Raw genomic sequence first — 144,179 nt, forward strand, 5'->3', positions numbered from 1 at the left:
AGCTTGAATTATATTGTTTTATATCATAAAATATAATAATAGTAAATACATGTATTTACCCAGAGAATAAACGTAGTAAACCTATAAAGCATGCAGTTATGGTGGAACAGAGAATTCAGACGCAATTCGTCAGATCTCTTCAGCAGGCACATTGCAATCAAATTACTGATGAAAAGGGGGGCAGCCAAGAATCACGTCCAAAAATGACAGACAATATTAATCAAAAAGCCCAGTACACCACTCACTTTGTGTTACTGGGATGAACAACAGCGAGAGAGAAAAATCCAATAATTAATTCATGGGAAAAAGGGATATTACCTACTTTTTTATTATTATTTCTCGCGCTACTGCTTAAAATAGAACTTTACAAAAAAATACTTTTTTCTGAATAGTTTTCCTCATAAAACATGCAACGTTTACCATAGGCCATCAAGGCAAAAATGTCGAAAATAATTGACCACCACCAGCAAATATACATTTAAATAGTAGCCTATATTTACATTCAAACAACACTTTAAAAACTGCCACATTTTTTTTACCAACTTCACCAATTTATTCTGACAAAAAACGTTCTGTTGTGCATTACCGTAATACATTCAATAAAACAGCTTAAATAAGAACAATTTAAATATGTGACCAGATATTTGACTGTCCGAGATTCTACAGAGAATAGCACCAGCAGCAAATCCAAATAATGGAGTTGGATTATGGAGGTGACATGTTAAAATTTAAGCTTTTCTCCTTACCTGAACATCTTCTAAAGAGTGATGTATTCCATGGATAGGGATTGAATCCGTGAGTCCAGTCTCAATGCCGTGACCCGAGGGAAGTAGCACTTCTCTGCGGTACTCTCTGCACAGCTGATGCGGTAACCCGCGGTGCTGGTGCAGCAGGCTGCTCTCCTGACTCTGCCGCTGGCCGGGCCAGCCCGGGTGCTGTGGCTGAGGCTGGGCGTGCAGAGAGTTGATGGAGTACGGGTCATTAACGTGAGAGTAAGGGTCCTGAGACTGCGGGTAGATGGGCTGGTAGGGTGGCGGAAAGTATGGCGGCTGGAAGTCTGAGTTGGGCGTGTGAGAGAGCGGAGGAGCGCTGGTGTACGGAGACTGGCCCACGCTGCCCAGTTGGGGTAACCGGGCTGTGCCATTGCTGGTCCCGTCGTGGCGATCCTTAGAAGAGAAATATATAGTGCTGTTTTAGTGCAGTTAAAAATAAATGAATAACTGAATATATATATATATATATATATATATATATATATATATATATATATATTTTTTTTTTTTTTTTTTTTTTTTAAGAACATTTAAAAAATGAATTGTTTTTTTTTTATGCACTTAGTAATTTATTTAAACAGAAAAAACGAACATGCCTTAATCTGGTCAAGAACAAAAATATCAAAACAAAAACATTACATTATAATTAGAATAAAATCCATATAGAATAATATGTTATCCTACATTAAAATGTACATCGATGGTTTGTTGTTCATTCAGCAATTAAAGATCCTACTGAGAGGCAAATAAAAATAATCAGAGCTCACATCAAGTATTAAGTCTTTGTAATAGCATTTTATGCTACCAATTACCGCTTGCACGATGGAACAGACAAAACGAAAGGATAAAGATAATAATAAAAAACAAACAAACAATCGGAGAGTAAATGCTTAGCGTAGTCTTCAGATTTTTACTCCCGACAGTCACTCACCATCGCGGAAAAACTGTGCACTAACATCAGCGAAGATTTCCGAGGACTTCAAAAGACAAGAATTTCAGAGGAACAAAACGAAAATGAACGTGCAAATTAAATCAAGCCAATGATAATTATAGGGCAAGGTGGCGGTGGCCAGCGTTCAAATAAAGCAATAATCCATCAGAATCTGGGTAAATTCCCACTGTTCTTCATCTGCTGTTTAGATGCAATGCTTTTCTCTAAAGTTTCTTAGATCCCCTTGGCGTCTCCCGGCTCTGTCAGTGGACTGTTCCCTCGCTCGAGCTCATGTTAGCACAGATCTGCCGCTTCCTCTGCACTCCTAATGGTAGATATTCATGACTATTAATATTACACGAATACTTAATAAGAGAAGAATGGTCGGAAATCGAGCGTGAAGCGAGGAAGCAACTCAGGGCAGACTGCACTAAATGACGTCCATTGAATGGGGAATCAGTATATCTAATCAGAGATGAGGAGAGAGAGTGAGTGGGAGAGAGAGGGAGAGAGAGACAAAAGAGGGACATTCTCCTGCGTCTGACGAATCAGAGAGGGGGAAACATTTTAAAAGGTTCGAGGGCTAGCAAAAGTGAAAGAAAGACAGAACGAGGGGGGAAGAACACAAGGAAGGAAACAATGTGCACCTCTGATTCTGGTGAAAATCCAGCAAATGCTGAGGGCATCTGGGCTGGCACATTTTTACTGTTCACTGGATGCTCGTCTACCTCATTGTTTTTCACATTAGTCTTCGTCTGTTCGTGCTCCATGGCCCACTAAAATCCCTCACCACGAATTTAACAACGGCCAAGACACATCAACACAAGCCGATGCAGCTTAACTCACCGCTAGAGCAAATTTCAACAAACTTTACGCATGAATACTCATCCTACAAGCTTCCATCTAAGCTTTCATGTCATACGCGATTATTATGAAACAGCAAGTAATTAATTATTACAATTAATGTGAGTAGCCTATGTGCGTCGAGAGAAAGAAACTCATAAGGACACGCGGAGCGCAGAGATTCTTTCCTGATCATGGCGTGTGTGATTCCCCAGAAACGAGCGAAAACACGTTTTACTGGCTTCACCACTCCGACAACTACTCCCATATATTAGCCTTCTGCATTCACCAAGCAAATCATGCCATATAAGGCTACTAGAGGTGAAGACAAGCAAAAAAAAAAAAAAAAAAAAAAAAGACAAATACATTTATTTTAAAACGAAATGATCCACTGCAATTGATGCGTTTGATTGTTTACCAAAACTTACGTTTGGTAAGTTTGTTTATTGTCTGTTTTTCATACACATTCAATATTACAACGTTTTTAATGATTTTTTTGTACTACAGAACTTCTACAGGCATTTAATGTGTGATACGTGTATGTATCCTATTAGGCGTAGCCTATTATTATTATTATTATTATTATGTTGGAAAATTACATGTGTTCTGGACCATGCTGTATTGCAGTATGTCATTTATCACTTGTTCTTGTGTTGAATTAAATTGTACACACAGCAGTAAAAAATAAAATAAAATAAAATAAAATAAAAGCTTACTGATTGAAAAGTCAAGCCGTTCAGAATTATGGTAAAAATCATGCAATATTTGGTATTAAAAGCCTGGTTAATCCGCTTACCTCGCAGTCTTCATATTTAATATTATCAGTTAATTTCCAAAGCATTTTCATTGGTTGTGGATAGAGTGAAGTGCGCCTTCGCTTGAGTTTGACACAGTGCACAAGGCTCGAGCTGCGCGCTCAGATCTCCCTCTAATGGTGGAAGAGAGAGACTCGAGCGCTACTGTAATAACCCTCATTAGCATATCAGGAGACCAAAGCCAATGAATATACACAGGTAGAAACTGCAAAGAGAATTTCAGTAAGAATACCTTTACTGAGTTTCATTTGTATTTCAAAAGGGAACTGTAAATACAGGGTTCAGCGGTGAAGGATGACTTCACCTTTTCTTTTGAATTAATCATCCAATTGGATTAATTCAGAGCGGAGTTAATAGGCCAAGCATAACCCGAACCATTATAAAGATTGTTTTTTTTCTTTTTTATTAAAGGCCACACGCTTTGCATACATGCATTCTTCAATAAGTTCTAGGTTTTCGAATCTACAACCCAAGAGCAACCTGTAAAATTGAGCAACCTATATATTGAACAATGCTAAACTTCTGCAGTGTGCACGTGTTTTAGTGGGCAAAACCACACTGATTCCAGTCTGATAATTGTAAACTGTTGTTTTAGTCCTATAGTGAGCCTGGGCCTGTAAAACACTCTCAATAGTGTTATGCAAAAAAGCCGATTCTTCAGTAGATATACATCTATTTAGAGCAATTTTATAAATGTAAATAATTAACACAACAACATGGCTTGTTAAATGTGAATGAGGTCAGGAGACAGGTCGCCGAGTCTAAGGCGTTGTCTCTCCCTTATCTCCATTAACATTTTTGGTGGGGTGAGTCCAGTTGTCATTAATGAGAGGCCGAAAGAAACTAAGACACAATGACGACTGAGAGAGGCAAAGAAAACGCGCAATAGAAATAGATGGGTGTGCTGCTTTGTTGTTCGCTGCTTATTGATTGGGGGTCTGCATCATTGAAACCAATCGCACAAAAGAAAAGCAAAACTAGTCTTTATTCTTAGCACTATTTGATAATCTTTAGTGTGGGAAAATTGTTCATTCACAATATTCGTATCTAAATGGACATAGTCTGTCAGTTATTTATGGTGTTAATATTCACAAAATAAATGACTGATTCACGTTTATTTTCTGGGCTTTTTTGTTTGGTTTTCTTTTATTTTTTACAATGTCATAATGGGCCACATCAACTTGAGGATCGTGTTTTGCACACACACACACACACACAAAATACACTGACTTATTATTGCAGGAAAAATAGTTTATAGAGAAAATAATAAATAAATAAAGTCTTTCCCGTTCATGTTACTATAAGAAAATGCGTTATGTAGGCCTGCACAAAATGACCAAATTGCAATAACATCGGAAATGAGTCAATTTAAAACATTTAAAATAGTCTTGAAAATTAAATAAACAGCCTGCGTATCCAATATCTAACAACAAATTTGGACTGTCTCACCAGCCACCCAGAGAATGCTTTATTTTAGAGAAATCTGATCAAGAGATTATTTTTTCACCGCTGTCTCGCCTTTGCCTTCACTCTATCTTTCACCGTCTCAAACGCAAACCTACCTGCGTGAACTATACAGCTTTTGTGAGTAGCATTTTATTTACATTGGTTAATGACTAATTCTGTCTGGAAAACCTTTCTGAAAAGCTATCGTGTAGACGACTTAATTCTCACTTATATACAAAAGTAAAACGTGCACCTTCATCACCCTCATAAAGCCTACCTTATAAGGAAGAGAACGTACCTGCCAGTCTCCCATTTTGCCCATTAATGACATTCTTGTGTCTTCTTTCTGAATGTGGTACATCACACAGTGTTATCTCATTGGGTCTTGTTTCCTTAAGCAAAATTCCACTTTACCTGCACAAAATCTACTCACCTGGCAATAAAAACAGAGGATCACCTCACGGCGCATGCGCTATGCTACGGGCACGTGTGAGGCAACAACACCTAGAAAAGGTAAAAGCAGTGCTGAGATTCCTTCTGCACATTAGCGCGAAGAGAAAGCAGCGAGAGTGATTGTTTTCCCCCCAACCTGCGGTTTTAAGTGTCAAAATGTTAAAACTATATCTTATGCAGTCAGCGTGCATAAAAAGTATCAGTGTGTTTTCAGATTAGGCTGTGTATACATACATACACACATCGTGTGTTTTCAGATGACTTATACTGTAGTTACATTCGTTGCCCCTAAAATAAAAGATGTTAATTCCTTAAAAATGTAATCAAATATATATTTTTACTAATTTAAGGTAGCACTTAATTTTTCACACCATTGTTAACATAATGATAACAACAATGGAACTAATGAAAAAAGTGGAAAAAAGATGTAAGCTTATGTAAATACAAAATGTAGGCTAACACATAACCTTTAGAGAGGGACAACACGTAGGCAGGTTTTTGCCCCCCACCAAATACGCAGCTATGTAGGTTGTAAGTGTCTGTGTTTGTGAATGGACCTAACTCTACATGCGGATTTCGGGAAATAACTAATAGGCCAAATGAGAAATAAACCTATCCAGTAGCCTACATAGGCCTTCTGCTGTAGCATAAACTTTTTTTTTTTTTTTTTTACTATAGATCTATAGGCCTATACCAGAAGGACATCTGTTTATAAAAGGAATTTCGAAATGAAAATCAAATGTAACTGAATTTAAATTAGGCAGCAATTTCAAATTAGAAAGCTACAGATTTCAAAAGGCGCTAGATCTTGAAGCACAAATGAATGAAGTGCAGAAATGCACGCGCTCGTCTGATACTGAAGCGTGTGGTCAGAGATGTCATTGGGTTCCAGAAAATAAATGTATATTTATATTTTAATACTTATAATGAATTAGCTTATAGCCTATAGCCTACAAACTTTTTATTATGGAAAATAGAACATGGCATTTTACGTTTATGTTGTTGTTGTCGACTGTGATGTATAGTTTTTGTTTTGTTTGTTTGTGTTTTCCTTCAAGAACTAAATGTCTCCAAAACACTCCATTAAAATCCGTCAACAGCTCCTAGATTTGCTCATTCAAGACATCGGTTAGTTCTTGATCAATATTGACAAGACTACTGACAATTTCATTAAAAATCTTTTGTTAAACTTTTGTGCCAAGCATGAAATGTGAGTGGCATTTTCTAGGCTAGAGAATATTGTCATGTCCCTCTAAATCACCTGAAGTTCTCCGGCGCCCTCTTTTGGACAAGAGTAGGTACCCTTTTGTATTTAAGTCAGCAGGCGTCAGACCTGTCTATTCAACGTTTCAAGCTGATGTATTTGACTTATGATTCCAAGAGAGCCTCAAAATAGCTCGAATTTGCTAGAAATTATATGTATGATGAGCATACTTTTAATGGAGTTTTAAAGTTATTGCAATCCAAAAAAACATTAAACTTCATATACTGTATATGGTATGTTTCTCATTTTGGTCATCTGGCGCCATCTAACGATGGTTTTTAAAACTGCAACAACAATACAATTTACTTTATTAATGTGGATTGCATACAAAAAAAGGTGGGTTAGTATCATCATAGAGTGCCTTTTAACCCTCACAATACTCAAAACTTTTGGTTTTAATTTCCCATTCGCTTTATGTCATATCATAAATAGTAGACACTCAACTACTATAGAAACATATTAGCTGAGCTCCCACACATTTTTTTAAATATATATAATTATGGGCCATTATTCAAAGCATAAACCATAAGATATGTCCACCCTGTCATGGACATATATATTAGTGTTAAATACGTTTTCATTGCAAAATTAAGATGCAAATTATATTTTCTGAAAGGTATGATGTCCCTTTCCTAAACAGGGTTATTGGTTTGCTTTCAAATCATAAATACATAAACGATTTTATGTAAACCATGTGTTTTTAAGGAAACTCATACAATTCGCATATGTATTTTTTTTTTCTTATTTGCAGAAAACTGTGATATTTGGATGCTGTTTTTTGTTTTCATGTTATTACCCCCACACCTAGCTATTGAACACTGGATAATATAGATATGATTGAATTATTATTTAAAATATTATCGTAAAATATCAAGATGACAGGGTGGACCAGCACATGACGGTGTGGACACATAATGCAGAACACACAAATCATGACAAAATATGAAAATCAAACATTTATTCAACTTCTAAAAAAAATAATATAATAAGAATAAATAATATAATTACATCCTCAATCACATTGATATACCGACCCCTCCCCATTCATTTTCATTCATTTTGGACATTTTGGAACAACGACAGGGTGGACATTTTGAGCTTCAACTAGCATATTAGCTTACAACAAACTGTGACTAGCTAAATATTTAGTCTGGTTGTTGAAGAGAATTTGATATATTTAAACTGACATATTTTGAAAATACTGTATTCTAATCACTTCTGGCATATTTTATGCGACAGGGTGGACATGTTAAGCTTGGGAAAAGCAATGAAACTCATACGAAGAAAATTTGTCAGTTGAAAAGTCACCAATTTATTCACCTAAGCGGTTGAAATTCCTGCCACTGTTGTCCTGATGTCACTAAAGGGGATGGCCTTTTCTTAAATGGGCGGATTTCCCAACATGACAGGGTGGACAACCATTCAAGGGACATGGGAAAACTCTTATTTTTTATTAAATAAAAATATTGTGTTTATTACCAAATGACCAATACACTCAAATTGAGTTTAACAAAAAAATAACAAAATATTAATAGAGAACAACATTTTTTACTTTTATGATTATTCTATTCTGTATTCTACTCTCATTCAAATGTAATGATCAGTGCATGGGGCAAAGCAAAATAACACGCATCCTCTTACACAAAAATAAAAATCTAGAAAATATCTAGAGCCAAGTAATCCTTTTGTTATGAATATTAAAACTTAGCCGAATATAACACACACTTTCAAAGTAATTTTTATGTTAAGGTATCATGGCAAATGAGTTATTTATGCACCAAAAGGCACCCTACAGTGATATTGACCCAGGTAATGTCTACGTGCCTTGTTGAATACTTGTTGAAAACTATAAAATAAAGAAAATAATAAATAAATAAATAAAGAGATTAGTTAGGAGGCGCAAGCATGTGTAATAAAATAAAACCACAGGCACTTTCAGTTTTTCTGATTTAATTTTAATGCCATGTAGCCAATAAAAAGCATAATACATAATACTTTCCCAACTCTTGTTTTCTGTAACAGAACCAAAGCCCAGCAGGGGACAGACCCCAATAGAGGAGTAAAAAATGCAGCTGCATGTGTTAGAAGTGACTTCAAAATCTGATTTGATGATGTTACAGGTAGAGGATGTGTTTCTTAAGTGGGATTGATGTTGGGTGATTAAAGGAAAAGCAACTGGCAGGTATGTGGGTTTGAGAAAGATCAGCTTTCCTGAAGACTCTGGACTGTTTCCAGATTAGCTACGTTTCACCATGGCAACAGCAATGTCCCAACTCTGCTACCAGAGAGTGCATCTAGACCACAGGGAACAGAAACACTGACATATTGTGAAAATATGATGTCACTTGTTTATTTGCTTGGCTACCCGGGATAGAAAATCTTATGATGGAATATTTTGTGGAGCCCATGGAGGGTAGCTCCCCTTACCAAAAAGTAGTATACTTCAAGTTTATTTTATTAAGTATACTTAAGTAAAGTTCAAGTATATTTTTAAGTATGCTTTATGTAGTAAGTGTACAAATATCAGTGTACTAGTAGTATACTTGTAAGTGTACTATTTCAATACTCCTTGGGACTAAATTGGCCCACTTTTTAGTATATGGATGTATACTTTTAAGTATACTTTAAGTATAACAGTAGTAAACTTTGAGTACATAACTAGTTTGCATCAAAGTTTTTAGCTTGTACTGCAACTATACTAAAATTGAACTTATAGGTATACTGATAGTTTACTAATTAAATACTTGTAGTAGCATTTTTAGTACACTTTGAAGTATAGTCTCAGTAAACTACTAGTTTAGTAGATTTATACTGCAAGTATACTCATAAGTTTTCTTTAAGTGAACTTTACATCATACTTTAAGTATACTACTATGTCCCTATTTAGGTATTAATTATATATTTTGTTGTATGAATATCTGAACATACAAAACATCAAAAGAAAGAACAGGGTATCTGCTTGTAAACAAAAACAAATTATTCTAGTTTCATGCATTCTTGAATGTGGGTATGCTTCATGAATAAAACAAATTAAGAAATAAACAACATTTTGAACAAAAAGCTGAAAAAAGACTATGAATTGGATTCAGAATGATAATCAAAATGTGTGAAGAAGAAGAAAGTGAAGAAGAAGAAAGTGAAGTGATATACGGCCAAGTATGGTGACCCATACTCAGAATTCGTGCTCTGCATTTAACCCATCCAAAGTGCACACACACAGCAGTGAACACACACACACACCGTGAACACACACCTGGAGCAGTGGGCAGCCATTTATACTGCGGCGCCCGGGGAGCAGTTGGGGGTTCGGTGCCTTGCTCAAGGGCACCTCAGTCGTGGTATTGAGGGTGGAGAGAGCGCTGTACATTCACTCCCCCCACCTACAATCCCTGCCGGCTGGGGACTCGAACCCGCAACCTTTCGATTACAAGTCCGACTCTCTAACCATTAGGCCACGACGTATTTGGAACATTCCAAGAACGTTAAAATGTCCAGTTTGCTTAACGTTATTTTATGGTTAACATAACGTTCCTGCAACGTTCTTGCAACCTAATTTTCATTAAAAATATAATGTTCTATGAACGTTTATTTGGAGCATTCCAAGAACATTAAAATGTCCAGTTTGCCTAACGTTGCTGAAACGTTATTTTATGGTTGGCATCATGTTCCTACAAAGTCCACCTACATTTTATTAAAAATACATCCTAAAAACATTTATTTGGAACATTACATTGTTTAGTTTAATAAAATTTTATTTTAAGATTAGCAGTGTTGCAATATTCTCTTTCAACATCATTTTTATTAACACAACCTTCCGGATATGAGCAAGTATATAATTACATGTGCATTTCAACAGGTATCTGAATTATTAAAGATAATCACTTTCAAAAATCTCATTAACATATTGAACAGACTGGTGAAAATTGCATATCATGTAAAAAAAAATATGTAGTTTAATATTTATGACAATGAACTATAACTTCACCGCTAAATATAAAGTATCATATTAACATATAATCATTGAGAACTTCTATATGAATTTGTGTGTGGGGTGTGGGCACTGAAAAACTAGCACTGTGGGAACTGTGGTCCATGTCCATGTGTGGTCCATATATTTTCATCACATAATTTCTAAAAAACAATTTTTAGGTCAGCATAGATTGACCTAATTTATTCATCTTGATAGGTATACACATGCACACTACTGGAAATACGTCATAATATGGTAGTTAAGTCAACTGCAATTTCCATTTTATACCAATTTGAAACAGGAAAAATCCCTTCAAATATAGTTAACATTTAGAAGTTATCAATAAAGTTATTAAATGGCAAAAGTGGCCTTGTTACATGTTCCCTGTCGATACTTCACTTTTACTGCGTCGCTAGACGCTATGGGGAAAACTCCTTTTTCTCCGAGGACTGAAGACCTTTTCAGTCACACAGTGTGACTGCACGGCCATTGGTTCGTGCAGTAAATAAAAACGAACCAATGGCTCGTCAGCGCCACTCCACGAGCCTATGGCGGCAAAGCCCGCCAGAAAGGGCGGGGCCATCTGTCTATATAAGCGGGCGCTCCGCCATAGGAAATCAGATCAATTCTTCTTCAGCGACGACGAACATCCCTTCGCTGACACTCGGGACTGAAGAAGCTCTCCGTAGAAACGCTTTGCTGCTGATAGAAGCTGCCTTTTCCTCTGCGCCCTCTCACTGTTCTGCCTGCTCTTCGAGCTGCTCCAGTGATCTGTGCAGATGCCAGCCTCATCCCCTGCGGCCATCCAGTGAATCTAAAATCAAATTTCTCTGAAAGAGTAAATTTCAAGCGACGTTGTTGCAAATGTCACACTGCGAGTGTGGCTTGCGCAGGGAATTCTGTACAATGCAGACTGCGTGTTCACTGAGACAGAATGCTCAATCGAGTATGAGTCTCGCTCTTTTCCACTCGCTGGCCTTCTATGAAGGCAGCTCCGCTCTTCCGTTTCTCCTCTCTCAGTAAGCTTGGAAAATGAAACAATAGAGCCACGGGACTAAGTATGGTTACTAAGTAAGTAAGGGGTTTTGAATGACCCCACGCTCAAGAGCCCGTGTGCTCACTCTTACCGCAGCGCTCTGATCCGCCGGTGTTTTTACACGTGAGAATCACTGCCCCTCGTTACATGAGCGGCTATATTCTCTTGGGCGGACCGGAGTAGAAAGCTATCTTTGACCGCTTTGTATGTGTGTGTGAGTCGCTGAAGCTGCTCCCTCACAAACAGACGTTTTCGTTGAAAGCCGCCCCTGATTCGCTCGTTATAAGGCACCCACCGCCTTCCCCGCTTTCATGTTCTTCTTCTCCCAGGCACCTCGGAGGAAGGAACACTTAACTCGTGGAGCGATCAGGCTTGAGTGATTGCACACCGGTTTATCTTGTGTGTTCACTTTAATCTGCTAGAGTGTGTTAAGTGGCACAATCCTCCTATACAGATCTTACAATACTGCGCTGGTTGGCCCTGCCTTCCCTGCTTCACTCTCTGGAGACTGAGAGATTGTGGGGCTGAGCGGTCAGGCTCGAGTGATTTTTGCGCGCCGGCATAGCCCCGCGTGTTTCACTCTGCACACAGCGCTTTGATCTGCCGGTGTGTTTACACTAAGGGATAGCGCCTCTTGCAGCTCTTTGATCTGCTAGCACTACTTTCACTATTAAGCTGTCCTTGCTGCGCTCGCGGTTATCCTACTTCAACGAAGTTGGCCCTGCCTCCCCTGCTCTCATGTTTCTCCTCTCCCAGTTACCTCGGAGAAGAAATCAAATCGCGGGTTTGAGCGTTCAAGCTTGAGGGAATTTACGCTGGCCAAAGCCCGTGTTTCACTCTCCATACAGCTTTGATCTGACAGCGTGACAGTCTGTGTCTTGCCCTGCCTCCCCTCGTCCGCTACGAACGATCAGTTTTTGATCTGCCAGGGTGTTCACATACAAAGATCATCAGTACCCCTCTTCTAATGAGTGGTTTGATCTTTTTAGGCAAATCGATAGAAAAGGCTGTCATCATGATTATCTGTCAGCTTCAGACTCTAGACCACGCCCACGGGGGTTTGACTGCTCTCCTGATGGAAGCATTGAGTCTAGCGCCCTGAAACGGCCTCTGTCACGCCTCCGAACACCCCGTTTAGCTCGGGGTGTTGATGGCAATGTGTTTGTGTACATACTGTTGTGAACTGGGCCCGTTCAAATAGCACCCACACAGCCGATCACGACTATAGTGAGGAAAAGTAAAACACAAACATTTTCAAAGGAGTCATTTTTATCTTCCTTTTAACAGGTGTGTCGAGTCCTCGCACGGCAACTCACCACCTGAATTAATCCAACACCCTTGCCACACTGGCCGAGGCATGGCAGGCCATCCCCGGAGTGTCTCATTGGGTTCTGGGGATTATAGAATGAGGTTATTCACTTCGATTCACACAAAGACCCCCGCGGTTCAGCGGTGTGGTCTCCACCTCAGTGCTAAGCAGCAACGCTCACGTCCTGCGAGCCGAGGTGAAGAATTTGCTGGCAAAAGGAGCTATAGAGCTATAGAGAGTTCCGCCAGCTCAGAGCGAGTCAGGCTTCTACAGCCGATATTTCCTCGTCCCCAAAAAGGATGGCGGCCTCTGGCCCATCCTCGATCTCAGACGTCTGAACCATGCCCTCATGAGATGGCCGTTCAGAATGACTGCACTGAAGCAGATCCTCTCACAAATTCACCCAGAGGACTGGTTCTTTTCGCTGGATCTGAAAGACACTTACTTTCAAATCCAGATAGCCACCCGTCACAGACGATTCTTGAGATTGCTATGGTGGTTCAAACAAGGCATGACAATGGGTTTGGTTTACAGAAGGAAGGTTGTTATGACGGACGCCTCCAACAAAGGTTGGGGGGCTCTGTGCGATGGTGAACCGACCTTCGGCTCCTGGACGAATGCAGAAGGACAGCTGCACATCAACTGCCTCGAAATGACGGCAGTATGTCGAGCTCTTCAGGTCTTCCTGCCAGTCCTGAAGGGACACCATGTGCTAGTCCGTTCGGACAACATGACAGTGGTGTCATACATAAATCGCCAGGGCGGGCTCACCTCAAAACGCCTTTTCGAGATGGCGAAACGCCTCTTAGTATGGGAGTACACTGAGAGCAGTACACTGAGAGCAGCTTATGTGCCCGGCGTGCTGAACCAAGGAGCGGATATGCTCTCTCGGAACAACGTCGCCTCCGAGGAGTGGATGCTCTACCCACAGACGGTTCAAGAAATTTGGCGAATCTTTGGCAGGGCAGAGGTCGACCTCTTCGCCTCCAAAGACAACTCTCACTGCCAAATTTACTTTTCGAAGAGCGAGGACACATTGGCCCACGAATGGCCCAACTTCCTTCTATATGCTTTTCCCCCGATTGCTCTGATTCCTCAAGTAATCAGGCGAATCAGGGAACACAAGCACAAAGTGCTTCTAGTGGCCCCACTCTGGAAGAACCATCATTGGATCTCAGAGTTATCTCAGCTGCTAATAGCGGCTCCGTGGCCCATTCCCCTGTGACGAGACCTCCTCTCTCAGGCGAACAGAACGATCTGGCACCCCCAGCCCGAGCTGTGTGACCTGCATTTATGGGCACTCGATGGGACTCAATAGATCTCCCCGAGAATGTCCTGAATACCATTGAGCAGGCTAGAGCCCCGTCCACGAGACGCCTATACACACTTAAGTGGTCGGTTTTCTCCGCCTGGCGTCAAGCCCACGGCGAGGACACGACAACATGTGACATATCAGTGATATTGTCCTATTTACAAGAGCTGTTGGATAAGGGCAGCGCCCCTTCCACGCTCAGAGTCTATGTGGCAGCTATAGCAGCTTCTCACGCTCCTTTAGCCGGACAGTCGGTGGGCCAGAACAACCTGGTTGTCCATTTCCTGAAGGGTTCTAGGAGGCTCCATCCACCCCGACCCCTCACAGTCCCTGCATGGGACTTGTCCACGGTCTTGAGAGCCCTTAAGGGCACTCCCTTTGAGCCACTACAATCTGCAAGCTTAAAATGCTAGCATCGGTGAAGCGAGTAGGTGACTTGCAGGCTCTCTCTGTGAACCCTGCCTGTCTTGACTTTGGGCCTAACGACTCTATGGTCATCCTAAACCAAAACATGGCTATGTCCCGAAAGCGCTCTACACTACATCTGCCCGGTCAGGGCATTGAGAACTTACATCGAGCGTTCCACGCCCTTTAGGCAATCGGAACAACTCTTTGTCTGCTTTGGCAGCCACATCAAGGGGTCTCCGCTCACAAAGCACAGGATATCTCAATGGTTAGTTGACGCTATTGCGCTAGCATACTTTTTCTTCAAGAACGCTCTTGGCCCCATTCCTGGATCTGAGGCTGTACTTATGACCGTTGAAACGATATCTAGGCTGGACGGACCTCTAGGAGCTCGGTCCTCATGCCTCCTGCAGGATTCTTCCTGCTCATAATTGGTCCCTCTGAGCCTTATTGCTCAAGGCCAGTTTATGTTGGTCGTTTCTCTTCATGGCATGGCGGGATTGTATTTGTTCCCCATAGCGTCTAGCCACACAGTACGAGAGAAGTATTGACAGGGAACGTACTCTGTTACTAACGTAACCTCGGTTCCCTTAGACACGGTAACGAGTACTGTGTACCGTGCCATGCCACTCAGACTGCATGACTCAGGTCGTCGCTTCAGTCGAATTGGCCTGATTTCCTATGGCGAAGCGCCCACTTATATAGCCAGGTGGCCCCGCCCTTTCTGGCGGGTTTTGCCACCATTTTTATTTACTGCACGAACCAATAGCCGTGCAGTCACACTGCGTGACTGAAAAAGTCTTCAGTCCTCGGAGAAAAAGGAGTTTTCCCCATAGCGTCTAGCGACGCAGTACTCGTTCCCGTATCTAAGGTAACCGAGGTTACGTTAGTAACCGAGTACGTTATTAGCTGATAAACTGTCACATGATCTCAGGCAGGGAAGGAAACTCAGAGATAAAACAGGTAAGATTAATAGATTAATTATAGTAGGTTTCTGGGTAGGGATGCTAACATTGACCCATTATCTGACAGTAAGAATTTTCGCAATTAACACATCAGTTAAATTGTTAAAGAATAATTTGTAATGTTTTTATAAAAAAAAAAAAAAAAAATGCTGCATGGATAAAAAAAGAAAAGCATTGTCAAAATGGCATTGAGAGGGAAAAAATAGTTACACAAGTTGTTACTTAATCCTTTAAATTTTACCTGTATTCAGAAACGAGATAAATAAATAACTTTGTATTGTAGTTTTATAGCTACTTATACTTTAAGTTATTTACACAATTACAAATTAAAACACAAATTATAATGGCATTTATTATAAATTACAATCTCTTATTGAGCACAAATACAAATGTTTTCATATTTGCAATGTAACATTAGTTTGCTAAACTATTATTTATTATGTAAGCAATGCTTAATAGTAGTGCTGGGCGATTGTTCAGATTTTATTGATTAATTTGAATAATGTTTTGCCACAATTTTATTTTTTAGAAATCGAGGAATCGTGATTGACAAATTAACTGAGAAGCTTGAGCTGAGGGTTTTTTATTATGTGTCAAAGCCTAAACTAAAGACTTTTTCAAGCTTGAAAATAAAGACTGTCAAGACTTCCAAAGACAATAATGATGAAAGAATATCAAAGATAAAAACATTTGTCTGAAGATGAATGAAATCCATTCAAAATAAATTTGGAACAACATGAGGGTGAGTAAACCAAGACAGAATTTAATTTTTTTAGTGGACTATCCATTTAAGACAACTCAAATGTTCCAACTATTCAGTCATTTCTGATGAGCTCAGCTAAAATGTTAAAATGCAAGTAAATGTAAAGTTGTCCTGACATGTGTTCTACCTTGTGTGTGTCTTAAAAATATCTGCCGAGTCTTCTTTTCAGATAGTAGTAGAGCTGCCAGGATCATAGCTTGAATGGCTGATGCCATTATTGTTCCTGAAGACAAAACACAAAATTAGTGAAATTTAAGTCACAATTTAGCAACATTTATGGACAGCTTATTTTTATGAATCATAATAAGACAACTTTTAACCACTACAAATTTAGCATTCACAATTACCTGAGATCTGTTTAAAAAAACAAATAAACTTTAGGATAGGTGCAAGTAGAAATATAAAATAATCTTTTCCATCTATATTATTTAAGTATATAACTATAATCAGAACTTAAAAGACTTCACTGGTATTTTTCTGAAGCAAAACAAAATACCAAAAGACTGTGACAGAATGATAGACAAACTGATCCTTCTGTTTTTATCTGTGTTGTGTATTCACGATTTGACCAATCTTTAGGTTTAAATCTTAATCTAATATTCACAAAACAAAAGTATAGTATTGCTTCAGAAGACAACATTTGTGCTGGTAATTTCTGGTAATCACTACATATGCATTAATAGCAATTCATCAAAAAATTAAAACCGGAGAACGATGTATAGGGTAAACGTACATATTAAGCTCACCAAAATCTACATTGAGACATTTTTAGTGCACAAGATATTGGTTCCAGTACAAAAAGTTATGTTAAAATAAAATATTAATCTCTCACACAAAAATATTACATTTTATTTTAAATGACAAAAGCATTTCAATTAAGATGTACACCATTAAATTCAAAAAGTCTGGCTGTTCTCATTAAGCTCACATCATGTTTAATTAAAAAATTTTAAGTAAAATTTTTAAATAATAATTATAAAAATATATATTTTTTGAAGGAACAAAGTCAATCACAAAAAAAAAAACAGAACACTAAAATCAAGCAACAAGGCATTCAAGTCGATCAGTTATATATTCATAATGAAGTGTCATCTAAGCATATTGCAACATCTAGACTAGTCCACTTTCAGCTAAGTAACACATTCAAAAATCAGATAAAACAAACCAATAACAATAAAAATTTTCTTCATGGGAATGAACACAGAAACTAGCCTCATTATGAAACCTCTTTTTAAATTGATTTCAACGTATCTATGGACTCTTAAGACTGGAATACACTACATGATTTTTCCCCGATTTTCCACAGATTTACAGTCTGGAGAAGGTGATGCTAGTTACCAAAGATCAGAGCCAGTCTGCAGATTTTAGTCGACAGAATCCATAGAAAATCGATTAACTTAACTTAAAGTTACAACCATCAGTTGATATTTAAAGTCTTTTTATGAAGTATTTACATAGACGTTCAATGTGGAAGAGCTTAAAGAGAGCACACTGATCTTAATTGGAGCAGCAACAATTTTTTATACATTTCATGTAATATTTATTAAAATGACAGGATTTTGCTAAATAAATAGTCTGTCATTTATTAAGTTCATACATATTTTAATATGAACAACTATTACTAACAATATCTAGAAAAAATTATACTTTTTCTTATTGATGTCACACTGAAGCTGTGTGATTTTCATAGTCGTGTACCCTTTAAGCTCACCTTAAAATAAAATGAAATCTTTAAAAATTACAGCACTGTAAAACAACAGACCAGCAATAAACTGTCAATATATAATATTATCGATGTAAAAGTACAAGCCAGTAATGCCTGTGAAGTAATATATTAGCGTAACACACAATCTTATATATAAGATGACACTGTATACAGCTAGTCACATAACTGTGTTCTGTAGCATCTGTGCTATGTTGATAAAAATATCTTTTGGATATAATGTAATTATTTCCCACATCCAAGTCCCAGGTTATAATATGCAAAAGTCTGAACATTAATCTCTTAATTTTACAATAAGTAGTGAAACTTAACCAAACTAAAGGCTTAAACATCAAATAAAATACACATTTAAAGAGCTACTCTTTTGGTGAAAGTTTTTAGACAGCTTTCAAAATGGCCGCCAGACAGTGTGAACATATGGAGAGCCATATCTCAGTGTGCAATGATCTGATTGACTTGAAATTGAAGGAGGTATATAGTAACAAACACATCAATTGGTTAAGACATCAAGTAGGATAATAAATCATTTTTTATTTTTATAATCTAATCTCAAAAATGGAAGTGTGCTTAATGGGTACGTGATCTTAATAGGTACATTTACCCTAACTGTTTATAACATGACAAATTACATCTTGTACAACACTAAAGCCCATCAATTTGTTTAATTTGAATTCTACTAACTTCATTTTAGGCTCATTAGGGGCCAAGCACCGAAGGTGCGTAGGCACCTATTGTAATCGTTAGCATTCTTATTATTATTCTTCTTCCGTTTCTTCTGCCAGAAAGTCAATGGCAGCCCATAGAACCGATTGCGGTAAAGTAATCAAATTTGGCACACTGATAGATGATACTGTCAATAGTAACCACACCAAATTTGGAGTCTCTAACTCAAACTCTCTAGTGCCACCACTTGTCCAAAAATTCAATTTTAAAATGCTAATAACTTTTGAACCGTAAGCCACAAAATTAAAATTATTTTTTCATCTGAATCCTTGACTCAGTTGCCGAGTTGAATGAAATTCAAAAATTGTGAGGTTAAGTTTTTTCGCTATCTTCAATTGTTCGTAAAACCTTTGTCGAACTTGTCCTAGACCAGGGGTGTCCAAACTACGGCCCGCGGGCCATCTGCGGCCCGCTATCACTCCTGTGGCGACCCGCGAGGGATTTTAAAAAAAATTATACGAATCTGCAGAGGTGGGCAAACTATGGGCATTTTCATCCAGCCCGTGAGGCAGTTGTTCCAATATGCAATATCAGTAAAATCCAATAGATAGCGCTGTAGCCTGTAGTGCAGTATATAACCCCTGATTTACACTGTCCCACTGCTCCGACGCAGCCACCGGAGCTGATTGCACCCACTCCAGTCAATCCGCGGCACGTTTCAGAATCTGCTCTTCGCATGGCTTCGCCAAAGATAGGTACCTAGTCTATTTTTGAATGACGCCGCGTTCAAGCCGCACAGCAAATTAAGCTCAAAATACAATATAAAAAGTCAAAATAGCTATATACACTACAAAACTGGCACAATTGTAAATAAATTAACACTTTCACATTTTTAAAACATGTAACTTGTTTTGAAAAATGCCTTGTATTGGAACTGTTTTAAAAATGCTTAAAAGACTTTCCAGAATCAAAACAAATGCCAGCGTTTTGCTGTAATTTTGTGGGGAAAACATAGAAATAATTTGTCATTTTATCTTGCAAAGATATGATTTCTTCTTCTGTTCTCCACACACATTTTTATGAAAATGGATATAGGCTACTGTTTTTCTGGAATATAAATGGCGTTTTGTGCTGCGATTTCCAAAGCGACTTATATAAAGCAATCAAGGTCAAGCACAAAGCATGCACATTAGGATTGGTGAGGAATGAGAAAACGTAAGTGAGTTTGTTTTGAGTTTGTACTGTGTATTTTCCAGCAATCACGCCGCTCGTTTCAGTTTCCCTTTAAATATTTAGGCTGGGCGTTTATAATATATGTTTATGGTGAATGCCACTATAATTTGTGTTTGTTTTTTACTTATATCTTCGTTCTTTTTTCTATTCTGAACACTGCTAAATTTGCAGGATTTTTTGTGGAGTGTAGGGAATATAAATACATGTTTCTAATGTTAAACGTTTCGTTTATTTTACATTATTTCTGAATGAAATGATCAAATGTGTCTTATACATCAATCGACTTGTACACCAATGCAACTTATCTGTGTGTCATAAAGTGCTCATAAAAATAGGTAGAGATGGTACAAGAATAGAACTGCCATGTATGTACAAGTATACATAGTACAGTAGTGAGTATAAATTTAGAAAAAAATAAATAAGAATCAAAGCTTCATTTGTCATAAACATTATGCGGCCCCTCATTTAATGTGGAAAACTTGATGTGGCCCTCGAGTCAAAAAGTTTGCCCACCCCTGTCCTAGACGGTTCGTCCGATTCTCACCAAAATTTGCTCAGCTCATCTACAGACCATGGTGGCAAAAAGTTATGGAATTCAAGTCGATTCGTCCAAGCGTTCTCAAATACCACACTAACGAATTCGCCGAAAAGTAAGCAAAAATGGATCTGAGGCTATATCTCCACAAGGGTTTGATGGATTGAGACAAAACTTGGTGTGTCTTATAAAAAGCATGCTTCTTCGGCACCATACCCTGATGGTACTTAAAAAGTTTGGGTACAGTTATAATAACATTTTTAAAAATGCTAATAACTTTAGCTTACATTAACCTATTGTAATAAAACTCATGTTTATAGATTCCTTGGTTCATGCCGATAACATCAATACCAATTTTGCTAAACTGATGCCAAACTGTATCTAAGGCTGTATCTCAGCGAAACTTTTGACATATTCACACCAAATTTTGTGTTACATTGTCACCTCACACTGACCACGCCACTTCAGTTTGGTAACCTTTTTGTAAACCTCTCTACCTAACCGTCGATCTCGTGCATCCGCCATGTTTGTAGTTTTTCTAACGCGTTTTATTCGTGTTTGTAGTTCTGGACCAAATCCTTCGCCAATGTGCAATGGATTGTGGGCAATTGTAGCCATTAGAGTGTGCATGGATACACACTTAAAGTCGACCTGAAATAGTAGACCATCCGGGAACTTTTGGCATACTCTTTTCAACATATGCTTTGGGTCACACTCATTATAATCTCATACTATTTAGGATGGATAGTAAGAACATTGGGACGCAGGGACACTTTTGATGCTGTTTTAACACATGTAAGCATCTGTTGTTTTGGTTTCTTCTTCACTTGTGTGTGTGGTTTTTTTGTTTGTTTTGTTTGTTTTTTGTGGAAATTCTGTACAGAAGATGTGTACTAGCGCCACGTATCATATAACAATGAAAACACAGATTCTCGGAGCACAAATAAAGCTCAAATATATTTAGACTTTTTCGAAGTATTAGTCAAGAATACTTAAATGTCATTTTAAGTATATTTCTGAGAAGTACATAAAAAGTAGACAAAGTATACTTTCCTATTTTTTAGTTTAAAAGAAGTATACTAATAGCACACTTGAATAAACTTCTTTTTCATAAGGGTCACCAACAACATCCAGGTGAAAACAGGGGTTAGACAAAGATGCCTGTTGTCACCCTTCCTTTTTCTTTTTGCCATTGACTGGATTATGAAGGAATCCACTAGAGAGTGAAGGAACTGAATCCAGTGGGCCGCGTGGACCCTGCTCGAGGATCTGGACTTTGATGATGAACTTGTACTTCTCTCCCACAACAAACAGCAGATGCAAGAGAGGACTGATGCCATGACAACTATTTCATCTCAGATTGGCCTCATCGTTAACAGAGATAACACCAAGATCCTCAAGTAAGGATCCAGTCATGCTGAATGGAAGTCCCCTGGAAAAAGTCCAGTCCTTCACCTAAATGGGTAGCATCATTGACCAACAGCACAGACGCAGCAAGGATTGGCAAAGCAAAAGCTGCCTGCATACAGCTCAAGAACATCTGGGCCCGTATTCACAAAACATCTTAAGGCTAAATGTAGCTCATAACTTGCCGATTTAGGAGAAAATCTTAAAAATACTGGGCATGTCAGTCCTAAATTTAGGACTCCTAATTTAAAAAAAAAAAAAAAAGGATTTCACAAAGCGTTTTAGCAAAAAAACTAGCTCGTAAATCTGTGAAACTTTAGGAGTAGTGAAGAGGACTCCTAAGTCACTAAAACCAAGTCACAACTATCCTAAAGTGGCTGTTGCCGGCAATCTGCCTCGGAACGTAAACATTTTTTAGAAACATTTGACGATAATGAGCTTTTAAAAAGGTATCACCTTAATCGTGGGGGTATTATGACTATTGTAGAATCAATATTCCTTTGATTATATCCTTGTTTTCATTAACCAGTTGGGCAAGAATTAACAGCTGTTCTTGCATCCAGTTTGGTTTTCTTCTTTCGTTTGCATGTCTAACTATCAGCCATGATTCTTCTATTCTGTTAATCAAAAATTGTTTACGAGAAGCACACATGCACACACAAGAGGCTGACAATTAATTAGCTGAACATACTCTAGTAAAAAAGTAATAGATTTAAAATGCACTTATTTTAAGTATAGTTCAAGTATATTACCGACATATCGCTCAACCCTAGTGAAAAAAAAGTATGCTAAGTATACTTGCAGCCAGACTAATTGTCAGTATACGTCAAGTGTGTTAATGATTAGTTAACTTGAAGTGTGCTATTTTGGATACATTTTTTTTGTACTAAGTGTATTTTAGTTATAATTAAATTACACTAAAGTATAACTTTAAGTGTATTTAGTGTACTTTTTGATGCTAAATTGAGACAATTTCAAGTATACTTAGTACACTTTAAGTACATGCGTATTTTCATGCTTGATTAGTGATATTAAAGCTTACTTTTTTTGTATTACAAGTACATTACAAATTAATTAAGAGTGTCTTCCAAACAAGAAATATACCATAAATATATTATTTGAGTAAAAATATACTTTCTTCCCCAAAGCTGAATGCACTTGTCAGGGTCATTACAATAAATAACATGTAACTTCAATACCACACAGATACACATAATGAACTCAAACAGTGTTTATTAAATCCTCACATGGTTTTAGCATTGAAAAACAGAACAAAATGCACCATGTTTTCAAAAAAACGAACGCTGAAAGAAAACAAAATGAAAACATTGTGGAACAGCAAGCAAACTTCAATTTTTCTTGCTAAATTGCTCATTGTTGCACTTGTGCCTGATGGCCGCTCGCACTTCCGACGGAGTTGTGTGTGGAAACTCCACAAGAACAGCATCTTGTTAACAAAGTAAAATAGGGAAGGTCAGAGGGCATGTTCATACAACTTTTACTTTCCACTACATCAGACAGTAAACAATGTATTACACCCAAAATACTTAATAAAAGTACATCGTGAATAGCAGTGAGGAAATGTATCAGTATGTCATGTCAATATTGCTTCCAGTGTGTTAATCAAACAGAAGAAACATCACAATATAAATCAAATGATACAACGTCATTCAAGTTGAAAAGTATATTTATATTATAGATCAGACTAAACTGTAATAGAGACATGTACATTTTCTATAAGGCTGCTTTGAAATGGCATGTATTGTGAAAAACACTTTACAAAATAATTTGAATATTTTATTTTATGAATAGCCAAAAAAAAGAGAGGTTAGAAATTCTATTGGAAACACAATCCCCAAAGTCAAAGAAATAAAAGAAAATACATCTGGAAGAAGTCCAAAAGCTGTCTGCACGGGGATGACATTTATAGATGGATGTCTTTGGATGCACCAAAATACTGGCTGACATGATAACTAGCAGTCTGAAGCATTTCTCTAGTAGGCGGACATTTCAGCCACCTGAGAAAAAACATTCTTTATACCAGACCTGTACAGTGCATACACAAAAACGTGTGTAACTTTTAACTTTAATGTGCTCTTTATATTTGATTTGACCCATGATGTAACTAAATTATGTACATTTTAAGTTACCTGAGAAAACATTTTTACAGTATAATACACTGCCGTTCAAAAGTTTGGGATCAGTAAAGTTTTTAAAGAAGTTTCTTAGGCTTATCAAGGCTGTATCTATTTGTGACCCTGGACGACAAAACCAGTCATAAGTGTCAATTTTTCAAAATTGAGATTTATAAATCATCTGAAAGCTGAATAGGGTTGCATTGACAATCCAACACAATAGGCAGCACATTGAACACATTTTATAAGTGGTCAGAAACTTGTAAATAACTCATGAACGAATAAAGTTACGTTGAAACCAAGCACACCATTGTTTTTCTTGTGACATTACCAACAAGTTTGATGTGTCACATGGCCCTCTTCCTATTGAAAAAACAAAAGTTGTATCCAAGATGGCCGACTTCTAAATGGCCACCATGGTCACCACCCATCTTGAGGAGTTTGCCCCCTCACATATACTAATGTGCCACAAACAGGACTTTAATATCACCAACCATTCCCATGTTATTACGGTGTATCCATATAAATGGCCCACCCTGTATATTAAATTAGAAAACCAATATTAGAAATTGCATTAGCCTAAGAGTTCACAATATTGCAGTTTTTTTTCTTTCTGTATTTTGATCAAATAAATACAGCCTTGTTGAGCATAAGTGACTCCACTAAAAAACAAGGTCAATTATTTATTAGGTTTATAATATAGGCCTAACAATGTAATATATCAAAACAATGAATCATTAAAGCATCCCTTTTATTCAGTAAATAGCAATTAGCTTTGTGCTTTTTAACTTTTAAGAAAAAGTCTCTCTCAAATTCTTTACAAAACTTTTCATTGCTGGCCAAAATAAATATCCCAATTAATCTATATACAACTGAATCATAATTTGAACTAAATCGCAAGCTTGAATCAAAATCAAAATATGAAATTGATGACAATACTCAGCCCCCCCCAATCCATGCAATCCTGCTACTGTACAATTAACATTTTCAGTAACAATTTTCCAGACACAAAATTAACTAAAAATTGCAGACCTGTTATGGCCTGAACTTTTTCAACATCCAGCTGTTTTTTGGGGGCGCCCCCTCTCACAGATTTTCCTGTTAGGGTGGACTCTGCCAGCAGTTCCTTTGTGAACACCAGAACAGCCAGCTCTTGGGCAAAAATGGTCATGCGAGATCTGTTCAGCCGCTGGAAGGCCCTCTTCGGAACACTCACTGCACTTCCAGCCAAGGAGTGCTGTATAAAGAGCAGGAGGGAGAGAGAAAGAGAGACTCAACTGACAAATTAATACATATTAGGGAGATGTATCTATGAGGAATACATTTTATCCCAATATGACAGTAATGTGCATAAAACAAGCTTTTTGGGGCAAAACAATGTAGTCTGTAAGTTTCACTATGGAGTTGTATGACAGTCGGTTAAAATTTGTGGTTACTCTTGTAGCCTTACAGTGCTGAATTGTCATTTCAGTTTGTCCTGCATTTTTAAACCTTGCCAGTTTAATCTTTCAATCAATTTTAAGCCATTTAAAGGCAATTAAATGTGAAAGGGACTCAATTCATTACTTGCTTGCTGTTCTGACAGATGAATCACTTTAATATTGATCCATTTTACCATAAAGTTACAAGGTAGAGATTCTGCATTCTAAACATCTATGAATTAACTATGGGTCTCAGCCCTTAATTGTAACATACCATTTCAATTTCACTGGGCACAGTACTAGAGGCAGACATCCTGATGAGGGGGTCCCACCGGGTGAAGGAATCAATGACCGGACACACTGCACACACTCCTTAATTAATTTAATCATTTCTGGGAGCTCTATGTGACAGTAAAGGGGAAAATAATAAGAACCTTTGTTTTGTGCATCTGTGGCACTTAACAGATGGATGAAATGTAAAAGCTGGCCAGCATTACAGAAATATTGGTACTAATGTTCAGTGCAGGGCAGTCATGCGTATTTTGGGACTTTGCACTGTAATGTCAATCCCTCCAATGCCAACCTGAATACCTACCACGAAGGGATGTCATGATTTCTTCATCCATTTGAGACAGCATTTTGGCCCAGTGTTAGAGTCTTTTATCTGCAAACAGCCAATAAAATAAAAGCACATTTAAACTTTTTATTAAAGTCACATATCACGTTAACATGTTTGTTACAATAAAAAAAGTCAGGAAAGAAACAGAAAAATGCTCAAATTTAAATTCCACTGTAAAACAGCTGTAGGCCTTAATGCTAAGGACTTTTGCTACTGCCCTGCTTGGGCCAATGCTTCAAATTCTTACTTGGCCTGCCAAAAATTCACTGGTCCCACCCAAAATCAATGTAATGACATAAATAAAAAGTAATAGAAACGTGTGTCATTAATTACTCACCCTCATATCGTCCCAAACCCCTAAGACCTTCGTTCATGTTTGGAACAGAAATGAAGATCTTTGATTTTTTTTTTTTTCAGTGAACATAAACAGCATATTCCGGAAAGTCAAACATGCAGCAAAACACACACTAGTTATGCAGAATGTTTACACGAGGGTAAGGAATTAGCGACAGAAGTTTTAATTTTTGGTGAACTAACCCTTAAGAAGTGCAAGGTTTCTAAAATTAAATACAATGACATAAAAGATAGGGTTGTGCAAGTAATTGAATTACTTTTGAATTTTCCTTCAAGCGATCATGAAAAATTGCAAATGAAATTAAACAATTACAGTGCTGCATTCTGTTTCTTTGCTTTAAAATGGTCTTTTTTCGCTGCTCACTAAAAGTCATGATACAGTCAACAATCATTCAAGTAATGTACAAAAAATAAAAAGAGCACATTAAGCTGTGAACAGAATCCATGCATTCAGTCTTAAAGTGACAGACAATCACTTGCTGAAGTCTGCATTTTCTAGTTTCAATTAGGCTATTATTATTTTTACATTTACAAACGTATGTGTATGAGACATAGAATAATAATAATAAAAACATAGTTGTTGGCACCAATAGCCTCACGGTTACTGCGCCGACATACAGAGCCACTGCACTCATCCCGGATCATCGTTCTTTGCCGATCCCGCTCTCCTCTCTCTTCACCCAAAGCTTGCCTGTCTATTCTAAACGGTCCTGTCCAATTAAAGGCATAAAATGGCCATAAATAAATCTTTAAAAAAAACAAATAAAAGTAAAAAGACAACAGTATTTGGGGTGCAGAGGTGTTCTTATGAAACGAATTGTCAAATTTGACTGGCATTGATAATTCAAATTTTCATATGACAGATATGTTTTCAGCAAATACTTGATATATATTTAGTCCAGTATTGATATATATTTAGTCCAGACAAATATGTGTCGCCCCTGTGTCATCGTGTATCGTGACTTTGTTGCCAATACATAGCCTCATTGTTTACTTAAGGCATAATTGATGGTGTGTACTAGTCACCAAGACAAATACTCAATAAGACAGTATGCATACATTATGAAGACATTGTGGAACTTCATCCTCAGAGCTGGTGTTTTGATCTTGTGTGTCTACGGCCCTGCTCTGAGAAAGGGAATTCTTCAGTTTTTGTAACATCTTGTCTCTGGCTGCCTCTTTGATCTTGGTTTGCTTTGGCTGAAAAAAAATTTAGGGGGTAAGAAATATATATTTTTTTTAAATCTTCACAATGTCACATTCATGCTGATATACTGAAATTTGATGCAGATTGTTTTTCTGATTAGAAAATATTTTGGCAGCAGTCACAATGAATCTTTGTCTGGCCAAAGATTTATTTGATAATTTACTGTAATATCTGAGATTACTGCTTTGCTGGAGATGGCAGAATGACACACTTTATTTATAAGCTTTATGTGATTAGAACAGTGTGAATAAAAATGCTGCATGTCTTTTATGAAACTCATAACTTCATATTCTTTGGCTTTTTATGAAATTGTCTTCCAATGAAAAAATACTGTATTTTTTTTTTTTTACTTGTATAAGTCTTACTTGTGGACTTTCTGCATGAGAGAGGTCTCTATAGCTTCGACTATGAATGAAACATATATAGTGTTTATTGCTCCATAATGCGTACAATACCCAAATTTGAGTACAAATAGAGAAAAACGAAGTAATCCTCAAGACAGGATTTTAAAAATGAGCATGACAATGCATCTGTGTTTTTTTTTTCAAAATGAGCACAGTTGTGAACTACCTGAGGTACACCTGAACTACCCGAGTGTAATTAGGGACTCATATTTAATATTACATGCATGGAATCGTTGCTGGTGTCCAACATTTTCTTTTTGACACGAACACCCCTGCTTTCATCCTTGTTCCATATGTCCTTTCCCAAAAGTAGTAAGTTTTTCTTCATGACTTTGAACGAATCTGATATAACAAGCGCAAAAACATTTTAGCCTAACGTACACCTGCTATCAAAAAAAGCGACACAATAGCGCAATAAAGCACTTGAAAGTGTAACTTATACAAGAAATAAAATAAAAAACAGACCTCCAAACAGCAGGACTTTTGCATGCACCGTCTTCTCTGGTTCTTTACGTGAAGGCCACTTTATTTCTAGCCAATTGTCGTCTCCATCAAGGTCTGGTTTTGACGTAACTTGAATATGCTGGTCTATATTAGCTACAAGGATCGATGTACTCTCCACTTTTAATGACTTATCATATAAGTAATAAATTGCAAACTGGAACGGCATCGTGTCTTAACGTCTCATCCTGCTGCAAAACGTCGCGTAGCGCGGGAGCATCAATCGAAGTGAGTACCATCTGCTGCTCTGATTGGCTGAAAGCAACAGTAAGACAACTTGATTGGTCAAATACCGTGGCGCCGATTTTCTCAAAATCAAAGTTTTTGATTCCAGTAGAGAATACACTGACATCATCATGGCATCAAAACGAACATTTCAACGGCTATTCATTCATGTAAGGAAGTAAGGTCTTTGGTCCTTTGAAGCATCCGGTTAGCTGACGCGCACATTCCAAACATTGGCAGGAGACGGCTTATACACGGTGATATTGCGACAGTTTAGTTATTCTTGCGATTAAAAAAAATGGCGAAATTAAAACTAGGACCGTGTTGTTCGGTGGTTGGATGCTCTCTCAGACCAGGAACTAACTTGCTGTCGGAAATTAAAATGTTTAGATTTCCAAAAAACAAAACACAGCTTGATGCTTGGATTGCAGAAGTGAAGAGAGAGGGTTGGATACCGACTAGCAACTCGAGGATATGTAGCACACATTTTGTATTTGGTAAGTAAACGATGTTTTTGTAAGTGAATTATCACTACATTAATTTGTATTCCCATATGTTCATCTAAATTTGAGCTAGCCTTGTGGCTCAGTCATTATTTTCATTAAATTGCTAGTGTTAGCATCTTGATATATAATAAAAAAGCTTTTATTTCCGTTTTCATTTCTAAATATTCTGCTGTAATGAGGAAAGTAGCGATTTACATTAGTTGTCTAGCTATCACTTCAGCTGACCAGTGGGGATTTCTTTAAGACTGCAAGGGAAGCTTGGCTTCCCCTATAATGTCAAAAAATTAATGGTCAAATATGTACTATTGTGTTAACATTTTATTGATTAAAAATGCGTTAGAACACGTTCATCTCAGAGACGAGTTCGTTCAGAATCAGCTACATATAGCAGGTGACTCGATTTCCTTCTCATATATTCCCGTAGCATCAGTGTACTTCACTGTTGAAGCCCAGCGTCCATTGACTTCAATGGGGCTGCTTTGAACAGTTTTTTTCAGTGCTTCAAAACTAGACGGTCATTGGATAAATGCTGCGATTATGTCCCGCCCCCGGACGCTCAGCGTCTCTGGGGGTGAATGGAGGAGTGGGCGGGGCTGGACTCCGGGCTTCTGCGTGATGATTGGAGGGTTTGTCGAAAGACTGCATCTCCTTTTGATTGACAGCGATTGTGTCCTATAAGAAGTCGCTGATGCTGAAGCTATTCGAGCCATTTCATTGCGGAGCATACAAAAGAGAAAGATTACAATTTAAAAATGACTTGATGCAAATAGGAATCAACACAATAAATATGGAAACTGTTCTAGGTAGTTCATATAAAGTTTATGAAGTATTGATACATTTTTTAGTTTTTTTTTTTTTTTCATCTCCCCCCCATTCTGTCCATTCCTAAACATCCAATCCCCACTTCCTGCGTTACCTCATGAAAACAGAGCTCATTCTCCAAACCCCCAGTAGATGGCGATATGCACCAAAAGTTGGATGCCAACCGCCATAACTGAAGAAGAAGAAGAAGAAGAAGAAGCTATTCGAGCCAGGCTGTGTCCAAATTCAGGGTCTGCATCCTTCGGAGTACTCATTTGAAGGATGTTACGTCACAGCGCCGCGACGAAGGCTGTCCAAATTCGTAGGATCCTTCAAATGCGGCCCACAAATACGTCCTCCTTTTCCCCGAATTGGAAGGATGGGTGTGGTGGATCCTTTCCCGTCCTACCTATCCCATAATTCTTATCGGCAGAGCGTAATGGCGGACGAAGCGAGCGGTAGCGGAGTGGGAGAGGAGTTTCTCTGACAAAACAAGCTAAAGTTTATGCTTCGGCTCAATGAATTTGTAGGAGAAATTAGTAGAATACTTAAAAACAAATAAAAATAGGCTATAATGGCTTACCTGGATGTGACTGTCTTGTAGTCTGATATAAAAAACTCTCCAACAACGAGCAAAGAAAGTATTTAATTTATTTAATTGCTTTATTTCTTCCAAAAGAATTAAAATGAGGAGAATAACTCTTTGTTTGTCCATTTTCCCGCTTCTTGCTTGGCGCTGTCACGGTTGCTAGGCGACAGGATATGAGCAACGGGTAAGGGAGGGAACTGAAAGAAGGGTAGGCTGTCCAAATTCACAAACACCGACTTCCGGGTTTTGCGGACGTCGGAGGATCCCTCCTCCTTCAACCGGGTAGGAAGGATCCTAAGGAGGATGCAGACCCTGAATTTGGACACAGCCCCATGTTGCCAACATAGCGACTTTTCAGACCACCCTAGCGATCTTTTTCCCCAAAAGTGACTAGCGACAAATCTAGCTACTTCTTTGACAAACCTTAGCGAGTCTCTGTGATCGCTGGTACTACCGCAACGGCGCGAGGTCAGCGCGCACGCACCTCTTTCTCTGTTCAGTGAGCGGCTGAGAGGAGCAGCGCGTTCAGTTCAAATAGATATTATGTTGCTTCTCTAATTTTACATGCAAATATAGCCAAAATCACAGCACAGGAATTGTCTTGTCTTATCTTGTATTATTTGATTTAATCAGACGACGGCTCGATTATAAATTAGGATTTTTGTGCATACTAACTTCATGGGAGGGAGAGCTGGTTTTGTATTCTTAAAGGGCTGCGTTTCAGTCACTATTTCATATTTATCCCGTTGACTGACAACATAAACAGTAAAATATATAAAGGAAAACAGTTTTATTGAGAATTTGGCTGCATTAAAATACAGTATGAGCACAGAGAGACAAACAAATGTAAAAGGAAATATGACGCGATGACGTAATGAATATGCTAATTAGCGCATGACGTCATCTGGCGACATTTAGCGACTTTTCAAACTGGCTTTAGCTACTTTCCATCGAAAGAAGTTGGCAACACTGATTCGAGCTCAGTCCCATAGTGGACTTTGCAAGTGTAGTCAAAAGACAAACTGCTGCAACTATTTCTTGATATTTGCCTGGCGAAAATGCTGGCCAATTTTCATTATACATTTCACACAATTATACACCACATTCCTTGTTTCAGTTTAACCTAATTCCCACATTTCCTCCGTCGAGTTTAATGTTTTTTTAGATCGTTTGTTCATTCCTTCATTCATACAGTAGGCCAGGCGGTGAACTAGCCAGCTAGCAAACTGCACACGATGGCAGAATTTACGTATAAATAAATGGACATTTTTTATGATGTAGGCCGAAAATGAGCTTCCCCTCTTTGAAAGACCAGCAGCCGCCACTGCAGCTGACAGATGCAATGTGTAACACTTTAGAATATAACACTTTAGAAATTTTAATTACTGTGCATTTTAATACGATTTTACCATATGATGGATTTTTGTTAACTCACAAACAAGCAATACTTTAGCAATACTTTTGTAAACTTAAATAAATAAATGCTGTAAAATGTTAATTGTTTTTTCATGATACCTAAAATATTTACTAATTTAAGACCCTTTTAAAAGTGTTAAAGGGTGGCATGCAGTGGTCACACTGGTAACCAGTTAGTTTATTTGTAGATATCAACAGAATATCTACAAATTGAGACCACACAATTATATGAAATAATTATATATGAAATTAACTGTTAATACAATTATTATTATTTTTTTTCTCTCTCTTCATCGTGTTCATCATTCACCAAAATGCTCTTGGCTTTTGTTCAATGTTCATAATCTACACTGGAAAAAAATAAATACATTTTTTTTTATTTTTGCCTTGTTTCCAGTCCACACATCTAACAATTCTGGTCACACTTTATTTTGATGGTCCCTTTTGAACATTCTGTTGACTCTAAGTAATGTTGAAACTACATGTCAACATCTCTCATTAGAGTATTAGTAGACTGTCAGCTTCATATCTGCTAACTCTTTATTGTGATGGACTCCCAACAGACACTCTACTGACTGTAAGTAACTTTGCAAGTGCATGTCAACTTATTCTAACCGAACACTACCAGTCTACTAATACACTACTAACACTCTAATGAGAGTTAGTAGAAATGTAGGTGCAATGTTACTTATAGTCAACATGTGTTAAAAAGGGACCATCAAAATAAAGTGAAACCAAAATTCTTAAACAAAGAAGCATTTACTAGACAAGTAAAAACTGTTGTCTTGTCTGAAAAAAGAGTCAAAATGATCTACTAATCGGGCAAGAAAAATAACCTTGTCTTTGGTTTGAAAAAAAGTATCTTGCTTACCCTATTGGCAGATTGCTTGCTTATCTTTGATTCAATTTTGACTTTTTTTTCCTCCAAAAACAAGACAATAGTTTTTACTTTAATAAATGCTTCTTGATACAAGAATTGTTAGATATTTGGACTGGAATCAAGACAAAAACACTTTTTTTTTGTTTGCAGTGTATCTTCGCTTCTACTTTTGTCTTTAGGCAAGCCATCAGATGACCCTCTTAAGTCCAGACTACATTCCATCAAAGCTTCCACACAGACCTGACCCCTCCAGAAAAATGGACCGATATCAGAGGTCTCTGAAACGAGCATCAGAGGTAAATGAGATGAGCACTACAGTTCAGCCTACGGAGGAAGTCGAGGACATGGACACAGATGTAACAGAAGTTAAGTCCTACAGTGATATGTGTGTTGGAACAGATCTCACTATGAGGGATATTGAAGACATGGAGAAACTGAACACATCTTACAAAGAGCAAGTCAGAAGCCTTGAGTCAAAGGTTCAAACGCTCACACGTGAGAGGAAACAACTGAAGTCCGATGTGGATTTAAAGGATGATCAGATCATTCACTTCTACACTGGCCTTCACTCATCCAAAGTCTTCTTCGCACTTCTGACATATATCACCACTGCTTGGAGTCCGAGAACACTGAGTCCTCCTACAGCTCTCCAGTTTTACTTGGTCTTAACGAAACTGAGACTTGGCCTCACTCATAAAGATCTTGCCTTCAGAAGATCTCTGCCATATTTCATGAATGGTTGAACATAATGGCACAGCATTTCACCTCTCTAATTCATTGGCCTTCAAGGGAAGAAATTAAAAAGAATCTTCCTGCCCTGTTCAGAAGCCCCCCTTTCAACTCCGTGAGGTGTATCATAGACTGCAGCGAGATATTCATTGATCGACCAACATCACTCAGTACAAGAGCAATGACCTACTCCAACTATAAATCCCACAACACCATCAAATTCATGGTTGGCATCAGTCCAACAGGGTCAATCACATTCCTTTCAAAGTCTTGGGGTGGGCAAATTTCGATACCAAAGGGGTTAATCTCATCAACGTCAGTGAGCCAATAAGCCTGCAGCGCTAGGTGTGTTTGACTAGAAGTGAAGCGGTGCTGATTGATCAGTGTTTGACATCCGCGAGAGCAATTCAAAAGCGTAAGGAGCAGTCTGCTCTCTATATCGCGCAGTTTCGCTTACTTGACACAGACTGAAGCTCGCGTGACATTTTAGCGTGACATTTCTGCCGTCTCACTAAATGAGGACATAAACACATGAACAACAGCTCTAGAACTGCTCTGAGAGTCACTTCATGAGCATTTTACTGTTTGATTTGAGTAAAACTTGCGTCATATCATATACACACACAACTGTAAAGGTATTCCCGGAAACCCGTCAAAATAAAAGTTCGGTTTAACTTTGAAGACACTGCAGCAGAAATAAATTAATATTGTTCAGCAGAGTGTACATACTGCTACTATTAAAATTAAAACTCTTATTTTTTAATTAATGATCACACAACATTTCTTCCATGTTTTAATTTTAATAGTAGAATTTTGTTTGCCAAAATAAATAAAGTTTTATTTTCAATAATTTAAAGGAAAAATGAAATGAATGTTTTATATGCCTTCATTTGAAAACCAGATACAGAACACAGAATTTCTGAGGAAAAAGAAAACATTTCATAAGGCTGTTTTAAGAATAAATTTGAATAAACTAAGTAGTTTTTATGCATTCAAATAATTAGACATACTACAAAATAGAATTTAATAACAATAAAACATATTGTGAAAGAAAATAAAACATCCACTTATGAAAGTGGATAAAGATTTTAAATTTCTTGAAGTCTTTAACAACCTAGAATAAATGAATAGAAATGATGATTCTGTCTGAGCTATGCGTTTTAAAACGAGCACGCACTAGTGTAAACTGAAAACTATTTGAGCTTTATTCAAATTATTTGCACTGATTTATTGTGTTGGCTATATTTTGTTCCTTTGTGCAGTGGCTCAGGAGATGAGTCTTTGAGTCTGTATACATGTCAACAAGCTGAAAAAAATAAAACCAAAGTTTTTTGAGATAATGTAATCTTGTTAAAACTGTTTTCATAAAATTGGTATCGAAAAAAGTATCGTTCAGGAACCGGTATCGAACTCAAGGTATCGGTATCGATATCGAACATTTTTGAACGATACCCAGCCCTACTCATACCAGCTTCAACTCGTGGAAAGACACAGCTTTCAGGACAGGAAGTGTCCATGTCATGTCACATGTCAAGGATGAGGATTCATGTGGAAAGAGCTATTGGCCGCATAAAAAACTACTCTATTTTGCGACAAACACTCCCCATAAACTTGGTCAAATCGAAGACCCAAAGACACGGTGGCAACAGTTGATAAAATATTACTAGTATGTTCTGCATTGTCTAATTTGGACAAGTCATTAATTCAGTAGAGAAAAATATATCATATACACTGACAAGTGGTTAGAAAACCTTTATTTTTTATATAGATTTAATTTATTGTAACTGTACAGCATTCATATTAGTAGCAGATTTAGCACATGAAAAGGTGCACTGTATATATGCCATTTGTATATACATTTTTCTTTGACTTGTTTGATCTTTGATTTTCTAACTATCTACAATTAAACATTTATTAACTCAAATATTTGCTGTCTTGCAATTGATTAAATGTATTCAAAATTAAATGAACTTTTAACAGATTATTTAGAAGGCTGTGTATGATCTCACGTTTATGTGGCTTATGACAAACACGCTGAACAAAACCATTGGTCACCAGGATGCCTTTTTAAGCCTACACATTTCAGATGAAATGCCTTGTGACAGAGCACTGTGTGACAGATGTTTTAGACATTCTTTTACACAAACAGGAAGCCTCTGCGATCAGAAATTGTTTCTTCAGTTTGTGTGTGCAGATTTCTGTGAGAATGTGCTGTCTGTAGAAGAGATCTAGTTTGGGCCTGATCTGAGTCCAGTATTCTTCAGAGAACTCTACCTTTTGAGTGTGGCACTCCTGTGTTGTCCAAATTACAAAGTATGATGTTTTTAGTTCACACCCTGCCATTTGCCCCTGAACTTGTGCATAGTATGCATGGTCCTTTTTAAGCTCAATTTTTCCCCAGACAGAAACCCTTGCTTTTGATGGCATCAGGAATGGACCTATTTGCATACTTCAAGGGGCATTTTATTTCAAGTGTAGCAGGAGGGCACATTTTTTTTATAGTTAATACAGATCTGTACAATGTCAAAATCATAACTACTTCTCTATGACCTACTTTGCTATGACCTATCATTTATTTGAAAAATAAGTACTTTGCCATACGTTTAAATATCTTTACTGTCACTTAAGTCAATTGAATCAAAGTCGTTTTTGTATTCTATAATCTTTGATTAATTCAACATTGTTGAAGAAAAATATTAATTTATATTTTTTAATCTTAACCAAGACTGAATGGTATCACATTTTCCACAAAAAAAAAAAAAAAAAAAATGAAGCAGCACAACAGTTTTCAACATTGATAATAATCAGACATGTTTCTTGAGCAGCAAATCAGCATATCAGAATGATTTCTGAAGGATCATGTGACACTGAAGACTGGAGAAATGATGCTGAAAATTCAGCTTTGATCACAGCAATCAATTATATTTTACTATATATTCACATAGAAGACACCTATTTTAAATTGTAACATTATATATTTCACAGTACTGTTTACTGTATTTTTCATCATTAAAATAATTTGTATACACTTTTCCACAATTGGAGCTCTATTCCTTAAAATGATAGATGTCAAGCTCCTGCAAAAGGACAAATACTGTATATGACCAATAGAAAGGACCCATAAAAACAGCCCACATTCTGCACTATTGAAGTCTTCTAGACAATACCGGAGCATTGTGTCATATGGACTGATAATATTGGTATTTAACTTTAGTGACATTAAACTATCCCTTGTAAAAATTCTTTTAAATTATTTACTATTTGTCATATACACCAGAAAAGACAAATTATAATGTCAAGAATATGCCACTCATTTATAGTGTGTTGCGGACCGGGTTTGGTGGGCCGCTCTGTGCCAAAAAATCCAGGGCCATTTTTTGTGTGCGGTATAAAATTCACAGTATTTCTTCGCGGCGGGGAAAGTCATGCATGATAGGTATACATTATGTTGGTGAAATGGGAGAGGAGGGTTGAAGTTAACTTAATATAAAATCCAAAAGAAAGTAGGATTTCAAAATAATGAGACTGGAAGTGACTTTAAATGAAGAGAAGTAATAATAGCAAGACTAAGATTAGGACATTCATCTTTAAATGGAAACCTACATAAAATCAGCAAACATCCTTCTGGATTAACAAAGATATAATCAGAAAGTGTAGGCATAAAATGACATTAGAACTAATATTAGGTAATAAAAAATTCAGAAGAATGCTAATAAGTTATTTAATAGACACGGGAATTTCCACGAGAATTTAAGTTTGTTTTTTTGTCTTATTGTCACTCCACGCTGCAGTTCAGTAGGTGGCGGTAATGCACCAAAAGTTGGCTTGCCCACCGCCAAGAAACACTATAAGAAGAAGAAGTTAACTTCATTTCCCATAAGTCAACTTGAGAAACATTGCGACACGTACGTCAGGAGCGTAAGTTTTCATTGGCGTTTGAGGACGTTTACGAGCACAAGTCACCACGAGCACCTCCAGTCAAGGACTTTCGACAGAACGGACTCCCAGGCCGCGGTATTAACCATAATATTTGTATTACAGCAGTGTAATGAATGTAGAATAGACTTTTTCTTGTCTGTGCACTCACAGCTGACAGCAGAAATGCAGTTTATGAACCGGTCATGCGCAGATCTGATATCAACTAACGTTATCAGTGCAGCCAGTGTGTGTTTGAATATGGTTTATAAGGACACTGTGTGTATAATGTATATAATTGCATTGGTATTACAACGTAAACATTGTTTATGATGAGGCTTTCTGTTTCCTCGTTAATCAAATGGCTTAAAAACACAAAAACTAAACTGTGTTTGCCTGTAGTTTTCTGTCAGGGTTAGGGGATTGAAAATACAGTTCTTAAAATATAAAAACACCATTACACATCTGGAGCGTCCCCTAAACCACATATACAAGTGTAAGTTTCATGCACACTGTCTCTAAACTTTCAAGCTGTGTATGTTTAAAATGTTTCTGTATGTGTGTTGAGGTGTTGAAAATGGCAGTGGACTGGGCTGGATATGGATACGCAGCCCTAGTAGCATCTGGAGGAGTCATAGGATACGTCAAAGCAGGTAGTGTGAAAGATCAAGAGATTATCATGTAGGCCTATATAGAGTTTACAGGATGAAGAGCCTAACTTGTTTGATGGTCATTGCTTGTCAGGCTGGTTTGGTTGGCTGACCCTTGTCAGACTAAAAACTGATTAGCTAAACACCATCTTGATCATATTTAACCCCACACATGCACCACCTTTATATAATTTTTAACTAAACAAAGTTCTTTAATCACATATTTTCACATACATTTATTTGGTTCCTTTAGATTCAGTGAAAATGTCATACACATTGGAACCAATAATAATAATAATAATAAAAAATGCCTTCAGCCCTGTTGTATGATAATACTGGATAATAACATACACATCTAAAAGTTAAAAATACTCCTTGTTTTGTACTCTGAATTCCTTATGACATTTTATACCATCCATCAAGACAGTGTTTTAGTATATTTTATGCTTTAATTAATTTGTCTTGCAGGCAGTGTCCCGTCCCTGGCAGCAGGGCTGCTCTTTGGTGGTTTGGCTGGTTTTGGTGCTTACCAGACATCACAAGATCCCAAAAATATTTGGGTGTCTTTAGGTGGGCATTTTTTCACATATTGTGCAGTTATTATATTTTTTGCAGTCAAAAAAGTGATCAAGAGGCAGTATTAATGTGTTTGCTTTATAAAATTAGACGATAGTGATTTTGATTTGTGTCCATGTGTCATCAATATTTTCCTTCTCTCAGCTGCATCTGGGACACTTACTGCTATCATGGGAAAGAGATTCTATAACTCGCGCAAAATCATTCCAGCTGGTCTTATTGCTGGAGCAAGGTAAATAACACACATCACACTTCATTTGTCTAAAACAGGGTTTCCCTTTTTCATAGATGATGGAGCTCATGACTGTTAGCTAAATATTTGAGCTCATTAACAACTGATTTTAATTAAAATAAAAAAAAAGACTAACAAGTCACATACTCATGCAGACACCTGCCAAAAGTGTAAAGGGACGAAACAGAAATATTATAATTCTGTTCCTGGACTTCTGACCACTTTTGTCATATCTTTTTCAGCCTCTCTCACTCAGCATGTCACTTATAGCACAAAAAGTACCATAGTATTACCATAGTATCTGTTTGTGTGTGTTTTAATTATGACATGGTATTCTTTGCAGTACCTTATAAATATTGAAGGTATGAATATAGCAACCTTTCAATCAAAGGTACCACCCCAGTTTATTCTGCAAGTGCTTTTTCAGCATGTTGCATCTTAAAATGCACTTTATCATTATTAAAAAAATTAATAATTATTAAATTCTTATTTACTCCAGTTTTGTTGCAGAGGCCCCTCATTAATGTTGTTTACCAGGTATTGTCACATGACTGCAGTAAATTATCAACTTAAATCTAAAGGGCAAGTTTACTCAAACCTGTATGACTTGCTTGCTTCCATGAAACAGAATGGGAAGAACTTTTGCAGCTTTTCCATAATACCATGCCTGTCAAACTCTAAAAAACACCATTAGTACTTTTTACAAACCAGTACAGTAACAGTCCAAAATGTGTCTTTTGAGTCTGATATCTGATGACAAAATTTTCATTTTTATCTGAACTATTACCTTTAAATGTTTCTTGCAGTGTGCTGATGCTGGCAAAACTCGGAGCCGGAATGCTACAGAAACCTCAGCAATCATGATACCCAAACAGAAATCACTGTCTGCTTTCATTCAAAAATTTTCTTTGAATATGTCATTAAAGCTCATTATCATATTTAGTACAAAATGTACAATAAAAATGTAGTTGTCAGGAGAATTTCTGAATCAAAGACTTCTGTTACAAACATGCCCATTTTATGCATATAAAACACTTACAAAACACTACTGATTGATTTGAGTTCAGCCCAACCCAATCACTGTTATCTACATTATATGTTTATGTGGTAGTTGTCAGTATCGTTTACAGGGAAAATAATTAAAAACTGAAAAAAGGGATACTCAACATACAAGGAAATATAAATAACACTGCCTTGCAGTATGAATCACAGTAACACATAAAAAAGAAAACAAGAATATATTTAAAAACTGCATACTATAAAAAGTGTCAAAAGGGTTACAAAAAATAGATGCAATAACTGGGATATAGATCTACCCATTCCATTGAAAATAAGGATTACAGGCATTGTATGCATAAACTGAACAAGACAGATTTAAAGATGAACAAATTGTTAGGTTTGTAAAAATCTGGTGTACACGGATTCTTGTTTTTTATCAAACAATTAAGCAGCCGTGGGCTTACAGAGTAAATGGTGTGGATGCTCCTCGCAGAAACAAAAAGATATGTTTATACAATATTCACGAGTGCTGAAACAGGCCTTAGTCCTCTCAACAGCTGTAGCTCGCATAATAGATATTAGCGATGGCTTCCATATTTTGCAGCCCAGTCAACCCGCCCATGCACTGACTGAACTGGTGGAGCGCGAGCAATGAGATTGGCGGAGTTTTTGCCCAGAGCCGAGTAACTCGTTCCTTTAGGTTGGGTTCGGTCTGCTCTCCTTTTCCATCCATCATAATCTGAGGAGAGAGAACAAGCATTTAACACTTGTGCAAATTCAGCAAAGCCTAAGTTAAGGGCTACTTCTTATGTAATGAAGAGGCAGAGTCCAAAATCAACACTTGCCAAGGGGCAAAAGAGTAAAAACTGATTGGTAAATAAAACCAGTTGGCCACTTAATTAGGAACTTCAACATCACATGGCTCACAACATATGAACAATAGTCTGGAAGAGGTGATTAAAGTCAAAGACATTAAACGGTCTAGTACGTGGAATAGTCCTTGGAATGGCCACCAAAATGTTAACATGAGAGGGAAAAAAAAAATCATCATGCGTCTTAATATTGTTGTGACAGCTGCTGTTATACACTGACTTGACTCATATGATGCTGCAAGTGACAATGATTTCAGTGTATTTATCACTAAGAGCAAGGTATCAGTTATATAAATCCACTGTACAAACAATAAAAATATATAATTTTAATAAAAATAAACCCGGAAGGTGTGACAACGTTACTTTTGGACCCTGGGAAGAATTGCTGACTAAGACTATTCTGGGATTTTACCTTCAGAGATCTCACTGACTGAAACTGTAGAGGAAGGTTTGGACTTTGAAGGTTTAGCTTTGCCAGTTTTTGAGTCAGCAGTGGCAGATAGATCAACTAGGAGCAGATATAAAGATGGGAGAGAGACAGACAGAGACAGAGTGAATGAATAAATGAATGTAGAAAGAAACAGCATATGTTAAAAGAGCTCTAGCAACAGATGTGTAGAACAGAAGAAAAAAAAAAGCTTACAAGGGGAATTTTAGAAGAATAACGAAGTATAAAGGTGTATAGGTTTTGTATACCAAAGGGTTTCAAACTAGACAAACCAATAATACCACCCTAAACTCACAGCACTATTTGAGGCAATGTTGCTATGTCGGACCTATGCCATTTTTAAAATGTAGGATCGTGGAAGAGGCTGTTTTCATCTTAAATAATAATGTGCCTCCTCCTACCATTGTTTTGGAAATTTGGGCTTCTCAGTCAAACGGAGCAAAGTTTTGATAGTGCCATTGTGTTTACATTTGTCATGGAAACGAACATACAAATGATAATAAACTAAATAAAATATTTTAAATTTGCAAAAAGTACACACTTCACCTTTAAATTTATTATCAGTATTGAAAAGACAACATAATTGTATCAGTATACACAAGCCAACATGCATGCAGCATGTAGAAAAGCACACAAATGATGATTCCATAATGCTGTTCTAACAAACAAAGAAAGTCAAAAATAAATTATTTGAGGATGAATTGTAAAACCAAACTCTTACGCGCATGCTGCTGTCCGAGAGGGGCAAGCTGAATCCTTTGTCCTACGGATCCCACTTCTTTCTTCTGGAAAGAAGGTATATATCCTCCAGAGACATTGTATGTGGTGGTTACAAAGTTTCCTGTGGGCAGAGGCCACAACTTAGAGTCAAGAAAGAAAACACAACCAGCTAAACAAACAAATGTTTATCTACATTTTTTTCAAAATATACCCACTAAAGAGGTGTGAAAATGACTAATTTGATCAAATTATCAATATTTTTCTTGAAGTGTCTAACAGACATTTACACCCCAGACCAGTGTCCATGATAATGTGGGCAATGGCAGAACAATACTGTTGCAAAGAGATATATGTACCTTTGACCTGTTACATTTTCTCTAGTGTCCTTTCTTTATCTTTATCTGTGGAATGACGTACATATAGAAATAGGCTATATATATTGTCTTGGATCAGTTAATGTTATGTTACCCGTGTCGGCAGTGCGCAGCAGACACACCCACCTAAACGATTTCAATATATCGCTTATCCTGCCCCAAAAGACCATTTAACATTGCAGATAACATCTGAAGTAAAAATTAATTTACATACACACAATATAAAAACGAATGCCGGGTGACTGATTCGCTTCAAATCGGGTGGTTTTAGGCCAGTGTTTTAGCTTTGACTCAATGGTGCTCTCTGCTGGTAGGGAATAGTAAGATGGCGGATCGAACACTTCCGGTGGCTTCACTGCCAGTCGGTAGTTTAGAACGCAATGAGCAATCCAGTCATTATATGAAGCCATATTAAGTGTTTATGATCTTCTACGGGAGGTTTAAAAGTGCTTCATGAGAGCATTGCGTTCATATTCTGCTGTTCTGTAGCCACGGATTTGTGGGTCTTGTCTTTTTCTCTTTAATTCTCTGCCAGCAGGAGGCGCTGTTGGAGTGCAGATATAATGGTTTTCCTGGTAACGACTGTAATCAAATAAGCACTTCGCTCACAAATGCTACATTACAGGAAAGACAAAATGAAAACAACATCGAGCTTTTCTGAAAACGGTTGTTTCTTTTCAAAGATACATTCATATACATTCATATATATATATATATATATATATATATATATATATATATATATATATATATATATATATATATATATATAAAAAAAAAAAAACTCACGCCGCATTTTTATTTTGAAACGCGCAATTCTCATGTTTCAACGAAGTATAAGCCTTTTGGAAAATCTATTGTGCCCGTCAGGGAAAGCTAGGTTATCGGATAGGGAAAGCTCTGGCTTCATGTGGACGTATTCGAAATGAGTCCAAAATCAAAACAATCCATTGTGTGTTTCGTGTGTAAATAATACCTAAACCCATTAATTAAGGAAATCAGATGGAGAGTTGTATTGAACACTTGGCAAGTAGAATGTAAAACCTACAATGTTTATGTCTGTTTTATATTTTATATAACTTTTTTAAAAGAATTAGGTATAATTTTAAAGCTTAGAAATTCAGCTTTCGAATGCATCCAACCATTTTGATCAACTCCTGACCAGTGCTGCGTAGTTCCTCTAAACCGGACTGTACCGCCGGCGGGCGCCCCCTAGCGAAGAAGGCACAAAATAGGTGTCATTTGAAAGCAGGCCACTTTTAACGCCTGATTAACGCCTGACGGCTGAAGGTCTGGAAACTTTGGCCGCTTTGGATGGCCAAGGCCCACCCAAGAGGCCATATGACTGACAGGTGAAGCAACCAACCACGTTTCGTTTTGTTCCACGTCATGTTTAGGGGTGTGGAAATGTCGCCACAATAACAGGCCGGTGTGTAAAACTCTCTGACATATTTTTAAGATTCTATGCCGCGAACTTTAAAATTTTCTCATACTTTTGAAAATACTTTTGGCACCAAGGCATTTTTGTTTCCAGGTAGAACGTTAAAGAACGCGACGTCACGCCCACAGACCGTTGGCTAAACGTCTGATGCATATGGTACACATCTTTTTAAACATTTTTTATTAACAAACAAATTACATGTATATAACAAACATTATACCTGATGTAAACAATTATACACTAGAGGGGCTGTTTACTAATACAGATTTATACAAAAATATTAAAGCGTTTACAAACTTTCAACGTTTTAATTGCCTTTTGTTTCATAGAAAATCGTATAGTATCAATATAATGCTCTATTTCCTTCCTAAAAGAAAAAAAAAAAAAAATTTGCTGGAGAACTTACATTTGTGAATATGAAAGTTTGCATATAAAAGAATAAGATTTATTATGTAAATGTGATTGTGCTTTTCTCTGAGATACCAAATAATACATATTTCCAAAACAAAACAAAATAACTGTCAATGTTTTGTACAATAAAATCACAGACATTTTGCCAAAATGTTTTTACAAAGGGGCAATGCCAAAACAAATGTACCACAGTTTCATGGCAACTGACACAAAAAGAGCAACTAAAATCAATATCAGATTGAAATTTTACCAAATAATATTTGGCTGGGTAAATCCTGTGTATAATTTTAAATGATACTTCCTTTACCTTGTTCGTAATTAAATAATGATTAGGTATTAACCAAACCCTTTTCTAAATAATATTTTCTGTCAGGTGATTCCAATATGAATAAACATAAGGCAAAAACACAATGTCTCGTTGAAATAAAGCTCTTACGGAACTGCTGTGTGACTTAAGAGAAAAACAAATGTTACCTATATAAGAACTTATTATATTAGACAGAGACCACTGTTGGATGTTAATTCTTGTCTGATTTTTAAATAACATACACACTTCAGGAGAAATAGCCCCAAAAACTTTGGCATAGTCCCCTGGTGTTACAGGAATCTTATAATGTTACAAAAATTCACTATAAGTAAAAAGAAAACCATTTATATTAAATAACTGATCCACCAATATGATGCCATTATCAAACCAGTGCTTCAGAAAAAGCAATTTGTGTTTCTATAATATATCCTTATTGTTCCATATATAGTACCTATGAGGTGAAAAATTGTGCTTGTGGATCAAAGACCATGATAAAAAAGCCTGACGGTGAAATTCTGCTAGTTTCGCTGGTATTTTATCAATATTATAACTACAGCTAAGAAAAAAAATTATACCACCAAATTTTGAGAGAATATGGGAGGTAATAAAACACCAAATGGAATTAGGATTTCTAACAATTTGTTTAAGCCAGTTAACCTTACATGTATTATTTAATGTTGCAAAGTCTAACACATTTAGGCCACCATTTTCATATGAATTCATAATAACTGTCTTCTTTATGTAATGTATTTTATTTTTCCAAATAAAGTCAATCAGCATTTTATCAAGATGTAAAGCCATTGCTGCATAAATGAGTCTAGAAATACCCTCTGCCTTTGTAATTAAAACTCTGCCCCTTAAAGAAAGATCTCTCATAAGCCAATGATTTAATTTCTTTTTAAGTTTTTTCAATAATAGGATTAAAATGTAATAAGCATCTTCTTTTCTGGTCTTTGGTTATCAATATTCCAAGATACTGAACCTCATTTTTTAAGGGAACACCATAATAGTTAGTACCGAGACATTCCTTTATGGCCATAAGCTCACATTTAGCCAAAATTAAGTATACCCCAGATGCTCTTGAAAATTCGCTAATTAAATCAATTGCCACAGATATCTGATTCTCATTTTTAATAAAGAGTGTAGTGTCATCGGCTAATTGTGTAATATTTATCTCTCTATCAACAATAGTAATACCTTTCATTGGGCTTGATTTAAAGAAGCTGACTTACTAACAGGAAGAGGTATGGAGATACTGGGCACCCCTGCCTAATTCCTTTAGAAATATCAAATCTAGGGGAAGTACCATTAAATAACCGTATAGAGCAGTTGCCATTTTTATAAAGGGTTTTAATTGCTGTAGATTTTTTTTTACCAAAATCTAATTTCTTTAGAGTATCAAGGATGAATAGATGTTCTACAGAATCAAATGCTTTACAAAAGTCTAAAAATAATATAAAACCATTATCATTAATCAGATCTGAATAGTCCAAAATGTCCAAAACTAATCGTATGTTATTTGTTATGTGCCGATTTTTCATGAATCCCGATGTTTTTAATCTTCTAGCTAAAATTAAGGCCAACAGTTTATAATCATTATTCAAAAAACAAATAGGGCGCCAATTATCAATATACTGTGTCCTTATTTGGTTTGGGAAGCAATACAATTTAACCTTGTGTTAAAGTGGGTGGAAGACACTGTTTTTTGATGCTTTCAACAAAAACCTCTAAAAGAAAAGGAGCCAATTCCTTGGAAAATAATTGATAAAATTCTGATGTCAAACCATCGGTACCTGGTGATTTGGAATTTTTCAAGTGATTAGTTGCTTCCATCAGCTCAGAAATTGTAACAGGTCTATCACAGAGCTCCTTTTCAGTTCTATTAATAGGTTTAATCTGCAACGAATAAAAAAAAAACATCGGCTGACACCTGAGAGTAACTGGAGGTATACAAATTTGTATAAAATTCACTACAATATTGAGAAATTATTTTATGATCATTCATTATAGCCCCATTAATACTTAATTTACTAATAGTATTACAAACAAAATTCCGCTTTGAATAAAAAAAATTATGTGAATTTTGCTCCCCTACCTCCAGCCATTTCTTTCTGGAACGAATAAAGGCAACTTCTGTTTTTTTCTTATACAAATAATCTAGTTTACTTGACAACTCAGCCATTTCTAATATTTCATCCTCTAAAAGAGAGTCTGGATGTCTCTGAGACAAATTTGTTATTCTTGTTATTATTCTAATTTCTTCAGCTCGTTTACTTTTGGCCATAAAAGGAACCATACTTTCTCATATATTTGCCAATTTCAAACTTTAAGAGTTCCCAATTTTTCCCAAAGGCATTTTCCAGTTTAGCTTTAGACCAAAAACTAGACATCAAATCTTTTACTTTCTTTTGGACCTCATTATGCAGCAAGAGGGAATTATTAAGTTTCCAATATGAACTATTTGCATTATGGTTTTTGGAGTGTAGGTTCACATTTATATAGATGGCTTTATGATCTGTTAAAGGAGTCAGGTAAAATATCTACTTCTACTCCATCTTTGCCAAAACTTTCAGAGATTAACCAATAGTCTATTCTGGATAGATTAGAGCCTGACTTGTTACTCCATGTGAAAGCCAAGTCATTCCGGTGTTTAACTCTCCAAATATCTTTTAAGATTATACTTGTCCATAACATTTTTAAGGTTAGTATTTGTTGAATTTGATCGACATGGTGGCCATTTATCTACCGCATAATCCTGAATAATGTTAAAATCTCCTCCCATTATTATGTAAGCATTTGGATATTTATCCAACCATCCTTTAAAGGTCTTCCCGACAGTCCCCAAAAGACTATCATTTTCTGATTTCCTATTATACCCATAATCATTAGCTGTAATAATAAATATATCATTACAATAGAGTAACAAACAAACAAAGTGACCTTCAGGATCACTTACAGATTGCACAACTTCACCATGAAATCTATTCTTAAGTGTTATTACCCCAGCTGAATGTTCAGAACCATGGGAAAACCATATTGAATTCCCCCACTGAGCATTCCAAAATTTGCAATCATCATTAACCGAATGAGCTTCTTGTATATAACAGAAATCAGACCTGTATTGTTTAGCAAATAAAAATAGTGCTTTTCTTTTAATACTATTACGCAGCCCCCTAGTGTTAAAAGAGAAAAAGAGATACATTTAACAGATTAACAGAACAAATCGACAAATATGTCAAATGGAGTAAACCTTAGGGTAAATATAAGAAACTTAAAAACTCGGCTCAGCACCTTTAAAAATAATTACAACAAGGATAACTGATCAATAGCCTTTCGATTGGCAGTTTTCCCCTTGAAATAATAACCGGAAAGCAACAACAAGAGGACAATTTCTTTTGGCCACTTTCACTAACATACAGTAGAATAACAAACCTCAATTTTCAAGTGAACCACAACATCTTTATATTTCTTTTACAGTTCCACGCTGTCAATAAAACCTCGGCCTCCAACAAAGTATGCCGATTTACCCTCTTCTCGAGCCTTTTTTTATCAAAGGCCATAATTTCTGCCTTGAATCTCTGTCCTCCTTTGTTAAATCTTCGGTGAAACGCAAGCCATGATCTTGAAGGAACGGGCAGTTTTTCGCAGCTTTCCACAATGCTTCCCTGTATCTCCTCACCGCGAAGCGAACAATTACAGCTCGAGGCCTTGACTCATTCAGACGCTTGGATCCCAAACGATGCGCTACATCAATCGCAGCTGGCAACTGATCTCTTTCTTGCGGTAACACTTCTTGACAGATACGAATCACCTCCTCGCGAACATTCTCCTTCATCGCTTCTGGGATGCCGTGCACTTTCATGTTCCTTCTCCTGCTGTAATGCTCCATGTCTGCCACACGATTCATGCAGGTCAGAGTAGATTGTTCGCTTATCTCTACACGTTTTTCAATGGAGCCCAACTTTTCTTTTAAGTCCTTAATTTCCCTAATTAGCTCAATTTGATGCTCAGAGCTCGAAAGTTCCGTCAGTTCACAGCGCCAACTTGCCCCCCCCCCCCCCCCCCCCCCCTCCCCTTATGGTACAATTATCTGGAAACAAAGATGCTGTGGCGCCAAACCCCCTCACGAAAAAAGAAAGCCATCGTGTTTGGCCTTGGCCAATGAAAGCAGACATCTATTCCAGACCTTCAGCCGTCAGTCTGAAGGTCTGGCTACGCGAGACTAGAGCTACATGATCCCATTCATTTTCAATGGAGAGCAAGTTCGAGGACGGGAGGACACAAGTCCGGTAATTCTGCAAATGGAACAGCAGCGTACTTGATAATGTCAGTCAGCTCGCCTAAGTTATCTACACTGTATTACAACACGACTGCCTCTTTTTGTTTTCATGTTAAACATATTAATAGCCGCAAACATGTGGTTCATGCAACGCGTACACGCATTACAATAAAACGAAATGATATCAAACACCACTGCCTTTTCATTTTCATTTTAAAAATATAAAACATTAATATGTGGTTTATGTAATATGTGCACATATACTCTTTTTATCTTCACTGTATGTATAATAAAATTAAATATGACAACCTTTTTTGTTAAATGACAGTTTTAATGAACAATTAATAGCCATTATAAAGTAAGTATAAAGTATAAGAGACTTATGTAATAGGAAATAAAGACAAAAGCAAACAATTAGTCAAATGTATGTAATGTTATAAAAGTCAGCACTGTATTACGATTAATAAATAAATAATTTATTAAACATTACACGACATTGCCTGGAAGAAATAATAGATTCATGAGACCAAAGATTGCCTGTTAGATTTACCCAAAATGAATTGTACCTCATATTTAACCACTACAGAGACATCAGAGCCAGCAACAAATGTCAGAAGGACTAGCCGAGGTGAGGCTGCTCTATGCGGATACATGAGCACTGAGTGCCCAGTGATCACGTGGAGCTCACGTCTCCGAAATCGGCGAAGCAAATTTTCAAATAGGAGCTATGTTTATAAATAAACCACAGATTTGAGTTTTAAACAACTACATTCTCGCCTGAAATACTCTTAGAACGGCATTTCATGCCACAATAACAGTAATGCTTTGAAAATTTTGTGGTTTTCCCCTCATTAACGCTCAGAGATTGGTGCAAAATGAATTCTGGGATACCTGGCTGCCTCAAATTCGCACAAGTCACCTCTAGATGCATCCTTGATAAAAGGGTGGAGCAAGGACACATCCAGGGATTTGAACTGTACTTTGTTTTATTTATTGCAAAAACAAATACAATAAGGCAATACAAGATCATAAGACGATCTTTGAGAACAGAGCACAAATAAAAAAAAAGAAAAAGAAAACAAGAAAAAGAGAGAGAAAAATACAAGATAAAAAAATAAAGAGAATTAATTACACAATAGGGTCTTCTAATAGTTTACATTTCTGCAATATACTAAACAGTAAATTGAGAAACGGCTACGGTTTTAAATTATTTGACTGTAACGACATAAAAATGATGCGTGGAAAATAAACTGTTGGCAGTCTAAAGTGAGTTTGAGTCATACTTTGAAGGTTCGTGTTGTTAATTATATGAAGCAGTGAGAAGTTAGGCACCGGTTAATGATTTAATGCACTGAGCACTGCTGTAGTTTATTTAATAACACTCTCCAACATCAGAATGCTACTTTTATTTCTTTTAAGTCTAATTCCTAGTCAACTTGTGAGGGGATAATTGCATTCCTTTTTTGTTTGACTGTGTTAATTTCTTTGAAGAACAATACAAATAGTCATAAATGTTCAGGGCAAATTCATTTTAATTTTAGTTTATTAATTCAGAATTTTGCCCAACCCTGCTTCATGTTAGTTTAAGGCCTGTCTGCCTTTACTGTAGTATTACTGCCCAGAGGAAAGTGAGAGACAGAATAACTACAACAACAAAAGGTTTTGATCCCCTATCAATCAGCAAGATTTCTGGCTCCCAGGTGTCTTTTATACAGGCAAGGAGCTGAGAAGGGAGTGCTCTTAATCTCAGCTTGTTACCTGTATAAAAGACAACCTGCCCACAGAAGCAATCAATCAGATTCCAAACTCTACACCATGGCAGGATGAATACAATGAAAGAGCTGTCCAAGGATGTCAAGGACAAGATTGTAGACCTACACAAGTCTGGAATGGGCTACAAGACCATCACCAAGCAGCTTGGTGAGAAGGTGACAACAGTTTGTGCGATTATTCGCAAATGGAAGAAACACAAAATAACTGTCAATCTCCCTCGGACTGGGGATCTCATCTCGTGGAGTTTCAATGATCATGAGAACGGTGAGAAATCAGCATAGAACTACACGGGAGGATCTTGTCATTGATCTCAAGGCAGCTGGGACCATAGTCACCAAGAAAACAATTGGTAACACACTACGCTGTGAAGGATTGAAATCCTGCAGCGCCCGCAAGGTCCCCCTGCTCAAGAAAGCACATGTACAGGCCCGTCTGAATTTGCCAATGATTCAGAGGAGAACTGGGTAAAAGAGTTGTGGTCAGATGAGACCAAACTCAAGTTATTTGGCATCAACTCAACTCGCCGTGTTTGGAGGGAGAGGAATGCTGCCTATGACCCCAAGAACACCATCCCCACCGTCAAACATGGAGGTGGAAACATTATGCTTTGGGGGTGTTTTTCTGCTAAGGGGACAGGACAACTGCACTGCATCAAAGGGATGATAGAAGGGGCTGTGTACCGTCAGGGGCGGGGCATTGAAAATGGGTCGTGGATGGGTATTCCAGCATGACAATGACACAAAACACACAGCCAAGACAACAAAGGAGTGGAGTGGGACAAAATCCCTCCTGAGATGTGTGCAAACCTGGTGGCCAACTGCGAGAAACATCTGACCTCTGTGATTACCAACAAGGGTTTTGCCACCAAGTACTAAGTGATGTTTTGCGAAAACTTATTTGATTAAAATGCAAATTAATTTACAATTTTTTTTAAATGCTTTTTTCTGGATTTCTTTTTGTTGTTACCATTAAAATTATAGACTTATCATTTCTTTGTCAGTGGGCAAAGGTACAAAATCAGCAAGGGATCGAATATTTTTTTCCTCCACTGTATGTGTCAGGGTTCTGTCGTGTATGTCATGTGTTCCCGCCTCATGTTTCCTTATTTGGTTTGTTTCCTGTCCTTGTTAAATGTTATCATTAGTTAATTCTTGTCCAGCCGTGTCCGTCTCGTTATCTATGATTATCCCCTGTATATTAGTCCTGTCTGTTCAGTTAGATTTCGTCTGGTCTACTCGTTACTCCCCGGTGTTTGATGTCTGCCTTGCCTTGTCCTGCCCTGATGTCTCCAGTAAAAGTTATTATTTGAAGTTATATCCTTGTCTGCGTGTTCCTGTGTCCTCCATCGTGTGTGCACCGTGACAGTATGTTCTCGGCATGACCCAAGGAATATTTTGAGACCAGTTTGATTACAATAGGCTAATGTAATGAGCATAAAATTAAGCATGTCTGAAAATTTCATTATTAATTGTTAATGAATGGTTAATCACTTTTGATCAATATGTGGCACTGTTACCAAATTGATGTGGCATGGTCAATGTGAGGTGACAATGACACATACAAAGTCTGGTGTCAATATGTCAATGCTTTGCAGAGATATATCCTCAGATGCAGTTTGGCATCATTCCAGCAAATTCATTGATGTGTTAAATGACAACCATTTCATATATCGACAAAACTTTTTGCCAGCATGGTCTGAAGATGATCAGAATCAAATGTTTTGAAAATCAAACAAATGGTCTAGGAGGAGTTCGAAAAGTAGGTTTTCAACATAAATTAAAGTGGCTGACAGGAAGTTCAGCTGATTATGGCAAAATTTGTATCTATGTTCTCAGCATGACCCAAAGAATATATTGAGACCAGTTTCATTACAATAGGCTAATATACTCAAAAATTATTAGCAGTTTTGTAAATGCCATTATAACTTTTGACCACCACTAGGTGGCGCTGCGCCGAAACTGTGCAGGTAGCCTTTAACCATGCCAGGTAGCAGGTAACCATTGTTGTTATAACACACACCACATTTGGTCAGAATACAATAAAGCATTGTGGAGATATGCCCTCATGTTCATTTTTACATGCTTTTCGTCAAATTCATTTGCACATTATTTGAGAACGGTAAGACCATAGACTGTACAAAACAAGGACGTAGTGTCCGTGACGTCACCCGTAGGTTTCTGAAGAGCATTTTTGAAGCTCAAAGTGCACGGAGACGGCCATCACCATCTTAGCAAAGTGTCACTCCTGGATGATCGAAAATGGGCAAAAAGGTGGGACGTGGGTGGAGCTGGTTACTGAAACCACATCCGCCTAGCGCGACGGTGGTGACAGAAGGCAATCCACCTGTCACTCAAGTTGCCACGCCCTTAATTATGCAGAACTTTAGGGCTTAATATAATTTAAACGGATGAGTTATAAAAAATTCACCCTCCTCACAGTTGTAATAAAGGGCAAAATTAGCTATATAGACCAAAACCTCTTTTTGTACCAGGGTGAAAACATTTTTTTTTCTGCTGTAAAGTTGCTCCTTTTGGAGCCAGTCTCTAGCGGCCAGTTGATGAATTGCAGTTTAAGTAACTTCCGTGTTGGTTTCAAGACAGAGGCCGGTAGGTTGCCGCTTGGGTAAGACTTATCAACTGGAATTCCATAACTTTTTACCAGCATGGTCTGAAGATGATCTGAGCCAGGGGCAGTTCTGGGATTTCATCTTAAGGGGGGCTTAGCCCTCAGAGAGACCATTAGATACAACGATACAAATTACCTAAATAAACAGTATTTTACTGTGCTTATGGAAACTGTATTACTGTATGAAGTAAATTGACAATTATCTATTAAAGTTACAGAAGTTACTTAGTTAAGAGCAGTGAGTGATTCTAATTTTTTTTTCTTTTGTTGTTTGATTAACATCATTAGCCTAATATAAGAAATGCATGGACCCATTTTACTGACACACATCCAATATTTTCTTAACTGTTTATGTTTATTTAAGACGTAACCGACTGTGTTTACTTGGAAACTCATCAAGACAGCCATTGTTGCATAATATTGTGTGAAACCACATTTGGTCTCGTTCTGTATCGCGTATCTTGTCAGTGTCTGCGCTCGCTTGGCCATTTGTTGTGGAAAAAAAGGAAAGTGTGTCAAGCTGAATTCAATTAGTATTTTGTTAGACGGGTATAAAAAAGCTTGAAGGCCTCCTTATGTGAAGACCGAAGAGTGTAAAGACCATCAAATCGCAGGGACACCAGCAAAGGATATAAGTACCCCGCTTTTGTTTTTCCTCCTCTTTCATACTACTTGTTTCACTTCTGTTTCAGATTTTATAACCATTTCTTACTATGTGTAAGTAAGTTTTTGTTTTGCCTGTGTGTTTGGCTCAGTGTTATTTTTTTGGGATTATTGCTAAACTAATGTAGTTTGATTTGTATTTATCTATTTAAATTTTAGTTAAAGTTGGAGTAATGTTTGTCATTTTATTAGTTTTTTTATTAAGTTTTAATTTTCTTTAATTTGATTTAGTTTAGTACTTCAACAGACTACTGTCACGGTCTCCTACTGTGAGGGAGCGAGGAACGAGGAGACACGGATATGTAGAATGAATTACAAATAAAAGTCTTTAATCCAGGAAACTCACACGTAGCACACAGGGATGACGATAGACACCAGACAAAGAAATAGGGAACTGAACACTCTTTAAATACACAGACAATTAGGGACTAATGACTCGACACACCTGAACCAAATAACATAATGAACAGGAGACAGAAACTGGGTCACGGAGCACATGGGGAGCAAAAAAAATTTGTGAGCCTCTGGGCTTCCAGGGTTGAACTCAGGAACGGGAGCTGACACTGGAGTGTGCACTGGAGGGCACTTTGGAGGAGCGGAGCTGGCCGGGACCAGTGGAGACTAAGGAAACTCAGGAGGGCTGGACTTAGAATCTGTGGCCCTCCTTGGGCCAAACTGGGAAACAGTAGCCCTCCCTGGGCTTAACTCGGGAACAGGAGCCCTCCGTGGGCTAAACTCGGGAACAAGAACCCTCCGTGGGCTAAACTTGGGAACTGGAGCACTCCGTGGGCTAAACTTGGGAACAGGAGCCCTTCCTGTGCTTAACTGGGGATCAGGAGCCCTCTCTCCCTTGCTGTGGCACAGACCATGCGCCATACTCTGCTCACCCTCAGCTGCGGTGCAGGGGGCGGAGCTCCTCTCCGCGCTCACACCGTCTACGGCTTTCTCCATCAAGATGGGAGTTGTTGCCGGCTCACGTCTGACTAACGTCGTCATCAGCAGCTCTGTCACTCTGTGCGGCGATGGCTCGTCGGTCGCGGCGGGCTCTGGCTCTCCGTCTGCGGTGGGCTCAGGCATGCGCTCTGCACAACGGGGAGATGGTGGGCTGGGCACTGGGTCGGGAGTGGAACTGGCGAGATTCTACAGGGAACAGGCGGGAAACAGAGATCCAAGGACCATCATCAGACGACGGCGCTCTGCACGCGATGTTCAAGTTGGCGTCGTAGAACGCACAGAGTGCGTTGTCTGGGTAGGTGGTGAGGACCAGGAACAGTCTGGTGTGGCCCTCAAGTGATTTCTCCCCCTGCTCCAGCAGGAGGAGGAGGTATTCCGGGCGAAGGAGGGGCTCCATGGGGCACACACAATGGAATAAAAAACTGAGTAAAAATGGGAAAAAAACTGAGGATACAAACGGAGGTAACGGTTTCGGTCCGGTGTTCTGTCACGGTTCGCTACTGTGAGGGAGCGAGGAACGAGGAGACACGAAGATGTAAAATGAATTACAAATAACAGTCTTTAATCCAGGAAACTCACACGTAGCACACAGGGATGACAATAGACACCGGACAAAGAAACAGGGAACTGAACACTCTTTAAATACACAGACAATTAGGGATAGGTATTTTTAAAAATATAAGTACAATCTAAAAACATGTATGTACACAATAAGTGCAGTGTATCAAATGATCAATTTAAATGTAAGTACATAGTAGTTAAGGCCACCTAATATAAAGTGGGACCAATTTCTTTATTTTTTAAAATGTGTATATGTAGTATTTATAAAGTTTTATTAGTTTTGGATCTGTTTTAGTTGTTTTAATACTACAATTGATTACTTCTGTTGTCCTCATTTGTAAGTTGCTTTGGATAAAAGCGTCTGCTAAATGACTAAATATAATATATTTGCTTATTTGCTTGAGAAGATGCAAAAGTGAATGACCCGATCTTCAATGGTACAATTTTCTGTTTCTATTTGATGTGCTATTTATACACAGAAACTCACTTTGGCGTGCTTTTTTTGCCATTGAAATGCATTTTCATGAGACCAGGCTGAGATTTGGTACTTGTGTGCTGTTTGTGTAGTGCACGCTTCATTCAAATGTATGTGTGCACAGTAATGATCTATCACACTGCGTTAGTATCACACTGAGATCGATAAACGAGCGAGAATGATGAACTTTCTTGAGGAAGCAGCACTGACCTGGTTGTTCAGATAGCTGTTTATAGTTAGGGGGGCTGAGACAACAAATAGGGGGGCTGAAACCCACCTAAAAAGGGTCTAGAACCGCCCCTGATCTGAGCCAATTTTGGTGAAAATCAGACAAACTGACTGGACGAGTTCGAAAAAGTAGGTTTTTCGAACTATGGAAAATTGCGAAAAATCTTGACCCTTAGAATTTTAAATTCTGGTGTCCATTCGAGTCGGCATGAGCCGAGGAATCAGAGGAAAAAAGTTTCTATCTAAACTTTACAGTTCAAATGTTAGAAGCATAAACATAAGTGCAAATTTGGGCATTAGTGTTGGCGCTAGAGAGTTTGAGTTTGAGACTCCAAACTTGCTATGGTTAATGTTGAGACTGTACTCTATAGGCTGAGACACACCAAGCTGACAAGAACTAGCGGCGACAAAAGCCGATGGTGTTGTTGCCTCACGTCGGCAGCGACTAGACCAAAAAGCTGCACTTGAACACACCGCTCAGAATACAGCCAACTGCAAACTAATATGTGCGTTCTGTGCTTGCGTGAGAGGAATTAACTGTCTTATATCAGCAGCTATCAATAGTATATATTCGTCATCTAAAAGGAAAAAACGGATATACGAGATATACGCAGATGAAATGTAAACAAAGCAGTGCTTGCTTGCCATTTTGAATATCAATTATGTTGATAACTTAAGTGGCTCATGTTGTTATGAAAAAATACACATTTTGGAATGCTTGGGTAAGATCTCATAACATTAGAACAGTCTTCGTTTACTTGCTTGTTTTCATCACTTTTGCTTTAATTCTCCAACATTGACTCGTTCGCTAAACTGATCATCCAATCAGCGTTCTCACTTTAAGCGATGGCCCCGAGGCCGATTTAACATGTTGAATCAGGTATTCTTCCTCCAAAGTGAGCTGACGTGTGGAACACACCAAACAAACTAGCCCGGCGTCGACCGAAAGCCGACCGTCGGCTTGGTGTGTCCCGGCCTAATTTCATAACTTTCCAGCAAGCGGTTCTATGGGCTGCCATAGACTTCCAGAGAGGAAGAATAATAATAATAGTAATAGGAACACCAATGCATAAAATAGGAGCCATTGCACCTTCGGTGCTTGGCCCCTAATAATATCTTTTTCACTGCATATATACAAGAAAAGTGAACAAAAATGTGTAAATTGAAACCTGTGTATCAAGTATCTTTTCATTTGATTAAAAAAAGAAAAAGTAACATCAAGTACAATACAGTTCATTTTAACACCCTTTATGCATTTGTGTAAGGTTTTGTTGTTTATTTTTTTGCATTCTATGGTTGCAAATGAATTTGAGAAATCTGTGTATTGGGCATTGATGAAGTCTCAGCTTTTATTAATTTGTGCTCACCTGGGCTGATTCTAGACACTGGTGCTCCTCCGATAGATGCGAGTGGTTTGTTCATCAGAGCTGAGGTGTCCCACAAGTCTTGTTGAGACTCCTTGTTATTCAGAGATGGTGTGTTCTTGCTTATTAACCCTAGGATTGATAGAATTATTATGTAAAACCTAATTTACCCAAAATACTGTAATGGGGTATTTACATATACATTGATTTGCTGCATTAAACATTTGTTTAGAAGGCATTTATTTTTAATGAGTCAAGAAAAAAATAACCTTCATGCAGTAATGCAATGCGTCAACTGTCAATGAGATCTGAACATGTGATCTGTGTTCTATGAGATACTCATCTCAAGCCATTACAAATGATCCATCTCCGCGTACATGCAGGGATATGCCTACTTTTAAAAATGTGTGGAAAGCCATGTCAGGAATTGTCAGCATTGTGAGCTAGTTTCAAATATGCAATGATAATCATTCATCTTCATGATAGTATTGATAGTATTGTGCACCGCTGTATTCATTAACAAAAAACAAGAAAAAAAAAAAACCCAAAAACAAACATGAAGTGACTAAATGAAACTGAGATCTTGCCTGGCAGGTATCTGGACTGGCGCAGGTAATGTTGTCTGGCTGAAGAGGTGTTCTGGTGATTAGAGTCTGGTTGGTTCAGTCTGCTGGTGTTTGGTAATTTTGTTACAGTGCTAAATGTATAAAGGGGTTTCTGGTCCTTGGGCCTGCAAAGTTTTTCATAACATAAAAAAAGGAAAGAGTGAAATCTCAAATGGAATACCTGAAATTGAAAGTGCAATAAAGAAGTACAAAAGCCCTATTCTCAAACTTGGTCAGCAGCCATGATACTAGACTATGATACTAGTAGGTTTCACAGACATGCTCCCAAGACAAAAGTCTACTAAAAAGATAGGCAGCAACATTATGCAGCTTTCTAGACTAGACAAGCTCTCAGCACAGATCATTATGGCCAGAAATGAATACATCATGCTAGAATGAGCTGGGACCAAAACAGTTTTTAAAAAGAAGGATGTTCTTTGTGATTATGCCCATTGATAAGCCTCTACTACTAATCGTCTACTACTGGCTAACAGAGGTGGGACCGTTTTACAAGTCACAAGTAAGTCTCAAGTCTTTGCATTCAAGTCTCAAGTCAAGACAGACAAATCCTAAGTCAAGACGGGCAAGTCCAAGTAAAGTTGCAAGTCCTCAACTTTAAGCTTCAAGTCCTAAACAAGTCATTAGTGCGGCTTGCCTAAAGTAGTGTTTCTGTTTTAATTACTAAAGTAAATTTGAAGTTATTAATAGTCTATAGCAAGTATAATTATAAGGATATAATAATTAGTGGTGTTTCATTGAGGAATTAATCATTGTTTGTGAACAAATATAGGCCTAAGTGGATGAATAATTTCTTTTTCAAGATTCAAGATTTTTATTCGTCACATACACAATTATAAATGTGAAATGTAAAAGTGAAATGTAAGTCAGGTCCGGTCCAAGGACAGTACAATTGTATAGAATACAAATATTAAGAAAAAGAAAAGTAGAAAAAAATAAAAAGAATAAAATAAAATAAAAGATAAAAAAATATAAATATAAATGTGCAGGTCAGTATGTTGACATAAATAGTAATATAACTGGAATGTGCAAAAGAATGTGCAAAAAAGTTGTACAGGGTATTTAAATAGCAGCAATGTGAGGTAGAAAAAAATTATGAATAGCTTATTGATATAGTGATATTTACATGGAGTCAAGTGATGTTATGACACAGAGTTAGAGTTTAGGAGCCTGATGGCCTGGGGGAAGAAGCTCCTCCTAAGTCTCTCAGTCTTTGCCATCAGGCTACGGAAGCGCTTACCAGATGGAAGCAAAGTGAATAGACGGTTACCAGGGTGATTTGAGTCCTTGATGATTTTGACAGCTCTACTTTTGCAGCGTTTGAGGTAGATGTCCTGCAGAGAGGGGACAGCAGACCCTGAGATGCGCTCAGCTAAGACAACAACTCTCTGTAGTGCTTTGCAGTCCTGATTTGAGCAGTTTCCATACCACACTGAGATGCACTGAGTCAATACACTTTCTATGGTCCCTGAATAGAAAGTTTTCAGGATTGCTGGTCAGACCCTGAATTTCCTCAGCTGTCGCAGATGGTACAGTCTTTGCCTGGCTTTCTTAACCTGTGTTTGGATGTGTGTAGTCCAAGTCAGTTTCTCGGAGATGTTTACACCGAGGTAATTGAAGCTACTCACCCTCTCCACAGGGGACCCACTGATCATAAGAGGAGTGTAGGGCTGCTGCTATCTCTTTCTAAAGTCCACGATCAGCTCTTTAGTTTTGCTCACATTCAGAGAGAGACAGTTGTCCTGGCACCATGATGTGAGTCTCTCTACCTCATCCAAGTATGCGGTCTCATCGTTGTTGGAGATGAGGCCCAGAACCACAGTATCATCAGCGAATTTGATAATAGATGTGTAGCTGTGAGAGGACACGCAGTCATGCGTGTAGAGAGAGTAGAGCAGGGGACTCAGGACACAGCCCTGTGGGGCTCCTACATTCAGGGTGATGGAGTTTGAGGTGAACTGACCAACTTTCACCACTTGAGGTCTGCCGGTGAGGAAGTCTTGAATCCAGTCACAGAGTGAGGAGTTTAGGCTGAGGTCAGTGAGTTTAGAAGCCAGCTTGATGGGGACTATAGTGTTGAAAGCTGAGCTATAGTCAATGAATAGCAGCCTTACATAATTCCCATTGTTGCTGTCCAAGTATGTGAGGGAAGAGTGGAGGACATGAGAGATGGCATCGTCAGTAGATCTTTTTGGGCGATAGACAAACTGAAGAGGGTCCAAAGTATCAGGTATGGAGGAGCAAATGTGGCTCTTTACAAGTCTCTCAAAAACCTTCATGACTATATATGAGAGGGCAACTGGCCGATAGTCATTTAGGCAAGAGGGTTTATTGTTCTTAGGCACAGGGATTATTACGGATTTTTTAAATGAGGTGGGAACCACGGAGGTAGCAAGGGACTCATTAAAGATAGACGTGAACAAACCAGCGAGCTGATCAGCACAGGACATCAGAACACGGCCGGTTATCCCATCAGGTCCGGCTGCTTTCCTGACGTTCACTTTCTTTAGTGCCCTCCGAACCTCATCCTCCGACACGGTGATTACAGGATCATCGCTGCTCTGCCTGCTGCTTCCTGACGTACTGGACAGCAGAGACGCACCGCCGCCATTGCAATCGAAGCGGCCGAAGAAGGTGTTTAACTCATCGGCCAGCAACGGATCTGCTCTCACCTCCGCGGAGGATTCGTTTCCGAAGGCACAGATGGTCCTCAGTCCCTGCCACATCCGTCGAGAGTCATTGAGCTGGAAATGAGACTCAATTCTCTGTCTGTATCTGTGTTTAGCAGCTCTTACTGCGCGTCGAAGAGCATAGCACGATGCTTTGTACTCGCTCATATTCCCGGTCAGAAGAGCCTCATTGTAAGCTTATTGTTTCTGTAGCTTGCTCGGTTAGCGTGTTTACAAAGCTTAATACTACATCCGTGAACTCGCTGACGTCAGAAGAACTCGCCCGGAACAAGTCCCAGTCGACATCATCAAGAGCCACCTGCAGCATAGCCTCTGAGTGGGAGGACCAGCGCGTCACTACTCTCTGCACCGGAGGATCCTGAACGAGCCTTTGTTTGTATTCCGGTGTGAGGAAAATGGCGGCATGGTCCGATTTGCCAAAAGCCGGTAGTGAGCGGGCTTTGTAGGCATTCTTGAACTGAGTGTAGCAATGATCCAGTGTATTTGGTCCTCTAGTTGGACAGGATACATGTTGGTGAAAGTTCGGCATGACCTGTCTGAGGTTAGCTTTGTTAAATTCCCCCGCGATGATAAAGGGGGAATTGCATCAGGATGTTTGTTAATGTAGCCGCTGAGCACATCGTGAAGTTTAGACAAAGCCAAGCCGGTGTCCGCCTGTGGTGGAATGTACACAGCAGTAACAACGATCGATGAAAACTCCCGGGGCAGATAAAATGGGCGGCAAATAATGGAAAGATGTTCCAGATGAGGCGAGCAGGAACGCGACAGAATGGAGATATTCCTGGGATCACACCATTTCTTGTTAATCATGAAACACACTCCTCCACCCCTGGATTTACCGGCCTCTGCTGTTCTGTCCGTCCGAAAAACAGAGAAGGTATCACTTGGCATTACAGCAGTGTCTGGGACCATGGACGAAAGCCACGTTTCTGACAAACAAAGGATGTTGCAGTCCCTTATGTCCCGTTGGAAACTAATCCTGGCTCTAAGATCGTCCATCTTATTCTCCAAGGATTGGACATTTGCGAGCAGAATGCTCGGAAGAGGAGGACTGTGAGCCCTTTTCCTGAGTCTATCTCGAATCCCAGCTCGTTTCCCGCGGTGTTTCTTGATCCTTCACCTCGGGGGGTTATTGTTCATCTCTGCGTTCCAAAGAATCTCCAGAGGCCATGCTGGATTCCTGGATAAAGTGTCCTGGAACAGGTTGGTGTAGCGGTTTCCAATGTCCAAAAGTGTTTCTTTGTTATAGGTGATCAGTGCCGATGTGAGATGTGTAAAAAGAGAAAGTAAAACTAAGTAAAAAAGTCGATAAAAACACAATCTTAGCGGAGCGACCTGGACGGCGCCCGAACAAAGCGGCGCCATCTTGTCTTAAATCTTTAAGTCCACTGTTTCATTTGTAAATGATTCAGTGATTTTAATGAATCAACTGAGTCAAATATTTAACAGCTTGCTAATATGTAATACAAATGCTCATTTATCGCCACCTACTGATGTAGGTCTTCAGAAATAGACATAGCTTTATTGGCATGATTGCTGGGTATTTATAGTATTTACAAAACATTTATGGTACTTTAAGTGTTAAACGGATACGCTGATACAGAATGTTAATTACTGGGCAAAGAGTTACATGAAATTAAATTGAAAAGTAAATAATATATAACAATAGTTATAATATACAAAGGTAACACTTTATAATAACGTTCAGTTGTAAGTCATTTATAAGTGATTAGTTAATGATGAGCTAATCATTTACAAAACATTCATAAGAAATTAATAACTGATATGCTAACAATTTGTGTATGTTTTGTTAATTAATTTACAAGTCATTTACAAGTTATTAGTTTATGATGAATTAATCATTTACAAAACATGACTATACATTCAAAATGATTAAGTAATATGCTGACGATTTACAAATCTGTCATAAGTTATCTTTTAAAAATAGCACCATGAAATAAACAGATCCTTAATGGTTAATAGTTACTAATTAATATATTATTAATCACTTATAAATCATTGAAATGTCAACATTTATTATCTCAATAAATGTTATAAATAATTTACGAAGCTTTCTGCATCCCCTAATCTAAAGTGTAAACTACTCATCAGTTGTAAATGTTTTACAAACCTTTGTTTCCAGTTGTGTGTGAGTAAATGTATACACACACACACACACACAAACAACCTGTAACCGGAAGGTTTATAAAACATTTACAACTGATGAGTAGTTTACACTTTAGATTAGGGGATGCAGAAAGCTTTGTAAATGCCTTGTAAAGTCGTGACGTATTGTCAAGTATGGTGACCCATACTCGAAATTGGTGCACCAATGACGCAGTGCTCTGCGTTTAACCCATCCAAGTGCACACACACAGCAGTGAGTAGTGAACAAATGCACACACACACACACACACACACACCGTGAACACACACCCGGAGCAGTGGGCAGCCGGGGAGCAATTGGGGGTTCGGTGCCTTGCTCAAGGGTACCTCAGTCGTGGTATTGAGGGTGGAGAGAGCGCTGGACATTCCCTCCCCCCACCTACAATCCCTGCCGGCCGGGGGCTCGAACTCGCAACCTTTCGATTACGAGTCCGACTCTCTAACCATTAGGCCACGACTTCCCCATACAATATATATATTGTAATATATATATATTGTATGCACATACAGATCATTTTTAACACTTAAGAAAGATCTACAAATGATGTGTAACACATTTACAAGTGATGAGTAGTTTACACTTTAGATTAGGGGATGCAGAAAGCTTCGTAAATTATTTATAACATTTATTGAGATAATAAATGTTGACATTTCAATGATTTATAAGTGATTAATAATATATTAAGTCAAGTCACCTTTATTTATATAGCGCTTTTAACAATACAGATTGTGTTAAAGCACTTAACAGTATCAAATTGGAGGATAGAGTGTCAGTAATGTATTGCATTACCAAACACCAATGACTTGTACATAAGGGTACTGTCATTTTAGACACGTCCAAAACTGTTGCAACAGAGATGGGAATACAATTTTTAATTACATGAATTATGTTTCCATCTTTGTAGCCACAGTTTTGTTAGTGCCTTTTTCTGTTCTAAAGAAGGGGGTGTCCAAACACTTTTGTCCTTATAGTGTCTATACAAGTCATTGGTGATGAGTTTTTGGCTCAATGTCTGCATTTAAAGTCACACCAGAAGTGTTCAACTGGGATTAGGACTTGGCTTTCTGCAGACCAGTCAAGATCTTCCACACTGACTGAATCTATCATGTCTTTTTGAACCGTGCCTTATACACAGAGGCACTGTCATGTTAGAATAGAAAAGGATCCTGTCCAAACTGTTATAAAATTAGAAGCACACAATTCCGTAGAATATCATTATATGCTTTAACATTAAGATTTGTACTCATAGAAATTACTAAAGTAGTCAAACATTAGAAGGGGGTGACCCAATACTTTTGGCAAAATAGTGTAGCTCTGTATTATTTTATGTTCTTATATAGGCAATTCCTTCAACAAATATTGATAAATTATTAAAATGTTATGCTGTCATGGAGACAAGTGCAATAGTAGTTATAATCATGACACTGCACTGTCTTTTTGTTATTCTTCATTCAAAATAAAATGTTAATATTTTAATCCTTTAAACAATTTCATAATGATCACAGTTGATGGCTTAGATTAGAGTCTATGTGTGGCCTACCATGCAGTAAGAGCCTGTTGGATTTACAACAAGTGAATTTATCCATTTCTTCTGAAAGACATGAAAGTGAGTGGCTGGTAAACAGGAACAATAGAATGAACTTTATAGGTAGGCTACATACAATGTGTGTTTGACGTGAAAAATATAATCCTATTATTATTGCCATTTCCACATACATCTTGTTTCTTCTTCTTCTTATTATTATTATAAATGGTTTATAGTGATTATGTGTATTTTAAATGTCTAAAATATTAAATAGCCTTAACATTATGTGGTTGAAAACACTAAGGTATAGTGAGTCCCTCTCTGGATAAGTGCCAAAAGCTGCACTAATCAAGACTAAGTCGAGTCGCAAGTCTTTATGTCGAGTCAAGTCACAAGTCCTCAAATTTGGGATTCGAGTCCGAGTCAAGTCCAAGTCATGCGACTCGAGTCCACAACTCTGCTGGCTAAATAGCAACTCTACCTTCATGTTCAGACTACAACACTCCCTTTCCCTAATGCCACTGTGATGTATGCTGATTTTTATGCAGAAAGAGACTGATGCAAAATTTACCGAATAACATCAATCTTGCAGCCTCCTTAAACCACACCATTTTTGTGCATTTGGCCAGGGGAGAACTGGTCGCAAGGTTTTTTTCCTCCATTTCTGTCAAATGATGGAGTTTGGGTTCCCTGCCACTGTCACCTTTGGCTTGCTTAGTGGGGCTCAAAAGACACTTAATATTCAGTAATATTACAGATTTGAAGACACTGACACTATCGGATGAGAACAAAACTTAAACTGAATTGAGCTGAATAATGACACTACTGTCTTCTTTAGAAATACTTCAGAGCTGAATCAAATCATTTTGCAACATTGACAGTTACTGAACTGAACAATCAACATTGAACTGACTCAAACTAAATAACGACACTACTGTCTTCAGTTGAACTGCTTATTATATATAGCATTTCAAATCAAATGGTTAAGTTTCAGTTTGGATGCCTTGTTAGAAGTTTAGTAGATAGCTAGGCTGCTTAGTAAGTTTCGAATAGTGTGCTAATTGAAATGTGCTAAAACTGCTGATGTTAAGCTCTGAATGTAGAGATCATACTGTGTAGTAGTTTTCTCCTCCTCAGGGCCTTTACTGGGTTTTTTAGAGAGGGTTGCTGCAGTATCAGGACAGTCAGACTCATCCCAGCTGTCTGAGGGTTTCATGTTGGTCCGTCCCCACCTTCTTCGTCCGTTCTTCAGCCCAATCAAACTGTTCTCACCCCCGACCACCTCATGTTAGGAACACAAAGTATCATTGTACTGATGTTCATTTAGGTACTCAAATGCAATAGAGAACTATAACAGGTAATCTTTAAGTTTCATTTTGATTTATCACAATTTAATTTTGTCAAGAAAGGGAAAAGTGGCTGAGTGGACATTTGGCTTATTTAACAGACTGTACTGCATCATACAATAATTATTAAATATTTTGAGTCACTTACGTTTTTATGCTTCATTCCCTGTTCAAATTTCCAAACTGATAAACAAGGTAAAATCTTTGTCTGTGATAATCAAGAGTGTGCCACAGATGCAGTAAAAAAAAAAAAATAATAATTATAATAAAAAAAAAAAAAAAAAAGTTAATAATAAAATACAACTTTTAAGATTTTGCTATATCATGTGGCATAAAGAAACAAATCTATAATGGGAATCTTAAGTTTTTCAAAGGTAATTACAACATTACATCTGAGAAGGAGGTTTTGTACCTTTTGTGTGTATGGAGCGAGAGGGTCTGTTTGAGAAAGAGACTGGGGCAGAGGAATCTGCTGCAGTGGCTGATGGGAGCTTCTGCTTTGGCCTTTAGTCTGTGACGACAACGCTGGTTCTGAGACAGACTGCAGCTCTGATCTGGATTCAGTAGGCAGGGTCATCTTTATCTGAGCCTTCCATACATCAGGGGTCATGGGTAGGGGGCCCAGAACTTGTCCTACTTGGAAGTAGGGGTATCTGAGTGCCTAAAATTATGTTTAGAAACAATTACTTACACAAACATTAATATTGTCTTTATAAGAATAATTAAAACATTGATGTCAAAAATGAATTGAATTGAAATAATTCGATTTCTTCTCCACCCCCTTTCTTACAGCACTCATACAACACATTTGTATGCATTACACATTATTACTATAGTCTGAAATGTGGGTGACTCCCATTGCACGTTTATACAGACAGTATTCTAAACATAACCGTAAAGCCTCGGTCACACCAAGAACGATAACTATAAAGATAACTATAAAGATAACAATATTACCATCCACACCAGCGGACGATATCGATATTGTCTGTTTATTCTAAATTCGTCTAGAATGCTCGTCTGCCGCTTTAAATTCTCGAGCTTGTTATAGCAGGATGGATTCTGATTGGATGTCAATGTTTGTATCGCTCATCAGCTGGAAAAAAATCGTTCTGAAAGTGATTCCAACTATATCGTTTCTCTGTGCCTTTATCGTTATAGCTGTGGTGTGGACCTTAAGCTGCTGTGTGAACGGGACATTTCGAGACTCACACCTGTAAAGAAAAAGCGGTTATCATTCCCAAAAAACTGACAGTGTGAACGTAGCCAATAACTGAACACATCAAACAAAGATAAACATGGGCGGGGCCCGGGCTGCAGCCCAGTCAAGCCCAATAGTAAGTCTGGCCATGTGTACAGATGTTCGTTAATGCTAGCGTTATCTGTTCACCACCATAGCTAGGCAATAATTCTAGACTTGCAATTTTTAGAGATTGTGAGATGTTTGCTGTGTAGAAGCATTAAACTATTATTTGTATTATTTCTACATCATTTATAGTTATATATACTGTAGGTCTCAGTGTTCGGGATCGGGTCCGATCAAGCAATTTTTTAACTGATCGATGTCATGCTGGTGTCATGCAGTAACAGGAGGTATGCACCTTTAAGTGTGTTTGCCAATCGCCATTAAAAGGAAAAGAAAATGCTAAAATCTGTACGTTCAACCACTAATAAAAACAACAGAGTAATTAGTGTGCATGCGTGATGCACGAGAATTACTTAATTTTGACTCTACAAAACACTTCTGGCTGACAGATGGCTTTTCTCTATGGGCCGATCTCGACTGAAAGCTGCTGTAGCCTACTTGCGACTAGGGATGGGTATCGTTAAGGTTTTAACTTTATTACTACTCTTACCGATACTGCTTATCGATCCGGTACTTTAACGGTATTCTTATCGGTACTTTTTGTTTTACTTTGTTCATATTCTTACAGTATCTTATCTTATGTATATAAAACACTAAAAATGCCTGCACTTCAATTTGTAAATGCACCAGTGTGCAGGTATTTTTAGTGTTTTATAGACATAAGATAAGATACTGTAACAACATGAACAAAGAAACAAAGTAAAACAAACTGACAAATACATTAAAACAAACTAAATGAAATAAACAGTGCTTTCATTTTTCCATGAAGGTCTACTAATATTAATGTTCAGGTAAGTAATAGTTACAAAAGTAATCAAATGTAAATGAGCACTGCATAGTTTTCACTGTATGTACTGATAGATTTATGTTTATTAAAGCTATAATGTTGTTCAGATTAAGGGCTGTGGGTGATTTTCTCTTTGCATTTTGTTCTTTGATTAACATTTATGGCTCAAGCTCCAGTCTGACACTTTAAGACAATATACTGACACGCATCGGATTTTCTCCCAACTGTTCTCGTCCACTTAAAACATAAAAGTGAAGACTCTCATAACCGGCCATTTTGACACATTGTGTGTGTATTTTTTGGCATATTTTTGTGTGTTATTTCGACGCGCCCGAAGCTCAAAGTGTACTTTGCTTGTCCGTTTTGGCACACGCGCGCACACACATTTCAGCCTGGGGAACAGAATCACTTGTGCAGATTGTACTTTCAACGTTTTACTATCAAATATGTCCTGCAATGTAGCAACAGTAAAGACGGCATTTTATAACAATCACTGATTGAGCTGATTCAGATGTTAAGTTTTGGTACGGAGGAACGAATCCGCGCCGCTATGAAGGGAAGGGAGTTGTGCTAGAAGAAATGCGGCTATAATCCTTGGAAGCCAAAATCGAAAAAAAAAAAAAAAAAAAATACTTAGCTTAATATAACAGCCACAGGCCTAAAGTGTGAGCAGATGTTTGAATAGTTGGTTCTCTCTTCTATCATAATTAAACAGGACTTTCATGTTGCGTGTGCTGAAGCTCCTCCGCATGAGCGCGATCTGGCTTCTGAATTGCGCATAGCAAAAATGCATCATAGAAAAATGTTTGAATATTATTGCACATAAAAACAGCTGGCGACATTATAGAGAGAGAGAGAGAGAGAGAGAGAGAGAGCAACAATAAATGTGTTTTCTTAATTTCTCCAATACCGACAGAAGTACCGATAACGTCAGAGCTAATCGATACTCCGGTCTTTCATAATTTAGCCCCGAGACCGATTTAATACTGAGTTTCGGTACCCATCCCTACTTGCGACAGGTCCACACTCGGTGTAGTTGTGTGTATCTACCTTCGGGCCGAGTTCATTTTGTAACAGACTGCTAGCGCTACATTATGGAAATCAGCCGCCTGAGAAAAAGTTTTGACGTTACATCCTGTCGCAAATCTACAGTGTGCGCATGAGACAGTGTGGTGTTCTTTTGTTGTCTATAGCCCGATTCGGACGGTAATTGTTTCTCAGGGGGAAGTAAGTGATTTTCACCATATACAAGGGGTAGTTGGTGATTTAATTGCCATCCAAATCCAGGGCGTCTGTGTTTTTCTCTCACTACCCCCGTAAAAATCCCCGGCCGAATTACCTACTGTTTTTTGACAAACACTAACGTCGTGTGGTAATTTAATTGCCGTCCGAATCCACATCTCTGAGTTTACGAGCAGAAAATTCTGTGTTTAAACCCTTTTTGGGCACTCCTGAACACCGTACGTAGCCTAACTGTTGTACTTCGGTGTAATTTGCATACATATTTATTTCTGAAATGCTGGAAAGTATTTAACTGCTCCACCACAGCGAGTGATGGCAGAAAGAGAAGAAAAGCATGTAAACATTCGAAATGGGTCTTTATTGTGGCAGAAGCATGTATGCAATACAATTTTAAAATGTGTATTATAAACAGATATATATATATATATACTTTTACTTACTTACTTATGTCATTTAGCAGACGCTTTTGTCCAAAGCGACTTACAAATAAGAAAAAGTAACTAAAACTAAAAAGTTACAACTCTATAAATACTATCTACCCACATATTTAAGAAAATAAAGAAATTAAATAAAATTAACACATGCATATAACAACAACATTTCAATAATAAACATATCAATGAAAAAATTAAATAAAAAGCTACTACTATCCCTTGCCGGTGTCCCTGCCCGGTGGAGTCGCACGGTAGAGTCGATGGTCTTTACACTCTTTACTTTTTTACTTTTGTCATTTAGCAGACGCTTTTGTCCAAAGCGACTTACAAATAAGAAAAAGTAACTAAAACTAAAAAGTTACAACTCCATAAATACTATCTACCCACATATTTAAGAAAATAAAGAAATTAAATAAAATTAACACATGCATATAACAACAACATTTCAATAATAAACATATCAATGAAAAAATTAAATAAAAAGCTACTACTATCCCTTGCCGGTGTCCCTGCCCGGTGGAGTCGCACGGTAGAGTCGATGGTCTTTACACTCTTTACTTTTTTACTTTTGTCATTTAGCAGACGCTTTTGTCCAAAGCGACTTACAAATAAGAAAAAGTAACTAAAACTAAAAAGTTACAACTCTATAAATATATATATATATATATATATACGCGTATAATTACATAAAACTATAGAGCGTCTATTTTCCTGCTCCCCCCAATAGCTGCCCACTGCTCCAGGTATATGTTCACTACTGTGTGTACACTTGGATGGGTTAAATGCAGAGCACAAATTCCGAGTATGGGTCACCATACTTGGCCACACGCCACTTCCCCTTCCCTTCCCCCCTCCTGACGCATGTGTGTGAGCGCCACACTAGAACTGTTGGCCGACCAAATCACAGACAGAGCTGTGCTACCCAGACTTTTTGATTATCATTCTCAATGATTTTAATAAAGCTAATCTCACCCGCGAACTGCCTAAATACAGACAACACATCACGTGGCCCACCAGGGACAGCAATATACTGGACCATTGCTACACTGTTTTAAAGGATGCATATCACTCTGTCCCCCGTGCAGCACTAGGACTCTCTGATCACTGTTTGGTTCATCTTCTACCAGCCTACAGGCGGAAACTTAAATCTTCTAAGCCTGTAGTAAAAACTGTAAAGAGATGGACTGTTGAAGCAGAGCAGGATTTACAGGCATGCTTCGAACTTACTGATTGGCGTGTTTTTGAGGCTGCAGCTATTGATCTGGATGAGCTCACCGACACCATGACATCCTACATTGGTTTCTGTGAGGATATGTGTGTACCCACCCGGACTTGTTTAACATTTAACAATGACAAACCTTGGTTCAGTACAAAACTCAAACAGCTTCGTCAGGCCACAGAGGATGCTCACAGGAGTGGGAACAAAGCCTTGTACAAACAGGCCAAATACACACTGAATAGAGAGATAAGAATGGCAAAGAAAAACTACTCTGAAAAGCTAAAAAAACAGCTTTCAAGTAACGACTCTACATCAGTGTGGAAAGGCCTGAAAGCCATCACCAGTTACAAGACCCCTCCTCCCAGCACCGAGGCCAATCAACAACTGGCTGGAGACTTGAACAAGTTTTATTGTAGATTTGAAATGCAAAAGCCTGGTCTGACACCCCACACCCACTCTGACCGTCTCACAACACAGCCAACAACACCTCCCCCCTCCCTCCCCCTTTGCTTACCGAGCAAACAGGTCTGTGGATGATGCAGTCAACATGGGACTGCACTTCATCCTGCAACATCTGGACAAACCAGGGACTTATACAAGGATCCTGTTTGTGGACTTCAGCTCCACCTTCAACACCATCATCCCGGATACCCTTCAGAATAAACTGACACCGCTCTCTGTCCCCACCTCCGTCTGTCAGTGGATCACCAGCTTCCTGACAGACAGGCAGCAGCTAGTGAGGCTGGGAAAACTCACATCCAACACCTGCACCATCAGCATTGGAGCTCCTCAGGGCTGCGTTCTCTCCCCACTGCTCTTCTCCCTCTACATGAACGACTGCACATCTAAAGACCCCTCTGTCAAACTTCTGAAGTTTGCAGATGACACTACAGTCATCTGCCTCATCCAGGACGGAGACGAGTCTGCTTACAGACAGGAGGTTGATAGCTGTCTGGTGCAGTCACAACAACCTGGAGTTCAACATGCTCAAAACTGTAGAGATGATAGTGGACTTAGGAAAACCTCCCTGCTCTCCCCCCACTCACCATCATGAACAGCACTGTGACTGCAGTGGAGACATTCAGGTTCCTGGGTGCCACCATCTCCCAGTACCTGAAGTGGGATACTCACATCGACTCCATCGTGAAAAAGGCTCAGCAGAGATTGTACTTTCTTCATCAACTGAAAAAGTTCAACCTGCCACAGGTGCACATGACACAGTTTTACTCTTCTGTTATTTAGTCGGTCCTGTGCTCTTCTATAACTGTATGGTTTGGGTCAGCCAACAAATCAGATATAAGAAGACTGCAGCAGACTGTTAGGTCGGCAGAAAGGATCATTGGTGTCCACCTGCCCAGCCTTCAGGACTTGTACTACTCCAGAGTGAAGAAATGGGCAGGTAACATCATCACAGACCCTTCTCACTCTGGATATGACCTGTTTGCGCTTCTCCCCTCAGGCAGACGCTACAGATCTCTGTGCACTAGAACATCTAGGCATAAAAACTGTTTTTTTCCCCCATGCCATCTCCAGCCTAAACAACTAACACAGGAATTATTACTGGTGTTCTGTAATTCATGCCTGTAATTCATTCCCCATCTCTACTTATTGACTCTCTCCCTAGTACTTTGTAAATATATATGCATATTTTTCTAAACAGCTGTATATAGAGAGTAAATGAGGCACAAATCTGTACATAAATCTTCTGTTCCAGATTCTTACACATTATTATTATTATTGTTAAGTCTTATTTAAATGTTTCTGTTCTCATGTCAGATATGTACGCATGTATGTACCAAGAGCTTCTTAAAAACCACAACAAATTCCTTGTGTGTTTGCGCACACTTAGCGAATAAAGCTGATTCTGAAATAAATAATAAATATGATTATATATTATAAAATATGCTTGGAATAATAAGAATAGCTACATTTTACATAAGTATTTTTAAATACATTTTACACAATAATAAGAATAAATTTGTAAATAAAATTAATTTAATTCACAGCAGACAATCATGTGACTGGCCACGTGAGCAGCGCATTCTCTGGTTCGAAGGATCACAGAACTCGCTCCTCCACAGTGAATAAATCGCCATCCGAATCCATGAGTTTTATCACTGAGGTGATATGCCAATTTATTTTTACAGACGTTCATATGAGAAAAAATTACCATCCGAATCGGGCTTAAGACAGCTTTTAGGTACGTTGTCGGCAGCGCCACCCTCTGGTTACATGAACACGTCACCACCACATCAGCACCGAAAACATGGAGAATTATTGTCTAAAAAAAAAAATAATAATAATAATTCACACAGCCCATTTGATATTCTATTATTAAATCAACTAATCGAATATTTGAAAATCGTGACCCATGCCTAGTCATAACGCGATGGGTTGCTTCGGTCTTGATGGGTCGCGATGGATCTTGATTTGGATTTGGCTGATATAGGCTACTGGTACTTAATGCTTTCCCACCATATCGCCACTTTTTTCCCTTTATGTTGCGATTGTTCTGTTTATTGTACATATAAAATACAAGATAATTATGACCACAGTTTACAATGTCTACCACTGTACATGTTTATTTCTACTAACGCCTTTATACAATGTGTGCACGTATAAATACATAGAGGGAGAAAGTGTATCTTATTATATATATTTATACAACAGTCCTTTCTGGTCCTCGAAGTGTTTATTCCTTCTTTGTAAATGCATTTAAATTTATTAAATGTTTAATAACATAATCTCATAATCTTCAGCAGAAAAGTGAATTGTGCTGACTCTCGCGAGAAGTGAATCCAGCTGACGCTTTGTTGATCTTCCACGTTCTGTGTGATTGGCTGTTTGCTGCACGTGTCACACTTCCAGGTGCACGTGCTCCAGAGTTAATCGCAAACTCTGATTCAAACTCTGAGTTGACAGAGAACGTTTCTATCGAGCTTTGTGAGCCTGGTGAACCTGATCTAAACCAGGCTGGCTTTATCGGGTTTTGTCAACTCAAAACTTACTCTGCAACTCTGAGTTTGTTCATCTCGCTTTGTGCTATAGGCCACAGCTTGTACGCAGCGAACAAATGCACCAAGCAGCGCTGTCATTAGGAATCACCCTTAACAGATGAAAAGATAGTACGAGTCTATCAGACATTTAAACTAATGCTTTATTGTGAATATGAGATTGATCTAAAGAAAGAATGCTGGATCAGATGCATATGTAATCACGATCGCTCAGTCAATCTCTCTCATAGAACTCTACAATACATAATATACTGCTTTTAATACAGTAATACAATAAGCTTTTAATGAAGCAACTCAACGTTCCTTCGTTACTCAGCTGTTAATCTGTCAACTTTAGATTTGAATTAGATATGAATACTGTATGTTTCCTACTTGCTGAAGAGCACAGGTAACTAAATATTACATTTATTATAATCGGTTTATGTGAAGATTGTTTTAAGTTCACTTTAGGGGTGGGTGATATGGCAAAAACATCATGTCACGATTTTTTTTTTTTTTTTTTTTTTTTTTAGAAATAATCAATTCACTGTCATGTTGGTTTTACTATTTTGCTGAGCAGTACAGCCAAACTAATTTCCCTATTATAAAGACAAAGCCTATCGAGTTAACAAAATATAAAATGGATGGCGGATATTTAGGCCAAAGTGGGCAAAGATAAAAATCTTTGTTTTTAAAAAATAAGAACAAAGATACACATTACAAATACACATAATATACAAATAAAACAAACTTTATTTCAGGTACAATATGTGTATTAAGCAGAAGCATTCAAGAAATTGAATGAACAAATATAAAAATAAAACACTATATAGACTAATTCCTATTAAAGCAACTGTATTAAAGTTTTTCAGTCAAGAGTAGCGAGTGATTTTTCTCTTTGTGTTTTGTTCTTTTATTAACATTTGTGGTGGCTTCCTAACCACCAAGGAACATGTGGTAAGACGTTCTTTACTCATAAGTTGGAAATAAAGTCATTGTCCATGCAAAAATCTGTTTCTTGCTTTGTTCATTTAATGAAAGAAATGCATCTTACAATAAACACGTGGATTCATGGTTCAATGGATCTTAGGATATGGTAAGAACCATGTATTTCCGCCACCTGTTCCCTTCTACACACACAACCATGAGGGTTTAAATGTCATATGACATACACCAACTCCTCCCATTCAACACTGCCATCTAATTTCATTTGGTTCCTACACCCCGCCCCATAATTTGAATAATATACATTTACAATTACACTTTATATACACATGAAAGGAGCCATAAAAATCTTTATATGGAAACTATGAATCAGCTTAAGTTCTCTGCTTCCAGCAATAGACACATTTTGGGTACAGGCCTATCCAACTGGCATGTTTTTGTCTTAAGTTGGACTGATCGGACAAATCCACCTTTGTCAGGGTAGGTTTTGATTATTCTTCCCAACAACCAGGATCCACGAGGAACTACAGGATCCATGATGGCAACAATGTCTCCCACTGTAAAGCTTCTTCGTGGCCTTATCCATTTCTGTCTCTCTTGTAGTAATAGTAAGTATACCCTTACCCATCGTTTCCAAAACAGATCCGACAAGTACTGTACCGGTCTCCACCTTTTTCTGATATACAAATCTCTTTCGTTAAATAGTCCAGGAGTCATAAGAGGTTTTGATTTCAGGAGGAGAATGTGATTAGGCGTAAGTGCCTCAAGATCATTCACATCGTCAGAAGATTTCGTTGTGGGACGGCCATTAAGAATGGCTTCTATCTCACACCGAGGGGTCTGCAAGCTTTAATCATCCATAGATAGTTGTCTCATGGTTGAATACAGCACCTTTTTTACAAGTCGAATAAGTCTCTCCCAAATTCCACCAACAAGAGGCCCAGCAGGAGGATTGAATGTCCACTTGAGTCCCTTTGATAGCAAGGCATGCTGGATCTTAGTATGGTCTAACGCAGCTAAAGCTTCCCTCAGCTCCAACAAAATTTGTGCCCTTATCAGATCTCAACTGGACAACTTGACCACGACGACACAAAAAAAACAGCGAATAGCATTAATGCAGGAATCTGTATTCAAACTATAAGCCATCTACAGATGCACATGCAAGTGAAAATTACCCATAGCGTTTAACTCTGCTTCACCTTCGCCTTTTCTTGACAACAGAACCAAAATAGTCGACGCCGACATTTGTGAATGGTGTTAAATCAGGTAAAACTCTTTACACTGGCAAATCAGACATTTTTTGCTCTCCCATCTTTCCTTGCAGACGACGACATATGAAACAGTCTGAGATTATTTTCCGACAGGCAGAGTTAGCCTTTGTTATCCAATAGCGTTTGCGAAGAAATGACAACATAATTTCTTCCTTTATGTCCCAGTTGTTGATGTACATGCTTCAAAATAAGCTGAGAAATAGCCTGGTCTTTAGACAGTATAACTGGACATTTTTGTTCCTCAGGCATGGCAGTCCTAGCAAGTCTTCCTCCTACTCTCAAGAGACCATTTTCCAGCACTGGATCAAGTTTAAAGATGTCACTCCTTTTCTTTACAGTAGCTCCTGCCTTCATTGCAGCAATTACATCGGAAAATCTCTCTCGTTGATACTGAATGATAGCCATTTCTGCTATCATAAGATCATCAGCAGTCAATGATTTGTCATCCATTTTGTCCTTCATCTTTCTTGATGCATTACGTTTATTTGAGTCAGTGTCTGGAATGTTCTTTCTTGCACAAGTAGATTCCGGTATGGCTTTCCTCTGTTTCACAAGCTGCAAAAGCATCTCCTTGATCTTAAGCATCCATGGCACAGAGGTTTTAAGTGAAAATTCAGAAAAAATAGCTCAGAAACTGACTGGTAGGCGTCTTTTTAACCTGACTGGCAAAGGCATACGCAGTACAATCCACTTTAATTTCTGGATCATCAGAAGGTATTGACAACTGATTCATACTGCACTTGGGCCATTCCTGTCAGGGGTCCGGGCTCTGTGTTTCTCCCTCTCACCACCAAAGGTCGCCATCGCCCATCCTCCCGGACTCCCGGTGAGTACTCACACACACACACACAGCTGCTGCCCATTCTGATAGCTATTTATACTCCTTCCCCACGCCTCTCTGGGCTGATTATTAGTTGTTTATATGTGGACTGATGCAAGCACTAGGTTTCCGTATTTGTGTCATATCCCTGTTTCTGTTTTGAGCCCGTTTTCAGATTCTTATATCCGTGTTTGTTTCCGTTTTGGTTTCTACTTTGTCTGCCTTTCAGTTAATAAAGACCTACGTTTGGACCCAAACCCCTGTTTGCACTGTGTGTTCCGTTACCGCGCCGTCACAATTCCTCTTCGACCTTTAATAGAAATCCAGGTCCGCTGAGCCATCTCTTACATGCTAAAAATTCTTCAGCACCCCTGGATGCCTCATCAGCCGGGTTTAAACTTGACTCTATGTGCTCCCATTGAACAACATCTGTTGAGTCACTTATCACAGCAATTCGGTTTGCTACAAAGGTATGGAATCACTTAGACAGCATGACTGTGCTGAGATATATCCAAAATGAGACTGTCCAAAACACTGATGGGTCCAGATTAATCTGTAGCTCTCTTTTAAGTATTTTATCAACTCGCACAGTGACAACAGCAGCTGTAAGTTCCAACCTTGGGATTGTCATCTGCTTTAAAGGAGCAACTCTGGACTTTCCTAACATGAAAGCAATGGTAGTCCTTTTTCCGCTATTAACCAACCTCAAGTATGACACCGTGCCATAGCCACCCTAACTGGCATCGGAGAAGTGATGCAGTAGTGCATGTTCTGATGGTCCAAAATCCTTTGGCTTTAAGCATTAATCTATCTCCAGTGTTGCTATACGATGCAAGATTGTCAACCATCTTGTCCATTGCTCAAAGAACATCTGGGGAATCTTTTCATCCCAGCCAAAGTTGCACTTGCACATTTTTTGCAGCAGCTGTTTTACAGCCAAAGTAAACAGTGAAAGAAAGCCCAAGGGCTCATAGATGGAACTAACCATCGACAATATGCCATGCCCTGTGTAAGGATGCTCCTTAATGGATAATCTGAAGGTGAATTTATCCTCTTCAGTGCACCAGTGCAATCCAAGCACTCTTTCCATTGGTAGATCATCTTTATCCAAATCAAGTTCTTTAATTGACTTGGATCTATACTCCTCTGGAATGCGGGATATAACAAATTATATATTCTATAGGCAAAGATGTTAAGCAGTCATCCATATAGACGTTCTGAAGAATGGTATTCGAAACACAAGAGTCAAACTGTGCTTGACAATCTTGCGCAATAAATAAAATAAAATAAAATAAATAAAAATAAATAAATAAAAATGCGTAATTGGCACAGCTAGGTTAGGACACTGCTCCAAACAGATGTACCTTCATCCTATATTCCATAGCATTCCTGTGTCACATCACCCTCAGGAAACCATAAAAATCGCAGGAAAGTCTACATGTTTCTGAGAAACCTTCACCTGGTGAAACATGGCTTGTATGTCAGCTATCAAAGCAACAGGCTCCTGTCTGAACCTCGTTAGTAGGGGTGGGACAATAAATTGATATGGAGATATATCGCGATCCTTCTCCATGCGATATGAGAATCGATATCTGGATGCTCTCCCTCTCTCTCAGATATTACAAGTGCGCGTTATGCAGTGTTAACAGTGGGCACCGACTGGCAGAAACATAAATCTGCACCTATGGCATGGAGGATGAAACAAAACCTTGTCAGAGCCACAATGCGGCGCAGAAGTGTGCAGTGTGTGTGCTTGCCGCGCATCTACATTTGAAATAACGAACCTGAGTGCGCAAAAGACGCAATGTGAACGGCTATTTCTTCGTGTGGGGCTCCATTTTCATTATGAGAGGAGTAGAAAGGTTGAGAAAGCACTCCAGGTAAATTTTTTAAATGTCCCAGGTTTATATTATATCTGTTATCTATTTTTTTTCTGTTTGATAAGCAGTTAAATGTGTTTGTTTACACACAGAGAAAAAGAAAATTGTAAACTTTTAATAAGTCCAAGAATAAAATTATTAATTTAGCCTACTCAACGTTAAAATTGATTTACAGAACTTTTTTTGCCGTTTTCTAATTTGTTTGGACTTGAATAAAGAAAGAAAACTTGCACTTAACCTTTTCACAGACATTTTGTTCTAGACAGATATCATGATGTATCATTATAGGATTTTCTAGAAATATATAGATTATCGCAGAATCGCTGTATTGTGATATTATCGTTATCATGAGCCATGTATCGTGATTATATCGTATCGTGATGTACCCTGCAATTCCCACCCCTACTCGTTAGAATGTTCCTTTATACACTGCACCACAATCGAACACTACTCTAAGAGTTTTCTTCTTAGGATAATATATGCCGTGATGTGGTATGTACTAGACCTTACCATCTTCTCGTTTCAACTGATGACGGGGTACTACCTCTGCATATCCTTTGTGAATAACATCAGACAGGAATGTTGCATACTCTTGCTGATATTCTCAATTTCTTTTAAACTTCATTTGCAGACTCAGGACACGCTGTTCTACAACACTGTGATTGTTTGGCAGGATGACATCAAAAGACTTAAAAGGTAAGTCTATACAATAATGACCAGCTTGAAACTTGGTTGAGGTTTCCATTATTTCCATAAACCGTTGATCATTTCTTGACATGGTTACATCATCCTCGGACAGCTTCTCATTAAATTCTTGATTATATTGAGCAATAAACCGATCCTCCAACCTGGCGACGGAGATCCTATTGGCAGTGACTACAAGACTTCAATCTTTCCTCTGTCACTATTACCACCTCTTAGAGGCCTATTCACGACCCACCCCAATAGGGTCTTAACATCATAGGGCCCCCGCCTTGGCTGTTAATGATTTCCCATGGCTGCATTAGATTTGATGCATTAATACCGATCAACAGCTCAACCTCTTCATTGATACTGGGAATTTTGATACCGCCAGATATGGCCAATTCTTTAAATCCTCCTGAGTGAGAATGTTATTCTTGCTTACAGACAAGAGTATACAACTCTGGTAGATCCATGCAGGTCTGTCCGTCTACGTTTGAAATTTGAAGACCTCTGAGCATGAATGTGTCTACTGACTTTTCCTGGCCTAAAGTACGGAGCAGAATGGAGCTTCTTGTTCCTGTAAGGTTCAATTTTCTCATAAGACGTTCTAAAAAACTGGCAGAACTCCCAGGATCCAAAAACGCATAGGTACTTACAATCTTGCTACCAGACTTTTCCTTGATCTGTACTGGTACGATAGACAGGACACACTCATTGTTCCCGGCCCCAGTCTGCCCACAAACTTGGAAAGTAACAAGAACATTGTTTACTGGTAATGGTGGTGATTTCACTTTAGTTGCTATATGAAGCAGGGTTGGATGCCTTTGCTTACAGACATCACAAATCAATGGGTTTCTACAATCCTTGCTTACATGTCCAGTCTTTAGACATCCAAAACAGGGTCCATTGTCTCCAATTTTTAAAAACTTTAACGTTAGGTGGAATTAATCGCGATTAATTACAGAACAAATGTGTAATTAATTTGTTATTTTATTTTAATCGATTGACAGCACTAATAAATACATACATATATTACTTTTACTCTCTGCATATACATCGGATTGATTTTAATAACTTAAGTGTACTTGAATTTTGCACAAAACACAAGGTATACACAAGTATCGGACAGGGACTCGATAACGGAAGATACTCAATATTGACTTGGATAGGATTGGGGCACAAAAAACACGATCGGGACATCCCTAGTTATATACAATTGTAATCAGTACTGTAGTCCATATGAACAATATCAAAGACCACTGTTTCAAGAACACGTTTGGAAAACATCTCTTTAAATTATGCAAACATTCACTCTTATTTATGCCTAAAATGTTGAAAAAGCTAAATTTCCTGTCCCGTCACTTTCAGTTAGGAATGACATGAATCATATAATTTATATAAAAATTACAATATTTGAGATTTATTTTTTGCACTTTGCATCGCTTGATATTATTATCAGTCGTTTAACATATCTATCATAGAACAGCTTTCAAATATTAGATGTTTCAATATTTCCATTTTACCTCAATTTTTTCAATGTTAAAACTGATGCTTCACACCAAGGGGACAATTTGGCCATTTCTAATTATTTAGGGCCACTTGTCAGTGTCTATGGTGGTTACAGCCCTGCATACATAACCGAAACGGTCCCTTTCATAGGTTCACTTTGATGCAGCATCAGTAGCTGACACTACGGGAATGCTGTACCATTACACCATACAACGAGGTAATTGGTTGATTTGTCAGACTGTGATAATGAATGTAGTGACATCCACGGTAAAGATAACACCTGGGAAACAGAGTGAACTTAAACGAGGACAAAGAGCCACACACTTATAGAATTAGGGATGCACCAAGACAAAAATTCTTGGCTGAAGCCGAACAAAATGAAAAAGAATTTTTCGCGTTTTTTCCCCCCATGTATTTTTATTTTTTTTTACCATTGCATACATTAAATAGCCAAAATATGTTTTTTACTGTTTTATCTTGCTTTTCAAAGAAAAAAAATCAATAACAACACAACAATTCAAAAATATTTACTTAACACTGAACATTTTTTTACATTCTAGCAGACAATACCAACAAAGCACAATTTAACTTAAAATTCATAAGTTAGTAAAATAATATTGTGTGGCCATTTTGAGACCCCCTTCTTGAATCAGGCATGTATTTTTACTGTACAAATAAATGCAGCCTTGCTGAGCAGAAGAGAATTCTTTTTAGAAAATATTACAGATCCCAATTTGAACACTATGTGTGAATGTTATAATAAATGTATTAATAGAGTTGTTGTACTTATTATTTTCATTATTATTGTCTTTTTTTATTTTATTTTACAGAACAGTAAAATTACAATACTAACATTTATGAATGTTGGAGTTCTTGCTTTTTCTCCGCTTTTATTTTGGCAGAAACCCGCAGGAAAAGTGCATCTTTTTGTTGACAACAGCAGATTTATAAATGTTTTTCACACATATCGCATTGTCACATGCCTTTAAATAAATAATACAAATGTTACTGAGCAACTGACGAGTAACACTGTTTCAGCGCAGATTTTCCTCAAGCTTTGGACTTTGAACCCTGGCTATAAGCAGATAGTGCCCGGAGCCCATGTGGTGCTGTCAGAATAGATATGCAATTTGTGCGTATATTACAAAACATTCAGCAGTTTATTTACTAATTGTTTAAGGCCATTTTGCGATTTCAATCATCATACAGTAACCAGCAACAACCATACCTTCCTCTTCTCATCGTTGAAATGCAATGCAGCACTAAACAGTCTCTCGCTGTCAGTGCTTATAATGATTTTTGCATCTTTCTCTAACAGTTTTAAATATTTCCACACTACTGACATGTTTGCTACATTAGTGCGCGCCTCTATTTTATTGTGCCACGTCATGGTTCAGTACAATTTATTCTGTCTTTTCTCTTATTCAATTTCGATTGCCTAACATTCAGTGCATCTCTATATAGAATTCCATTGAATCCAATCTGAGCAGTGAAGACAACAAGTTTTCTCTTCTAAATACGAAGAGAAAACTTCTAAAATCCACTAGATGAATAGTTTTTTTTATAGAAGCGTCTGTGCACACACGTCTTTATGGGGTGTCAAGTCAAGTGATGCCTCAGTGGGCAGTATCTGAAAATAAATTGGCATGAATCTATACAGGCTTTAGATAATAGTCAAGCCAGAGGGTGTCGAAGTGAACCTAGGGAACACCTTTCACACCAACAAAATCAAGAAAACTCTGACCTCAAACAGAATTAATTTTACACCAATATCTTTATTTTTATCCATGTAATCAATTTATCAAAAAAATGCATTGCAATTTATATATACCTTTGCAGCAGAGGGTCTTTTCTTTGGGTCCCACTGGAGGAGATCTCTCATGAGGGCTAAAGCCTCATTGGTGGCATTGGGGATCAGAGTTTTGAGTGGTATAGGAACACATTGGGGGAAGCGGAAGTTCATCGCAGCAGCAAGCTGATAACCCTCCGGCCAGTCTGACTGCAAGGGAAAAAATGTTTACTATCAAGCACTTTTTACCCATGACACTAAATACTGCAATAGATAAGAACCAAATCAAATACATCATAAACTGATCAAAGACAATTCATTGTTAAAGTCGAATGTAGCGGCTTTATATGAAGGATGCCTGAAGGTCAGTAGAGATGGGCTCAGAATATTGATAATATATTGATTAATATTGATGAACTCCTGACAACATTTACATTTCAGACCCAACCAACGCTGCCTGATACTTTTATCTCAAAGCTCCCACTCATGTCTCAGCACTCTCAAAAGATTACAAATGCATTAATGACTTCATATGTCAAGAATTATGGTGATACAGTGTTGTTGAGAAAAATTGCTTCATGAGTGTAAGGCACGCTACACAATACCCATATGTTAGTTTTCAACAAACAGCAAACTCCTGGTTGTATGATGAAATTATGACCTGCTAAGTCCTGCTGACACTCTCTTCTGTGACCAGAGTTTATATTTCCTGCCATGCTTGGACATCAAGAGCAATTCCGTCATACGTTACATTAACCTGCCACTGCATCTCAATGTGAACTTGTCTCGCATGTTATGTAGACTACAGATTTACTAAATGGTGTGGTGCATGAATGGGGAATAGAAGACAAAGATCCTGTAATGGTGACTGATAATGTATGTCATTAGCTGAAGAGGTAGACATTTGAACCTGGCCACTCAACAGGCACTGAAGGTACTGACAGCTTCCCATATTCTCGGAAGAGTTCAGAGCATCACAGCATTTATTTAAGGAAAAGTAAAAAAAATGTAGAGGAGGGTCTTTTCTTGCCATGTCCTGCATGACATGCAAAAGGTACACCCACAAGAAACACCCTAGAAAAGTGGGGTTTTGGACAATATTGGCATGAATCCTTTTTAATTTGTGATAATTTTGCACTGATAAGGGACAACGCAAACTACAAAAACATATTAATGTTCTGTAATATTTAGCAGTGGCAAACAAATATAATATTATGTTGTAATCATGTGTTTTAGAGCTGCTAATAACATTATTTCACTCGGTCGCGGGTTCATTTTGTTGGCTGTCGCTATAGACATGGATAATCCCCAGTCCGAGGACGAGAACAGCTCTGAGTTGAACATCATGTGCTGTCATCTTGGAATTACGGTAATTATGACATGGCGTGAACACAGCATGACAACCACATTGAGGCAAAATTTTAATAAAAATGAACACAATATCCAACATTTTTCAAAACAAATTCTCAAACAATCATAAGACAACACCCAAACAGTCCCCTTTCCTTTTTATAATTTACAATTGCTTGTCCTAGAAACGATCAATACATAATTAATTAATTATACAAGACACATTTTCGGGTAAAAATAAGACTGCATTAACAACGTTCACCTAAATATAAATTAGAAATTAGTTAAGATCAAGTTCTAAATTCATACCCTTAGGGCAGGGATGTCAAACTCAATTACTGGAGGGCCAGAGCCCTGCAGAGTGTAGATGCAACCCTAATTAAACACACCTGATCCAACTAATCAAGTCCTTCAGGCTGAATTGAAAACTGCATAGTATGTGTGTTGGAGTAGGGTTGGAACAAAACTCTGCAGGGCTGCGGCCCTCCAGGAACTGAGTTTGACACCCCTGCCTTAGGGAGAAGAGTGTTTAACATATATTTATACTAGGTGGCTGTTGAATGCTTGAATCTGATTGGCTGACGAACATTCTAAGATGTGCAATTATTTTCAGGGAAACGCACGGTGAACATAGTTCCAGACACCGCATTACATGTCCATATCACTTTGCCAAATGATTTGCATGATTTCAAAAGGTCCTTACAGCCCAAAACAGCAAAAGCACATACTCTGTCTCCCACTCCCTCACAGACAGTTTGCCCACACGTTAGGGTTAACATACGCGCTAATGTTGTTATAACTACTCTGACGATTTTATCAGTAACATAGTTTAACAACTTAAAAACTACATGACTTCTCACAAGCGAGGTAACAACAACAAAAATGAACTTTAAGTTTCACTATAACTAGAGACATTGCTGCCGAACACTTTTGAGAGATGCACAGACTCACAGAGGTAATCTCTCTCACTATCTCCTCTCATAACTTAGTTATTAACTGTATTAACTACATTATTCTACTATCAATGGCTCAAGCCTCCGTTACAGTTTAAAATGACATTTTGGAATTAGCAAGGGAGGCGTCGGATGAGATGCGGAAGAAATAATCCTACTCACAATAGCGATTTAAGTAGAAAAACTGGACGAATGCCTTGGAATATATCATCTGATCAATGTCTTGAGGTGTGGCAACTGTAGTATAAACGGAATAACTGACTTCGGTCCATTGAATTATTAGAAAATAATGCACACCCAAGGTGTAACCGCCACTATGCTTCGTGTCGTGGCCGCATCACCACCTCGGGTGTGCATTATTTTTCTAATAATTCAACGGCCCGTTGTCAATTATTCCTTACATATAGCTTGACTTTTTAGTAAAATTTTGTTGACATCAACTTTCCTGGGTAATTTAACATGTTCAATTTCAGTTTCCCTATTGTGGAAAGATTATACCTTTTTATGTAATGTAAAATTGTACATATACCGCTTCGATGTTCTGCAATCCTAATTCAAAAATCACCTACCACTGGTCTCAGTAACCCTGAATTCTGTGAAAGATGGTGTGAAATCACAAATAAGTGCTCCTTTGACTTGATGGTCCTAATAATTCAAGAAACTACTAATCAGCTGGATAAGATTTGTCAACAGATACAAGACACACGGACCATTTTGGAGAAGGATTGTGTTGATCAAGATAAACTGAGAGACTGGTTTTTGGAGTGTGACCAATACAAAGAGAAGATAGAAATGGAGATCAGAACTATTAAAAAGAACAAATTTGAAAGAGATCTTGGTAGGGTGTCCTCGTGGAGAAATGTTTCATCTAGGTATAAAATTCAGAAAATATTCCCTCATCAACACGTGTCCATGGAGACAGATTCTGAGACTCAATTAAGTAAGGCTTTCTCTTCATCTTTTTTAGACGATGTGACACCTTGAAGGCGACAAATATCCAAAGGCAATGTGAGAGGAAGAAAAGGAGAAAATGTAGGAGGGGCAAGAAAAAGAGACTTTTCTCCCCGGGCGATATCAAACTAGGAGCAGACAATATCCAATGGGATTAATTTGTCTGATAAAACCGTTTCTCTTGCAGATTTAACCGCTTTGAGTAAAGGACTGTCTTTTGTCCCTACAACCAATTATGATGAATTCAACACCTATATGGAGATATTTTATAACAAACGTGAATACAAAGTTTTCAATAATTTAATTAAGGATGAACGAAATGCTCTGTTGGATTTAAGGAAAGATAAGACTATTATAGTCAAACCAGCAGATAAGGGTGGTTCCATTGTAGTAATGAATTTTGCTAACTGTGACCTAGAAGTAGAAAGACAAGTGATAGTGCCTTTTATAAGAAACTGAGTTCTCATCCCAACAATGTTTTTAAGAACAAAATTCAGGAATGTCTACAACAATTTGTGGATGTTGGTGAGATTACAAAACAAGAGTTTTGATTTTATGATTACCCAATTACACCAGTTATCTATACACTTCCCAAAATACATAAAGACCTTATTAATCCTCCAGGAAGACCGATTATATCTAGAATTGGGTCTCTTACTGAGTTTTTCTTCACCATGGAGAGGATCCTCTAATCATCCAGCACTGTTGTCCTCTATGGATGTCCAGGCCTTTTGATGTTGCTGATCTCACCAGTGCGTTCTTTTTTTTCTCAGAATGTAACAAACTGTTGATTTGGCTGAATGTTCCTGCTATCTCTCTGGTGGATTTGTTTTGTTTTTGAAGCCTAACAATTGACTATTTCACTTGTATGAAGGGCTCCTTTGACTGCATGATGTGGGTTCAGAGCAACAGCTTCTAAATGCAAATGGCACTCTTAGAATCAACTCCAAGGCCCGTATTCCTGGAGATTCTAAGAATCCTTTTAGAGAGCTCATAATTTATCTTAAAAATGTCTAACTAGGAGTCAGCTTAAAAGTGATTCAGGACCAATCTGAGAGCAACTCTGAGCGAGGAAAAGACAAAAACGGGCCGACCCCGTTGCTAGCTGACACATTCTTTTGAAGACTGTGATTGGTTGGTTGTCAAGAAGGAAATAAAAGAGCGCTTTTAAGAGTAGGGTAAAAGCCTTCACTTTGAAATTACAGGCGTAATTTTTCCTGTTTTACCATACTCCCGCTCTCTCTCTCTCTCTCACACACACATTATATATGTACTGTATATATATTCTTTATTTTTTATTTACCACGCTGTCATACTTACGGTGTTTTATAGGAAATGAACAGAGAAATATCCTAATAAGTGCTGTAACAGACCCAAATATCACTGCAGCATAGTTGCATTTTTCCAGTTGCCAAATATGTTAATGTAGTGATTACGTGCATTTCTGGCGCTATGGCATTTCAGCGCGGTGTCGGAGATGTTAGCATGTCTTTAATAGGATCGGTCACAAACATGATCCCTGCACAATCTAATGTGTAGCGTCTTATTAACTCACTGTCATGCATTGTGTGCAACACATTTCTTCTCCCTCTTCATGTTTCGTCCATTTTCTCCACTGCTAAAGAAACTCTTAAGCCCCTTAAAAGTCCTCGTCTGTACTCCTAACAATTTTGGACCTTAAGACCTCTTTTAAAGGTTAAGACGCTTTCTGAATTACTTTTTTCTTTACTACGATCTTTTCTTTAAATTTAAGAGGAAACACCCACATTTCTAAGAATTTGCTTAGAATTTTGTTACTAGGAGCAACTCTTAGCATTAAGATTTTTCATGAATATGGGCCCAGATCTTTTACCTCCTTAACTGATGTAGAAATAATTAAGGAATAGCCCACATCTGTCCATGAAACAGCTTTTGAGTCAATTACTTATGGTCCCTTGAAAAAGGGGGAGGTACATATTAAAGAGCTGTAATTCCTTAACCTTTCCTCCAATTGTGATGAGAATACCCTAAAAAAAATAAAGCTCAGAGTGTGCACATTAAGCCAATATTCATTATGTATCTGTAACTTGAATGTGTTTTGGTCAGCAGCTAAAGTAATACAAATTTTGCTTGTGTCCAAATACATATGGACCTGACTGTATATTGATGATAATTGTATGTTATGGTTAGTTCCAGAAAATCGACTGCTACAATTTTAGTTTTTTAGTTTTTTTTTAACACAAGAGATGAACACTTATTTTCTACAGTTAATTATAATGATATATAATGTTAGAATATATAACATCCTCTATTGTATGGTATCATTACGATTATTTAACTGCTGCTGATCGAGACGGGGCATCCCTGATCTCAAATCATAAATATCAAACATGTTGATGTTTAAATATCAAACATGTTTGATATTTACGACTCTTGATCTGGCTGCCTCTGAGTCATACCTGCGATAGACAATGAGAGTGAGTAAGCGTCACTTACTGGATGTTGCGTTCTTCTATAGCTGAAACTTGACAGCCACAAACATGCCACGAAAGCAGAGTACATCACCCGTATTCTATGTTATTCTTTGTTTTTCACTGTGAAACAAAACGCATGGCAGGAGAGCCAGCTGACAATGTTGATTGTCCTCTATTTGTTTATCTTCTCTAGTCACGTTTGATCTCGCGAGTCTCCATGAGATCTCGTTTCACTGTGAAATCATTCCTATAATCGGCAAGTGTGTGGTCTCGCAGTCTGATCAAATCGTCTAGTGTTCAGAGGATTATAAGGCAGTTGAAACTGTCTTCATGTCTGTGATCTCACATTCTTTTAAAATCGTATATCCTATTTGCTCAGATATAAAAAAGATCATAGACAAACACTGGTATATTTTAAAATCTGATCCTCTCCTTAGTGATATCTTTGAAAAAACACAAGAGGTTTGTGTATAAATGCTCTGCTAATATATGTGATATCCTTGTGAGAGCTGAAGTTAATTCATCTGTAGAACCGAACGACCCACTTACTTTTTAACTATTCCCTCTGACAATTTTAGTTGTGGTCGTTGTGCCCAGTGTAATTTCACTACAAAAACGAATGTCTTCTCTAATCTAGGGCTGCAACAACGAATCGATTAAATCGATAAAAATCGATTACTAAAAGAGTTGGCAACGAATTTCATAATCGATTCGTTGTGTTGCGTGACGCGGAGACGTTTGATTATAAAAAAAAAAAAAAAAAAAAAAAAAAAAAAAAAAACTTTAGTTGAGCGCGGAGCAGGGTGAACACACTCGGTCTCTCTCGAGCACGGATGCTAGCAGAGTTCGGCGCCTCATAGACAGGGCGGAGCTAAAATAAAAAACGAGCGGAGGTAGAGGAAAGATACATGGGAGACAGAGAAATCCGTGCGACCCAAGTCATCCAAGGTGTGGGAGCATTTCACACTAAATAAACAGAAAAAGTGTGTTAACTGCAATGCAAAGTGTCTGAACAAAGTAAGTGTGTGTGTGTGTGTGTGTGTGTGTGTGTGTGTGTGTGTGTGTGTGTGTGTGTGTGTGTGTGTGTGTGCGAGTGTGTGCGAGTGTGTGCGTCTGCGAGTGTGTGCATCTGCGAGTGTGTGCGCCTGCAGTGTAGTGTAGAGAACAGGTTCTGACATTCAAACAAATCCTGTTAAATTTTCTGATTTGTATTGTTCTTTATTTTTTATAAATTATTTATTGTTCTGCAGGTGCGTGTCTACGTGGTTAGGTGCCCCCTCTACCAGATGTCTTGCGATAGGCTTGTTTTTAGTAAATTTCTAACTGCATCTGGCGTATCTTGGCATGTGTAGTCAGCTACCTAGGGCCGCTTACTTCTGTTCTTTATTAATTTTAGGCATTTTAGGGTGATCTAAATGACAAATGTCGAGAGCGCATAATGTTACGCGATCATGTAATGCGCGAGCACGCATCTCTCCACTCGCAAGCGGATTTCCTTCACTCGCACAAAACTGGACGTGTGCTTTTAAATATACATTGTTCTTTTATGAATTGGCTCGGGTCTCACTCAGATATTGTGAGTATGCTCAAACGTTATCCTCGCATCACTGAAGACCAGAAAAGCTTTTTTTTTTTCTAATTCAAGTGAAGAGTAGGCTTTTCTCACTAAATGGAAGCAAGCTGAATATAGTTAGCCTTCTCTAGTTATTAATTTTATTAATACTTATTTTAGTTAAGTGCTTAAATTGTAAATATGCATTTATTAAATTATTTTATGTAGTGCATTTGTATTTTGTTGTTTTTGATTATAGTTATAGAAGCATATCAACCAGGTGCTCTCTTAAGGCACATTTTCACATATTTTGTCCCTTCTATTGCTATCAATATGCTGATACTTCGAGAGCGAATCCTGCATAAATATGCAGATGTCATTCCCAAAACTTTGCAACGTGTGTGGGCAAAAAACAAAGTTCTACATTTTAAATGGATTGCCTAGAAAGCTTGCAAAGAGCGCTCATAACCAATAAAGCTGTCACTCTTTGTTCATCGCGATCTCACAAAGTTCTGTGAGGACCAATGAATCTCACACTGTGCAATTAATAGCCTATATAATATAGGCCTATTAACATCATGTATCCAACCCCTCCCCCCGGCCACCCTCTTTTGAGGCAGTGCCCCAGACTGGCCCCCCCATTTAAAATGCTCTAGACACGCCCCTGTTGTTCTGGCAGCTCAGGTGGCACTTTATTTAAAAAAAAGTCTATATATTTGGCAGATGTAAAGCATACGTGTATGTTTTTTGTGTTAGTCCATTTTTATTTTATTTTATTATTATTATAACAGCTCTGGGATGTTCAAGGAGCAATGTGTTTGTGCACTTTCTAAATATTTTATTTCTGTTTTTGAATAAAGGGTTGGAAATGAATGCCTTGTTTTTTTTTTTTTTTTGTCCGATTCATCGATTAATCGAAAATATAATCGACAGATTAATCGATTATTAAAATAATCGTTAGTTGCAGCCCTACTCTAATCCTCATTCAGGAAGGGAGTTTAAAATCAAGGGTGTCATCACTTGTAGTACTAAAAATTGTATTTATATTATAAAATGAACATGTGGGTTAGCGTATATAGGAAAGACATAATGTGCTTTAAAAACTAGGATTGCAGAACATCGAAGCAGTATACGCACAAAAAAATCCGGTAGCAGTACATTTAAACTTAAAAAGGCATAACCTTTCCACAGTTAGGTATATAGGAATTGAACATGTTAAATTACCCAGGAGAGGTGGTGAAGTCAACAACATTTTATTAAAAAGAGAAGCTATATATATATATATATATATATATATATATATATATATATATATATATGTATACATGTATACACTAAACACCCTTTCCCCTAAGGGTATAAATTTAGAACTTGATCTTAACTCATGTTTGTAATTGATATTTTTTGTTTTGAAAGGTGAATGTTGTTAATGCAGCCTTATTTGTTTTGTTTTATTTACCAAAGACAACTGCAGACAATGCCGGTGCTTTTGCCTATTGAAACATTAAGGTTTGTTTTACTTTTCTTATGCGTTTAATTTAACAGAACACATTATTATTATTATTATTTTTTCTGCTATGTTGGTGATCCTAATAAATGTCACAGCAATGTGTCTAGAATATGTTTTGCATTAAGTCCGATGCTTCTTTTTCTTTATTGCTTGAGTACATATTTCATTATGTCTTTTCAAATTAAATTCATGAAGAATTTCAGTCAGGTTTCAGGCCTCACCATAGTACAGAAACTGCACTTCTTAAAATTACAAATGCCTTACTTATTGCTTTAGATCAAGGCTGCATCTCATTGCTAGTATTACTTGATCTTAGTGCTGCGTTCGACACTATAGACCAGAGGTCCTCACTATTTTTTTCATGGGAGCCGCACTGATAGGGCAAAGTCAATCGGAGAGCCACTTTTACGGCAAAGTATCAAAAGTTACATCCAGTCATAAATAGCATGTCTTTTTATCAATCTGTCATCCCTGATATGCAATGCAACACAATACAAAAGGTGCTATCATTCTTTAACATTTACGAGTCAAATTTGTAACTAGGACAAGATGATTTAAAAAAAAAAAAAGCAGGATTACCTTAATGCTGGGAAGACCTTATTTATTTATTTTTTCTACACTAGCCCATCATGTATCTATTATCTAACCATCCAAGTGCACATTTGCGTTAAGAGCTGGCAAAAAACTGGCAAATGCACAGTGAGTCAGTGTCATGGACATAGGACAGAGCAAGTGTAAATATCTCTAGTCTATATTTCCATCTTGTAATGCCACTGTTTTAGGTATTTTTTTTAAATATAAATTATTTGTAATAGAGCACTGTCTGGCCATGTTTACACCAGTCCAGACAGTTGTCGTGCCACGCCCCGCTGCGCTAAAATTCTGTCAACACTTGACACGAAAAAGCAACCATTGCAAATCATTTGAACGTAGTGCCAGTACAGTTCGTCATAAATAGAACGGGGCATCAGTGTAGACAACATCAATGGGTTCCAGAGTATGTGAGCGAAGTGGAGCGCCAACAATTTCCTCTCCGTGCTCCGAGCATTTAATAATCACTCCGCTCCAGCTTCCTACCACATGACAAGCTAAAAACAGCATTAAAAGGTATACCTGTTGCTTTTTGCAGTGCCAATTTTGTTTCTGATTAAAAGAACTATAACTTCCCGCTCACGTCATCATAGCCTTCACATTCTTTTTTATTTAAGTTATCCATCTCTATCAAGCTAGCTAAATATGTTTAACGTGAATTATTGCTAAATATGCAGTTATATTACAGTTGTTGAGCACGTGAGTGGTAGTTGGCATGAATTGTACTCGTGCTGGAGCGGTGGTGGAGAGCTCTTGGAACGAGTGAAAACGACGCTCCGACTTTTAAAAAATCCGTTCCTCTCTCCATTGAAAATTACACCTCTCCGCTCTCACTCCGCTCACGTACTCTGATGGGTTCTATTGTCTTTTGTCGGATCGCGCAACCTGCGTTCGGTTTAGACATGGTGTGAGTATTTTAATGGGTCATGTTATAGCCCTGCTTGTTTTTAATGTTTTTGTGAAATATCTGTATTGACTACATGATCATATCATCATATTATTTACTGCCATGCGAGCCACAAAGTAAAGCTTGGCGAGCCGCATGAGGCTCGCGAGCCGCGCAATGAGTAACACTGCTACAGACCATGATATACTCATAGATCGATTACAAAACTATACTGGTATTCAAGGGCAGGCTTTAAGATGGTTTAGATCCTACCTGTCCGATCGCTACCACTTTGTTCATTTAAAAGGAGAGTCATCACAATTATCACCAGTAAAGTATGGAGTACCACAAGGATCTGTCCTAGGTCCTCTGCTATTTTCAATATACATGTTGCCTCTTGGTAATATTATTAGAAAATACGGGATTAGTTTTCATTGTTATGCTGATGATACTCAACTATATATCTCAACAAGACCAGATGAAAGTTCTAAACTATCTAAGCTAATAGATTGTGTAAAAAATTTAAATTTTTCCTATTAAATTCAGACAGAGATATTACTTATTGGACCAAAAAAAACAGTACACAGAATCTCTTGGATTACAATTTGCAACTAGACGGATGCACTGTCACATCCTCTAAAGTAAAAAATCTGGGTGTTATATTAGACAGCAACTTGTCCTTTGAAAATCATATTTCCCATGTTACAAAAACAGCATTCTTCCATCTTAGAAACACTGCCAAGCTTCGAAACATGCTACCTGTTTCTGATGCAGAAAAGCTAGTTCATGCATTCATGACCTCTAGACTGGACTATTGTAATGCACTGCTAGGTGGTTGTCCTGCATCTTCAATAAACAAGCTACAGATCCAAAATGCAGCGGAGTTCTTACCAGGTCAAGAAAATATGATCATATTACCCCAATTTTACAGTCCCTGCACTGGCTACCTATTAAGTTCCGTATCATTTACAAAATATTATTACTTGCCTATAAAGGCCCTAAATGGTTTAGCTCCTGCGTACCTAACTTGTCTTCTACCACGCTACAATCCAACCCGCTCCCTAAGGTCGCAAAACTCTGGACTTTTGGTAGTACCTAGGATAGCAAAGTCTACTAAAGGAGGTAGAGCTTTTTCACATTTGGCTCCCAAACTCTGGAATAGCCTTCCTGATAACGTCCGGGGTTCAGACACACTCTCTCTGTTTAAATGTTTAAATTATGTCTCTATTTGTTTCTCTGTTTCTAGTGGTAACTAGGAATGACAGAAGCTTCAGTCTGGATCCAACCCTTAAATGATCTGAGATGACCGAACACCTGGGAAAAGATAATGCCAACCCCTCAGAGGACTTCGGAGGATGCCAATGCTCAGACAACATACAGAATTACCAAATTTTGCCATAAGTCAAACATATTAAGGTTCTGCAATATATAAATATATTGTGGAAACTTAAATTCCTGTAGAGCTGCTTTGCAACGATTTGTATCGTAAAAAGCGCTATACAAATAAACTTGAATTTAATTGAATAGGCCAGTGCTTCCCAAACCTGTCCTGGACGCCCCCCTGCCCTGCACCTTTTCTATGTCTCCCTTATCTAACACACCTGATTCCACTCATCAGCTCGTTAGTAGAGACTGCAAGAACTAAATTGGGTGTGTCTGATTAGAGAGTATGTGTGTGTGCCTGACGAAGGTCAACATTGCCACTTTTAACTTTTTCTAAATAAAGGGAGAACAACAGCATGCAGATCTTTTTTGTATCATTTGATGTACTCTTTGATCTTGCACCTGGCCAAGACGCTTTGGATGTGCATACTTTTTTTGTATGTAACACTAGTATTTTCACCAGCTACAAAATGGTTTAAAGTCAGCTATTTCTATTTTCTGCCGTAGTGTGTCAGTAGGAAATAACAATTTATATTTCCAAACCTTAATTTTGCCATTACTTGTAATAATCCAGTGAGATTTTTGTTTGCACAAGGAGTCAGACAACAGCCAGTGCTCCACACAGAGTCTGACTGGAATGACATGAAGAAATAGAACAAACTGAGACAGACTAAATCCAGAAGAACTGTGGCACTACTGTTAATTACTGTTACTAATTAACCTAGAAAAATTAATTCAAAACTGACCCATATCGTGAAGTTGTTGGTGTTTCACAGCCCTAGAAGTCAGTTTCTACAGGCCCAAAATCTTATGCCTCGCCAACTAATTTTTCCAGTCTGCCAATTAGACACCACCTTGGGATGTTGACCACTTGACCACTCCAAATTCCCTGATACAATCTGTTCATCTTCACATTTGATCATACCTTCTTTACTGTACCAAGAACCTGGCAGATCTTGAAGATTTCATCCACCTCACTGTTGCCAGGAAACAGAGGTCGAAGTGTGTAGAGTTCAGCCATGATGCAGCCTACCGCCCAGATGTCTATTGGTGAGCTATACACTGGTGACCTCAATAACACCTCTGGAGCTCGATACCTGAACACATAAGACAGAACTTTGAAATGCTCACATTTCAGCCAGTAGGGAAAACCAAGGCCAGTTGGACACATTAACTCATTGTTCTTAAAGGGGTGGTTGAATGTTTTTTTTTGTTTGTTTTTTGTTTATGGGGTTTAACATGTTAATTGACCGTTTTTTTTTTAAAAAAACATTATTTTTCACATAATTTACCTTTATTCCACACCACTCTCTCCCTTCTCCTATAAACACGCTGATCATTTCCTGATTTTATGAAGCCCCTCCCTCAGATATACACAATGGGCTCAGATTGGTTAGCTGGTCCAGTGTGTTGTGATTGGCTAAACCGCCTCTAGTGTGTGTCTAAACTTCCCGCCCCTCACCTCAGCTGCATGTGCTCTGGTTGTATTGTAAACAATGGCATTGTCTATATTGCTTATCAATTTAAGCCCCATTGAGACCCAGAGAATATTAGTGAAGAGGATCGCGCAGAACCTGTGCAAGCACAGCTCTTAATGGTATGTTTTTAGTTTGTTGTTGTCTCGTATTTTTAGATACGCTGTTATTTGTAAATGCTACTTCTGTTAGCTTTTAATATATGGTTTTATCCTGATTAAAGATTTAATACAGTACGGCAACCGCACACACGACGATGTATAACGCTTCTCATAGCTATGTGAAAATAAGTGTATGTGGAACAGTTAATTTTTGTAGCGGAGCTGACGATCTGAATGAGAGAGAGAGATGCAGAGCATGTGCAGAGCAGGGCGATGCGAGGAACGGGATTGAGAACCGCTGCTTTAGAACAATGATTTTGAAACTTGTGAATCCATTAGAATCGTTAGAAGTCAGAATTGCGATTCATTTTTAATAGATTTTTATGTGCACCCCTAGTTTTCTCTTCCTTTTCTCTAAAGCAGCACAACATGGCCTCGCCTCCTTTGTTGCTTGTTCCCGGGGGTGGGGTTTATCTGGGTTTGTGACGTCACAAACCCGTGAAGAAACTCGTTGTAGTCCCTACAAGCTGTTTTTGTAGGCATTAAACTGCCATAATTTTAAAAGACGATATCTCTGTTTGCATTGAACTTTCAGCATCGTAAATTTGCAGATATTGTTTATGCTCAAACAGCAACATTACACACTAATGTTAAAAAAGTGAAATCGCAATCAGCCACCCTTTTAAAGCTTCAAAGCTAAACAATAAATGATATATAGTAAAAATTGATAATATATGTAGTAAAAACCAACTAATTTTACATTTAATTTTTTTACATTTACATTTACAGTCAGTACCAGATAAAAGTGATTAATGGCACTATTGTTGGCACGTATCTTTTAGCATGTTTGCATGCTAAAAGATGCTTTTGCCTGTTGGCATGTTTCTTTTAATCAAAGATAAAGGATTTGTATTATAAAATTAAACGATGATCTCCGCCCTCTCCTAATATTATGGGCATGTCTCAATACAATATTTTTACTTTTGCTGCTTTATATTGTCATGCATTTGTCAGGTTGTGAAATTGCAAAGTCCAGTGACTCTTTTTTTATACTCTTACCATCGTGTTGAGACGTAGTCTGTATAAGGAGGCCGAGAGCGGATCTCTCGAGCCAATCCAAAGTCAGCAATTTTCACCAGCTCTGGACCCATACATAGCAAATTTTCCGGTTTCATATCCCGGTGAAAAAATCCTACAGGATCGTGCCAAAAAGACATGTCAACATGCACATTAGAATGTATCTACAGTGGGGGAAAAAATTATAATTATTTGATCCCCTGGTGATTTTGTACATTTGCCCACTGACAAAGAAATGATCAGTCTTTTTAATCAGTAATTTAATCAGTAATTTGATCAGTAATTTTAATGGAAGGTTTATTTGAACAGTGAAAGCCAGAATAAAAAAATAAAAATAATAAAAAAAAGCATTTCAAAAAAGTTATAAATTGATTTGCATTTTAATGAGTGAAATAAGTATTTGGTGTCTTTAATACAGGTAACGAGCTGAGATTAGGAGCACGCAATCAATCAGATTCCCAACTCTCCACCAAGGCCAAGACCAAAGAGCTGTCCAAGGATGTCAGGGACAAGATTGTAGACCTACAAAAGGCTGGTATGGGTTACAAGACCATCGCCAAGCAGCTTGGTGAGAAGGTGACAACAGTTGGTGTGATTATTCGCCAATGGAAGAAACACAAAATAACTGTCAATCTCCCTCGGACTGGGGCTCCATGCAAGATCTCATCTCGTGGAGTTTCAATGATCATGAGAACAGTGAGAAATCAGCACAGAACTACACGGGAGGATCTTGTCATTGATCTCAAGGCAGCTGGGACCATAGTCACCAAGAAAACAATTGGTAACACACTATGCCGTGAAGGACTGAAATCCTGCAGTGCCCGCAAGGTCCCCCTGCTCAAGAAAGCACATGTACAGGTCCATCTGAAATTTGCCAATGATTCAGAGGAGAACTGGGTGAAAGAGTTGTGGTCAGATGAGACCAAAATCGAGTTCTTTGGCATCAACTCAACTCGCCGTGTTTGGAGGGAGAGGAATGCTGCCTATGACCCCAAGAACACCATCCCCACCGTCAAACATGGAGGTGGAAACATTATGCTTTGGAGGTGTTTTTCTGCTAAGGGGACAGGACAACTGCACTGCATCAAAGGGACGATAGACGGGGCCATGTACCGTCAGGGCCAGGGTATTGAAAATGGGTCATGGATGGGTATTCCAGCATGACAATGACCCAAAACACATGGCCAAGGCAACAAAGGAGTGGCTCAAGAAGAAGCACATTAAGGTCCTGGAGTGGCCTGGCCAGTCTCCAGACCTTAATCCCATAGAAAATCTGTGGAGGGATCTGAAGTGTCGAGTTGCCAAATGTTGCCTCGAACCTTAATGACTTGGAAAGGATCAGCAAAGAGGAGTGGGACAAAATCCCTCCTGAGATGTGTGCAAACCTGGTGGCCAACTACGAGAAACATCTGACCTCTGTGATTGAAGGCTTTTGCCACCAAGTACTAAGTCATATTTTGCGAGGGGGTCAAATACTTATTTCACTCATTAAAATGCAAATCAATTTATAACTTTTTTAAAATCCATTTTTCTGGATTTTATTTATTGTTATTCTGTATCTCACTGTTTAAATAAACCTACCATTAAAATTATAGACTGATAATTTCTTTGTCAGTGGGCAAACGCACAAATTCAGCAGGGGATCAAATAATTTTTTTTTCCCACTGTATGTACATATATATACATACATACATACATACATACATACATATATATATTTTTTAGCTAATTTTTATTTAAAAATGGGCTTTCATAAGCTACCATGTCTGGTGGATAATAAGCTTCATTTCCTAAAGTAACTTTAACAAACATGTCACATATCACTATTATAAATGTAATTGGAACTAATTAATGTTCATAAGGGTGTTATGAAGATCTTTAACACATCAGAGAAGAACAAATGAAAGAGTAAGAAATCTTACCATGCTTGTGCACAAATGCCAAACCAGAGAGAACTTGAAACATGATGTTCCTTATTTCATTCTCAGTAAACATCTTATTTTCCCTGATGTCAGAGAATTTCACACACAAGAGAGACAGAAGACAAAAGAAAAGAGAAACAAAGACAGAAGATAAGAAAAGAACAGCCCCACAAGTATGTAACCCATAAGATGTGTGAGACTCAGTGGTTTTCTGTTTGTTTTCAGCTCTTAGTAAGATACTATAAGTTAAAGGGTTACTCCACCCCAAAATGAAAATTTTGTCATTAATCACTTACCCCCATGTCGTTCCAAACCCATAAAAGCTTTGTTCGTCTTTGGAACACAATTTAAGATATTTTGGATGAAAACCGGGAGCCTTGTGACTGTCCCATTGACTGCCGAGCAGTTAACACTGTCAAGTATAAAGTATAAAAACATTGTCAGAATAGTCCATCTGCTATCAGTGATTCAACTGTAATGTTATGAATCTACGAGAATAGTTTTTGTACGCAAAGAAAAAAATAAAAAGACTTTATTCAACAATTTGTATCCTCTGTGTCATCATAGCAAACTGCGTACACTGTTCTGTGTCAGCCGTGCCGCACGGATACGGTATTTTCAGTTTTTTTTTTTTTTTTTTATAAACAAATGTAGAAGACGTATCCATGCAGTGCGGCTGACGCAGAACAGCATACACAGTTTGCGTCCAGTGGATATTGCGTAGAAAAAAAAAATATTCTCGTAGCTTCATAACGTTACGGTTGAACTACTTGATGGCAGATGTGCTATTCTGACAATGTTTTTATAGTTTTCTGGGACTTGACAGTGTTTAGCAGTCAATGGGACAGTCACAAGCCTCCCGGTTTTCATCCAAAATATCTTAAATTGTGTTCCGAAGATGAACGACGCTTTTATGGGTTTGGAACGACATGGGGGTAAGTGATTAATGACAAAATTTTAATTTTGGGGTGGAGTAACCCTTTAAGAAAGCTACCGCTGAGGGAAGGGATCACATCATAGATAAAAAATTTATAAATTGGATTTATTTTAAGAGGTCATTGTACCATGAAAACATACTCCAACTTGCAGAACTAAAAGCACCCTCCACAGTACAAAAACAGCATTTGGGTCAATTATGTGTAAAATTAACCAAATTTCAGAAACTTCCCTGGCACTTTTTTTTTTTAAATAAATAGTGACAAAAGCCTAAATATTAAATGTCATGTATATTTAGTGAGGATTTATTTTTAGATCTCAGGTAAAAATTGTAATTTTGTAATAGTAAAGTACTTTGTAAATAAGAAGGTTATAACAATATTATCAATATCGAGATATCGACACCAAAACTGTCTTGATATTATTGCGGTCACATGATGATACAAAATGATAGGTCTTCTGGGCAAAAACTGTAGGTTTTTAAAATATATTAAACTTCTCATCAAATCTGTTTTCACTGCACGTTTCAAAGCAAAGTGCACACATTGTTGAAGTGATCAGCTCGTGATCCAGTGTTTTCCGCACCTCAGAATGATAAGACGGTATGACACAACTCTATTCTAGGGCTGTAACGATGTACCGGTATGACGGTCTATCGCGGTTTGAAAGTGCATGGTTATCCCGTAAATTTGCATATCTACAATTTATTTATTTTTTTATAATAAGGGAGGGAATCCCGGTGCAGTCGTGAACACGGAATTTACAGTATAACGAGGATGTCATGTAAAACGCGCAATCTGATCGATGGATAAATCAAAAGTATATTTTATATGTGTCTGTGAATATTAAAGCGCAAAGAGACTGCTATATAAATTATCTGCTTGTTTCTGCATGTCTCTGAGTGGCACCATTTTATCTACTACATACTTAAGTACGCATGACGGTAATGGTGTTTTCAGCATCTACATAAACATGCACATCACCAGAGCTGCTCTGTGAGAAAAACCATTGTCAAATACACTCTGAAACGCAAAGTTCCACTACAACCCGTCAAAACAAACATTTTAATTAATTTGAAATTATGACAGAAATATATTAGCATTGTACAATGTACTTCAAAGTTATAATAACAACAATGTTCTTTATAATAATGAATTTTTGTAAACATTATTCTTGTTTGTCCATGTTTTAACTTAGTATACCTCTGTTGTGCAGCTCTTTGCCAAAAATAAAAGTTGTTAAATTTTAATTTGATAACATTTTAAAACATTAATTAAAATGTTAAAGTGTGATATATATATACATAAGGTTTATAGCTTTATTTTTTTAATTATTATTTTTTTTTTTTATTAAATTAATTTATTTTTCAGAAGGGAGACTTCAATACTTTCATTGAAATGGTTTCAAGTTTGTTGCAATAAAGGATTTGTTCACACAAATATTTTTTTCTTATTCTTTTAAAAGTCCTTGTTACTGATAAAAATGATTGTTTAATATATACCGTGAAACCATGATTAGGGATGCTCCGATCAGGATTTTTGCAGCCGGTACCGAGTACCGATTTCTTGTCATGGTGATCGGCCAATACCGATGCCGATTCTGATGCTTCAAGGCAAGCTTTATATAACATATGTAATAATGTTATATACTGTAAATAATCACAAAAATTATTCCTTATACAGTGAACATTTAAATGTGCCTTTAAAATGGGGTTTATGCATAAGTTTAATTGAATTGTTTTTTTTGTCCTACTCAGACTTGTATTGGACAATGTTTAAGTTATATAAAATAAATAATTGGAGTATTTTGATGCAACTCATTGGGTTTAATTTAACATTGGACAAAATAAATAGAAACATTTAAACTCCAACATGGAGAAGTATGATGTAACTCATAAGGTTTAATGCTGTCTAATATAAGACTAAAGAGGAAAAAGAAAAAGAAACCTTTAAACTACTGACAGAACAAAACGGAGTAGTTCGATCACGGTTATATCTGCGGGCCCTGCAGATAATCGGTAATAAAAAAATGCATTCTGATTATTGGATAAAATAAATCATAAATTATGCAAATATTAACTACTGACTAGAGTGGCTACTATCAGCTCTGGTTCCTGTGGAGCCGTAACGCGCCGCAGACGTGTGCAGTGATGCGCCGATCCGCTCTAACACTGAATCTGCTGTTAAAAATTAACCATCCATTCATCATATCACTCGATCGGTACTCACTACATCATGTACGTCCTCACGTATTGACGTCATCAAATTGCGATCGGTTCGTGAGATCGGCTTAACCCTAACTGTAACCCTAATCCCTAACAAAGAACCACGGATGCTGCCCCTTCCAGTCTCCTGTGCAGCAGGAAGGCCAGTCACTGTTGTCTTAGCACTACCCACTCAGTGAGAACGGATAACACTGGGAAAACGTACCCATTCTATTTGGAACAGGAACGTTGCGGAAGTCCAATCCTTCCCTGAAGGTTTCATATATGCACTTTCATATAAGCACTTACATATACGGAAAATCGTTTAGGTAGTGAAGTGACATACTGCCAAGTATGGTGACCCATACTCAGAATTCGTGCTCTGCATTTAACCCATCCAACGTGCACACACACAGCAGTGAACACACACACACCGTGAACACACACCCAGAGCAGTGGGCAGCCATTTTATGCTGCAGCGCCCGGGGAGCAGTTGGGGGTTCGGTGCCTTGCTAAAGGACACCTCAGTCGTGGTATTGAGGGGTGGAGAGAGCGCTGGACATTCACTCCCCCCACCTACAATCCCTGCCGACCCGAGACTCGCACCCGCAACCTTTGGATTACGAGTCTGACTCTCTAACCATTAGGCCACGACTAAGAGGTGATTGGAACCCTCTTGAGGAATGGCAGAGAAGTCTGCCGGGGAAACATGGGATTGAAGCTATACCGTGGAGAATACACATATGGGATCCACTTAGGTCACTACATATGGCACCCTGCCTTCTACCGGTTCTTGTGGATTCATAGAGTGAGGGACCGGTGCCAAATACTATGCCATGTCTGGCTACCGAGGGGATGGAGGAGCTCAACAGGGCCTACAGTACGGACACTGTGGAGCGGTTTAGCAAGCTGACCCCAAGCAAGGGCCTCTCAGTGCTTCTACCTATTTGAGGTGAGAAAACAGGAGGATACCGGCTCAACACGAAGGCAAAACGTGTTGGGGGTCGCTCAGCCCACAGCTCTACAAATATCTGTCAGTGAAGCACCATGAGCCAGCACCTAGGAGGATGCAACACTTCTAGTAGAGCGAGCTCACAACCTGAGCGGACAGGGCACACCCTGTGCCTGATAAGCCAGGGTGATGGCATCCACTATATCCAGTGGGCCATCCTCTACTTGGAGATGGCGTTCCCCTTCTGCCGGCCTCCGTAACAGACAAAGAGCTGTTCTGAGATCTTGAAGCTTTGTGTCCGGTCCACGTACCATCTTAAGGCGCGGATGGGACAGAGCAAAGCTAGGGTCACTACCTGATCCCTGAAGGGGGTAATAGGAACCTTGGGCACATAGCCGGGCCAGGGCCTCAGGGTTACCAGGGAGTCAGCCGGCCCAAACTCTAGGCACGATTCGTTGACTGAAAATGTGTGCAGGTCCCCCACCCTCTTGATGGAGGCCAATGACACCAGGAGCAGAATTTTCATTGAAAGAAACTTTAGCTTGACTCACTGCAAAGGCTCAAATGGGCCGTGCTATAGTGCTCTGAGCACCAGAGTCAGGTCCCAAGAGGGTATATAGGGAGGACGAGGAGGATTCAATCTTCTCGCCCCCCTAAGGAACCTGATGACCAGGTCATGCTTCCCTACCAACTTCCCCTCCACGGAGTCGTGATAAGCAGATGTAGCAGCGACATAGACTTTAATGGTGGAGGGAGACAGCCTTCGCTCCAACCCTTGCTGCAGAAAGGAAAGCACGACTCTAATCGGGCATCTCCAGTGAGAAGAACACCACTCGACAAATAGGTTCCACTTAAAGGTGTAAGAGTGTCTCGTAGACTGTGCTCGCGCCGAAGTGATGGTGTCCGCTACCTCTTGGGGTAGGTCACCTAGAAACTCCACGTCCCATCCAGGGCCCACACATGGAGTTTCCAGAGTTCCGGACGCGGGTGCGACAGGGTACCCCATCTCTGAGTCAGTAGCTCCTTTCTCCCAGGAGTGCAGCTTGTGACAGCTTGTCTGCCGCACAGTTGAGCAGACCCGGATTATATAAATAAACAAACAAACATTATGAATGACACGAAGCGACCTCAGGTGCTTCTGTCTCCAGAGGAGGAGGTGGCGGGCGAGTTGCGACATGAGACAGAAGCACAGACCACCTTGTCAGTTGATGTACGCAACGGCCACAGCGTTGTCCGTACGGACCAGTACAAGCTTGCCTCGTAAGCGCCTTTGAGATGGTTCAAGGCAAGGCGCACTGCTAACAACTCTAGGCAATTGATAAGCCACTGCAATTGGGGGCCCGTCCACACACCCGAGACTGCTTGCCGGTTGTACGTGGCACCCCAGCCGATGATGGGCAGCAACAGCAGCCGAGCCTGCCGCAGCAGCAGCCATAGCCTCTGAAAATGTTTCAGTGGCACCGCTTTTCCTGGCTTTGAACATATTCAAGCAGTTCAGCACCGACTGAGCATGTTCCTCTGTGAGGCGTGCTGTATGTTCGATCAAATCCAACCTCCATACAGAGAAAAGTGATCCTCTGCATCGGACTGATCCCGAGACTGTGCTAATATAAGCCAATCGTCGAGATAGTTGAGGATGCGAACACCTTGCTCTCTAAGGGGAACAAGAGCCCCCTCCACAACTTTCGTGAAGACACTGGGGGAGAGGGACAGCCCGAAGGACAGGACCATGTACTGATATGCACATCCTTCGAACGCAAACCGCAGAAATGGTCTTTGGCACAGAAGGATCAACACAAAAGTACGCATCCTTCAGGTCGATCGCTTAGATGAGCTGGGTAGCGTTAGCCAGGCCCCCAGATACCGTACAAGGACGAGCAGAACCACCGACGTAACCGCAGTGAGGCAGCGAGGTGGAATGCAGGAACCCGGTTCGGGCGGCTCGTTAGAGGACCGAAAAGTGGTCTGAGTGTGCGGTGCAAGGTTTACCTGGTTCCATGTTTGGGCAAAGTGTGCGTGAGTAGGGCCTTTGATGATGCTCTTGAACCACCTGCTGCTGTCTGCTGGCAACAGAGGAGGATGGGTGTGGTCCAGTGTTGGTCCATCCGCGACTCTCGGTGTCCTCTTGAGACTCAGAGATAGAGAAAACTGCAGTCTGGGGAGCTGCAGTCGCAGATGGGTGGAGGCAGCAGCTGCCCGCCAGGGCAGGATGTAACAAATCGCCTCAGTCAGCTTCTGTGCAGCCGAGAACTGCTGGGCAAAGGAGTTAGCAGGTCGGTTTCTGGTAGTAAAAAGTGCAGTCCACGACCTGGTAAGCGCTTCATGCACATCTGGGAAGAAAGGCATCAGGGCGGGGCACTGAGAACTAACGCAGGCCACCCCCAGAAACCAATCGTCCAACCTTGAGGGCTCGGGGAGGTCTCCACTCAAGCCCTACCCTCTTGGCACCCCAGAAAAGCATAGCCATCATTTCTGGATCCGATTCAAGCTTTGCTACCATCCCAGAGGGCGGCAGCGCAGCCGAATCTTCCTCTCCAGAAAGCTCCAGCTCACTCTCCGATGCAGCGATTGACATCTGATCGTCGGGAGGAGTGCCGAAGGATACTGCTGGTATGCCCCTTCTAGAGGGCCCAGCATGTTCCTTTGGCAGCTCGACTGGTTGAGGAGTGCAAGAGGAGTGTTGGTCCCCCGAGGGATGGTTCTCTGGAGGGTTTGCCATCACGGTCCCCCTCAGACCGCCTGAGTTACTGCTTGAAGTAGCCACCGCCTGACTGCCGCCAGGAATAGAACTAGATTGAGGTAGAGGCAATGGAAATCCGCCCCTTTCGAGGTAATGGAGCCTGGTGCTCAACTTCGAGATGGTCATCTTCCTGCACTGAGACCATGACTCATCCACGAACGCTACCTCAGCATGCTTAATGCCCAGACACATGAGGCAGCGATTGTGATCATCACCCGGCGCCAGGTAACGACCACACGGGTGGAACATCATCTACACCAAGACGCAACGTTGTCTTTACAAAGATGCAATGTCAAGTTGGTACAGACACAACATTGACTTTAAAAAGACACGCCATACGTGAATGCTCTTTAAGGGAAAAGTGCTTTTTTAATGTGCTGAAGCACACAGGGGAGATGGCCGCCTGCAACATAAACAGGGGGTAATGCAGCCTGAAGTGTGCAACCCACTCGACAAAGGAAGATGACCGCCACTGTACCGCCATCCCACCAGCACAAATATTCTCCCAAGAGCATGCTGAACTTGAGTTTTCCATCAAAGAGTTGGTGAAGGAGCAGTACGAAGAGATATCGCTCTGCTCCGAAGCGAAAAGTTGAGTATGTGTTGTAAAAGTTGAGTATGTGCATTGGCTCGTTTAGTTTACACTCAAAGTAGATTGGTCTATCTAGCGAGATCCTCAATTTTGTCGGCCATCGACGTGACATCTCTGTGACCGACTGAAAGGGAACATGGGTTGGAGCTCTTAATTTTGAACTCTCAAAGTGCATTTTGATATCGTTACATCCCTTGCAAATAAACATCCATGACATTTAATATTTTGTCTTTCTTCTTAATTTGTGTATTTCTTTCACCAGAAGAAAAAAAAAAAAAATCAAAAACAATGTGTAAAATATGGTAAAACCTGTCAAAAGGTTGTTGTCAAAAGGATGTGAGGAGCACCTGCTTCTCCTCATATCTTTCTGATAAATATCAACATTAAGGCTAATTCACACTCCACCAATGGCACCAATCAACGGCAACCATTACCAGATTAAAGTATGTCACTTATCAGATATTCCTTGACCCAATGAATGGTGACTGAACATGTTCGCCGAAAACAAGTGCCGACCAGCAACAGGTGCCAACAAGGGTAACACACTGTTCTGACAAAAGTGTCCTTTGCCATTAATCAGTGTTTGTCGGTGCAAGGTGAAATAGCCTTTAGAATGGAGTAACTGAAAATTATTTTTAATAAGATCCCTGATCATATTGGTTTGATCAATTAAAAAAACTATACTGAAGGCAACAGCGATCTGACATCTTGCAAATATGTGATGTTACCCATTTCACATGGCAAGACGATAGCCTACCATAAGGCACTGACATTGAAGGCTTAAAGGCAATAATGTTATCAGTGAACTTCAGAGGGGAAAAATATTTTAATTAATAAACATGATATGACCCCTTTAACTGCTTATAATGCAATGTGTCTGAAGGGAAGTCATGGGCATTTCAGGTTTTATGGGATTTATGGCATTTTGGCAGCAGCTGAGATACTCACACACCCTGTCACCAAACAGATACAAGAACAACTGAGTCTCCAGCAGAAACAGTCGCAAGATTCAGTCTGTAGTTAAAGGATTAGTTCACTTTTAAAAAAAACTTTTGCTGATAATTTACTCACCCCCATGCCATCCAAGATGTCCATGTCTTTCTTTCTTCAGTCGAAAAGAAATTAAGGTTTTTGATGAAATCATTTCTCCATATAATGGACTTCATTGGGACCCAAACGGTTCAAGGTCCAAATGACAGTTTCAGTGCAGCTTCAAAGGGCTTTAAACGATACCAGACGATGAATAAGGGTGTTAAGGGTGTTATGGGTGTTATGTGTTATGAGTCCATCCAGGACTCTCACCATCAGCACTGGCGCCCCTCAGGGTTGCGTTCTCTCCCCACTGCTCTTCTCTCTCTACACGAATGACTGCACATCAAAGGACCCCTCTGTCAAGCTCCTGAAGTTTGCGGACGACACTACAGTCATAGGCCTCATCAAGGACGGTGACGAGTCTGCTTACAGACAGGAAGTTGAGCAGCTGGCTGTCTGGTGCAGTCTTAACAACCTGGAGCTGAACACGCTCAAAACTGTGGAGATGATAGTGGACTTCAGGAGAAACCCCCCTGCTCTCCCCCCACTCACCATCATGAACAGCACTGTGACTTCAGTAGAGTCATTCAGATTCCTGGGCACCACCATCTCTCAGGACCTGAAGTGGGACAATCACATTGACTCTATTGCGAAAAAGGCCCAGCAGAGGCTGTATTTCCTCCGCCAGCTAAGGAAGTTCAACCTGCCTCAGGAGCTGCTGAAACAGTTCTACTCTGCAATCATCGAGTCTGTCCTATGTTCTTCTATAACTGTTTGGTTTGGTTCAGCTACCAAAACAGACATCAGAAGACTACAACGGACAGTTAGGACTGCTGAGAGAATTATCGGTGCCCCTCTGCCCAGCCTCCAAGAACTTTACACCTCCAGAGTGAGGAAAAGGGCTAAGAAAGTCACTCTGGACCCCTCACACCCAGCACACTCTCTCTTTGTACTGTTGCCCTCTGGCCGGCGCTACAGATCACTGAGCACCAGAACAGCCAGACACAAGAACAGTTTTTTCCCCCAGGCCGTATCCCACCTGAACAACACATAACACACCCCGGTACTGTACATCTGTAAATAACCCATCAAACCTTCATCTGTACATAGGACACATGCACATTCACAGTTCTGTCTATGGTCATGTCTCTTTTCTGTATATTTTTATTTTTATTACTATTGTTATCCTTAATTATTGTATATTCTCTTCATTAGTGTTCTTTATCACCTTAATTATATGTTGTCTGCACTATGTTTGTACTTTCTGTACTGGAAGCTCCTAACACCAAGACAAATTCCTTGTGTGTGCAAACACACTTGGCAATAAAGCTCTTTCTGATTCTGATTCTGATGTAGCGAAACGATCGGTCATTTCAAAAATAAATAAAAAAGTTTAAGTTTTATAAGCACAAATGCTCGCCTTGCACTGTTCTGTGATGCGCGTTCGTGACGTCACGTAATACGCAATTACGTGGAAAAGGTCACGGTTGAGGTAGGCGGAAGTACCGAGTCAGTAGGCTTTTTAATATTAAAACACCCAGGATACGCACACGAAATGGGCATTTTAAACGATAAACTGACACAAAGACATTTGAATATGTGTATATGGTCCTCCTTCCGCACATTTGTAAACACTGACTCGGTACTTCCGCATAAGTCAACCGTGACCTTTTCAACGTCATTGCGTATTACATGACGTCATGAACATGCATCACAGAACAGAGCAAGGAGAGCATTTGTGCTTATAAAACTTAAACTTTTTTATTTATTTTTGAAATGACCGATCGTTTCGCTAGATAAGACCCTTATTCATCGTCTGGTATCGTTTAAAGCCCTTTGAAGCTGCACTGAAACTGTCATTTGGACCTTGAACCGTTTGGGTCCCAATGAAGTCCATTATATGGAGAATTGATTTCATCAAAAACCTTAATTTCTATTCGACTGAAGAAAGACAGACATGGACATCTTGGATGACATGGGGGTGAGTAAATAATCAGCAAAAGTTTTTTTAAAAGTGAACTAATCCTTTAAGGTCCCCAGACATCTGATACTGCACTCAGACTTAGTTGTTCTAGTTTGTTGGGCACAAATATGATGGCCCTGTGACCTACCATGCTTATGAATAAATGATAGTCCCTGCAATATCTGAAAGCTTATATTCCTGATGACTGACTCTGGAAACAATTTGGTTCTGGAGACAGAGAATCAGCATAGCTGTCAAAAAGTGCCGTTCGTCAAGCACAGTGACAACCATTTCAAAATGTTTTGACCAAGGTTACGTTTGCCTTCAAGGGATAGTTGGAAATGGAAAAAATGGAAATTATGTTATCATTTACTCGCCATCAAGTTGTTCTTTTGGTCAATTAAAAAGTTTCTGGTCACCATTGACTTCCATAGTATTTTTTCCATACTACAGAATCCAATGAGGGCCAGCAACTGGTTACCCACATTTTTTTAAAATAACTTTTTTTATGTTCAACAGAAGAAAGAAACTCAAAGATCTGGAACAACTTAATGGTGAGAAAATGATAACAGAATTTCCATTTTTGGGTGAACTATTCAGTTGTATACCAAAGGCATCAATAGTAAATGGCAGAGGGAATATGGAATCTCTTCATACCTGTCTTTCATGAGCTGGTAGAGGTTTTCTTTCATGTATTCAAAGACAAAGTACAAGTGATCATTCTCTCGTATCACCTCCTTTAACTTCACCACATTAGCATGATTCAGTTTCTTCAGTGACTGTAACATAGAAATGAAGAACACCAACAGAAACACTATGAACCCCCAGATTTTACAGTTGTGTCCGTGTTCGTTTACACTGTGTCTGAACCAGCTGCGACAACAATATTTGAATCACAAAACATTCCATTTCAGCAACATCATGGCTGGAATTATCATTATGTACCCAATAACAATGATAATCACAGGTACTGATTATGTGCGTTGTATAATCTTAAAGTTTAATTTTAGTTCAAATATCATTGTGCGGGATATTCCATAAAAAGTGACAATGGATAATATATATAATTTTAAGGAAAGAAGAACGGCCAAACTGTGAACTCTGTGTGAACAAACAAGTGTACTCCATGACAAAGACAGTATCTGTAAATATGTACATATTTTTAAAGGAGTCATCGGATAGCCATTTTTTCAAGTTGATATACTTTAGGGCAGTGTTTCCCATCCACTGTGCCGCGGCACACACTAGTGTGCCATTAGAGGTTGTCGGGTTTTTATAAAAAAAAATATCAAAAACTTCCTATCGCTATCATATTTTGTTATTATTGTTTTAAATCAGTGCTATTGATCATTGTTCTGTCGGTTTGTGGGTTTTACAAATATTTCACCTATGAAAAACATTCAAAACAGCTTGTGACTAAACCTCGTAAAGACATTGGATCCTCAAATTGTCAGTCAAACCTCATATCCCCACCTCCATTCAGAATGAAGTACCGCGATGCGCAGTTTGAAGACAGACGTCTACGTCTTCACAATGCAAGGGTAAATAAAGAACTGATGTTTGAATAAGTACAGCGTTTCCTTTACCCAAGAAACGCTGTCTATAAAGGCTAATGTTTTTGTGTGTTTAAATGGCAGAGAAGAGTCTTAGCATTTGCTGTCTAGTTGTAGCCAATACACTTTTATACATTTTAAATATCCTGTGCATAGTGGTTTGTCTTTTATATCGTGAGATATTGGCCAAATGTATTAAACAACAAGAGAAACTGAGAGCCCATATAGCTACAATAAACTTTATAACCTGCAAACTGATGAAAACGTAATGCGATTAATTAACTGCCTCAGATGTGGCCATTTTAATAATGGACAAAACACAGATCTCCATCATTCGGTCGTCAAAAACCTTATTAACGCCATTTGAGTATGATTTTCAGTAATTAAGTGCAAGTATCTGATCATATATAAAGCCAAAATACCAATTCTGATAATGCAATGTTTAATTATTGAAACTTTTCCCCTTTTTTTCTTTTTTTAATGCTTAGTGGTGTGCCTTGGGATTTGTTTTAGATGTCAAAACTGTCGCAACAGAAAAAAGGTTGGGAAACACTGCTTAAGGGTCTTAAAGAAAAGTCTATAACATACTTTTGTTAAAATTTCTCAATGGTAGTGTAAAACAACACCCTTTTTACCTTGTCAAAAACAGCTCTTTTCACAGCGATCCGTTTCGGTGCATGTCCCTTTAAATGATAATGAGCTCTGCTCACCCTGTCTCTCTCTTCCATGGGGTGACGAGCCATTCTCATGAGACTGTAAACTTTAGCTGCATTCGTCATGGAACTTGCTAACTAGCACATTATTAGGAAAGGCGATTAGCAAAGATTCATAAAAAAACCTTATATTCACTTCTTCTAGAGGTGACACAAATGATTTGCGTGAACATAGATGCATTTAGGTAGATCGGGGGGCGCATTCCCTTCAAAAACAAAAGTAATCCTCTGCGTCTTCAGCAGCTCAGATGTCAGAAATAAATGAAGACTGCTATGTTTAGTATTACATCCAAAAACAAAACACCTCAATCGCTAAGGAGACATTCTTGTCTACACCTGCGTCGAAACAATGGCAGACTGTTCAGTGTTTCCGCTACATTCATTCTGCCGTGGCGGCCCGCCACACCAAAAATCATCCCCGCCACGGCTGCAGCTTTTCAGTGACGTCACTCGATTAATTTACAGTCCCGTAATTTATAGTGGAGGAGACGTTAGTCACACACTAATTATTAAAAGGTGAGTATAATATAGCGCAAACTTAAGTGTAATCATAGTAGTGGTGTACGTTATGTGTAACGATTCGATTCAACCTCCAACATTACACAGTAGTTGTGAAACTGATCGCAGTTGATTCGTGGTCCGTACGGATCAGACCTCAAGGTTCGGTTCGCATGTGATTAACAGACTAATTGCAAAAATGAACCATCATAGAGTGAACGTTTATCATTTGTATGTGATTTATCTTGCCAATTTACACATTCGAGTGATTTTAAGCCATTCCAGCGCAAGACGAGGCGAATAGAACTTATTTCACTGTCTGTGCGCTGATTTCTGTGGCCACAGCTGCCGGACACGACGCCCGCGCACAGATTTTTAAGCACGCGCGAACACCGAGTTCATTCTTCATTCGCATTTCCTTGTGTTTGAACAGACGCATACATACAGAATTATGTGAAAATGGACGTCTCAACAATCATTCTCAATAACGCAGTCACTCATCTTCAGTGAACGAAAACAAGTTAGAAAGAAATGGCATGTGTATCATTATATTGGATCCGTGCATTCGGTCTTAAAGGGACAGCTGCCTATAAACACATGCTGTTATATATGACAGAAGAAAAGGAGCATGGTCTGAGAAACGGGTTATTATTTATGGGGATTGAAAAAAGAAAAAAAAAGAAAAAAACAAAGGGTGGAATTTTTATCATTACAGGGTGGTTGCGTACACACACTGCCAAGACACATTTCAGATCAAACAACATGTAAAAGTGAATTTTGCATCCGATGACCCCTTTAATAATAGTAAAATCTTTATTAGTTTGATGATTTAATGATCCATTTTATTGCCAGAGAGTGCTTGAAGAGCCTGCTCACAGGCTCTTCTGGCTGCAATTTGTCACTGATTTTGTTTTGTCTTATAGCCTTGTCTCAGATGGTGTGGACAGAGAAACTGCTTGTCGTATTGTGTCTGGTTAGGGCACAGTGTAAATCCTAAATGTCTGATGACAATTTAGAGTTTTAAAGGGGTCATATGATGTCTATTTTCCACAAGTTGATATGATTCTTTAGGGTTTTAATGAAAAGTCTATAATATATTTTGGTTAAAATTTGTCAATGGTAGTGTAAAAAACACCCTTTTTTATCTTGTCAAAATCAGCTCAGTTCATAGCAAGCCATTTTAGTGCATGTTCCTTTAAATGCTAATGAGCTCTGCTAATGAGCTCCCTCTCTTCCATGGGGTGATGAGCAGACTGTAAACTTTAGCCGCGAAACTTGCTAACTAGCACATTATTAGGAAAGGGCAATTTGCAAAGATTCATAAAAACCCTTATACTCAATTCTTCTGGGGGTGAAGCTGGATCATGAATGTTTCACGCAAACATATCAGAGGATGCATTCCCTTCAAAAAACGAAAGTAACGTTAATCCTCTGCGTCTTCAGCGGCTCAGATGTTGGGAGTAAATGACGACTGCTATGTTTATTATTACATCCAACAACAAAACACCTCAAATCGCTTAATCGGAGACATTCTTGTCTTCCCCTGCACCGGAGTCGACATAATGGCGGACAGCTCAAAGCTAACTCAGGGCGGGTCTAAGGTAAGATGGCCTTGTCAATCAACTATCGTGGGAGCGGCCTGTGCAGAACTATGTTATTCTGACAGGAATCTCAGAACAGCCTGATTTGAGAAAGGGGATTTTAAAAAAACACTGGGTGGATTTTTATTATTATAGGGTGGATGTATACACACACTTCCAACACACATTTATGTTCAAACAACATGTAAAGTGAATTTAGCATCCGATGACCCCTTTAAGTGATTATTGAAGGCTTCATATGTGTCCTGTGAGATCATACCTTGACCTCTCTCAGATTCATGCACTCTTCCCAGGAGTAGAACTTCCTCTTCATTCTGTGAGAAAAACAATGACCGATATATCTCCATGGTTTCATTACCAACAAACTGCTCAGGTAAACTAAAGGGGTTTAGTCTGAGCCTGAAAGTCCACATGGAATTATGTAAGAGAGAGCAGAGCTGATACTGAGGCAGGCTTGGCCACTTTCACTGCTTTCGCCGTCACACAGCTATCAATTTGCCTAGTGACCGCCTGTTCCTGCACAGTTACTACACGTAATAGGGGCATTTATAATTTACGCCACTAGCCCCCATTCACTGAGCAGACGTGTCTTGGAAGAATTTACACTTCCCATATGAATCCCATAGGAAAGTAGTATGAGGCAGGTTTATTATGACCCTCACTATAAAGAGATCACAAAAGAATGCAATATAATGTATAGCTACATACATGGAACAGGTATACAGATGCTGTTTTGATTTGTTTGTATCAGCTTTTTCTAATGTCAAGGGTTTGGGCAATACTAAAATGATCTTAGGGTTGAACATACAAACCAAAGAAGCTGATTAATATTAGGCACTTCAGGAGGAAAAACACAAGCAGTTACAATAAACCATACCACAGACACGGTTTTCATTAGTAAACAGAGTAAGAGTCTTCTCTGTCTGAAAGGCAGTCAGTTTTTCTCTCTTCAGAATAGGTATAAATCTAGTATACTCTCAAAGTTGATCCCATTTTCTTTGCACAATCTGATTTCTAAGTGAAAAGGCATTTTCAATGAGTAAAAGAATGTTTGGCATTAGCAATTTAGCAGATGTGAGGAAGTGAGGGCATTTGAGGTGTCAGTCAGAATAAAAACATGTTTTAGTGGCCGAGGAAGTTATTACATTTTGATAAGTTTCACATTTTATGTTGAATAACATGCAAAAGTGAATGTGTTATAAATTAATGTAGTCAATTTTGATTTCATGTTGACCTTAAATAAAGCATATTCAGCATCATCTGCACAATGAATTAAGATATGTCCAAATGCAATTGCATAACATCTTGTCTACTAATTGCCTTAATCTGGTGGATTTTTGAAGGCAGCACAGATGTATCCTTCATTACCTATGATATCCAACAACCCTGTGCATGCAGTTTGGTGGCTGATGAAGCAGTTTAAAGTAGTAATTAATCTGACTTTAATCTGACTAAAGACTGCATGATTATTTGAACTGACAAGCATTCTAAAGAATTTGCACAATATCATCAGATATTATTGTGCCTTGAAAGCCTAAGTTTCTTTAGAAGGTTTCTTCATACAAAGTCAAAGTGACTACTATCAGCTGAAGGGCAAGAGAGATGCCTTTGGATTTAGACACAGCCTGATTGTTTGACGCACCTTTTGATGGCCACTAGCTCTCCAGACTCATTGCTTTTCCCCATCAGAACACTGCCGTAGGTCCCATCACCTAGCTGCTTGAGTGTTGTGTAACGGTTCATCTTCACTCTCACCCAAAGAAAGAGTACTGATAGACGGATCCCTCTCCTCTCAGATCACCTGATCATATCGGTCCTGATGAGCTTAAGAGAAGTCAAGCAGTGAACGCCACTCCATCCCACTATTGGCACTGAAAACAAATACAGAAAATAGAACACAATGCTGTTTACTGTGTCTACTGAGTAACAGTACTGTATCATGTTGCTTAAATGTAATTTAATTGACATTAATCCATATATTTATTATCCACATATTACTGATGGCAAATTAATTTGAAGAACAATTAGTCATGTAATTATTTAGAAAATACATGTGCACAGTTTGCATATAGTTTGCTTGTTGATTTAGTTTAAAAAATAACTTGTCCATTGACCTTGATCCTTTTTTAAACAGTATATAGTCTCCATAAAACAGAAGTTGTAACCAACAAGTTATGCCATTTTGATTAAAGATTCCAAAGTAAAAAAAAAAAGGCTTTGATTTATTCTAACTATAATATTGATACTAATGTATAAAGCAAATGGTCATGACTTGTTTACGTTTTCATTATTTGATCACTGTTTTGCCTTTTTATTAAGTACTCCATGTAGTCTCTCAGTTAATATAAGATTGTGAAAGCTTCATGAATAGTTAATATCTTCATGTCTAATTTTTTTTTTTTAATGGAGTACAGCATGTCACACCACAGGACAACTACCCATGTAGTCAAATAATGAGATCTCTAAAAGTAAACACCATACATCAATCCAACATTTACAATAAAACTCTTTTGCGAGTACAGTGAACCTTCTCAGTGTTGTACATTAGACTTCAACTGGTCATTTGAGAAATGTCATCTCATGTGTTCCTGCATTATTGCTGCATGGGAAAGCACACTACAACTGAACATACATGAACAAAAAAAGTGGTTATTGCAAAAGTACATCAATTGCTTTAATTGTTCCTCCTGTAAATCTACACTGTTCTATTAGCATGATAGGGGATCGTATTAAACATTTGTTTTTTTTAGAGTATACAGCAGTTTTATGGGGCAAATGAGCCGGCTACTACAAGACAACACACACCAGTGAGATATCAACAAGATCTTGCATCATGGTCACGCTTTTGTGATCATCATCCATCAAATAGCAGCCAATGAGATTTACAGGCCGAGCAAACTGCACATTTTAATTTTGTCGTAAAGTAATGAGCAATGACCAATAACTGAACATAGGAGGTTGATGATGATATCTCAATTTGTCCTGAAATAACAAATAGTAAAAAAAAATCAACTGCTCTTTTAAAGTAGCTTCATGCAAATTGGGTAAACCTCACACAAATTATGTAACCCCAAAATAAAAAGAAAAGATTACATAGAACATTAAGCCTGTGTTAGGACCATTAAGATGTATTCATTTATTTAGTTTAGTTAGTTATTAGCATGGTTCTAAATAGATTTTAAATAAACTGTTCTGAACAGATTGTAGATGTGTGTATATTTTAACATGAACACACACATACACACAGTAATGCAAACTGGGGGGGAAACATGTTCAATGTGTGTTTGTGTGTAGAACTACAGTAATGCAAACTGGGGGTAAAATATTTTCAATGTTCTTGTTTATGTTCTTCAAAGACTGCATGATATTCACTTTGATAAAAAAGACCTTCACATGAAATGACACTTTTGACCAGCGCAGGGCAACATTTTAGGTTCGGGCTAAAGATTGTCACATCATTCGTCAATCCATTCTGCCAAAAAATACCTATAAACAGCACACAAAAAGCACACAGCTAACACCACTGCACTGAAATTTAACGTTAATCCAAATACATTATAAATATGCACAAATACATGAGGCCAAACATAACAGCGTTCCGTATGGGAAACAGAGTAAAGGTTCACAAAACAGACCTCTGTAAGTAATCTGGTTTAAGAAGAATTAGTGGATCTACAGAGGACGCAAGGAGTTAAGATGCTCCTCAAGGTCACTCAATAAGCTGAACACGTGTGAATTAGCATAGGGGAAGAAATCAACCTATAAGCATAAAATGCTACTAGAAACATGAATATACGAGTGTTACGAGACTGCATTTAAACATTACCAGCCTTATCTGTCAACCCTCAGGGTTATTTATTAGTGCTGCAACATAAAGACGTTTAATAAGCCACTAGAGTTGCGTCATTGATTATTATTCACCATTATTAATCTGAAATGTGTTTTTACTTGTCTCTTTTGGGTTGAGTGCAAATGTTATGCTTCGCATGATCTTCCGCGTAATTTTACACCGCAAACTCACCCGTTGTGATGGCACTCCTCCCTGTTAGTCGTTGCCTGTGTCTGTAGATATGACAGATGTGTTTAAGAGAGATACTGCGTGAGTTTATATCTCTGTTAAAGAGCTGTGATCCATCCTCACCCTGGCAACCGACACTCGCGACCGCTAACAACACACAGCCAGCCGGAAGTCTGGAGTCACGTGTCGTCGTGGATACGCAAAGGTTCATGGGGTTTGTTGTTCAAATAATTTAACTCCTTCAGTTCCGCTGACTTTCATAAATTCACGTATTTCATGCAGCATAACAGCAGGGTCTCATATAATGTAATCATAATTTAATACACCCAGTGTAACTGACCAGTTTCACCCACAAAATGAGAAACCGTGATATCCCGCGCTGTTTCACCGACAGGTGGCGCAATATGCTCACTTTCCAGATGCATAGCTAGCAGTTTGCCAAGGGGTAATCAGTATCTTCCAATTCAAATTAGACCAATATAAAAATATTTTTTTATTTAAAATGGAGAATCATAATTTGTGAAAAAGAAAATGCTAAAAAAGAATGCTATTTACACTAAATATAGTTAAAATTTATCTATAATTTATCTAAATATAGTTAGATGCCTTTTACCTAACATCAATGTTTTTCTCAGTATAAATGTGATCATTTTAGAGGGTTACAATTATCATAATAAGTGTACAATATTTTTTAAAAGCTGTTAGATTAAATTAGGATCTCAAAATCAGGTGATGTGAACAATGACCTCACTGGCCTCAATTTTGCAGTGCATAGTGACAAACAGCTGTTTATAAAAGTACTGTAGTGTTTTTGTTGGTGTCTTGGAAAGAAAAGACGATAAGTAGCCTACTTGATTGAAAACTTGTAGCCTACCATGTTTTTTTCTTTCTTTTTTCACATGTTGTAATCAGTGGAAATGTCCAAAATTCACCGGGAAACTAGCTTGGAGGGTGGGTGGGTAATTTTAGATGATCTTTCGGATGTATTTCATTATAAAACCCTTTAACCTTGTTTCACAGACCAGGTGTAAGCCTAATCCTTGACTAAAATGTAAGTCTGAGCTGTTTCAACTGAAAGAAACTTGCACTGACTGATCTTAAAATATATCAGTGCCTTTGTTTCGTCTCAAGATGCAAACCAGCATTTTTTTTTTTTTCTAAGTACGTTCATAAAAATGACTTAAATGTCCTAACTGAACTATGGCCTAATCCTGGTTTAGTCTAAGCACTGTCTGTGAAACCGGGCCTTTATGATCTATAATAACATTAAACTTATTTCATATTTTCCCTAAACCTTCTTGGATATTAAGACAGGCACCTGCAATTATGGCCAAATTAAAGATAAGTTACATATAATTTAAGCATAATTAATGACACCTTATGTTTAAAAAAAAAAATATATATATATATATATATATCTATATATATATATATATACTGTATATATATATATATATATATATATATATATATATATATATACACATATATACATACATATATATATATATATATATATATATATATATATGTGTGTGTGTGTGTGTGTGTGTGTGTGTGTATGTGTGTGTGTGTGTGTGTGTGTGTGTGTGTGTGTGTGTGTGTGTGTGTATTGATCGGTGAAATGAAATAATGATTTAATAAAAAAATTAGAATGATTAGTAATTGTTCCTTATTGACCTGATTAGCAAGGCCTTCAAAACACTTCAGTTTAGTGGTACAATATTGCATGATTTGTAGGTTATATTTAATAGTTTCCATTTGCATAAACGTTTACAGTTAGTTTTTTAAAGGTAACATTACATTCTTAAGGACTCTATGCTCGCATTTCTTTTCAGGAGCACTATATATTTTTTTAATATGTTTTGAATACAGCAATATTAAACTATTTATATTACTGAAACCGCCAGTAGGTGGCAGCAAGTCACTGTAATCATTCATTTGTAACTAAACCATTCATTGAATCGATTTGTTCAAACGGCTGATTCATTTAGGAGCAAGTCACTCTTTATGAATGGGTCACTGAATGATTGACTCACTAGATTTGTTCAAAAACGCAGATTCATTCATAAACAGTGCTGTGTTTGCTTGAAGATGAGCAGCAGCTCAACTGTGACTTTGTTTGGAACTGTTTTCGTTGAAGAAGCACAATTATGGAACAGAATAATGACAATAGCTTTTTAAACATAAAGCATGCTGAATTCCACAAATCGAAAAAAAAGATGCATTGCAATTAACAGTGCTTGCATTTTAATGCATTGTATTTCCAGGACTTGCATTTTTAGGTCCTGAAATTTAACAATAAAATTTAATAAAAAACATTCTAACATTTTAAACAATAATGCCTCTCTATCTGTTCGCGTGCGTTCTGCTCCTAAATCCTCACAGAACAGATTGTGAACGCAGACTGCGGGGTATTTGACATTCATTATAACAAAGAAAGTATAGAATTATGCAAATAATAGATTCAGTGTGCAGTGTAGAGAGCTTCATTAATTAAAATGGAAGTTTTGTGAGATTGCAATGAACTAAGACAAGTAACAGCATTTTAATTATTAGCTATAAAGGGAGTTTGCAAAGTTAAATTTAATTTATACAACAGTTTATACGTTTTAGATTTTATACAAAGGTTAATATTAACTGATTAAAAAAAAAAGTTTGGCACAGGTCAGCATGACATCAGAACAAGGCGTTTTTGATTTTGTACAAAAATATTTATGTGTAGTTATGTATAGTTCGCATACATAACTTCCATTTTAATTAATGAAGCTCTCTACACTGCACTGAATCTATTATTTGCATCGTTCTATACTTTCTTTGTTATAATGAATGTCAAAAACCGCAGTCTGCGTTCAACATCTGTTCTGTGAGGACTTAGGAGCCGAACGCACGCGAACCGATAGAGTGGCATTATTGGCTGCAGTCTGCAGGTATGACCAGTCGCAAAAGACAGCATTGCGCAGCTAACCATAGGCACAAATATCCCGCTACGTTTTTAGTCTATTGCGCTACGTTTATATGCAGCTGGAACCAGTTGGAAGTAAAACGCCGCCCCCTCTCCAAATTCACTCCCCAGACTTAAAATGTTTTTTTATTAAATTCACATTAAATACAAAGTCAGTCGTACTAAAAACATTTTATGGCATGACACCCATATTTGTTACGTAAGTAAACAGATATGTTTTTATGCATAGTTAATAGACTACATTATTACTTTAACCATCGCCCATTATTGATCAACATAATCTATAAATGTGGAAAATGCATCCATTTACACATATTTGAGAATCGAGATATTTCAAGATTTAGTTAACACGTGTGGGATTTTTTCGAATAAGAAGGAAAAAATAAATAAAACATAAGTGCTATTGTGGCTGCTGTATGTCAAATGACGTGCAAACACTCTTAACTGTCAGAGAGGTCAGAGTGTGGTCCCACAGTGGAAGTGCTGCTGAGTGTTTATACCAAAATGAGATGAATGTTAGCAGCTGAAAGCCAGTGGGCCATACTGTTTGATACAGGCCTATGAAGGTCAGGCCGGATGGGCAGTGAGGTAGAAGATGTCATATGTCAACATGATGGTAGTTACTGTTCTTTGTTTTTGTACTTTAATCGGAAGGGCTTTGTGCGGCTTAGGCCTCACCCAAAACAAAACACACCCTAATAGTAGCAGTAACTACAGCACCAGTATTACAAGGATTTTCATTTTGTAAGCCAACAGAGCTGTTATGTGTTATTTGTCATTATGTAGCGGTGATTTCCTGTGGTATGCATCTTTGGAACTTACTATAATTAATTTTAGAGTTAAATTTTTGCTGAAAACAATTCTTTAGACAGTTGTCTAATGATATCATAACAATTTGTGAGATTATTTCACATTAATTTTGTGCATCTACTCTTTAGTCTGTGGCTTCTCATAACCTGGTAATCCTAGGTCAGTGATACAGAGATAAAAAAAATATGTAAAAAGGTGCATAGATTAATCTTAATGCAAGAGTAATCCATCTGTCATAAAGAAATTCAGCATGATTTGGTTTGCACTGGAATTCATTAGGCATCACAGTAAAGGGGGATATCCTGCAGATGTCTGGATTAAATTTCATAGGGGTGTACTTTACTCTGCCACCTCCATTTCCACATTCAGTGTTGGGGCCACACACATAAAGTGACCTGACGATGACATTTGTAGTACTTTCCATGCTTTACATGGCAAGGCATGCAGTTATTTATTTTTTATTTTTTTGTCATTGTAAATATCCATGTTGGGTTTTATTCAATTTCCCAGTTTAAAGTGTCATTACTCTTGAAAACAGCATTCAAATAAAAATAAATAAATTAAAAAATTAAATGACTTTCACTTGAGGTAAAAAAAATATGTATCCTCAAACGAAAATCAATGAAGTGTTGACAGGTGGGATTTTGGGATTGCTGTCTGTGTTCAGACAGACTGAACTATTTAATACTACAAATATCAGTAAGGGATCATGATTTAAGAACATCTACACAAACAATTTAAAACATCTTTCATTTGATTCCTTTTGGTGAATTTTGGTGATTCAAGATTTGGTCATCTTCTTCTGCTATTCCACAACTGCGGGAAAAAAGTAATTTAATTATGTAATTTTCATTATTAACAATTTCATTAGAAATGTAAATGGTCTATATTCGACATTTATCAATATTCTGTACATTTCCTGGAGTTAGATTTGTAATTGTCTATTAGGATTTGGCAGTTTAGTTGAGGAACAAAAAGGAAAAGGAAAGTATGTACACTTTGAATTCAGAGTGTCAGAGTGCTCATCTGGGGGATTGGTTCCCTAAGCAGGCTGCATGATCTGTGTACAGGGACCAGCAGCCCTGACTTCAGGTGTGTGGCATGTAGTTTGACTTGAGGCCAAATGGTAAAAGTTAGGCCTTAGGTGAGAGAGTGTGATTGGAAGTGAAGTGGTAAAAGTGTGTCATATATGCCATAAGGGGAAACACAACTGAGAAACACACAGTAAAATGATATTTAAACTGAATGAAAATACTTTGTAATGCTTGGAAACCTCTGGCTTTGCTGTTGAAAAGGAAATTATTGACAGCTAAGACTGGTAAATGTATAATTTTTCAGTCTGCTAAATACTGACAATGTATATTGCTGCTAACATGCTATTAAAAAAAAATATATATTTAGATAATCAGATCCACTTGCTCTACAGCAATAACCAACTTTTTGTAATGTAATATCAAACAGTACCCCTAACCTTTGACCCCCGAAACACACCTGACTGTGCTACACCTGACAGCCAGGTGTGCCTGCTCATGTTGAGTTTTGCACTGTCCATCGATTATAAGTGTGAGTGTGAGTGGGTGTGATGTGTGTTTATAGTACGCATCAGATTACAAAGGGCAGAATTAGGGGCCGTTGACTGCACTCAGCCTTGTTGGGATGAGTTTGTACTAAATACTTTCCCCTGTATGTTTATGTTGGGCAGCTTCTGCTTGTTGTTCTTTGTTCCCCCTCATTACACTAGAACGCTAAACATCAGTGCAGCCTGAAGGCAGGGGCACACACTGGAGGTCACCACAGAGAGGCATTTTATCACTGAAAAGGCATTTTATCACCATTTATTAAAAAAATTATGTTTGGACAGTAAACCAAATGTGAGGAAAAAATAGGGTACATATAGGCATGAAATTTAACATTGGCTTTTAAATTTTTATTTATTTATTTATTTTCTAGTCAGAAGTAATCTGATGTTCTGCTGTCAAAGTAGAAGTGTTGATTTTATGTATCTATGACTGTTTTTCTAAAATGATTTATGTTTTGTTTTATTGTCTTTGTCCCTGCACATTTTTTTCAACTCATACTGTGACACTTGTAATGGCCAAGCTCATTTTGATTCTGTTATTGGACAAAATCGGTTGTATTACACATCTTTATATTTTATTGATTTACACAAAAGCACAATAATATTGTCTATAAAGAATGTGCTATAGAAAAAAATTAATTAGGCTATCAGCCATTTTCAAACCTGTTAGATTCATACTCAAATCATTTTAGAATTATCAGTTAAAAAAAAAAAAAACATGTTTTGAAAAAGAAATGTCATTATTACCAGTTTTATTGGTTTATTTCTGTTCAGTGTGTTTGATTTATTGCAAGACACACAGAAGCTGAGTGATACTACCAGAATTAATTTTTTCATTACAGTTATCAAGTTAGCCCACTTGAAAGTTTGGGCTGAACAATTGGACCTTTTAAAATGGTTGACCATTAAAGGAACAGAACAGAATCGGCACATGTTTCCCAATGTCTATGGTTGTTAATGCCTCTAGAATACTTCTGATGCTGAGATGGGAAAATTTTATTTCTTGTTAAGTTTAGAAGTAATCTAAAATTAAAAGAGAAAAAGTAACACCATGTAAATGAGTCATCTAAAAAAAAAAAACAACTCTATATCTGCATCACAGTACAGTCCACTTTCATCAGTGCAGAAGACAATAATATGAAATGAAATGCTTATCAGCTACTGAAGTGCAGCCTCACTGTGTACTCATCAAAGGACTAGAGGCAGAAATCGGGGCCCCGTATCTCTGGCAATCAGAGATCTCTCTATTCAAACAGAGACTGACATGTGCAAGGGCCCACGCAAGAAACCATGGTCATGAGAATGAGTTGCCGACAGTGTTTGGAAAAATGAAGAGAACAACAAAGCAGATAAAATGTAATCAATGAAAACATGTATATGTTGTGTTTTAATCTGTTCTTTGTCAGTGAGAATATAAAAATAAGAAGATTTTTACAGTTCTCTGAAGGAAATGTAAGTGCTTACCTGCGGAGCAATGCTAAGGAGTGTGCTTAATGCTAAGGTTGCCAAGGTGTTACTTTGGTTAATAAAGTGTTCTGAGTGTTCTACATAAAATCATCCTTCCTAAGGTAAAGAACATTCTGTGAAAATGTAAGCTTGATATCTTTAATACTGACTGAGTAAGACCATTTTTGTGCTACTGTGCAGCTTTTTTTTTCTTTGCCTGTTGCAGAAAGTTTTTTTTGCTTAGAAATGGACCCCTTTCTTCAACAAGCCACATTATTTGAAGTATTGTCCATGTCCACATCACAAATGCTCCCTGCACCAAGTTTAATATTTGATAATTTAATTCATAGTTCTGGCCCTAAGTATGAGCCATATTAATAATAATGATGTATGTGCTTTTAAATTGCGTAATAAAAGAAACAATAATTGGAACAAAAGCCTTTATTATTACATAAAAACAAATTTTTTAAAACACACAGACTTTTTGCTCTGGTTTATTCAGTGGTGATGTTATGCTGAAAGCAGTAAGTGCAATGCAATTAAAATTGTGCAATGCCTCTCATTATTTATTTTCCTAATGACTCCTAAGGGACTTGATGAGTATGACCTATCTCTGTATAGTCCAACTATGTCAGGACAGATCTATTACACAAGCAATTATTTGATCACCTTCACTGTCATCTGATGAAAGGTGTGAAGAGCTAATCGGTGCATCTCTTTTTACACGCAAATGATTTATTTTAGAAATAAATCACAATATCAGTGTAATGTGATCACATTTCCAAACATCCACTTTTTTTTCTCAGAAATTCAAATAATGGGAAGAAAGAAAGAAAGAAAGAAAGAAAGAAAGAAAGAAAGAAAGAAACCCATCCTGTCCCTGCCTCAGATGTGGCTTCTAGCTAATGGCTGTTTTGTTAGTGATGCCACTTGGTGATGATCAAAAACAGAAGGGGCAGAAATCAGGAGAAGGAGGTAGAGGGAGGGAGAGGGAGAGAAAAGACAAAAAGCCTGATGGAATCCAGGCAGCTGGCAGATTGCTTATCCGTGGAGATGCACAATATCCTGACTATAAGATGATTATCAGGAAGACAGTGGCTTAGCCAGCAGATTCATGCCTCTTTAAGAAGACAGTACATTTTTGGCTTTCTCTTCCTGCTGAGATAAGGATTCTCACGGAAAGGTGTCTTCTTCAGCCTTATCTCAATGGACTATCAAGCAAGCTCAGAACTGAGCTGTTTTGAGAGGTCCTGCTTAATTATTATGACAGAGGTGATGTGCCAGCTCTGTGTTATGAAGAAAAAAACAACACATCATGCATGAGTCATTATATAGTTTATAGTTGCATTTTGTTTCATCGATGATCATAATGGTGATTAGTGTCCGTTTGGCTGATGTAATACAGTAGAATGCATGGTGATTACACTGTTACAAAGAGAAATTTAGCTGATCGACAAATTACAAAGAAATGGCAAGTAACACTACCCTGGAAAAAAAAAAATCCGTAAAAATACAGTACAATTACAATACAGTTGTTTTACCATATTTTTGAATTACACTTTTCTTTGTGGGAACAAGAACCTCAGCCGATTATTGGCGCGAAAACAGTGCAAGAGCAGGCACCATTATTCACACAGATCAGCTCGGTCAAAGTTTATTTTTAAAGTTGGATTTTGGGTTTAGGGAACTGTTCTTATACTTCTGTGGTAATTATTATTATAATTTTTTTTGTAAAATATTTTTGTTAAATATTTCAGGTTTTAAATGGATAGCAGTGTCACGGTACGGCGAAGAAGCGCCGCGAAAAGATGAGTCTGGGTCCAAGTGCAGGTAAGGCTCTTTTAATTCAAAACAAAAAGGCCAACACGGCACAAAACAAAACAGAAACGGACTGGGATACGAGTCGGCACCACAATGCATGTATCCCAGCCCAGAGCAAACGCTAGAGACACACCAAGCATATACGTGAAAAAACAATTATCAAATAACGCAACCAGGCAGAGTGGTGGGAGAGGGGAGACTAAATAGTCCGTGGCAATTGGGAACAGCTGTGGGTGTAATGAGTGGGACAGGTGTGTGTAATGTGACAGGTGTACGTGATGTGGCAGGTGTACGTGATGTGGCAGGTGTACGTGATTACGTGAGGTGAGTCCGGGTGGAAGGGAGATGGTGACCTCTGGTGGCGACAGGGAGAAGCGCAGGGCCCGGACTCGTGACATGACCCCTCCTTTAAGGAACGGCTTCCAGACGTTCCACAAGATCCCCCCAAAAGTCCAGAGGGAGGTGGAACAGGGGGAGGGATGGCGGGCCAGGCCCGTGTAGAGGAAGGGAACCTGGGCTCTGAGGCAGCGCCGGCGGGATGGAGACCCAGGGCAGAACCGGCGGCCACCACCGCGGTGAGTGTGGAGCTGCCACCTCGGGAACTTCGTGAGTGAGCACAGCTGTCTCGGGAGGAACGTGAGCGAGCACAGCTGTCTCCGGAGGAACGTGAGCGAGCACAGCTGTCTCGGGAGCTTTGTGAGCGAGCACAGCTGTCTCGGGAGGAAAGTGAGCGAGCACAGCTGTCTCGGGAGCTTCGTGAGCGAGCACCGCTCTCTCGGGGGCTTCGTGGGGGAGCACAGCTGTCTCCGGAGGAACGTGAGCGAGCACAGCTGTCTCGGGAGGAACGTGAGCGAGCACAGCTGTCTCGGGAGCCTCGTGAGCGAGCACAGCTGTCTCGGGAGCCTCGTGAGCGAGCACAGCTGTCTCGGGAGGAACGTGAGCGAACACCGCTCTCTCTGGGGCTTCGTGAGCGAACACCGCCGCTTCGGAAGCCTTGTGAGCGGGCACCGCCGCCTCGGAAGCCTTGTGAGCGGGCACCGCCGCCTCGGAAGCCTTGTGAGCGGGCACCGCCGCCTCGGAAGCCTTGTGAGCGGGCACCGCCGCCTCGGAAGCCTTGTGAGAGGGCACCGCCGCTTCGGAAGCCTCGTGAGCGTGCACCGCCACCTCGAGAGGATCGTGAGCGGGCACCGCAGCCTCGGAAGCCTTGTGAGAGGGCACCGCCGCTTCGGAAGCCTTGTGAGCGTGCACCGCCACCTTGAGAGGATCGTGAGCGGGCACCGCCGCTTCGGAAGCCTTGTGAGCGGGCACCGGCGCCTCGGAAGCCTTGTGAGCGTTCACCGCCCCTTCAGGAGGATCGTGAGCGGGCACCGCCGCTTCGGAAGCCTTGTGAGCGGGCACCGCCGCTTCGGAAGCCTTGTGAGCGGGCACCGCCGCCTCGGAAGCCTTGTGAGCGGGCACCGCCGCCTCGGAAGCCTTGTGAGCGGGCACCGCCGCCTCGGATGCCTTGTGAGCGGGCACCGCCGCCTCGGATGCCTTGTGAGCGGGCACCGCCGCTTCGGAAGCCTTGTGAAAGGGCACCGCCGCTTCGGAAGCCTTGTGAGCGTGCACCGCCACCTCGAGAGGATCGTGAGCGGGCACCGCCGCTTCGGAAGCCTTGTGAGCGGGCACCGGCGCCTCGGAAGCCTTGTGAGCGTTCACCGCCCCTTCAGGAGGATCGTGAGCAGGCACCGCCGCTTCGGAAGCCTTGTGAGCGTGCACCGCCGCCTCGGAAGCCTTGTGAGAGTGCACCGCCGCCTCGGAAGCCTTGTGAGCGTGCACCGCCGCCTCGAGAGCCTTGAGAGCGGGCACCGCCGCCCTGGAAAGACCACGAGCAGACCACGCTGCTCGCACCGACATCAGCGAGGGTTCCCGCACACTGCACATCAGACCAGGACGCTCCGGAAGCAGGCGCGAGGCACTGGGCGCAGCCACCGCCGTCCCCCGGATCGCCGCCTCGGAAGAACTGTGAACGGGCTCCGCAGCCAACTCCAACCTGAAGGCCGAGCCGCTCACCTGCAGAGCCAGGTTGATGTAGTCCTCCAGCGACTCCCCGGGGTCCCAGTATGGTACCAGGGACTTGAAGGGCTCAGCCAGGCCTCCCCAGAAGAAGACCATGAGGCAGGTCTTCTCCGTCGCCGACTGACGAGCTCCTCTAATGAAGTCCCTGGCATAATCCTCCATGCTCCGGTCTCCCTGGCGGATGTGGAGGCACCTCCCTGCTGGACCCATCTTGCTGGTTGCGTTCTGTCACGGTACGGCGAAGAAGCGCCGCGAAAAGATGAGTCTGGGTCCAAGTGCAGGTAAGGCTCTTTTAATTCAAAACAAAAAGGCCAACACGGCACAAAACAAAACAGAAACGGACTGGGATACGAGTCGGCACCACAATGCATGTATCCCAGCCCAGAGCAAACGCTAGAGACACACCAAGCATATACGTGAAAAAACAATTATCAAATAACGCAACCAGGCAGAGTGGTGGGAGAGGGGAGACTAAATAGTCCGTGGCAATTGGGAACAGCTGTGGGTGTAATGAGTGGGACAGGTGTGTGTAATGTGACAGGTGTACGTGATGTGGCAGGTGTACGTGATGTGGCAGGTGTACGTGATTACGTGAGGTGAGTCCGGGTGGAAGGGAGATGGTGACCTCTGGTGGCGACAGGGAGAAGCGCAGGGCCCGGACTCGTGACAAGCAGTTCATGACATTCATACTGTTTCTTTTGTTGTCTTTTCTAATGACAGGCCTTAATTGCTGCTGTACTGTGCATCCCAAGCACCCGCTACATTGTTATCATGGGTTTGTATTCTGTTTTATTAACAGTATTTATTTACCATTAGGGATGTTCAAAGCTCACAAAAAAATAGTCATTGAGTTGTTTATTCAGTGGACATTGCTATTGAAGTTGTTTGTTTAGGAAAGATTTAATCAGTGTTTGGAGTGGGTTTCTATAATAATAATATGTTTTTAATTCTGTAATGTTTTATAAAGATTGCTGTCGTTCAAGAAGTTATTAATGACCACATCTCCTTCCCCATTTTGGCTGAGCTACACATTTACTTTGTATTATTTTAAGCATAAAATATCCAGAGGAGATGGCACCTACACTGAAATTCATACAAATGCAAGGAACACATGTAATAAAACTGTATGAAGCATTTTGTTGTGTTGCTGTTTATTTAGTTGAAGATAATTAAGTATATAGTAAAACATTGTTGACAAGATCACATGACAGATGCAATTGAAGACCATTGGAAATGTAACTTTAGCATTTTATAAACAATGTTTGAACTGGAAATGTTACACTTCACCCTGTTTTGACTTTGGTTGCCTGTCTTGTTAATTTGACCCAGTTTCACAATGATTGCCTTATTCAGTTCACCTGTGTTGAGTTAATTATATTATTAGTACCTTTCTTGCGTTTGTATATATTCTGCCCTTTAGATCTTTTGGTTGCCGGTTATTAATCATGTTTATGTGGACTTGCTTTGCTGTTTGGATTTACTCTGGTGATTGTTGAAAGTCAGCCTCAACACTGTGACACAGGCCAAGCTGTCTGGGGATGGTCCTCGGGGGAATTTCACTGCCTTTGTGGAGTGGGTACTGGCAAGAAACTGATCTCTGTTCACCGTTGGATTTGAGGATGATCTCGCCAGTCCCACTCCGGACTCAGAGCCCAGCCAAACACCACCCCACTGCGCTGAGCAAATGCCAGAGCCCACCGCAGATGCAGAACCAGTGCCTGCCACGACCGACGAGCCATCGCTGAAAAGAGCAACAGAGATGAGGATCGACCTGGAGCCAGAGCCTCACATGATGTCTGATCAGGTGCGTGAGCCGGCAAGGAAACCCACCACCGAGGATGTAACAGTGGAGCGAGAGCGTACAGGGAAGCCCAGCCCCACTGTACCACCACTGAGGGTGAGCTGCTGCTGGATCTGATTTTTATTCGGATAAACCCAGTCTTCTGTCATCACCTGCCTGTCCTGTTACGGCCATGGAGGCCATTTATGAACTCCCTGTCTGTCCAGAACTGTCTCAAATAACCTGTCTGTCCTGTCATGACCATGGAGGTCTGCAATGAACTGCCTGTCTATCCCGTCATGACCATGGAGGTTGTGCCTGAACTGTCAGTCTGCCCTGAACTGTCTACCCATCTCAAATTACCTGTCTGTCCTGTCTCCATCAGCATCATGGCTGGAGGACTCCAAGTCCCGGACTCTGCCTCGGCCCCTTCGACCCAGCAGCTCCGCCATGGCTCCTAGCTTCCTCCTCTCCGCCATGGCTCGTCAGTCCACCAGCTCCGCAATGCTCCCTCATTCCTCCGGCTCCGCCTCGGTCAGTTATCGACCATCCGTTGTCTCGGGACTCCACTTCTCCGACTGCGCCTCATCCCTCTATCCATCTGGCTTCACCTTGGTCCTCTGTCGCTTCGGCTTCACCGTGGCCTTCTGGATCCCCGTCCTGCTCCACCACCGTCGGTCAGCCCCCTGGAGTCGTCACCAGGCTTATGGCTGTGGCCTGGGTTTTGCCTGGCTCCACCTGTATTGTCTGCCTACCATTCTGCCAGCCCTATGCCATCCCTTTTCACCATCCCTCCACCACCTCCTGACCCTTCCTTCTCTGCGGCGTGAGGTCTCGTCTTCCGGGAGGGGGGCAATCTGTCACACCTTCAGCCTATTTTGACTTTGGTTGCCTGTCTTGTTCATTTGACCTAGTTTCACATTGATTGCCTTATTCAGTTCACCTGTGTTGAGTTAATTATATTATTAGTACCTTTCTTGCATTTGTATATATTCTGCCCTTTAGATCTTTTGGTTGCCGGTTATTAATCATGTTTATGTGGACTTGCTTTGCTGTTTGGATTTACTCTGTTGATTTTCCTGTGGATTTAGTAAACCCTGTGGATTGAAATCATCTTCGTTGTGCGCTTTATCAAAGCTTAGCTAACCCGTGACCGGAAAGTATTAGGCATAACAATTGATAATTTAATGTTTAAATCTTAAAGTATTGAATGATTGTTTTTGTATCTCAACCTGTTCTGCATGTTACTCTGTAATTCAGTTCCTCTTCAGGAACTCGAGCTGCGCCCAGAGACGCTTTTTGTAACGCCTTCAGCATGACTGGCTCTGAATACAAATGAAATCTGTCCAATGGATGGCGGGACGTCACGGGCGAGGTGACGTAATGACCAGCTGGCATAAAAGCACGTGCGGTGAAACCGGCGTCAGCTTTTTTCTTTCAGCTAGCGCTCTGTATCTCTGTGAGTATTTAGTGTTATCTGTCTGTTACTAACATGGGAGCAAAGCACAATACGGGCGGTGTGTTCCTCCCTACAAACGTTTTTTTTGTGTGCGGGGGATACACACGGCTTGTGTGTGCTTTGCTTGGGAGCAAGACATGCGGAGGCGGCTTTCGAGGGGGCTGATTGCCCGCACTGCAGGAGCCTTCCTCTGCGCGTGCTTTGCTCCCGAAAGGCCCTCCTCTCCGGAGGAGGGTTCTTTCTTTGGCGTTCCCTGCAGCGAGTCTCTATCTCCATCCTCACCTGTCGGATCCCATGACCGCTCCCCGAGATCGGAAGCCTGCCTTGCGGATACTTCCCCTCGGGCAGCATCCTCGGCGTTTCTCTTGTCTTCCTCCGAGGAGGTTGACACGGGAAAGGCCGAGCATGTTGCACCCCCTCTTTCTCCCCAATATGAGGAGCTTGTGGAGTGTCATGTCGAACCGCAGAGAGGGTTATCGAGCATTTTCTGTGGTTTCAGACTCACCTCCACATCGGAGCCTGCCTTTTTTCCCCGACCTCCACACTGAGGTGTCGAGGTCGTAGGGAAAATATTTATCTGCGCCTCTTCGCCCCCTCATTCGATTACAACGGTAATGTGATGGGGACGAGTGAGCGCGGTTACAGAGCAATGCCGCGTGTGTAACAGACGCTTGCGAGCTATCTGTCCCCTGACGCTGCATCATCTCTGAAGGCAAGGGGTACGCGGCAGCAGGTCGGGCTTATGTCTGCACACCATGGTGGTGTTGCGGGCATACCAGGCTGACCTGCTCAAGGAGTTGGATGAGGGCGAGGGATTTAGTGCGGAGGACATTCGTGAACTCCGCAAAACCGCTGATTTGTCTCTCTGCGCCACCAAGGAGACCACCCGTGCCATCGGGTGATCTATGGCAGCCCTGGTGGCGGCGGAGAGGCATCTTTGGTTGACCCTGTCGGATTTAAATACTGTGACAGGGTCTTCCTTCTGGATGCCCCACTTCGCCTTCTGGCCTTTTCAGTGATGCTGTTGACTCCGTTGTCGACAGGCACCGGGAGGCAGGCGGCGGAGTTCCAGCGGTTTCTCCCTCGCCGCTCCCCAGCTCATGGGGCTGCTAGGCGAGAGCAGCCCCTGCCGCGTGCTGGCTCCTCATATAGGCAAGTTCGCCTCCGCGGGAGCGGGGTCGGGGCGGTAAGAAGGGTGCGCGGTCAAGGACCTCCCAGCCAATCAGGTAAAGAGGTCTTCGGCAAAGAAGCCCTGATGTGAGTAGACCAGGGCTTATGAGGGTATCCCCGCTGGGGTAGAGCAACGATCACCGCAGCGTACGGTGCTCGTCCTCCACCAGTGCCCTCAGGAGATCGATCTGCTAACCCTGCCACACATCCAGGGCACAGCGGTCTTCAGCGAGCACACATCTCAGTCTCTTCCGCCCAGAACCGTAGCGGAGCTGAGATGCTCGCCACCCCTTCGGTGGTCTCTGGAGCAGCTAGTTCGGCCGTTAGCCGCTCTGATTACACCAGAGGCCAGTCTCGAGAGACTGGTTCACTTAGTAGACTATTTCGCAGCGTGGAACTACTGCCAAATGTGTCTCAGTGGGTCCTGCGCACTGTAGAGAGAGGCTACAGAATCCAGTTCGGTTCTCGTCTGCTTCGTCCGCATCAACGGGGTGAGTTCCACGTTAGTGGGCCCCGAGCAGGCTCTGGTAATGGAACAAGAGGTAGATACTCTCTTAAGGTAGGAGGCCATCGAGGTGGTTCCTCCTCACGAAGAGAGTCCAGGTTTTACAGCCGGTACGTCATAGTTCCAAGGAGGATGGAGGATTGCGTCCCATTTTAGATCTGCATCAATTGAGCTGCTCAGTCAGCTGACTGAAGTTCAAGATGCTCAGGAAAGTGTCTCAGATCAAGTCCGAGGACTGGTTTGTCACGTAGATCTAAAAGACGCATACTTCCACGTAGTGTTGTTTTTGGCGGCCTGTTTTAATTTTAGTTTTAGTCTAGTCTTTGTGTGAAGCTGTCATTTTAATTTTTATTAGTTTTAGTCACGTTCATACTCTTTTTAGTCTAGTCTAGTTTTAGTCGACGAAAACTGATGACTATTTTCGTCTAGTTTTAGTCAGAATTATCCATGACTATTTTCGTCTAGTTTTCATCAATGAAAATTGTATTTTAGTCTCTTTTTAGTAATACAATTCTATTTAACCCAGTCAATATACTATAAGTACCTAGTAGTATAGACGAAACCAAAATTTTCTTTTAGCCAAACCCATTTCAAACAAGGTTATCTTATTATATTATTGTTATCTTATAGACTCAAGAATACATCCATTCCAGACACGGAAGACGCTCTAATTTGAATTTACAACATTTATTTTACCAACCAAACATGTTAGAAGTACACACACACACATCTCCCAAAGACGAACCCCAGCTGGCCGGCCATCAGTCCCTTTCTCTGTGTCAGACTTAATTTTGTTGTCGTCTTCTAAATAATGCCGCGAGTGGGGCTTGAGGAAGTGACGTCGCCTGCGTCTGCGCAGTGCGACCTGATGTGAGACACCGGAAACAGAAATACTGCAAAATAATAATAATAACGCAACTAAACGAGACAAAATAACGTTATAACATTTTGTTTCATCTCGTTTTAGTCAACAAAAAAGAAGAGACATTTTAACATAGTTTTTATTTTGTAAACCACATTTTGTCTCGTTTTTATTCGTCAACAATATTGCATTATACATTTAGTTATCGTCTTGGTCACATGACCAGCATTTACGTTTCGTCTCGTCTCATTTTCGTCACATGATAAAGGTTAGTTGACGACGATATTTAGTCATAATTTTCGTTGACGAAAGCAACAATACTTCCACGTCTCCATCCTTCCCACTCACAGGAAGTTCCTGAGGTTTGCTTTCGGGGGCAAAGCTTACCAATATCGGGTACTTCCCTTCGGCCTAGCACTCTCACCCCGCACTTTTACGAGTGTGTGGACGCCGCATTAGCTACGCTGCGGCTACGGGGTGTCCGCATACTCAATAACATCGACGATTGGTTGATTCTCGCTCAATCAGAGCGGTGGGCGGCTCAACATTGAAATGTTGTTCTCGCTCACTTAAAAGTGTTGGGGTTAAGACTGAACCCCAAGAAAAGTGTGCTTTCTCCATTACAGAGAACCACTTATTTGGGGGTGGTGTGGGATTCGACCACGGTGCAGGCATGTATGTCTCCTGCTCGGATCGAGTCAATCCTCATGAAAGTCAGAAGGGTGAAAGAAGGCCAGTCACTCACTGTCAAGCAATTTCAGACACTGCTGAGTCTGGTGGCAGCTGCGTCCAACATGATACCTATTGGCCTGCTGTACATGAGACCCCTACAGTGGTGGCTCAAGACCAAGGGGTTCTCCCCGAGGGGAAACCCGCTTCGCATGATCAAGGCCACGCGGCGATGCCTACTTGCCTTAGACATGTGGAGACAACCTTGGCTCTTGTCCCAGGGCCCGGTGCTGGAAGCTCCGTGTCGCTGCGTACACTAGCGACGGACGCATCCATCACCGGTTGGGGAGCGGTCATGAGTGGCCACCCTGCCCACGGTCTGTGGAGGGGTCATCATCTTGCTTGGCACTTGCTACAGGCTCGAGATGCTGGCCGTGTTTCAGGCTCTGAAATACTTTCTCCCAGACCTAAGAGGTTGCCATGTGTTAGTTCGCACCGACAACACATCGGTGGTCTCTTATATCAACAACCAAGGAGGTCTGCGGTTGCGCCCCCTGTACAGGCTGGCGCACCAGATCCTTGTGTGGACTCAGGGAACTCCTCCCTGCCGAGATCTCCTTGTTGGTCGAGCTGGCATTGCTCCCCTCAACTTAGAGGGTCACCTTTGAGCATGCCGCTCCCTTCTGAGCGCCTGAGTTCCCTCTCATGCTGACAGTTAAGTCCTCCGCTCTCCAGAGCTCAGCCATGGTAGAGCTAGTTTTGCTCCCCTCAGCTAGAGGGTCACCTATGAGCATGCTGCTCCCTCCAGAGCATCTGAAAAGACGGCCCGGGGAATGGATGCTTCACACCGAGGTGTTGAAGCAGATCTGGAGAGTGTTTGGCCAGGCTCAGATGGACCTCTTCGCTACTCAGGAGACAGCGCAATGTCCCCTCTGGTACTCTCAGTGGTGGAAAGAGTACTGAAAAAATATACTCAAGTAAAAGTACCATTACCTTCCTAAAAATGTACAAACCCGATTCCAAAAATGTTGGGACACTGTACAAATTACGAATAAAAAAGGAATGCAATAATTTACAAATCTCATAAACTTATATTTTATTCACAATAGAATATAGATAACATATCAAATGTTGAAAGTGAGACATTTTGAAATGTCATGCCAAATATTGGCTCATTTTGGATTTCATGAGAGCTACACATTCCAAAAAAGTTGGGACAGGTAGCAATAAGAGGCCGGAAAAGTTAAATGTACATATAAGGAACAGCTGGAGGACCAATTTGCAACTTATTAGGTCAATTGGCAACATGATTGGGTATAAAAAGAACCTCTCAGAGTGGCAGTGTCTCTCAGAAGTCAAGATGGCAAGAGGATCACCAATTCCCCCAATGCTGCGGCGAAAAATAGTGGAGCAATATCAGTAAGGAGTTTCTCAGAGAAAAATTGCAAAGAGTTTGAAGTTATCATCATCTACAGTGCATAATATCATCCAAAGATGCAGAGAATCTGGAACAATCTCTGTGTGTAAGGGTCAAGGCTGGAAAACCATACTGGATGCCCTTGATCTTCGGGCCCTTAGACGGCACTGCATCACATACAGGAATGCTACTGTAATGGAAATCACAACATGGGCTCAGGAATACTTCCAGAAAACATTGTCGGTGAATAAAATCCACTGTGCCATTCGCCGTTGCCGGCTAAAACTCTATAGGTCAAAAAAGAAGCCATATCTAAACATGATCCAGAAGCGCAGGCGTTTTCTCTGGGCCAAGGCTTATTTAAAATGGACTGTGGCAAAGTGGAAAATTGTTCTGTGGTCAGACGAATCAAAATTTGAAGTTCTTTTTGAAAAATTGGGACGCCATGTCATCCGGACTAAAGAGGACAAGGACAACCCAAGTTGTTATCAGCACTCAGTTCAGAAGCCTGCATCTCTGATGGTATGGGGTTGCATGAGTGCGTGTGGCATGGGCAGCTTACACATCTGGAAAGGCACCATCAATGCTGAAAGGTATATCCAAGTTCTAGAACAACATATGCTCCCATCCAGACGTTGTCTCTTTCAGGGAAGACCTTGCATTTTCCAACATGACAATGCCAGACCACATACTGCATCAATTACAACATCATGGCTGCGTGGAAGGAGGATCCGGGTACTGTTTCCAAAACACACTTTTTCACAGCGCGCACCACACGCTCAAACTCATCAAAAGTCAACAAGCAACAACGACTTATCCAAGTGACTGCTGCAGAACGCACGTGAGAGAGACAGGCAGCGCAGATCGTGCGTCTCATAAGTGAGTGGGAACTTACCGAACGTGGCACTTGCGGGAGTTAACACTGTTCGCAATACCCGCAACCTCACACCAAATTTCAGACTGTGAAATTTGGTGTGTATATAGGCAATATACAATAGGCAATTTGTATATAGGCAAGCGTATATACAAATCGTTTAGTAAGCAGAAATCCAAAATTTACCTTAACATATTAGAGGAAGATGTCACTGAATTGATGCTTGAAGAATGCCATGATAAACAGTAGTTGGCAGTTAAAATTTCTATGCACAATTTGATTTGACGAAAGTCACGAGACTTCTCTCTATCCAATCACATTAACCTGTTAACCTTCGCCCCCATTGTGGGCCTCACAGGTGAAAATAACCTACCTAAATTAAAATGGTAACAGTTCGTGACAAAGTGTGCTACACAAACAAATTAGGTATCTTTGGAAAGAAGACACTCTGGGCTTTACTATCTATCATCCAGAGTTGATAATGTTCAAAAAGATAAAAAGTTATAGACACTGACGTGCCTTGAAAAATATTTTTCCACACTGAATGTTTTTTATTTCATATACAAATACATGAAATAAGTCCTGGAGCAATCTAGAAAAGTAATGGATTGAAAGCCACATGTCTCATGAGTTCATATTTCAAATTTGAAGAAGATACCATGAAAAATTTGATTTCTGCAATATTTTTTCTGAAACTATTTATAGTCCTCCCACCCCCCTGTTTGCGGAAAAATAACCACCAAATGGATTGCAGAATTATACAAACTATTTTAGTCATTATACATATTCCTGCATAGTTTTTCAATTATAAAATAATAGACAGATTTATTTGAGCACAAAAAAATACTAAAATAATTATTTGAGTGATAAAAAAGAAAAAAAAAAAAAAAAAAAATGCTTTGTATATAGTATGTATACTGAAGTATTCTGATTGCCAGACATGAAGTGATATTGGCAGACATGGTCATACAGTCAGTAATCACACGCTGATGTGCTTCCATTCAGATGATAATCATACAGATGGGCCATATAATCAATAATAGCTGATCAATGAATCACAATGATAGCCGTCATAGAGTCCGTAATAAACACACTGATGTCCGTCCATACATATTATAATCATGCAGATACGGCCACATTCCCCACACAATACACACACACACATATAAAAAATGTAGAAGAAAAAAAAAACAGTTTTTTATGTAAAAAGCAGATCGCTAAGTTACGCCCCTCAGATGACAGCATCACAGCGTGCGTCACGCTTTCAGGAGGGAGCGCCAAATTCAAATAATCTGTTTTCCGCTTTTCTGAGACTTTTTTTTCTGTGGACGGTCTCATTCTGTTTGTAAAACTGTATGCTACAGCACCGTGTTGTTTTTTTTTACTACCAAGACGCTGTTTTTGAGCGTAATTTATTCCATAACGGATGCGAACAATAACTCTCCCGAAGAAATGAAACGTAAACAAAGGAATATTCATCCTTATTACAACGTTATTGTTTCGCTGGACTAAAAGTGCTCGCTGGGATGTTGTTCTGTGGACCCTTACCTCTCTAACTAAACTGGGATTTCAGCAGTGGACGCGTTTGTGACTCGTTATTACAGTGATAAAGGTACGTACGGCTTTTTTATTCTGCCTGTTTTGATGTGTACTGCTTACACAAATGTAGCAAATACATTCCTTATAAGCTTTCCATCGGAAAACAGCGATCTGTCGTCGATGCTTGAGGCTTAGACCTTCAGAATGATATATAGTTTGTCAAGATTAACGATATTCTTTCACGTTAAATTCATTCATAAACATTAAACTAGTGGGGAAAAAAACGCTTCAGTGCGCTGTCGCTCGGGTGAACGTTAACAGGTTAATGGATAAAAAAAATTAAAATAAGCATGTAACGACCACAAACGGAGGAAAATAGAGTAAAAGTACCGATACATCACTTAAAATGTACTCAAGTAAAAGTACACAATTTTTAAACTATTCAAAAAAGTACAATTAAAGATAAAAACTACTTAATTACTGTAATGTGAGTATTTGTAATTCGTTACTTCACACCCCTGGCTACTCTCTACTTCATCCAGCTCCATTGGGGCTGGATGCCATGGTGCAGACGTGGCTGAGACTGTATCTGTACGCCTTCCCCCCGTTTGCTCTGCTCCCCGGAGTTCCTTCGGTCACGCCACAGCCTGACGTGATGCAGGCCTTTAGTCCTCCTCCCTTTCGGGCGCCTGACCAGCTAAAGCTTAACCATATGTGTCCAGTGCGAGCACTGGACGCATACGTCCACAGAGCTGCCATGTGGAGAAGGGCGGACCAATTGCTGATTTGCTATGGTCCCCTAAGAGAGGTCTTCCTGCTTTAAAGCAGACCCTCAGTCGGTGTATTGTTGATGCCATACACATTGCCTATGAGTCCTCTGACCTCCCCTCGCCGATGGGAGTCAAGGCTCATTCCACTGGGAGTGTGGCGGCCTCCAAGGCCTTTCTCACAGGTGTCCCAATTCAGGACATCTGCAACGCTGCGGGATGGTCTACGCCCCTGACTTTTGTCAGGTTCTATGGCCTGGACATGCGAGCAACTTCTGGCTCTTCCATTCTCTCGCCCTAGATGTGCTCCGTACGGATACACACGGGGCAGGGATTGGGAAGTCTGGTGCCGTGGGTATTTCGTTCCCCAAAGTGCCTCTGGACGCAGCTCGAGTTCCTGAAGAGGAACGTCTCAGGTTACGTATGTAACCAAAGTTCCTCGAAGGAACGAGACACTGCGTCGTGAGTCCACACTTCTGGCATCCCTGCCAGCGCTTGCTTCAATTTAGAAGCTGATGCAGGTTTCATGACAGCTGGTCATTACGTCACCTCGCCCGTGACATCCCACCATCCATTGGACAGATTTCATTTGTATTCAGAGCCGGTCACGCTGAAGGCGTTCCCCAAAGCGTCTCTGGATGCAGCGTCTCGTTCCTTCGAGGAACTGGGGTTACATACGTAACCTGAGACGTTTTATTCTTGTCATTTCCATTTCTTTAAGGGTTTTTCTGTGAAGAATTCCTGAACGAGGGTCAAAGGTGTGGATGAAGGGAACCAAATGGGTTTGCTTCCAAGACTCATGTATGAACAACTTCGAGAATCCATGTACAATTTGATCTTTTAACAAATCTCAAAATGGAACTTGGACTGGACATGCAGAAAAGAAGAAAAAAAAAAATACTGGAGGCTGTATTCAGTAGTTTCCTCAAACTGGCACATGGTGAAAAATGCTAAGAGTGCACAAACACTTGGAGACCTGCTCTTAATTCAGATTGTATAGTTTTCCTAGTTTTGTGTTGAAATGTCAGGCATGTTCCATATTTTCAAATGCTGTACAAGAAAATATTTTTGCAGAACTATGTTAATTGTAGTTTAACACTACGATAATTTAGCATGAATTGGAGGATAGTAACCTATATTAAAGGGTTGTATTATGTGAAAATTCTCGTTCCAATCCTATGAGACTTTTGTTCATTTTTGGAACACTAATAAAGATCTTTTTAATGAAATCGGACAGCTAGCTATACCTTACTGGACCTTGAAATGGTAGTTGCATAGGCTGTCAATGGAGGGATAGAAAGCACAGAGATTTCATTAAAAAATACTCTTCATTTGTGTTCCAAAGATGAATGAAAGTCTTATGGATTTGGAATGATATGAGAGTGAGTAACTGATGACATCTGTTACGGGGCTGACAAGACGTGAGACGTGCGGATCCATGTGCAAAGCTTTATTAAGAAACATGGTCAGAAACAGGCAGGGTCAGACATCGGCAAACAGGTATGGCAAGGGCAAGACAGAGCAATCCGTGGAGCAAGCGTGGGTCAACGATCAGCAAACAGTATCCAAAGGGGCAAGGCAGAGAGATAATCCAGAGTCGAAAGCAATAATCCAAACGGGGAGCAAACAGAGTCCAAACGGCAAGGCGAAGGGTTAATCCAGGAAACACGGGCAGGGTCAGACACGGCAGGAAAACAAGGCAAGACTAGGACTAGGATAATGGCTCTGTAGAGTTGCTATCGCTTGGGGAGTGATATACGCTAACAATTACAGGAACAAAACAGAAACACGGAATGGCACGGTAAAGCAGCTAGCGCTGGGTGAGCACTATACGCAGGTCAATACTCGGCCCTGATGCTGAGGAAGTCCATGGTTTAAATAGTGTGTGTGTGATTGTGAAATGAGCATCAGGTGCGTGTGATGAGTGAATGGTGACAGCTGTGATCTGTGCAATGCATAGTGGGAAATGGAGTCCAGTGTGCTGTGTAGTGTGAGAGTCAATGTGGTGAACGGGTGACCTCTGGTGGTGGTAAAACAGGAGAGCATGGACCAGATTCGTGACATAGCCCCCCCCCAAGGAGCGGCTTCCAGACGCTCCTATATAGTCCAGGAGGGTGGTGGAGCGGAGGCGGAACAGGGGGAGGGAACGGAGGGCCAGGTCCTTGAGGAAGTGGGAAGACCGGGGACAGAGGCAGAACCGGCAGAGCAGGAAACCAGGGCGGAGCCAGAGGCCAGTTCAGGACCGACAGAGCAGAGGCCCACCAGGGCGGAGCAGACGGCACGTGAGCCCACCAGGGCGAAGTAGACGGGAACAGAGCCCACCAGGGCGGAGCAGATGGGAACAGAGCCCACCAGGGCGGAGCAGACGGGAACAGAGCCCACCAGGGCGGAGCAGACGGGAACAGAGCCCACCAGGGCGGAGCAGACGGGAACAGAGCCCACCAGGGCGGAGCAGAAGACCACCAGACTCGAGCAGAAGACCACCACGGCGGGGCAGATAACCACCAGACCAGAGCAGAGGACCACCACGGCGGAGCAGATGACCACCAGACCCGAGCAGAAGACCACCAGACCCGAGCAGAAGACCACCACGGCGGGGCAGACGACCACCAGACCCGAGCAGAAGACCACCACGGCAGAGCAGACGACCACCAGACCCGAGCAGAAGACCACCACGGCGGGGCAGACGACCACCAGACCCGGGCAGAAGACCCCCATGGCGGAGCAGACGACCACCAGACCAGAGCAGAAGACCCTAGCCAGGAAGCAGACTGGGCAGGAAACCATGGCAGAGTCTGAGATCTGGGAGAAACAGAGACAGACAACACAGGGAGAGCAGAGACAGACAATACAGGGAGAGCATGCATGATCACAGAGGGCGTGGCAGGGCAGGACGAGGATTCATAGACGGCGTCTTTAGCCGTGACAGGACAGAGCGAGAGCTCAGAGACGGCCTCTTTAGCCGTGACAGGACAGGGCGAGGGTTCACAGACGGCCTCTTTAGCCGTGACAGGACAGGGCGAGAGCTCACAGACGGCTTCTTTAGCCGTGACAGGACAGGGCGAGAGCTCACAGACGGCCTCTTTAGCCGTGACAGGACAGGGCGAGAGCTCACAGACGGCTTCTTTAGCCGTGACAGGACAGGGCGAGAGCTCACAGACGGCCTCTTTAGCCGTGACAGGACAGGGCGTGAGCTCACAGACGGCCTCTTTGGCCGTGACAGGACAGACAGTGAGTTCAGGGGCGGCCTTCATGACCGTGACAGGGCAGACAGTGAGTTCAGAAACTGTCTCCATGGCCGTGACAGGGCAGACAGTGAGTTCAGGAACGGTCTCCATGGCCGTGACAGGGCAGACAGTGAGTTCAGGAACGGCCTCCATGGCCGTGACAGGGCAGACAGTGAGTTCAGAAACTGTCTCCATGGCCGTGACAGGGCAGACAGTGAGTTCAGGAATGGGTGCCACCACGTCGGGAGGTTCTGCAGCGGAAGCCGCCACCTCTGGAGGCACTGGAGCAGACTCGTGGACAGGAGAGGCCTCAGGAGCACAGTGTGCAGCCCACACACTCAAAATGGCAACCGCCATAACGGGAAGCACTGAGGTCAGGGGAACAGTCTCTGTAACAGCCAGGGTTGAGGCCCTGGGAATGCCAGCTACTCGCACTGACATCAGTGGTGGGTCCATCACACTGGATATCAGAACTCGAAGGACTGACCTTGAATCTGTGGTAACAGCCTCTGGCAGTTCGGCGGAGGCGTGAAGAGACTCTGGCTCTGGCTGGAGCACTGAGACGTGCTGTGACTCTGGCTGGAGCACTGAGACGTGAGCAGACTCTGGCTTGGCAGCGACGACGTGAGCAGACTCTGGCTTGGCAGCGACGACGTGAGCAGACTCTGGCTTGGCAGCGACGACGTGAGCAGACTCTGGCTTGGCAGCGACGACGTGAGCAGACTCTGGCTTGGCAGCGACGACGTGAGCAGACTCTGGCTTGGCAGCGACGACGTGAGCAGACTCTGGCTTGGCAGCGACGACGTGAGCAGACTCTGGCTTGGCAGCGACGACGTGAGCAGACTCTGGCTTGGCAGCGACGACGTGAGCAGACTCTGGCTTGGCAGGCATGACGTGAGCAGACTCTGGCTTGGCAGCGACGACGTGAAGGGGTGTTGTTGTTGCTGCCATTTTGTGAGTGAGTGCAGTGTTGCATTCCTCCGCGACACCCACAGTGAACGGAGAGCCCACACACAGCAAGGCATAGTCCATAAATTGACTGAGAGATGAACGGGGACCCTCGCGGATTAACTGAGTCTTGAGCGGCTGATTAATGCCCTCACAGAAAAAGTCTATGAGTGCGTAGTCCGGCAGATCAGAAAAATAGGCAAGGTCTAAATACTCCTGAATATAATCCTCGAGCAGTCGCGAGCCCTGCTCGAGGGTTAATAACAGCCGTGCAATGTCCATACCTGGCCAATGTTCCTCTGAATAGCTGCTGGATCCTTGTGTGGCCGAGTATTCTGTTACGGGGCTGACAAGACGTGAGACGTGCGGATCCATGTGCAAAGCTTTATTAAGAAACATGGTCAGAAACAGGCAGGGTCAGACATCGGCAAACAGGTATGGCAAGGGCAAGACAGAGCAATCCGTGGAGCAAGCGTGGGTCAACGATC

General features: G+C 39.7%; 3 protein-coding genes across 12 annotated transcripts in view; 1 reads left to right on the top strand and 2 right to left on the bottom strand.

The window, feature by feature from the left end:
* LOC306865222 (transcription factor AP-2-alpha) overlaps positions 1 to 5,297 on the bottom strand; it is an 11,539-nt gene extending 6,242 nt beyond the window's left edge. The window contains exons 1-2 of one of the 3 annotated variants that reach the window (XM_079409697.1): positions 1,705 to 2,175; positions 747 to 1,166 (exon numbers count right to left, since the gene is read on the bottom strand). In XM_079409697.1, the coding sequence (XP_079265823.1) occupies positions 747 to 1,166; positions 1,705 to 1,731 (447 nt within the window). In that variant the 5' untranslated portion in view covers positions 1,732 to 2,175. Of the gene's footprint in view, positions 1 to 746; positions 1,167 to 1,704; positions 2,176 to 3,343; positions 3,481 to 5,106 lie in introns of those variants that run through there. The other 2 variants (XM_079409698.1, XM_079409696.1) reach the window with 2 other exon arrangements.
* Positions 5,298 to 37,486: 32,189 nt separating this feature from the next.
* LOC306865281 (transmembrane protein 14C) lies at positions 37,487 to 39,986 on the top strand. Its single transcript, XM_079409811.1, has 5 exons — positions 37,487 to 37,647; positions 38,117 to 38,201; positions 38,667 to 38,768; positions 38,919 to 39,006; positions 39,813 to 39,986. Exons 2-5 carry the CDS (start codon positions 38,126 to 38,128, stop codon positions 39,868 to 39,870), a joined length of 324 nt encoding a protein of 107 aa, XP_079265937.1. The 5' UTR covers positions 37,487 to 37,647; positions 38,117 to 38,125; the 3' UTR covers positions 39,871 to 39,986.
* On the bottom strand, positions 39,892 to 117,986 carry LOC306865279 (serine/threonine-protein kinase MAK-like). Of its 8 annotated transcripts, XM_079409803.1 has the most exons (16): positions 117,919 to 117,970; positions 117,799 to 117,839; positions 115,420 to 115,648; positions 114,037 to 114,091; positions 110,070 to 110,191; positions 98,995 to 99,077; positions 97,055 to 97,187; positions 95,345 to 95,516; positions 82,833 to 83,000; positions 66,264 to 66,512; positions 65,618 to 65,787; positions 58,088 to 58,230; positions 57,504 to 57,632; positions 42,047 to 42,166; positions 41,290 to 41,385; positions 39,990 to 40,744 (listed from the first exon to the last, which is right to left on the bottom strand). In XM_079409803.1, exons 3-16 carry the CDS (start codon positions 115,518 to 115,520, stop codon positions 40,584 to 40,586), a joined length of 1,902 nt encoding a protein of 633 aa, XP_079265929.1. In that variant the 5' UTR covers positions 115,521 to 115,648; positions 117,799 to 117,839; positions 117,919 to 117,970; the 3' UTR covers positions 39,990 to 40,583. The 8 variants fall into 8 exon arrangements, with proteins under 8 accessions (XP_079265932.1, XP_079265934.1, XP_079265931.1 ...); XM_079409806.1 differs by lacking the exon at positions 41,290 to 41,385 and having other exon boundaries at positions 39,892 to 40,744; XM_079409808.1 differs by lacking the exons at positions 41,290 to 41,385; positions 98,995 to 99,077 and adding an exon at positions 109,561 to 109,640 and having other exon boundaries at positions 39,892 to 40,744.
* Positions 117,987 to 144,179: the final 26,193 nt, after the last annotated feature.

Source organism: Barbus barbus (genome assembly GCF_936440315.1).
Source record: "Barbus barbus genome assembly, chromosome: 46".
Lineage (NCBI taxonomy): Eukaryota > Metazoa > Chordata > Actinopteri > Cypriniformes > Cyprinidae > Barbus > Barbus barbus.

Coding starts and splice junctions, on each gene's coding strand:
- LOC306865281 (XM_079409811.1), top strand. CDS start 38,126: ATGGCAGTGGACTGGGCTGGATATGGATACGCAGCCCTAGTAGCATCT. Junction 38,202..38,666: donor CATAGGATACGTCAAAGCAG/GTAGTGTGAAAG, acceptor TTTGTCTTGCAG/GCAGTGTCCCGTCCCTGGCA. Junction 39,007..39,812: donor GGTCTTATTGCTGGAGCAAG/GTAAATAACACA, acceptor TGTTTCTTGCAG/TGTGCTGATGCTGGCAAAAC.
- LOC306865279 (XM_079409802.1), bottom strand. CDS start 115,520: ATGAACCGTTACACAACACTCAAGCAGCTAGGTGATGGGACCTACGGC. Junction 42,167..57,503: donor AGTGTCTAGAATCAGCCCAG/GTGAGCACAAAT, acceptor CTCTGCCCACAG/GAAACTTTGTAACCACCACA. Junction 40,745..41,289: donor AGTCAGTGAGATCTCTGAAG/GTAAAATCCCAG, acceptor CTCTCTCCTCAG/ATTATGATGGATGGAAAAGG.